The following is a 141,416-nucleotide window of genomic DNA, read 5'->3' as shown; positions in this document are numbered from 1 at the left end:
AATTTTCTTATGTCTGTTTTATGTTTAGATTTTGAGTAATCTTGAAGCCCCGTTTTTGAAAAAGTGATCGCTATCCGCTAAACTGCTGCTTGTTATGGAGCTCACATGCCGCCGTACGAAGGCGCTCTCGTTAGTGTGCAAAAATGTTTCCTGCGTAGATTCACGGCTGAATGCAATGTTGCAGCCGACTTCTCAAAGGTGCGTCGTTGCCGGCAGCCATTCACGCTGAAAATGGGAGCCCTGAAGGCACACACACATGCACACACACGCACACACACACACACACACACACACACACACACACGCGTTCCCCAAAGTCTTTCCTGCGCGATATGAGCCCCTCGGCTCGTCTTCAAATGTGCATCTCACTATTCATTATTCAGCGTTCATTACAAGTTGTGCTCAGGTGCTGCTTTCTTCACGACCTGTTCCATGTGGAGAAGATTGCTGGGGGAGGGGGTGATTTAACCCCCCCCCCCCCCACACACACACACGCAAACCCCCACCTTGTTGTCTGCACCTAAGTACAAACTTGTACCCAACGATAAGAGTGTCAGCTTTCTGTTTTTCACCACCGTCGGCGTCGTTGGCGCTTGGCGGAGTGGCTGCCGGGCGTGAAAGGTCACATAATCAATGGCGTGCAATTTGACAAATCCCCACCGCTGTCCTTATCGCCCTCGTGGGCATTTTGAAGCAGCGCGAGGAGCTGACGCCGATATATGCCTTAATCCCGGAGCCAAGCTGCTGAAGTTTACCGTCAAACTAAACAGACAACAAAGAGAACGGCACATTGTGCATGTACAACAAACTCCTAGCTTAGCTTTTAGTCCACTGTTAGCTTAAGGCATAAAATGGGAAACGGACTTTAAGCACCTGATATTTGAGCACAAACTACAGTAACACTTCAAAAACAATGTACTCCGTCATACCTTCTTTATCATCGGTGGGGAGCTGAGCTCTCAGTTGTCTATTTGTAATTCAAACCAAAATGGCTGACTTCCAGCCAATCTCACGTTGACACTTTCTTTGCTGAAAACTTCCAGGGGGCGCTCTTGCTAGTACAGTCAACAGCTCTGAGCTGGATGGAAACAAAAGGTGTGAGAGCTGTGGAGGCGTCGTGTGGTGTGTTGAGGCCGCCTGCAGCTGAGTGCAACCAACAGGAAAATTAGATATTATTATTTTTTAAATCCCAGTCTTTTGCCACAACAGACTGGACCCACTTTTTTAGCATGCATTACCAAGTAACAACAAAACAGTATGTTTGTGACGACAAGACGGCTCAGCGCTTGGTGTGCTGTAAGAGTAGAATGACAGCATATTTTTGCACTTAGTGAAGCAGCATGTGGCTCTTGGTCATTCTGAGAGGTAACAACAAAACTGTATGTTTGTGACGACAAGACGGCTCAGCGCTTGGTATGCTGTAAGAGTAGAATGACAGCATATTTTTGCACTTAGTGAAGCAGCATGTGGCTCTTGGTCATTCTGAGAGGTTTGTAACTGAACACACTCTGAAAACTACTGGGTCAAAGAAAATATTTGCTTCAAAAATGGGCCAACTACTTATGTCAATTTGATCCAACTTTCTGGGTTGCTTTGTACAAAATAAAATAATAACTGAATTATTTTTTTCTTTTTGGACCCAGCAGTTTCAAAATTGTATCTGTCAGCTCAAAGGTTAATAGAAGCGTGGCAGGATATTTGTACACTTGGTGAAGCAGCATGTACTAGCTCTTAAGCCAGTGTCATTTGAAACATTCTGTTCCGTATAAGTCTCAGCGAGGAGGAGAGCGAGGGCAGCGAGATGAAGTCAACTTGTCCCCGCTCAGTCATTAATCCGATTTAAGAGCAATTAAGGTGAGACCGATTCCTTCCTTGGCTAAGAAAGAAATGGATGACGAGGGCGGGTACAGGGAGAGGAGGAGGACAAAGAGGAGTGGGCAAAAGACTTCACGTTTGATCGAGACAAAATCCCTTCAGTCTAGTTGATGTCCGAAAGGAGTCCGATAAGGTTTGGTGACGTCTCAATATTGTCCTTAGATGTCAGAGTGCGAAAGCTTGTCTATATGTACCTTGTCTACCACTAGATGGCGTCACATGTGCTATTTGCCACTATCTAGTGTTAGACAATCATATTACACCCAAACAAACAAGTTAGACAAAAATAGTCCTGAACTGTATTTAAAAAAATAAATCAATCATATCCTTGGCGCCGTAAACATGCATTTGTTTGATAGTAGGCAAAAAAAAAAGCTTCAAAGGGAGGGCAAAAAAGTGAAGGACAAAATGGTGCTTGAAAGGAAAACAATCCTCCGGCTGCAATCCGTGTTCCCGATGTGTATCGCCCATGCCGTCGACACGGGGGTCCCTCCGTCGCCACCGCCGTGTCCATGGGGAGATGGGGCGCGGTGATAGCCGAGCGCGGCGTGTGACGGGCGCAACGGTACATAAATCAAAGGTGCACGTAAGCGCGCTCCCCGCGTTTATCTGGCAGCCGTGATAGCAACCGACTCTGCATAGACGCGCGTGGCCATGCCTTGTTAAGTGCGAGAGTAATGTGGTGTCGTCAACATTGTTGAGGCCTTGCTTTGTTTCGAGCCACTCTATTGTTGGACCAAAAGTGAGTCGATACTCAGGCAAACGAAAGAACACTGATTGTGAGCTCAGTCGTGATATTTCTCAGATATTGTTTTCCACAGTTTCTAACTCCACTTTGTTTTGGGTGCAATTCCACTGTTGACCATTCAAAGTACTTGGAGCAAGCATATGATGGACAAAACCTTTGCGCACTTTGAACATCTCATTTCCTCTTGGCATGTCTCAGATCCTCACAGAGGATAAAGAATACATGAATGAGGACTGCTGGATGTTTCAATGCGTTGCTGTATTGTTTGTGTTCAAGTTTCATTTGCTTCAAGGTTATTTATGCGTTTCGTCATTTGTTAGCATTGGCACAAAGCTAGTGGACAAAACGCTAAACGTATTTGCCTATGTATTTACTATATGTGTGATCCGGCATTATTGAGAGTTGCACTGCGAGTGAATTCAAATTATTTTTGTTAATGTCACAAAGAATTGAGACAACAGAACCGCAGTGACTTTCTTGCCAAATGTCGTTCATCAGCTGAAACTTTTGAGCAGTGCTCAGCATCTCATCTCAACCGGCTTTATTTTTATGTCCGGTTGAGTGGTTGCGGTGTCCGATTGAGAGGCCATTTAGCTGGTGTTGACAGGAGGCGGCGACTATCGACGGGGCCCTGCCGCGTTCGGCCGGCAACCGCTCTCGGGGCCCCGGCGTCCAAAGTGTTTTTGGCGTTTAATACACTGCAGTGGCGGCTCCTTGCCTCGCATGCCACTGCCACGGGGATCAATATGCACTGGGTTAGTGAGAAATGGACCATCTGATGCACACTCAGAGGAGGGGGGGACGAGGTGGGGGGCATGATGAGCTAGTGACAGAAGCAGTGGGGAGGGATAAGGAAAGATTTCAAGAGAAGACAAAAAGAGAGGTGTAAGAGACCAAGAGCATGATTAAAAGATGGCGTGGTGGAGAGAGACATTGAGCGGAAGAGGAGGAAGCAAAAAGAAGTGCATGGACGAAAGAGAGGAAGGAGGGAGGGAAAGGTGGGGGTCACACAGAGATGAGGAGGAACAGAGGGGAGGGAGGTAAAATTTCCATCAGGTTTTCAATTGGGGCCGATCAATAGTGTATTAGAGCTCACCTTGACCCCGTCCCCCCCCTCCCCTTTATTCCACCCGGCCCAAGCTAGTCTGTCTCACAGCGGGAGGGAGGGGGGGCAATCCAGACTCTCTTTCAAAGTGGCAGAAAATGGCACAATGGGAGCAAGAAAGAGGAGAAGTCAGTCGGAAAACGAGTTGTGAGAGCCCAACGCCGCATCATGTAGTCGTCTCCGGTACGCACGTCAGCTACTTTCTTCTCTCATGACGACCCGTTGGAAAAGTGTGTGTCGGGGGGGCAACAAGGCTAGCGAGTGACTAAAGTTGTCTCGTCTCTGGACATCGTCAGCATGATGGTCGGATCCATTAATTGGCCGATATTAGTTCTTTTTGTGTTTTCAAACACAACATAAGACACTGATAACATTCAAACTAGAGTTTGAGTCGGGACAAGATGAACGGTACGGTCCGCACCGCAATCTAAATGTCTATTGCTCGCGAACAAACACGTATGACTGGAGGCAGCGCAAATTGCTGCAAATGGTTGCATTTTTGTTAGCAAGTCGACCTTGGCACTCCTGTTACGACTCCCTGGATTGACTTGTCTGTCTTACTTCATTTTATTTGATTCGCAACTTTGTTGCGGTCGCCTTTATGGCTCCTTTAAAGCTGCTTTTTGTGGCTCCCATCTTTACGAGGAGTGTCGGTGTCGCTCTCCCGAGGGCACTTGCATCTGTCCGAGCCTTTTCTATTGCGCTTGTCTTCATTGGTGAAGTGGAGCCCATCACTGCACGCGGACTTTAAGGCAAGACACCCCGGACTGGTTGCCAACATATCGCAGTGTAGCGAGAGGCAAACAACCATTCACACAAGGCTGGAAAAAATGTTTTTTCTTTGCGGAGCAGTTTTGTGAATCAATTGACTTCGTTAGAGGAGCATCTTATGTTGCGGACCAACTTTTTGCAGTGTTATTCCTTGAATTCATCGCAGACCATTTCTCAATTTAGAACACGAGATGCAAACGCAGAAACGCAGAATCGCAGAACCGAGGCGGATACACTCATCACGATTCCACCGTGCTGCATGCCGGATTTGTGATGTTGCAAAAGCAAAGGTATTGAGAGGCAGGCGTCACGTTTTAGGAAGAAGGTGCTTTCTTACAGATCCCTTTGTTAAAAAGCGTAATGGCTTCAAAGCGTCTCCAACCCTAAGTACCGCCAAGAGTTCCAAAATTGCGGATCGGGAGAGCTTAAGTGCGCGGTGAGTCGACATTGTCCAAAAAAAAAAAAGCTGCGACGTATCATGCTGTCACTTTCTATTGATTGCTTCTACCAAACGTTCTGCTGCTGCTGCTTATTTTTTTGTTGCGGGACTTCATTTGAACTCACACGCGTGCACACGCACTCACAGACAGAAGGCCGGTAGGACACCCTTCATCATAGGACAGCATGACTTGAAGGCTTGAGGGGACACGAACGAGGAAGGGAGGGGGGGGCTTGAATAAAAAATTGATCCACGAATTTAGCATTTAGACACAGTTTACGAAGCCATATAGGGGCCACGAGGGGGATCGGGGGTGGGGTGGGGGGGGACACTTTACAATAGGTCGAGCAGGAAAAAAAAAAAGAATTCTTGCCTTCTCCATCCATCTTTTTAGGCTGTGATTTAGCTGTTTAGACACTGGCTTGTTTGTAGACCGTCCTCATCTCCTTTTTCACATTTCCTAATGCTGTTCCTATTGTCACCCTGCATCCACACTCCAGTGCACAAATGCATGCACCCCCCCCTCCCACGCACACACACAAAGTAACACACAAACTCCGTCCCACTCTCGCTGAGGGGGAGAAAAGGCAAGAAAAAAAGAAATCGATCGGCGGGGATAGCGGTGCGCGTCGGAGGATCGTATCTTGTCAAAATAATATATTACCCTCATCCCCGGCTGATCGATGCGGTGGATTAGGGACGAAGGGCTCCCTCGCTCCTCTCTACAACCCCCCCCCACCACCACCACCACCCTCGGTCCATCCCCCTCTTTTCCCTGCTTGCTGCAGTTTAATATTTACCTCCGTGAAAGAGCGGCGGCGACGGCTCTCAGGCCTAATTGATTCCGACACATGGGGCTCTGTGCTCAGGCTGCGGATGAGAGGGAGGCAAAGAAGGAGCTAAGGAAAGAAGGCGACGCTGCCAAACATCACGCGAGCGCTACAGGGAATGAGTGCAAAAGTGGAGGAAGAGGCAATGGCTTGGTTTTGGTGGCCAAAGCAAAATTACAAATAAAGCAAAATTGGTCGCTTTGGGCACCCCCGCCCCTTCCTCTTTCTGATGAAAGCCAGAAAATGTCCAATTTTGGGATGTATCTCAAAAATGATATTGGGCAATCATCCACTACTTTAAGGCAACTTTGGGGGATTTGATCAAGGCAGAGGAATACAAATACAGAAACGTGCACTTGATGTTGACACATTGTCTATTTTATAAGCGTACATCATCCAAGTAAATTCTCGTGAGAACGTGTGACGTCACAGCATGAATCAGTACGAAGGAGGAAAGCGGGCGGAAATGGGGCTGTACTCGGTATAGGAGTGAGGAAGTGGAGGGGCATCGGGAGGGGTGGTGGGGCTGCGAGAGCAAATGAGAGGGGATTAAGAGAGCGACAAGAAGATGGATGGAAACGAGCGAGGCGAACATGACAGGTGCAATGTAGAGCGCCAATAAAAGGCGGGAGACGGCTAGGGAAGAAATAAGGGCATGATGGAAAAAGGAGTGCGGCGGCGAGGTGACAGAATGATATCAGGCGCACGGAAAAGACGAGGTGGTGCGGGTGGGTGGGGCGGTGGGGGGCTCCATATTTTCTCTTGAAGGAACTGGCCTGTCAGGGTGTTCCCCCTGCACAGAGCGCCGCTATAAAACACAGAGAGCAGGCAGGTGCGTGCGGCCTGCTGACTTATGTGTATATCTTGCCTTTGTCAATATTTCTTTCTGTCTGCATGCTGCCTTTTCCCCAATGTTTGGCCCTGCTTTCTGTCCTTCCCCACTTGCGTGATGTGACGTAAGCTGCGAATCTCCATCACGAGACCTCGCATGCATCCGCTGACATCCCCAACAGGAATATTCAATACCGCCACCAGGGTTTCTCATCCAGCGCACATTTTGAACCTCTTTGCTGGGCTGATTTAGTCATGCCAACCCGGCGAGGATTGAGCCTCCTCTTCCTTGTTTGGGGGCGCACCGAGCGGAGGCCCGGCCCCGTCAAGACGGAGACGTGATGCGGATCTACAACGCTCACCAACAACCCATCGCTTGTCGTCATGTGAATTCAGAAAGCGAGCAAGCGGGAACTTGAGTGGAGTGCTGTTGGTACTGCAGTGTGGTTGAAAGGCTGACTTTCATGTCGTGTCGTGGACTTAGTACTGCACAGGGCAGCTGGAAAGCGCATCAGTCAAGACTGGAGGCCTTTTGCAATTTAGAGTTTTACCAAAACTCAAGTGTCAAGTTGTCTTGGATCCCAAGGGCAGCAAACACAATGACAACAGCAGGGTCCCCAAAATTGAACCCTGTGGAATACCATATGACAGTGCAGTGGGGTATAGTGTGGCAACAGAAGAGAAACTTGTGTTGACGTAGTGGGAGTACTATCCAGTTACTCAAGCTGGCAGCCGGTCCAGGGTGTGCCCCGACTCTTTACTGACACGATATAAGGATCCCCTGTGAACGACGACATCTTCAGTCGCAACGGAAACGTGCAAAGTGACAGTGGCACGAAACACAACTTATTTACCACAGCGTTCCCAAATCCATCTCCATGACTTCCGTCGTCTCCTTGTTGCACCTGCACTGCTACTCCTACCGTCTCTGCGGCGGCTTGGAAAAGGGCTAACACGAGTGTCACATGTCGTTATTGCTCTAATTCAGACATCCGTCATCACGCACTCAGCTGGAGATTCCATTTTCCAAGCTGCGTGTGCGTGGGATTGTATTTTGGGGTCTTTTGTGTGTCATTCAATATGAGCTTGTTGTTTCAATGGAAAAAATCCACAATGGCAGATCATAGAGGACTAAAAGTGGCAGGTACCAAATACACATTGCGAACAAATCGACAAGTCGACTGTAAGAACCTGTTTTCTGCTTTTGGCCTAACAATGTCGTTCTACAAACGCAATTTTAATCAGAATAGCTCATTTGAACCCGTCACACTTATCCTGCAGTTCCCCTTTAAGGTTTCTTCGCCAATCTGTATGTGAGCTCTCACCTCTCTGCTCCCAGCGCGTCCGCTCGGATTTCATCGAGCTCTTAACCCTGCCGGGCCTCAAATCCGCTTAGCACTGTAAGTGTTTTAAAAAGTGCTCCTGCTACCAGCGGCACGCTTGGCGCTGCGCTGCGTGGCCACCTGTGCGCGACCACACGGGCGCCACTGCCTCCACCGCTTTAACTGAATTTGCTGCTTTTATTACGCTTGCTCTTGTCTTGGCTTCACATAACATCTGTTTGATCACAGCAAAAAGGGGTTCGCACGTGTCGGCTGGAATATGTTGCATCTCTGTCCCATTTTTCTGTCGTTTCCCATTTACACAGGCATTGTTCCGGGGCTTCAGAGCGCACATTTTGTTTAATTGAAGCTCCTCAACTCATTACAACGTGGTTCCTTGGCATTGACATACCAGTCACTTGTGGCATAGTGCTGCTTTTTGTCTCAATGCAGCTCCTCAACTCACTTCAGCATCGTTCCTTGGTAGCAAGATGCCTCTCAATGCCACCAAAGCACGAAAGTTAAAGCTAAAGTCCCAATTAGCGTCACACACACATCTAGGTGTCCTCTGCATTTAACCCATCCCCGTGTGGTTTTGATCCATCCCCTGGGGGAGAGGGGAGCAGCAGCAGTGCCGCTCTCGGGAATCATTTGGTGATCTAACCCTAATGCTGAGTGCCAAACAGGGGGGAAATGGGTCCCATTTTTATAGTCTTTGGTATGACCCGGCCAGGGTTTGAACCCACAACCTTCCAGTCTCAGGGCGGACACTCTACCACTAGGCTACTGAGCTGGTTCACTATACTTTGGTTCAAATAAAGTTCCTCAACTCACTTTAACCTAAATACCACACGCTTGCGCCCAAGTAATGCTGTGCTTGTGTGCTCCTTGCGTGCATGAGGAACATGGCTTTCTTGACCCATTTGCAAGAATATTACAGAAAGTACTGTATCGTACTGTATTGTATACAAGAAAGTCCATTTAAAAGGATTTTTAAAATGTGCGCACTCCACACTGTATTATTACTGTGAAAGAGTTTTTCTTGTTGAGATTGTGAAAGTTTACCAAATGAACTGTCCACAGGGATAGGATGCGTTCACTGACAGTTGAATCTTTACAATTGAAAAAGAAAGAAAAGTAGCAGGTCTCAGTTTGCCTTTTTTTCTCCTGAATTAACAAGTAACAGCTGCACAGCGACGTGCACCGAAGAAGAAAAAAGATGAGAAGTGGTGAGCCCGCAGGAAGAAGTAGGAGAAGATGATGATGATGAATGGATGGAGAGCATGAAAGCGTGCGCATGCACCTTGCCTTTGGGTGCGCGCTCCCGCTCCGAGGATGATGAAACGTTAATTAAAGCAAACGAGCTCGCCTGAACAAACCCCGCTACCATGTCGCACGGACTGCAAGGGGGGGGGGGGGGGGGGGGAAGACTATCGAGGATGGAAAAGCTGCATCGGTCGATCGAAAGCTAATTTTTAAATGAACATTTCAAGCCATGTGTAACTTTTCTTTTACGAAGGGAGCTGTAGGAGTTCACGATGTCCCTGAATCCAACACCGGTCGGAGGTAATTCGCACATATTAGTATCCACAATGGCCTTTTATAATTATTCAGCGAGAAAACAAGGAGCTGGTGGTGGTGGTGGGTGACGAGGGTATTTGTTAAAAAAAAAAAAGGCAATTAAGACGAAGTTAACATTTTTGTCTGTTGAAACAGATTTTCGCTCCTTTTTAGTAACGCATCTCAGTGCTCCAATTATTTTTTTTACCCCTCTTATATACTCGGTTTATTGAATTAAGTTTTACGATGCATTAAATATAAAATTCTGCCGTGTTGGGCCTAAGTATGTGACCATTTTTATTTAAATTGTCCCTCTCTTTTCTTTCCTTTCTCACTCGATCACATTTGTTTGGTGAAAAAAAATCAATTAATCCGCCATCTAATTCGTTTGTATATTTATTTAGCGCCATGCATCTCACACTCTACTTCTCTTCTTTTTTTTTCTCCATCTCTCCGCAACGATTATCCTGCTGTCTAATTAGAAATCGATGGCGCTGGGCCGGCGGGTGTTTGCAGTGTGTTTGTGGACGTTCGCAGCAATTCCCAGGACAGCACTGAGAGAAAGGCAGGCAGAATAAAATGGGAAGGAAAGCGAGGAGAGGAAGCGGAAACACACACACACACACACATGCAATGACTTTCCAGCTCGCAGCTGTTCACACTTAAAAGCAAGCAGTCTAAAGTTAAAAAAAAATAAAGAAAGGAAAAAATGCAAGGAAAAAATATTTCTTTTTTTCTTTTTTTTAAATTTTTTTACGAAGTAGGTTTGGGGAATTGTGTGCACGTTCTTTTAGGAAAACAAATTGTCGCAAGCGTGTTATGCGCAGAACAGGCCCCGCGTCAGCCAAATGCGATGCCAATGATGAGTTTTCATAATGGTGATGTCATATTTTTATTTGTTTCCTAAAACTTAAACTTTAAAACGTTGTTCAATTGTTGTGGACGTGCTTACGATCAGTCTTTATTTATTTTATTTGAACATTTACAGAATGATTTCCATGATTTTTTTGGTGTGCGTGAGTGTATGTGCGTGTGCGCGTGTGCGCGTGCATGCGCGCGTGCGTGTCTGTGTGTGTTGGGATCTGATTGTGACATGTGTTTGTATAGAATATTGTTAACTATAGTCTTAAACATGTCTTCAAGGCACGATATTCTACATATCTGCTATTTTGATTCGATTTTATGCATGTTTCATCATCCATTCTATATTTAAATTTATGTAATTCCACTGTGCTAAATTTTGTATTGGCCTGCTGGTTGTGACGTCATGTTTCTATCCATACTAATGTTAAATAATTTCAGACATGCATTTTCTCTGTTAAATGTATTTTTATAGTGTTGTACATATTGCTAATCGTGACCTCCCCTGGTCATTTTATTGCTGTGCAATATTTGTAAAATAATATTTAGAAACTACACAATTCAATTTGAGCATGACAATCTGTATTCATTTTGTACACATGTCCATTCATGAAATAGGTTTGTTTTCCAAGATATTGAGGTGACTGTATTTTTGAGCATGTTCGTTGGACAAGTCACTTTCGGTCACGACATCCACATTTGGACATGGTACTTGTCGTACCGGCTTGCGCAGTTATGCTCAACATGAGGGCTCTGATTGGTTGATATATATATACTTTTTTCTGCCGTACTATCGGAATTTGCCTATCCCAATAATGACGTAATTGATCAGATCTGCAAAACCAGACACTGCAGTGTTTCCCACTGTGGGCTTCCACCAATAAATTTGAACCCCTGTCAACGTGTGACGGTTGCATTGTAATTGAAAATCATGTTTGGTTTATTTGATAACAAAAATTATATTTTTAAGACATTTTTGCTCCATCTTGTGACCGGATTGGTCATCTTTTTTCCCCCTCGCTGATCGGCCTCCAAAAAAGTCTAATTTGGTTTTAATGTAAATCACCCCTTGGATATAAGTACCGGAACCTCTGGTCACTCTAACTATATCTTACCAGTGAAAAAAATGAGACTTCTTAGGGATTCCGAATTCTCCAATAGGTGCATGCTTTAATAATGATAAGTCCAAAACTGAAAGTCATGTACTTGTCTCTGCCGCTCCCCGTCTGTGGTGGCGTTATTAGGAAATGCAATTTCACCCCGCCCCTTTGCCCCCTACCCCCCAGCTTGCTGCTTTTTCGGTCATGGTTGCTTCACATTTCGTCAACCCCTTGTGATGCGTCGCTTGAGCCAAAACTATCAATCTGAGCTCCGCAGGGTGCGCGCATCTGTGTGCGTGTGCGCAAGTGTTTTCTTGTCGCCCTGTCTGAGTGTGGCACCACCCTTGATGTCCCACCTTCATGGTGAGGACGTGTCACCCAAAAAGATGAGCTCCTTTCACTCCTGCACGTGTGTGTGTGTGTGTGCACATCCTTGCATTTTCTGTCAGTCTGTCTCTCCCCCCTCATTAAAGGTCCCTCTCGCCCTGCTCCCTCCTCTTTTTCTTCTTCTTCTTCCTCCTCCTCCTCCTCCTCGGCGCCCGGCGCTCCCCTTGCCCGTGGCTATATGATCGCGAAAAATGTGTTTACAAAACTCGCTCTCTTGCAGATCAAACTGTAGCGATGAATCAAAGACTTTGCCGAGACAGGCAGAGAAGAAGAAGAAGCGGCCAGAGGAGGCCTTAGCATTTTTTAAAATTCAGGTTTTTTTTATTATCCACCCCAACGTGTGTGCGTGCGCGCGTGCGTGCGTGTGTGTGTGTGTGTGGCGGTAATCCAGTCTCCATAAGGTCCCACACAAACAACGGCTGTCTGCCAGTTAAGGACGAGCTAATGATATATTGACGTCTCGGGCGGGATGGCTGTGTGTGTGCACATTGCACGCAGAAACAGCGAAACAAGCGTGGGAAGTCAGCACGGATAGCGCAACGTTAGCGTAGCATCAGCTGACCTCGCAGACGATTGAGAAAAGGTTGTGTCACGGGAGAGTTGCAGGTCCAGCGTGAACAACTTTATGGTGCACACATAACGATAATGGGACAAATGTGAGGATTTTTGAATTTGAGCCGTATTGGATGTCTCAAAAAGGTTATCCTGCGGCGTTTTCAGAGGGACTTGAAAAGCAGGCTCTGGCCAACAATGGGAAAAGTGGCCTACATGTATTCCGGTAATAGGCCAAAGTTTAGTATTTTGCCTTCCATCCAATGAGTTGCTTAAGGCCCCGTGATCAGACTTCTCTCTCTCAAGGTTGTCCCGAGTGATCATCCCGTCGTGCAGGCTGTGTTAAGACCGAGTTTTGCTCCTCCATCTTGCTAAGATAACAGTGCCAGCAAACAATAGTCGGGCCAAAGTTTAGTATTTTGCCTCCTTTTTAACGCCTGATTATCTAAAAGATAATCTTGAGCAATTATCCCGTGATGGAGGACGTTAAGAGTGATTGAGGCTGACACAGACTCGCATGACCGACCTCTTCTTTTTTCTACTCCATCCATTCGTTCTCTCACGGCTCTGACAGCCATTTTGTGCATGGTGTGCCTTCTTGAGTACGCCGCATACAAAAAGAAAAGAAAGGCGTCAGTTTTGTTGTATGCTGTGCGTGAGGTTTAGCACGTGTTTAAAAATCGTTACAAGCGAAGCGGCTTAAGCAGCTAACGAGCCACTCAGGCGTAGCTGAAATTGTTTGCAGTCCAAACTGTTGGTAGATGTCTCCGACGTGGGATCAATAGTCTTATCATCTCCGATCAATTGACTGAATGTCGCCGCCAAGACAGACACGAGCGAATGGGGAAGTGGCTGTAAAAGCACGGCAAACATGACCAGAAAGCAAAAAGTCATCCGATGTTTTTTTCAAATTCTGAATGCAAAACCAACTTTTTCAAATCTTGTATTCCGACAGAAAACAGCAACAAGGATTCAGTGTTGTGTCCGCTCGTCAATTCATTTCGTCCAAAACCTTCTTGCCATTGGGAAATAATGCAAGTTGAATTCTTCAGTTTGAAAGTCAAAATAACACATACGTAAAAGAAGTTCCATTTGAACATTTTTAACCTTCACCAAAGGCTAAAGGTAGAGGCAGTCTATTTGAGGGAGGAGTTTATTTATTTTATTTGATTTGAGGTGGATGACATCCAGCAAGCAATTTGGTAGCGAGACATCCATCAAGTTATGTATGAGACCGTTTTGTCGAGCTCCAAAGCACTGTTACGCACTGTGCGGGTCTGCTGCGCCGGGCCGTGCAGTGGCCTAGTTACTCCCTCGATCGCTCTCACTTCCGAATTATCCACTCAAGAAGTCACCACTGACTCAATCAATAGCTCATACATAAAAGCTGCTCTAATCGCTGCCTCCGCATGTCCGTCTCACCTTCCTCCTCCTCCCGACAGTCCTCTTCCTTAAAAATGGCTAAGAGCCTTGTTAGGCTCTTTTTGGGTGACACCACCTTCTATTGACCCTAACATAAGCTCACACACAGACACACACGCGCACACAAACACACACGCACACACACGCACGCGCACAGTACAGTAATCCCTCGCTACATCGTTTATCGCAGTTTCACTACATCGCGGATTTTTTTTCCAAATGAAAAAAAATGTAAAAGTCAAAATAAAACTTCAAAATTGAGGAATTATGGCACAAAACTTGCCCACACGCCAGCAGAAGGCAAGGAATGCCCACACAATTGCAGTGCGTACACCTGTACCTTTTTGTAAAACAATTGTTATAATAAGAGTTCTAAAAACAAATTTACAGTGTTGTACCTTGTCATAGAAAAATTGATATAATAATAAAAGAGTTCTAAAAACATATTTACAGATCACCAAATGATTGCCGAGCGCGGCACCGCTGCTGCTCACTGCTCCCCACTCCCCCAGGGCATGGATCAAAATCACACGGGAATGGGTTAAGTGCAGAGGACAAATTTCACCACACCCGGATGTGTGTGTGACGATCATTGGGACTTTAACTTTAACTATACAGTATGTACACTTGTGTTTTGTTATAAAAACATTATAATAATAAAAGTTGTTCTAAAAACATATTTACAGTATGTGTTAAGAATTCTCCATGTTATTTAAGTTATTCAGCCGTGCTTTGATTTGAGGTAGGGTGATTTATTTTGAAGGCGGTTTTCAGGCGATACCACTTCCTGTTTTACGTTCGTGTACATATGTCGGTTACAGTGGTACAGGAGTTATTGACGATGTAAGTGGGTCTCCTAACAAGAGGAACGATCACACGTGTCTAACCTTTAGGGCAAAGTAGTATTGCTCCAAATGTTCGTTTAAATTCCTTAAGATGTCCGTTTTCGTGTGTTGGCACGATCGCAAATTAACATCTTACCGCTAACCTGTTAGCCTGCCCAGTACTTCTTGTTAACATGTTACACGCACACATGTATAATATTTATATTTTCAGTATTTATGCAACATTTCCTGTATGTTATCTATGCTATATGTATTATTTACATGTTTGAAACAATTATTTCATGTTCTAATAATAAAATATGCACTTAAATGGTTTATTGACACACTAAAAATGTACAGATAAAAAAAAAAATGGGGACAGATGAGAGGGTGACCGTATTTCGCGGATTTCACTTATCACGGGTGGTTTTTGGAACCAATTGTCCGTGATAAACGAGGGATTACTGTATTCTCTACAGGCACGAAGTTGAGCCCACAGGACAGTCATCTGTTGTGAACAACCAACAGATGGTTCCCTTGTTGTCGCAGCATCGCCTTGTCAGAACACGAAGGGGGGGAGAAAAAACACACAAGCATTTTAATGCGGGATTTGGTTGGAGTGACATTTTTGCAATGTATTTTTTTCTCCCGTCCAGTGTTTTAGGATATCCGTCACGGCAAGTATTCCATATCCTCAGATGTGAATCAGGCCGGTGCATGTCAGTCAGATAGAAATCAGACAGTTGCCATTGGGATTAGTGTTGAGTGTAATATGACGTTAGTAAAATTGGCATGACAAAACCAAAGTAGATTGAAAGTATAGCGACAGCTCCAGGATTCAAAGAGAAAGGATGCACAAGTGACCTTTCCAACAGTTTGATTGCCTTTTGTACTGTCCTGCAGTTGTTTACCAGCAATTTGGTACTAGAGAAAGAAAATCATGTTGAGAGAGTTGTTTTGGTTCAAAAGATCACCATGCCTGGCCGACTGGAAACTATCATTGGTGTAAAGGAAGCCTGTCAAGTGCATGCAGAAGAGCTTTGTATGTCTGGAAGAGACAAGGTGCTTTATTTATCTTATTACTTACATAGAAGCTTCATGTATGTTGTACCAAAATGTATGCATATGAAGTACACGTAATATTTTAGTCCACTTTTTAGTCACCACCCTCACTTTTCAGATTTCCCATTTCCCTTCATGCACCAGAGAGGCTGCTGAGCATTTTATTTTCCTGCTAACCAAAACCAAACCTCGGGAGTGCGCGCGCGCGCGCACGAAGGTCAGCTCGCCGCCTCGCTCCCGCGCGCGTTTTTTGATCTCTCATCCGTGAGATCAAAGGCGCTCTCGGGCTATTAGTCCGCGCGAGCCATTGATCACTCATCGATCCGAGCGAGACGCCGCTGCCGCCGCCGTGCACGCGCGCGTCAGCCCCTCCAAGCACGAGCGCGCTGCGATAGCGATAGCTTGGCCAAACTCAACTCCAGCGCGTTTTTTCCCCTCTCTTTTCCCTTTTTTTAGCCGCGGGACATGAAACAATGAGGCCCGAGCCGGTTTTAATAAAGCCCGCTTTCCCGCCTTTCAACTCGGGCGCGAGGCGGACGAGCCCCGGCAACGGAGAGCGATCGATAATTAATGACGATGAATAATTTAACCCTATCGATTGATACTTTCTTCTTCATCCTCTTACTACCCCAGTCTTTTTCCTTAGTTATTTATTTTTTCAGCCCCCCTTTCCATTCCATACCATATGTCATACTAATACATCCTGCTATCTCCTGCCATGGGTGAAGAGTGCGCTCTTCACCTGCTCTTCCAAACTTGTGAGAGGTTCTCCTCCCTCCATCCAGTAAATAAACTCTCTTGGGGATGGGGGCGCATGCACCCTGCCCCCTCACCTTGGACTTTTATTACATGTCACTTGTACCAATTAGCATCAAATATATTGTGTTTAACATCCTAAATTGTGCTACACCAAAGAGCCACAGTGTCAACACTATAGCTGTAACCATCCACAGCAAAAAGTATATAGTCTCCCATGAGATTTTAATGGATTTTTTGGGGTTGACAAGTGTCTGGCTTGTATGGCCTGGCAAAGGATATTTTGCGGCTAATTGAAATTTGCTCACTGACATAGGTGGATGTGGATGCCCGTCGGCCCTCGTGGAAAGTTTACGTTAAGGCCTTTTCACTCTGCCATTATTTTTTGGGGTGCATCTTGGAAGTGCAACTGGGAAATAACTGGCTGATTAAACCTTGATTTATTATTGTGTTATTATTTGTGATTCTTAATAGAAAATCACCACATTGTGATGTTTTCGTTTTGGCTTAGAAATATATTGAACTTTTTTCCCCGAATGTTAAAATGTCCAACACCTAGAACAATAACAATTTTATTGACAAATTTTTGCCCTCATTTAGAAAATATTTTCCATATGGCGATGTTGGTGGAAGGACAGGTCCCTAACCACCCCCTCGCCCCACACACACACTTCTATTCTAACTAACGCAGTCCCTGTGTTGTTGCCGCCCGAGGCGGAGCAGTGTGTCAGAGCTAACCAGGGAGAGGAAGACGGCGAGAGGAGAGGAGGAACGATGGAGCGAGAGCCAAGAAAAGAGAAGATGGGGCGGAGGGCTCGCTCGGCCCTTTTTCAGGGGGCACCCCCCAACCCCCAAAAAAGATGAGACACGCACAGAGTTTGTTTCATGTGCTGCAAAGCGAAAGCGCCTCTCCATCTTTTTATATCGTGACCCGTCACTCTTCTTTTGACAGCACTGGGGAAGCGTAATGTTGTCTCACTGCCCCCCCCCCCCCTCTCCTTCCCACGCTGGTTAAATACAGTCACTTGAAACTACTGGCCAACTAACCTGACTTTGACTGGGACCACTTGTTAACGCCATCATCAGTCATACCTGTTTGGTGGGAAGAAGACGTCCCCCATAACCAACACAAGTTTGGTGTGCCCAGCGAAGTGGGCTCACTAGACGATCTGGAGTTTGCTCCAAGTCGGTGAAAGTCCAGGATAAAGGCTGCAGTTTGCTAAAGTCTCATTGTAAAATTACGCAAATGTGGCTGGTTGTGACATTTCACCGTGGGCCGCCTGAAATGTTCTTGTGGGCTGCTGCCTTTGGCCCACGCTGTTTGGTGCATTGTCAACATGCGATCCATCATCAGGGCTGGCAAAGGCCCCTTTTGTTTGGGGTACGGCATCCTCTGCCCCCCCTCCCCAAGAAATCACACTCTTTCTTTTGTGCTCTTTCAACGCCGTCGTTTTTGGCAAAACAAAGTGCTCTCTGGCCGTATCGATTCAGTCACTATCGATGGGCTCTACGTCTTTATTTGTGTCGGCTACCTGAATAACTGCACGTTTGTACCGCGCTCGCGTTTGTACCGCGCTCTCCGCGTGCGTGTGTGCGTGTGTGTGCATCAGCGAGTGCGTGTAGGCGCAAGCGTGCACGAGCGGCACTATTCCCTGGGCTGCTAGTTATAATGTTTCTGGGGGTGATGGGGAGGAACTTGAAAGCCCTGCGCTGGCCAAATCAAAACTAACAAGGAAATGATGGAGGCTCCTTTATCTCCTCTCTGGCCCTGGGCGGGGAGCTGAGGGGTTAGCGGTGGGCGGAGGAGAATGGTGAGGGGTGGGGGAGAAGGGGAGGGTTGCCTCGCTTCCTCTTTGATTTGTAAAAAATGCATTACCTCCGAAATCAAACGGAAAATTACTGCGCCGACGCAAATGCACCGAGGGGGCGGCGCCAGATGGAGAGGCAGGGCTCGGGGAGAGCCTGACGACACGCGGAATCGGTGGCAGAAAAGAAGAATTCACCTGGGTGGCGAGACTCTGGTGGAAGGAGAAACGTGGAAAATGACACAATAGCAACAAAATATTCGCCGGGGGTCCAAACTCTATGGAAAAAAATGGAGCTAGACTGCCAGCTAGCAACGTACATATCTACATATCGCTATCTATTGCTAGCTATTGCTAACCTATCTGCGAGCCTCCAAAAAACGGGCTTTAGACTTGCAAACACCACCCAGGCTGGATTTCGTACACGCATTGTGTGACTCATTGTGTGAGTGCAATGTGAGAGGGATCAAAATAAATAAGGAATGATGTGATGAGTGGCTTAAAAGAACCAATAAGGGCAGCGATGTACATCTAAAGACAGAAAGGAGTGGAGCAAAAAGAAAAAACAAAGTGAGCAAGAGAGTTGCTCCCATCCAAAGGCCAGGAGCAGGTGGAGAGAGGGAGTCTTTCTGAAAACAGAGAGAGACAGAGCGAGACAGAGAGAGAGAGAAAGTGCCTGGAGTTAGCAATAATAATTTATACAAACACACCTTAATAATTCACGTTCTATTTCAATGCTGGAGGGAAAAATCCCAAATTCACAGAGCATAATTAAATAGAGGCAGAAGAAGAAGTGCAAAGGCAGCGATGCAGAGGGCAGCATTAAAGATGGCCAAAAAAAAAAAAAGAGGCAGCACAGCAGTTGAAGCGGCAGTGGTCAGGCCAGGGCATTTCTTCTCCTCTTCCTCTTCCTTCCTCTTCTTCTTCTTCTTCTTCATGTGATCTTTTGTAGAGCAGCACAGATGAAAATTTGCCATGTGTCGACCGCACCGCCAGCCCAAATCCTCGCATCATTAGCACTACGATTAGCATTTCACTGATTTACGTGCCGCTAACACCCCCTACCTCACTTAGACCTGCTGGCATGTTTAAAAAAGAAAAAAATGCAATGTGACTAATTGGAATTCAACAGTTACTTTTCGGCCTGCTCTCACCGGAATTTTCTAGCTACAAACACAAATGCCCTGTTATCAGAAGAAAAACACATTTAAGGGCCGCTTGAAAATTTATTAGCAATTAACCCTATTTGCATTCAAGTATTACATTTGAAAACTTTAAAGACACGCAATATGGAAAAATTCAGATTAAATAGATAGATAGATAGATAGATAGATAGAGAGAGAGAGAGAGAGAGAGAGAGAGAGAGAGAGAGAGAGAGAGAGAGAGAGAGAGAGAGAGAGAGAGAGAGAGAGAGAGAGAGAGAGAGAGAGAGAGGGATGGATGGATGGATGGATGGATGGATGGATGGATGGATGGATGGATGGATGGATGGATAGATAGATAGATAGATAGATAGATAGATAGATAGATAGATAGATAGATAGATAGATAGATAGATAGATAGATAGATAGATAGATAGATAGATAGATAGATAGATAGATAGATAGATAGATAGATAGATAGATAGATAGATAGATAGATAGATAGATAGATAGATAGATAGATAGATAGATAGATAGATAGATAGATAGATAGATAGATAGATAGATAGATAGATAGATAGATAGATAGATAGATAGATAGGTAGGTAGGTAGGTAGGTAGGTAGGTAGGTAGGTAGGTAGGTAGGTAGGTAGGTAGGTAGGTAGGTAGGTAGGTAGGTAGGTAGGTAGGTAGATAGATAGATAGATAGATAGATAGATAGATAGATAGATAGATAGAGAGAGAGAGAGAGAGAGAGAGAGAGAGAGAGAGAGAGAGAGAGAGAGAGAGAGAGAGAGAGAGAGAGAGAGAGAGAGAGAGAGAGAGGGATGGATGGATGGATGGATGGATGGATGGATGGATGGATGGATGGATGGATGATGGATGGATGGATGGATGGATGGATGGATGGATGGATGGATGGATGGATGGATGGATGGATGGATGGATGGATCGATAGATAGATAGATATAACTTTTTCCAAACAACTTTGATTGAAATCCCAATTCAGTCAGTATGTAATCATAGTTGAGTCATTAAAGTATCAGCTTACAATTTTGACATGCATTTGCTTGCAGTGTTTCATCTACTTTGCATTTTGCGAGTTCAACACAAACTTCTCTCGCACTCCAAAAGTTCCTGTCTGCATATTCCAAGTAACGCGTCGAATAAACAAAAATGCTGCAAACTTTTCGTGGGCCGATTATGCAAGAATACTGTAAAATTCGGCCCGATTAAATCAAATGAAAGTTTAACGTGGCGTTCAAGCGCAGCGCTGCTGCTTATGGATGGGTTGGCGCCGATGTCCAACACGTTGCATCACGCTCGGCCTCAGGTGGGTGCGCAGGATCACGTCCATCAACCGCTCCATCGCGAGAGCAAAGATAACCTTGCCGCCTCGCGCATCAATACCAGCCACGTTTCGGAGCGGGCGCCGCTCGCGTCCTTCGGCCAAATCAAATGTGCGCTCGGCTCGGTTCTCAATTTGCGGAGTGATGAATGATTTTCGTGTTTGTTTTGTCAGGTGTTGCAGAGGCATGGACTGCAACTGCGTCAGCGATCTGCTGCTCCCTCCGGTACCCGCGCTTTGGACGCCAGGTTGGGAACACCAAACACTCAAGTGAACGGGAATGACACCAATCAGTTCCAGACTACGCAAAAAAATGCCTTTGTGTTATAACAACAGCAAAACAAACATTGGGTGCATGAGGATTTCATGTTACTGTCTAATTCATTGCAATGCTCCTTCTGGTGGCCACCAGGATTCAGTATAGTACAACGGTCATGAACATAATCATGAGTAAGGATAAAGAATCTATGCCTGTGAGTATTGTTCTAATCATGTTCATGATTGGATGTCAAAATGCAACAGGTTAAATGAAATGTCATGTGTGATTTATTCTGAAATGTCACAACCAAAACGTAATGTTTTTTATGTCAGAATTTCTCAATTTCAATTGGTTGTCATGTCAGAAAATGCATTGCTTGACCACTTGTTGCCCGGCAGCTTCTATTATTGGGGAACAAACTTAGCAAATCAAGTTGAGTTCCCCAAGTCAAGCTGTTTACCAACTCGGGGCTGAATCGCGCTGTCGACGAGCTTCTAACTTGTTTTGCGTTTAAAGAGCGACGGCGTGACATCGATTATTGCAAGAGCACTCTCTATTCGATATACGACACACGATTAAATGTGCTGTATTTGTTTCCCGGGTCTGACCGGGTTTACCCCGACATAGCCTTGGCGGGGGTCCGCCCTCCGGTCCAGCTTTGCGATGACTTTGATTGTTCGCCGAGTACAAACACAACTCGATGTGTGTGATGTGCAAACGGGCAGCTTGAAGGATTGTGTGCGCGCACGCTGCAGCAGCATCAATCACATCCCTCGTCATCACACACCTGAGCAATCCGTGCAGCCCGCAGGGCACTAGCGCTAGCACGCTAATGTAGCTCAGGGCAGGCGCTGTTCTATTAAACACCTCATCCTTCACCTTCATCGCTCATCCAGACGGCGATCTCGTTGTCCCCGCCGGCGATGGACGGAATTAACGATGGGCCTTTTAAGTTCTCCACTCCGCCTCTGTGCAGGGTTCGCCTTTCCGGACTGGGCCTACAAGCCCGAATCAAGCCCGGGCTCGCGGCAGATCCAGCTGTGGCACTTCATCCTGGAGCTGCTGCAGAAGGAGGAGTACCAGGGAGTGATCGCGTGGCAGGGCGACTACGGCGAGTTCGTCATCAAGGACCCCGACGAGGTGGCCCGACTGTGGGGTATTAGGAAGTGTAAACCGCACATGAACTACGACAAACTCAGCCGAGCATTGAGGTATTTGCTCACCCATTGGCGCCGATGTCGCCACGAAAAGTCAGATTCTGTCGACGTACGCTTGTATAACTTCAAAATGTATCAAACTGATCTCTAACAAAAAATTGTCAGCACTTCTGGGACGTTGGCCGTATCTCCAAATGCCAAATATTCCTTATGTGAGCTCAAGTTGACATGGAGATATAAAAGAAGTGTTCAAGTTTGGAACCTCCGCTCAGGGAATGTCAATAATCCTCAATTGCTGCTCTTTATCGGCGGTGGGCATCTTAATGGAAAGTTGACAGGAGCTGGCCGCCAAACAAAGTCAATTTTCCAGATGAAGTTTGTGGGACTTTCCAAACTTGTTTAATTTCAAGCACATCTTGGGGCACTCCCAAATGCGTTGCCCCCTCCCCATTCTTGCGCCTGTTTTTCTTGGCTGCTTCTTAATGTGGGTTGTCGCGGGAGGCTAATTGTTATGAATAGGCCGGGGCCACAATTAGCCTTCTTAATTAGCCTCACTTAATTGCTCAATTAAGCGCCAACGCGTCATTGCCACATCAAGCAAAACGCACAGAGGCGCGTTTGGGCGCCGATCCGTACGCGCTCCTCCGAGCGGGTTGATGTCCTGCCTAATGAGGTGTCTTAACGCTTACTTTCAAACAAAGCGAGGCCACATTCAAGTCAACGAGCACCTGAAAGACTGAATTTGGGTTTTCTGCACACCTGCCTGAGTGTTCCACTCTTTGGACTGAGCCAGGTGGCTGTAGCGCGTGCACACGCACACACACGCACACACACACACCTCAGTGGTGGCACAGCGCTATTTTGAGTTTGTCAGCTACAAACAAAAACAAGGTCTGTTTTTAAGATCCGCACAGGAGGGCCTGAGTCAGGATTCAAACACTGACCCTTGGGACTGTGAGGCAGACGAGTGAACCACTCAGCAACTGTACACCCCACGTTGTAGCCCATCGTGGGCTGCCCCAGCGTTGCTAAGCTGTGCTGTCCTTTTTGCAGGTATTACTACAACAAACGCATTTTGCACAAAACCAAAGGCAAGCGCTTCACGTACAAGTTCAACTTCAGCAAGGTGGTACTGGTCAACTACCCCATCCTGGACATGGCCAACTCGCCCTTCTTCCTGGCCCAGAACCACTTCAACGGAGGCTCCGGCGCACCCGACTGCACTCCCGAGGTACGCCGACATTTCACACTCGACCGGCTTTCGGCGTGGCCGATCAAATGTCATTTGCATGCCGTGTAATTAGCGTGAGAGAAGATTGGCAAAAGCAGACGTGCTGCTTTTTTTTCATTAAGAAATTGATTTCATTCCAACAAAAATCTATTGCTGCCATGTGGTTTTGCCGTTGCAGCTAGCGGGTACCTGCTGCGCCTTTCCCGGATGGATGAAAATCATAAAAAAGCAGCCTTAAACCTAACGCTGCCACGCATTTGTTAATGTTTTTTGTCGTCCAACCTGATGGTCACATTATGACAAATTTGACAAATTTAGAAATTTAGAACAGACATTCAACAACTACTATCACTACAACTAATTTATTCCATTGCACCCCAAAACAATTATATCATCAGTCTTCATGTGTCACCTCATTGTTTGTGTTCAAATATCCCTTGCTTAAAGGCTTAAAGGCAAAATCAATGCTAATTTTGTTAACCCGTCAGTGGTGTTTTGCTTTGAATGTTAGCATCAAGCTAACCGAATTTCCTTAGGCCAAATGATGTGGTTTGGTTACGTGCCTGTGTAATTCTCATTGGAAATGAACAGTTGAAAGCATCTTTTTGGAAGAATGATATCCTGAATCGCTTGTAGGATGAGGAGTCACCCAAGTAGCTTGTTTGGGCCACCGACGGGGGATCACAACACTGGATGTGTGCTCGGTGTACGAGTACCCAAAAGTTTCCGTCTGATCTGAAAGAAAAGTACAGCGAGCGTGTGTTCGTCACTCGTCTGCGCCATGCTTAAGGTCGTGAGGAGAAGGCTTTAGGTCGTCTTTAACCCCCCTAGGGCGCCCCCAAAGACGACATGATCCCCACCTCTCTCTCATCCCGCGTCTTCGGCGCGTCATCGATCTCAAATGAAAGCGGGGCCGCGTCAGATGGGATCAATGGCGTGCCTCCTTAATGCGCTTTGTTAAGCAAACACGGATCTGGTGGCTCGGGGACTACGCTCTTGCCTTTCAAACTCGGGGTGACACAGGATATTGATCCGGGGAATAGGGGGACAAAAATCCCTCCTTTGTCCCGCCGGTTCCCCGGATTCATCTGTTCCATTTGTTTCAGCTCGTCTGCGGCGTCCCAAGCGAATGTCACGCCGTCAGATCTGGCTCGCCGGTCGTCCTAATCTTCCCGCTTTCCTCCTCATTTCTCCTTCGCAGCCTCAAACGCGTCCTCTCCTTCGCAGGCCCAAGCCCGTGACAGCCCTTGCATCTGCCGTCCTTGCCTCCGCTCCAACGCTGTTTGCTTCACGTGTCTGCACTTCTGCGGCGCCACTGCTGTTTTTCTGTATCTTGCTGATTCTTAGAATGTTCCCTCCTGAAATGTTACCTTTTTCTCACACTAGCAATACTTTATTCAGATTCATATAATATAACATTTCCTCAGATGACAATATTAGCTTTAAGTTTTCCTGGAAAAAAGTAACTTTTTTGTCAATAAAAAAGAAAGAAAGGTTTACCTTTTCTTATTTCAGTTTGTATTTTTTTTGTCTTTGCCCATGTAGGCCATCCAGTCCCTGTTTCCTCGCCTGCCCGACTCGGGCCGAGCATCGTCCCTGTTTGATCGGGGCAGCGCAGCGCCGGGGCCCGAGGGAGACAAGCTGCGACTGGACACCTTTCCTTTCCTCGGTTCAGGTGAGAACGTGCGCCGCAAACTTGCAGACAGTAAGATGGTCGACAGGCGATGCAGGCAGGAGCGATTGAGCCGCTGAGAGCATCCGTCCCAGTTGATTGACTGCTTAATTTTGTTCGTCCTCAACGTCTCACGTAAAATTCATCACCTTACTACTGAAACAGGCTAAATGCTAAAAACAGCATTTTTTTTTTCTCACATAATGCCACCAAGTATTGACAACGTTATCAAATAATTTTACCGGTACGTTCAAACAACTATGCATCACGTTTGAACAATATTGTTCGGTCAAAAAATTCCACCTACGTTTGGTAGCAATGCACTTTATATTCTCAGTGGCTCAATTATTATTCAAGGAAATAAGAGAGATGGCAGCCTGAAGTCAAGACTGTTAAGTGAGACCCACTTAGCCGCCGCCTTGGACATACTGTTGCCAAACAAGTGGAAGGAAGGTGAGACTACTCCCGTGTCCATGACAGACGCTGCTTAATGGCCTGCACACACACGCACAAAATACAGAAAGCGAGGGAGGTAGTGTGTAAACAGATGCTCCCCACCCTTCTCCTCCCCTCCTCCTCTTCTTGGTCTTCATCCTCCACAGTTTGTCCTGGGGTCTTATTTCCTTCTCCCTCCCTTGTGTCCCAGCCGTGCTAATCCCTTCCCAGGCAGGAAGGCCCTAATTGAGGGTGCAGGCTTCAGTTTGTGGCCTGTGGGCGCCCATTACTGTGTTTTCATAAGCAAGCGAGAGAGGCCCGGCTGACTGATTCAATATTCATGTGTCTGCCAGCTACACACGCACACACTTGGGCGCTGTCAAATTAGGCCCGCATAGTAAATAAGGTGGCAGGCTGGCGCACGGAGGGGAAGCAAAGGAGGGAACGCGGCAGCGAGTAGCTCGGCAGTTGGAAGGAAGTGGGCTGCATGCGCTCGGAGGTGAAGAAGCTTTTGTTTGTTGGTCCCAGCGCTGCCGCCCAGCCAAGCACCGCCATTTTGCTCTCATTGCACCAATAAAACCTAAGTGTAGGATTTTGGATCGTGTGACTTCATTTGGAATTTGAACATTCGTATGGGGAGAGTGACTTTAAGGTGGTTGTGTTACATTTAAGGTGCCGCTGATCAAAGGAGCCCCTCCTCATTTGAATCTATTTTTGAACTGTTGACCACTTTTTGCCCTCCATTTTTGACACTATTAACCCTCATGTCGTCCTGCATGCTAGGTGGCCCCTGCTACACCAAACCGCCATCCCTGCTGGGAGCGTACCCCCGCAGCCCACCCTTCGACTACCCGTGGGGCTTTAACCCCTACCTGCCGGGGGCCTTCTCCCTCAACAACTGCCCCAAACTGCCCCCTGGCTCCCTCTACCCCTCCCAGTTCTACCCCGGCCCATTGCCCGGTGGCCTCTCTCAGCTGCCCCACCCTTTCTCCAACCTGCTGCCCCCAGGGGAGGCCGGCGGGGGTGGCGCCAACAGTGCAGCGGCGGCGGTGTCAGCAGGGGGACGACCCGGGCCTCTCCCCTACCAGGGTGGTCTGTCGCTGGGCCGCGCTGAGCTGGGCAACCCTCTGCTGGGCGGGGAGCGCGCCCGGGCCACGCCCCCCAGCCTGGGCCCGGGGCGCCAGAGCCCCACAGAAAGGCGGGGCGGCATCAAGCGTGACGCTGAGTCGGACTCGGATCTGGAGATCACCGACCTGAGTGACTGCAGCTCAGATAACGAGCATGATTTTGCTGTTGCCAAAGACGCCGCGTCGGGGGGGAAGAAGCCGAGGACGGTGGCGGTCTTGCCCCTGCCGCCCATTTCCTCCCTGCCGCCGCCCGTGTCCACCCACCCTCTCAAGGGCCTGATGCCCCTCACACCGCCACCGCCGCCCACCATTTTGCATGAGCACCACAGGGAGGCAGAGACCCTCAAAATGATCCATAGCTAATACTTCAGTTTTGATTGCTTTGCTTTTCTGTCCTTTTGTCCACGTCCTCAACATCAGACATTTCCCCAAAATTTACAGCATAAAACTTAACTTCCCAGGGCCATTTCAATCTTCAAATCTACATGAATGGCCTCGACTTGTTTCCTGTGCTTGAATCAACGTTCACAAAGACACGGGCAAATACTGCCCCCTGATGGTGGATTCAGTGGAATGTTGTTCAAATGACTTTCGTAGCTTGAAATGGTTGCTTCTGTTTCTGGTTGCTGTTTTTGTTTTTTTTGTTTTTATTTTGGTACATTTCTGGTAGTGTGACAACGTTTTGCTTTTGAATTCAATTCCAAAATCTTTCATATCATATGTTTTTAGTATTTGATAAGTTATTTGTTTATTTTGGTCTTGGGTTCTATTGTGTCTTCAGGTATTTAAAATGACTTTGTCCCTAGGTGTGAGTGCGAGTGCGTATAACCCCCCAAAATGTTTAACATTATTGTATTATTTAGGGTTAATATCATGTTCACCACGTTAATGGAAAACATTCGTCTTGTATTTTATTTCTTAATATAGTTCAAGTTGATTTCACACAAATTTATAATGATGTCTTTTGGTTTGCCAAATTATTTTATTGGAAGCTGCATTGAAAATGTAAATTTTATATTCTTGCACATTCTGAGGGAGGAACAAAGTAAAGAAAAGCGCAAATATTTGAGATTTGTATGAATATTTGCGAGTGTGTGAGCGTGTGCGTGTGTGTACATTTTAATATGTTGTATATTTAATGATGAGCACTTATGAGGAGAGCTAGCTGTATCGTGGTGATTTTATTCTGTATTTAATTCACTATTTGGTGGGGGGGGGGGGATAAGGTTCTAAGCTTATGTGTATCTAAAGTTTCAATAATTCATAAGCAGATGTTTTCATATGATGAGCTTATTGGGATGCTTTCTGAGTTTTTAATTGTGCCCTTTGGTCTTTCTTTTACACCCGAAATGTCTACCACGTAAATCCTTCGGGGTGCACAAAATATGCCAGGAGACTTATTTTTGTATTAGCATTCATCCAGTGTAAAGCTGTTTTTTAGTTTTACTTTAATTACATTCTCTGGAATTTAAAAAAAACTTGAGCCACATTGTACTCTCTATTGTAAAGTATCTGATGTGTCACACAAGCAACTGTAAATACTGTTTCCTGTGTGTGGGTGCGTGTGTGTGTGTGTATGTGTGTGTGTGTGTGCGCGCGCGCGCGTATGCGTACAATGCTTTGTTTCTGTAAAAAGGTCACAGGGGGGAAAAAATTAATATCATGAAAAGCAATAAACTTAATTCTTTGGGATAATGGACTTATGTTGTCACTGATTTATCTCCTGCTGCCTGCCAAATAAATCTGTTGTTGGCTCCATGAAACTACAAAACTACGCAAAATTCTTCGTGCTTCACTCACCAGTTCAAAGTCAAAGTCTGCTTTATTGTCAATCTCTTCACATGTCAAGACACACAAAGAAACCGAAATTACGTTTCCTCTATCCCACGGTGACGAGACATAGTACACGATAGACATACAAGTAAATTCCAATTCAGCGAGAGTGTGAATGGTTTTCGGGCTCAATATTTGCCTTTGATTGACAGGCAACTCATTAATTGCAAATTTTAAATACGAAAATGCTTTTCACCAAACAGCAAGCCTATCGTGGCCATGCCGTTGTTGATGCGCCAGGGAGCGACAAACTCCGTTGAAACGAAACCTTAGTGCGGTTGCGTTGGCGTCGCTGCCGTGGTAAACGTCTGATAATAAATCTTGAAATCTTGATCGTGCCAAAAGTTGAAATAATGTTTGTTATACATGACTCATTTCTAACTGTTATGGGGGGAAAATGTAATTTAAAGAGGGACAATTATCTAGCAGCCGACGTTCAGTTAGGGTGGAACTTTTTTAATCCGACGAGACACTGATTAAAATAATTATTACAAGCAATAAAACACATAATAGCGACAGTTTTATAAATCATAATTTCCTTTGGTAGTTGAAAAACACCTAGAATGGTTATTTAAAAATGTGTTGGTTTTTTTAACAGTGTTCAGTCAACGAGGGAATATTTAGTGTGTGACACAATGAGGAAGCGACTCATTTTACAGTGTTTTTAAAATAAAACAAACAAACTTTTTCATGAGGCATCATAAACTCTCCGGTCGTAATGTGGTGTTATAAAATACAATATTCATATGACTATAATTTACTAACGGTTTCAGTGAGTGAGTAAGTATTTGTGTACTTCCGCGTACAATGTTTTTTTTTTTTTTTTACCGTCCTCCCCCAGTCTAGCCCCCACCTTTGCTCACTTCACTTCACTTGATGACACACGACAACTTTTTCCCTACACGAAACACGATTTAGGCGCTCGGACGGACGTTTTCTCCCTCTTTGCGGGTGAGTAAAGCTTTTAAACATAACCATCGGCGAGATGTTTGTTGGATCTTTTTTTAAAAAAATGCTGGAAAAAAGGTGAACACGAAGGTGTGTTTTTTTCCCCCCCTCTGACAAATCCCCCAGCACGATAACGCTGCGCCGACCGGGGGCTTTCGTCGGGCTACACCGCCTTATGTGCGACTCTGTTTTGTAAATATAAACGATTTAATAAAACGGTTTGTTTTGATGACACCTTTCAAGCCTCAAAGCACGAAGTATTGGGATTGTCACATGTGGGAATTTGTGCTAGGAGGCGTTTGTGTGTTCTGGTGTCGTTGATGTTTAGATCAAAGGATGAGTTGCATTTATGTCTCCGAAAAATCATCGGAATTCACAGAGTTACTAGAGTTTGGGACTGACAGCTGATTGGGAGAATTGTCTTGTTGATCATTTATTATTTGTAGTGTGACAGCCAGGCCATCAGTATGCCTGCCCCACTGTGGCACATGACAAAGGCTATGAAACCTGCAAACGGTGGGCTAAATGCGGCCAGAGCGTTTTCTTACATTGTTTATATTATTGATTTTATCACTATATTCAGCAAATATAACAAATTTCAATTTAAAAAATGTTTAGAGTATTCTAAATGAATATGAAACTTAAGTTTTCTTAATTTTCTGCCTGTCAAAAAAACCCCCAGTAAAACCTGATTTGAATCTTTATTGAAAAGTCCTAAAAGTTTGAACCCCTGAAATGCTCATTGAGCCCAACAAACGTTTGCTAATTGTTCTTCATCATACTTTAAGTACGACCCAGAAACAAAATGGCTACCTTGCATAGCCTAGTTAAAGATGCAGACGAGATCAATAAGGAGCGTCTGCATAATATTGATTGCTGCTTTTTGTGTGTGTGTGTGTGCGTCTGTGTGTGCGTGCGTGCGTGCGTGCGTGCGTGTGCGTGCGTGCGCATGTGTGTCCTCTGAGGAAGCGTCCGTGAGCGCATAATTGGTCTCAATAAGCACAGTTAGTCAGTCCACGCTTTGCTTCATCATTGAGCATTTTGCTAATTTTGCTCCCCCGCAATGCTGCTTGCAGCTGATGGCGGGCGTAGCAACTTCCCGTCAGAGTTGAGGTGTAGCAAGTTGGTGGCACCGCCTGGCCGCTGGCTCAACAAGTGGCGGCTTGTGTGCAGCGTAAAGGCCTCCTTCTCTTCCTTTTAAAGGAATGTTGGCTGTTTTGTCCCACTTCGGTACCTCTGCCATGTCGTAAAACTTGGGCCGCCGTGAGGATAAACAGCAGCCGCGGAATTGTAGGTGGGGGGCTTCGGGGGTGATGTTCTCACGAGCTGACTCTGAGCATTAGCAGACGAGCTAATAATACAAACACATTTCAACACATGAAGCAGTTTGAGAGAGAGCTGACACAAAAATATTGTAGTCAAACAAAATAATGTGGACATTAAAATTACACCCTAAATAAACAGGAAGCAGATCAACATAGTTACCACCTGCTTGTTTAATTTCACGCTTGATGAGTGAAAATCAGTTTAGTGGTTTCTGTATCAAGAAGACGAGAGGTCAGCACAAACGACTTCCCTGGTTTCATCCGCGTTGCTTGACCAGGATCGTCACCCGTTCGTCCCACTTAGCGCTCTGGAAAAGCCAGAAAATGGAAAGACTTACTCCTCCGGCTGTCATGCGGAGTCTTGCGGCGGCCAGTTAGGGGGAGCTGTAGCGCAAGCGAGCGTGCTAAATGAAGTCATTCATGGGAAGCCTGGAAAAAAACTAAAGTCCAAGGATGGCTGTTGAAAACTTGATTATGCCTTAGCAAAGTAAGCATAGTTGAAAGCAAGTCAACAATGCAAAACGCTTTACAAATGGTTTGCATCGATAGTTGAGGTTTTAAAAGCGATGGACCCTCGTGAGGATAAGCGAAATCAGAAAATGGATGAATGTATGAATGGATTGATGGATGGTAGATGGAGGCATATATGTAGGCAAAGTCACTTACAATGGTAGTGGAAGACAATATATTCTTGACTGAAATGTTACACTGCCTCCTACAGGCTGAGTTGTGTGTGTGTTTTCTATGTCAACAATATCTTTCCACTTAAAATGCTCTGACCTTTATAAAAGATTAGAAAATGCAATTTCTGTAGAAATTACATGTGAAGGTGAAGAAGATGAAGAAATGCTTGGTGAATGCTACAGAATGATGTCAAATGACAGTGAAGTTAAACCGTACAATAAATGTAGAAGTGAGAGCAGAGATTGAATGCCCCATAGAGAATGAATGGTGAAAAAAGTGAAATTTCGGGTAAAAAGAAATTGTTAAAATATGGAATGAAACGAAAACTACAGGTTAGTAAACCTCACTTTGGAATTCTTAAGTTTGAATCGGACAGAAAGTGTAAAAAGTTAGTTAAAAGTAGTGCCAAAACTATTGGAATTATGAACAAAATGAAAACTACATGTTAGTAACCCATACTATGGAATCCTAAAGTTGAAACCGGGTTGATTCAGGCCACTTCTGGTTTGTTTGGGGCACTTCTGGTTCAATGTAAGGCATTATTGGTTTGTTTGAGGCACTTCCTGTATGATTTGAGGCACTTCCAGTTCAATTAAGGGCACTTCCGGTTCAATATAGGTCAGTTTAAAGTTTGAATGGGTTGAATCGATTGAAAACTGTAGAAATTAGGAGGGAAAAACGAAATTATGTGAAATTTTGCAAAATTCTCCGGGGATTTTAAAGTTGAAAATGTGTCATTTGTGAATCGTAGGAAGTTGTGGAATAGGTAGGCATAAGATAAACAGTTTAAAGTTGGAACGGGTTGAATCGGTAGAGAAATGTAGAAATTAAAAGGAGGAAATCAAAATTTTGTGAAATTTTGCAAAATTCTGTGGCAATTTTAACGTTGAAAATGTGAATTTTTTTGTTAAGTGGAAGGTTTTCGAATTGGTAGGCATAAGAGGAACAGTTTAAAGTTGTTTTTGTTGAATCAGTCAAGAAATGTAAAAATTAGAAGGGAAAAACGAAATTTAGCAAAATCCTGCATGAAATTTAAAGTTGAAAAGGTGACATTTTTTAGTAAGTTGGAAGTTTTGGAGTCGGTAGGCAAAAGATGAACATTTTAAAGTTGGAACGAGTTGTATTTGTCAAGAAATCTAGAAATTAGAATAGGGAAAAGCGAAATTTTGTGACATTTTGCGCAAATTTTTAACGTAAAAACATGAAATTATTGAATGTAGCAATTTTTGAAATGTTGAAAATCCTCCCCAATGTGATTTGGATGTGCTGAATGATGTGAATTTCAAGCTGGAAGAAAGTACCGTTTTTTTCCGTGTATAGTGCGCAAAATTTAACTAATTTATTGTCCTAAAATCTGGGGTGCGCATTATACATGGGTACAAAAAAATTTTTTAATTTTTTTTTTAATTTTTTTTTTTTTTTTAAGTCCCAATGATCGTCACACACGTAGGGAGGCAATGGGTCCCATTTTTATAGTCTTTGGTATGGTCTTAACTAGGCTGGATGTAATTTTTTTTGTTGGCGTTGATTTCTCCGACTGCCCGTAAACGCACCACCGCGCTCCGTGCGCGCACGGGACAGCAAACGAGCAGGTGATCGAGCAAGCGTCTGATACGAGAGCATTGCGGTCGCATAGAGCGTGTTTGAAGTGAACAGCAGAGAAGAAAGGAACAAGGCAAAGTGTTGTGAAATAAAATGCACAGAACGGATGCGCAAGACACGTCAGCTATATAAAGAGCGAGAGTTGTTTTCTTCCTATTAGTTTCAATTCACAGTTTAATTAGCAGTTTCAATCAGCAAATAACAAAATGCGTATTACAGGTAATATTTTATTTCACAACACTTTGCCTTGTTCCTTTGGTCTCTGCTGTTCATCCTAAAACACAAAGGCGCTCTTTAAGCAATGCGACAGTGAGCGCCCGGCGCGCTGCGGTTGTGCGACCGCACCAAATTAAGCTCCCTGCGCAGTGCGCACTGAGGTCCACTTAAATTTTAGAAAGTACATCAGGACTTTAAAAATATCTTCTAAATTTCAGCGACGGCTCTGTCACACTAATGCGACCAGCGCGGTGCAGTTGGGCGGTCGGCGGCGCGCTACGGTTGAGCGTTCTCTCTCGCGCTCTCTCTCTCGCACACACGCACACGCGCACACACGCAAACCGGATATCATACGGAGGCCGCCATTACAGATGCGCAGAACGGATGCGCAAGACACGTCAGCTATATAAAGAGCGAGAGTTCAGTTCTCTACCTAAATCCGTATTACAGGTAATATTTTATTTCACAACACTTTGCCTTGTTCCTTTCTTCTCTGCTGTTCACTTCAAACACGCTCCATGCGCACGGAGCGCGGTGGTGCGTTTATGGCAGTCGGAGAAATCAACGCCAACAAAAAAAATTACATCCAGCCTAGTTAAGACCATACCAAAGACTATAAAAATGGGACCCATTGCCTCCCTGCGTGTGTGACGATCATTGGGACTTGAAAAAAAAAAAAAAAAAATTTTAAATTTTTTTTTAAAAATTCATAAAAATTGGGTGCGTATTATACATGGGTACAAGCTTTTTTCCAGCATCAGCATGCCATTTTTAGGGGTGCGTACTATACATGGGGGCGCATTATACACGGAAAAAAACGGTAAATGTGAAATGTTGAATGTGCCATTAAGAATGAATGGGGAAATGTTGTCGTGAATTTTGCGAAAACTGAAAAGTTTTGGAATTAGAAAAAAATGGAAGCACTCATCACGTGAATATTTGGAATATGTTGAAATTGGAATGAGGTGACTCGGATGAAGTATGTGGAAGTAGTAGCGGGACAAAAAAGTGTGACGAATGAAAAAGTAGATGAACATATGTATGTGTGAAGGCCTTCGTCTTCAGACTAAATATGTTTTTTCAAATCTTAAGTTAAGTTGTTTCAAGTCTTAAATTGTTTTCAAACCGTTCAAAGCGCTAAACCGACCGATTAAATTGCTCGGACGTTTAATTTAACATCAGTACCATAAATGAAAGGACTGCCTTGATCTGAATCCGTTCTATTACGTAGACCGCCCTAGCCCAGAAGAGGGAAAGCCATTCATCACAATACCAACATAAAAAAAACATATATAAGTCGCTCCGGAGTATAAGTCGCATTTTGGGGGGAAATTTCATCCATCCATCCATTTTCTGAACCGCTTAGTCCCCACGGGGGTCGCGGGAGTGCCGGAGCCTATCCCAGCGGTCATCGGGCAGTAGGCGGGGGACACCCTGAATCGGTTGCCAGCCGATCGCAGGGCACACGGAGACAAACACTTTTGGGATGTGGGAGGAAACCGGAGTGCCCGGAGAAAATGTATTCGACAAAATCCAACACCAAGAACAGTCATGAACGATAACAGGCTAAAGTCCAGGGCTCACCAACCTTTTTGAAGTTCGGAGCTACTTCAAGGGCACCGAATAATGCAAAGGGCGACCACTTTGATAATACACTTCTGAAATAACAAAGTTACACAGTGTACCTTTAATTTTATATTTTTATGAATGATATTCTATGTGAAGACACTGAACATTAATGTTAGTGGGAAGCCTGGCATTGCATGCTCTTCACCAGTGTACTGTAAACTATTTTTAGAACTGGCCTGTGGTCGCCGCGGGCGACCTGGTGCCCGCGGGCCAAACGATAGGTATGCTAACGTGACATAAACACAAACTAAGAGCTGAGAACGGCCCTGACGTAAGATTCAGAGTTATTCAAAAAACTATTACCGTTTTTTTCCGTGTATAATGCGCAAAATTTAACAAATTTATTGTCCTAAAATCTGGGGTGCGCATTATACATGGGTACAATTTTTTTTTAAGAAAATCATGGTACAACAGGACTGACCGACAAAGTCGTGGAACAAAAAGACAGGGTGACATTACCAAAGACAGGAACAGAAACCAAACAGACATCATGACAGTAACACATGCAATGATCCGACGGTGAGCGAGGGGCAGACAGGACTTAAATACAAAACACGTTACATTGATTGAGGTGACACAGGAAGGGAGGGGCGACGCGAACAGAAACTATGGCAACCTAGACACATAGCAAAACTGGGTACGAGACATGACAAATCTCCCTCGAAATAAAACTTGAAATCACCTTTCTTCTTGTTTGTTGTCAATCGCGCATCGCATTCAGCCATCCTGCCCAACACACTTAGTCAGTAAAATTCATAATTGACGACACATCGTTTGATGCGATGGTGAAATCCTTGATGGTGTGTTATTGTCAAATATTGTTTGTTGTTTAATCTCCATCGCGGACCGGACGTCATACGGAGGCAGTATGACTGCGCATGCGCACTATGGATCCGATGCGCAGAACGGATGCGCAAGACACGTCAGCTATATAAAGCGCGAGAGTTGTTTTCTTCCTATTAGTTTCAATTCACAGTTTAATTAGCAGTTTCAATCAGCAAATAACAAAATGCGTATTACAGGTAATATTTTATTTCATAACACTTTGCCTTGTTCCTTTCGTCTCTGCTGTTCACTTCAAACACGCTCCATACAAACGCAATGCTCTCGTATCAGACGCAGACCTGCTCGTTTGCTGTCACAATGTACCCTACACAAATCCGAAACATTTTTTGCGGCTCCGAGTCACGACGAGGGGCAAGTTTTAGTTTCCAAGGGTGTTTTTATTCCTCTTCTACGTCTCTCCCATACAGAGCCGCCTTTTTCACATGTCCGCAAGCCTTTTTCACATGTCCGCACTGATCGCGGTGGTGCCTTTACGGGCAGTCGGAGAAATCAACGCCAACAAAAAAAAATACATCCAGCCTAGTTAAGACCATACCAAAGACTATAAAAATGGGACCCATTGCCTCCCTGCGTGTGTGACGATCATTGGGACTTAAAAAAAGTAATAATAAAAAATAATTGGGTGCGTATTATACATGGGTACAGGCTTTTTTCCAGCAGCAACATGCCATTTTTAGGGTGCGTATTATACATGGGCGCGCATTATACATGGAAAAAAACGGGACACAAATAACACGTTAATAAAACCATCTGCGTCACTTCAATTCGTTAAATCCATCAATCGTCCTTTGTCAACAATGCGTGCGCGCCGCTGACGGCTCTTGCACTTCAAAATATTCCACAGGCCCATATAGCGATGTATAAATTATATATCAAATAAATATTATATAAGCAATAATGTTATCAAACCATCTGTGCACTCTAAATCATTAAATCCATGGATCAAATTCCTCGTCCTTTGTCAACATCGCCGCGCGTGCGGCCTGACGTCAGCCTCGTCGTTATTCCACAGATCTACTATACAACTATATTGTAGCGTTAACAAAGTTCAAGGAAAGACGTGGGTTTGGTTAACGGCTCTTTATTTAACAAAACAGACTTACAGGCGTGTGGCGGCGTGGACTTCCAGCCACGGAAGTGGGAGAGCTCCATAGAATAGGCTCGGGCGTGCGTAAAAGCCATGACCGAGTCCCATCCACCGTCCTCGGACAACCACCCGGCTGAGCGCCGGCCCTCGACTTCCATCAACAAGGAATTTGATCGATGGATTTAATGATTTAGAGTGCACAGATGGTTTGATAACATTATTGCTTATATAATAGTTATTTATGTAATAGTTTTTTGAATAATTTTACGTCAGGGCCGTTCTCAGCTCTTAGTTTGTGTTTATGTCACGTTAGCATACCTATCGTTTAGCCTGTTGTTGCTCACGTGTTGTTGCGACGCTGCGTCAGCAGCGCGGCAGTTCTTTACATAAAGGACAAAGATTGACTCGAAGAGCTGCTGCTGATGCGACGTTGCGCTGCTGTCGTCACTTGAAATTCAAATTACAGTAATCCCTTGCTACATTGCGGTTCATTTAGCGCGGTTTCACCCTTTTTTTTAATGAAAATATTTGGAAAAAAAAACCATATATAAGTCGCTTCTGAGTATAAGTCGCCCCCCCACCCAAACTATGAAAACAAATCGCGACTTATAGTCCAAAAATTACGGTATTCCCCCCGACACAAAGCTCTGCAAAATCTTTCGGATTGGTGTGAGTTTAGCGTAGCCACATAACGTCCTTGGGTGCAAAAATCGTTTCTACATGGGCACTATGTAAAAGCAAAGGAAATCCAGACACACTAGCCAGACTTATAAATAAACGATTCACTCATAGTGTGTGTGTTTGGCCTCAGCAATTAGGCCTACACACACACACGGAAGCAGTTAGAGCAAGGGAAGTGCCAATCGGTGCCAGTCGATGGCTCCTGGCCTATCAAATGTTTCCATGGAGCCAGTGACCTCCATGTAGCTGCAGTGGGGGTTGTGGAAGAATGAAATGTTCTCTGGATGGAAGAAGCAAAAGAAGAGAAAATGACCGTAAAAAATCATGAATCCGGATAGATGTGAAATAAACAGCATTTAATATCATTGAGATCAAAATACAATCATGACAAAATTAACAGAACCATTTGTAGTTCTCTGCAGAGGATAAAGAACATATGAATTACAATCCGTTGAAGGGTCAAAGCATGGCAACCTAGTACTGTATTAGCAATAGCATTAAGCTATCAAACTGAAAGGCCAAGTTGGTTGTTCTTCTGTTTTCTTGAAACTATAGCTGACAAACTACGTTTTAAATTTTTAATTGCTTTCTCTGCCTATTAACATTGATTGGACTGGCCAGGTGTCCCTAATGTAACGTCCCGCCAGCGCCACAGCGGCCGGCCGGGCGGCGTTTTGTTTTTACCGGCTGTCGAAGCGGCGGTGAGATTTCTGGGATAGCTTTGCCCTTTGTGTGCAGCGGCACGCATGCGCACAGACGAATGGACGTTGGCTGGTGTTTGTCGGGGGTGGGGGGTCATATCCAGAAGCAGGTTATCCCTCCCTCTATGACTTTTTCCCCTCCACAATCTTTTTGAAAAATTTCCAACTTTTTGTTCCTCAGAGCTCCAAATGTTTCCCCGACTTGTGGCAAAAGAACACTGCCGCAGAACGCGCCGCTGGCGCTGCCGTTGCCGCTGGCGCGTTCACTGAGCCGAGGCGCATGAGGCAGGAAGCAGCTGCACTTGTGAAAGATGTTTTGTGTTGCCCCTCACTTTTTCCAACTCAACGTGAGCACGTTACTTTTAAATTGCCCGGCCGCCACTTGGCCGATCGAGCTTTTGTTTCCAGCCAGCCGAAGCCGCCACTTTTCATTTTGTGTGACATAACACTTGTTTGGAGGAACTTTGTGAAATTGCCGTAGCGAGACAGTAAAGATATTTGAAATCACAATCACAACATTAAGGGAAGAAAGAAATCTTGATGCGTCATTTGAAAAAAATAGTTGACGACAAAGGCAAAAAAAAAACATTGGCTCGTATCTCAAGGCGCCACTCACTGTACCTGGTCATGTAATGCGTGCATAAAACGTCCCTGCTGCTCTTATGTAACAGCATGCTGAACAGGAAAACACGTGCACGCACACGCACACACAAAGCTGACTCTGACTCTGACACACACACACACACTCGGAGGTAGCAGTGTGTTTTCACTGAGGTGTTAGCTTACGTCACCTCTGCCAACTGCAGCCAAAAAGCATTTGTTCCCCGGTGGAAGCGTTTAGTGTGTTTGTGAAGAGAGGACATTGTTCATGTTCACGTGCTTCCTTCCTCTACACCCACCCCCATGCAAACATTTTCAGGTGATTCTTTTTCCTGCACTTGACCTCATCTGCCTTGTTGTTGTTTTCCTCCTGATTTCTGTGTCGTCCCTGATCTGCCACGACCTCCACCCCCACCCTCGCTTTCCTCCCTCTCTCTCCCCCTCTCTGTGTTTAGTCTATTAGGGTCGTGCGGGGTAGCGTTCGTCCCAAAAGCTGTAAAAAAAAAAAAGCTGCGCTGAAGGTCCTGGAAGGCAGTATAAAAAGAATATAGTATACATCAATGCTTCTCAATTATTTTCTCTTTTGTGTTCTTCTTAGGAAGAAGAAAATAATTTAGCCCCCACCACCCCCAACTCTCTGCTGCGACTATAAATGTTCTCAGTTGTCTATAAAATTATTAATACTCCTCTGCACAATATTGAATTCTTAGTAACATGAAAGAAAACCAAAAAGAAATACCGTATTGGCCTGAATATAAGATGATGTTTTTTGCATTGAAATAAGACTGAAAAAGTGGGGGTCGTCTTACATTTGGGGTCTAGACCAGTGATTCTTAACCTTGTTGAAGGCACTGAACCCCACCAGTTTCATATGCGCATTCACCGAACCCCTCTTTTGTGAATATATATTCAGTTTTTTCAAATTCAAGACAGAGATGTTTTTACTGGTGCACAAAATGAGCCGTTCATAAACATCACCTTGTTCAAAGAATAAAACCAACACAATGCATTAATTCACAACAAATGACATACCAGCAAATCAGTGTGACTTCTGCTGTTGCCTTTGCAAGACCAGTTCAGATATGCGAATTTATAAATCAGGTGTGTTTGGACCTCCGCAGTGGAGGCTCTGCCGAACCCCTGAAACCGACTCACCGTACCCCTAGGGTTCGACTGAACCCAGGTTAAGAACCACTGGTCTAGACATTATAACCATTCACAACACGAGATGGCGCCAAATATCTTGAAGTTACGTCACCGCACCTTAAGTCTCGCGTGAGTTACCTCATCTTATCGTGATTGTTAGAGCTTGTGCGCAGCGGTAAGTTAAAGATTGCTGGTATCGACTGAGTATGTTGCTGTGATCGTGTCCGTCCTTGACTTAAAGTGAATATATACGTTTCATTGTTACTACTGTCCACTGTTGTGCCGTTTGTCCGATCGTGGTTTGCTTCGTGTGCACGCCGTTTGATTGACAGCTCCGGCACGCTCCTTTAAATTTGCCTTGCATCGTACGAGTAGCCGTTACGCAGCAGCACGGCGACTAACGGTTGCCAGCAAATGTATTTTGTTGTCTCGATGACTTATGTTTGGTGTGTTGCCGAGAGTGTTTCATTTATGGTTATTCAGTAGTTATACAATGTGTGCCGTCTACGAGTGTTATGTGGCGTCAGAAGTTGAGCGTTGATTTACGTGCTGTAATTCTGTCTGTTGCAGAACCACACTCACACACCCCACAAACCACACACACCTTTCACACACTTGGCACAATACCCTTTTGCCAGTTTGCCTGTATGCCCCTATGAGCCACAGTGCCTGCTACTTTTTTGCCAATAATTCAGTAAAGCAATCAAAACTGAACCACGTCTTCCCTCCTGTGTTCTGACCGACACCCGGGAGCGAAAAGAGCATAAGCATCCGAGCCAACCCCCTATGCAATCCTCAGGCTCCCCAACAATAGCGGTAGCAGTTTGCATTATTTTATTGCAATGTTTTTCCTTATTCAGATTTGTTTCAAGACTACAGTTTCAGTTAGACTTCACTTTGATGGTTAATGCAGTTATTGCAATTTTGTTGTTTTATCACAGTAGATTGGTGTATTTACATTTCAAAAACCAGAAGCCATTCATTTACAAATGTGATTACACTTTAGTTTACATATTTAAATGTTCAGATATTATGATGTGATAGACATTTTTTGCATGATTTGAATGAGGCAAAATAACATGCTTTTTCTCTCGAATATATTGTGATAATCATTTGTTTCAGATGTAATCATTTTCTGTATAAAAATTAAATTTGGTGTTCAAAAAGTCTTTTTTCAAATTTGAGTCTTATAATCAGGGTCGTTTTATATTCGGGCCAATACGGTATCTGTTGAATAACACTTTTTCTACTCTGATCTCTATTAAAGCATCATTGCCTTCTACTGTCATGGAGGTGCAATTACAATACCGTAATTTTCCATGTATATTACGCCCCCATGTATAATACGCACCCTAAAAATGGCATGTCAATGCTGAAAAAAAAGCCTGTACCCATGTATGATACGCACCCAAATTTTGACTCCTACCTAAGTCCGTAAACGTAAAATTATTTCAGAAAAAAGATCATCTTTGGGAACAACCGGATGTTATTCTGCCGGTCAGTATCACTGCGCATGCGCTAGCAAACTCGATAGCGAAGAAATATGTGAGACTCAACGGGATCACCAATATTTGAGTGATGTTCCAGTTATTTATTATCTTTCTGTGTGTTCACAATTGTCATAGTGATCTTTCTGGTGATTTCTTAACTAGGCTGAATGCGATGCGCGATTGACAACAAACAAGAAGAAAGGGGATTTCAAGTTCTATTTCGAGGGAGATTTTCTTGGGGCCCGGCCGGGCAAACCCCGAAAAGGAAATGTGGGTCCCCCTTCCCATGGGCTCACCACCTGTGGGAGGGGCCAAAGGGGTCGGGTGCAGTGCGAGTTGGGCGGCGGCCAAAGGCAGGGACCTTGGCGGTCTGATCCCCGGCTGCAGAAGCTGGCTCTTGGGACATGGAATGTCACCTCTCTGGCTGGAAAGGAGCCCGAGCTGGTGTGCGAGGCAGAAAAGTTCCGACTAGATATAGTCGGACTTGCCTCCACGCACAGTTTGGGTTCCGGTTCAAGCCCTCTCGAGAGGGGCTGGACTCTCTTCCACTCTGGAGTTGCCCACGGTGAGAGGCGTCGAGCAGGTGTGGCCCACACAGGGCTGTGGACTCGGTCGGATTTTTGCTCCGAGTCCGGCCTCTTGGCCATGAGTCCGAGTCCGGCTGTCCATTTCTTCTGTTAATTCATGTGACTGCTTAGTCTTTATTCAAGGCTAATTTAGATCAAAATCTAAATAATTACAACAGTTTTGTGATGGCTTTGTCTTTATTAAACATATAAACGAATACAATAAACAGATACTTTCACGTTTTAATCATTAATTACACCATTATAGCTCAGACATTTATCTAAACACAAGTAATTAGTGACGACCCCTTATTTGGAAAGCGAAAAACCCATGTCGTACGGCGTCAGCACTATGTTGTTTTCAATAAAAACATGAACTCACGTTTGCGTCAGTCAATTTTAATTTTTATAAAGGATTATTCTCATTTGATGCCATCCGCGTTCTGCCATTGAAGCGGGGTGCATTCAAAGACCAGTCGTACAGACGGAACACTCATTCACTTCACCAAAACGCAACAATATAATTACGTGAGCTCTTTGCATAAACATCGATGCAAAGAAACTCCTCTTTTTGGGTACAGGCTACAAGGAGTATATATTACAAAGGAGACTTTCTACTTAATTGTGATCATCATTCATCCATCCATCCATTTTATTTTATTACTCAGGTATTTTCAAAGCAAATTAATATTGTTGCATTTATTAATTTGCTTTAACATGACAGCGCAATATAATTAAAAGCTGACACGATAGCAATGTCAAACGTGTTCATTTAAGAAAAAAGCCACACACGTTTTGTGATCAAATCTTTCATAACGAGAATGATTTGAGTGAATTGATTTTACAATTTTTATCCCCCCTCCCCACCATCTGTCACTTTGCTTGGGACAAAAGGAGCCTTCAGAACTGAAATGTTGTCTCAATTATTCATTCAAATCAATTCACTCAAATCATTCTCGTTATGAAAGATTTGATCACAAAACGTTTCCGTCTGTACGACTGGTTTTTGAATGCACCCTGCTTCAATGGCAGAACGCGGATGAATTTAAAGACATCAAATGAGAATAATCCTTCATAAAAATTAAAATTGACTGGCGCAAACGTGAGTTCTTCATGTTTTTATTGAAAACAGCATAGTGCTGACGCCGTACGACGCCGTACGACATCGGTTTTTCGCTATAATTCGGTATAATTTGACGTAGTCCAAACTCACCCAAAGTTAAGGTTTCATGGGATTATTATTGTCATAATTGTCTGGACCATATATGATATTTGTTTAATGGTAGTTATTGATAGATCTTGAAGATGTCAAGTTATAGGTGCATATAGCACGTTCATTGTAAGAGGGGAAGAGATGTTGTGTATTTTGGGCTAACTCAAATTCCGTAGTAGAAAAACCCCGGAAGTGGGATGGGCGCATTCTGTGTTGTTGTGGTACGCCCTGTGAACGCACTGTGAGTAAGGAATAAAGCAGTTATCATTCACGTCCTATTCTTGCTATCTAAGAACCTGGAAAATAGTAAGGATATAACATATATCACGGGTCATTACGGCGAGTTTGGTGGAGTTTTTACTGCTTCTTACAACTCCTACCGCGCTGACTGTAACGTGACACTCTCTGGCTGCGTCCAGCCTCTTTTTTTTTTATTGTCGGACTCGGTGGACTCGGTCAAAATCAGCACTGAGTCCGAGTCCGGCAAAAATGACAGAGTCCGACCGAGTCCCCGAGTCTGAACCGAGTCCACAGCCCTGGGTGTGGGTATACTTATTGCCCCCCGGCTGGGCGCCTGCACATTGGGGTTCACCCCGGTGAACGAGAGGGTGACTTCAATGCTCACGTGGGCAACGACAGTGAGACCTGGAATGGCGTGATTGGGAGGAACGGCCCCCCCGATCTGAACCCGAGCGGTGTTCTATTGTTGGACTTCTGTGCTCGACACGGATTTTCTATAATGAACACCATGTTCAAACATAAGGGTGTCCATGTGTGCACTTGGCACCAGGACACCCTAGGCCGCAGTTCGATGATCGACTTTGTAGTCGTGTCATCGGATTTGCGGCCGCATGTTTTGGACACTCGGGCGAAGAGAGGGGCGGAGGTGTCAACTGATCACCACCTGGTGGTGGGTTGGCTCCGATGGTGGGGGAAGATGCCGGTCCGACCTGGCAGACCCAAACGCTCTGTGAGGGTCTGCTGGGAACGTCTGGTGGAATCCCCTGTCAGGAAGAGCTTCAACTCCCACCTCCGGCAGAGCTATTCACACGTCCCGGGGGAGGCGGGGGACATTGACTCCGAGTGGACCTTGTTCCGCGCCTCCATTGTTGAGGCGGCCGACCGGAGCTGTGGCCGTAAGGTCATTGGTGCCTGTCGTGGCGGCAATCCCCGAACCCGCTGGTGGACACCGGCGGTAAGGGATGCCGTCAAGCTGAAGAAGGAGTCCTATCGGGCCGTTTTGGCGTGCGGGACTCCGGAGGCAGCTGACAGGTACCGGATGGCCAAGCGGAACGCGGCTTCGGCGGTTGCTGAGGCAAAAACCCGGACGTGGGAGGAGTTTGGCGAGGCCATGGAGAATGACTTCCGGACGGCTTCGAGGAAATTCTGGTCCACCATCCGGCGTCTCAGGAGGGGGAGGCAGTGCAACGTCAACACTGTTTACAGTGGAGATGGCGTGCTGCTGACCTCGACTCGGGACGTCGTGTGTCGGTGGGGAGAATACTTCGAAGACTTCCTCAATTCCACCGACACGCCTTCCATTGTGGAAGCGGGGCCTGGGGACTCTGAGGCGGACTCTCCAATCTCTGGGGTCGAAGTCACCGAGGTAGTTAAAAAACTCCTCGGTGGCAGGGCCCCGGGGGTGGATGAGATCCGCCCGGATTTCTTAAGGGCTCTGGATGTTGTGGGGCTGTCATGGCTGACACGTCTCTACAACATCGCGTGGACATCGGGGACAGTGCCTCTGGATTGGCAGACTGGGGTGGTGGTTCCCCTCTTTAAGAAGGGGGAGGGTGTGTTCCAATTACAGGGGAATTACACTCCTCAGCCTCCCTGGTAAGGTCTATTCAGGGGTGCTGGAGAGGAGGGTCCGTCGGGAGGTCGAACCTCGGATTCAGGAGGAACAGTGTGGCTTTCGTCCTGGCCGTGGAACAGTGGACCAGCTCTTCACCCTCAGCAAGATCCTCGAGGGTGCATGGGAGTTCGCCCAACCAGTCCACATGTGTTTTGTGGACTTGGAGAAGGCGTTCGACCGTGTCCCTCGGGAGGTTCTGTGGGGGGTGCTTCAGGAGTACGGGGTACCGAGCCAACTGATAAGGGCGGTTCGGTCCCTGTATCACCGATGCCAGAGTTTGGTCCGCATTTCCGGCAGTAAGTCGGATTCGTTCTCAGTGAGGGTTGGACTCCGCCAAGGCTGCCCTTTGTCACCGATTCTGTTCATAGTTTTTATGGACAGAATTTCTAGGCGCAGCCGAGGCGTCGAGGGTGTCCGGTTTGGGGACCTCAGCATTGCGTCTCTGCTTTTTGCAGACGACGTGGTGCTGTTGGCTTCTTCAGGCCGTGATCTCCAGCTCTCACTGGAGCGGTTCGCAGCAGAGTGTGAAGCGGTCGGGATGAGGGTCAGCACCTCCAAATACGAGTCCATGGTCCTCGATCGGAAAAGGGTGGAATGCCCTCTCCGGATCGGGGATGAGATCCTGCCCCAAGTGGAGGAGTTTAAGTATCTTGGGGTCTTGTTCACGAGTGAGGGGAGGATGGAGCGCGAGATCGACAGGCGGATCGGTGCAGCGTCGGCAGTAATGCAGACTTTGTACCGGTCCGTCGTGGTAAAGAGAGAGCTGAGCCAAAAGGCAAAGGTCTCAATTTACCGGTCGATTTACGCTCCTACCCTCACCTATGGTCACGAGCTATGGGTCGTGACCGAAAGAACGAGATCCCGGATACAAGCGGCCGAAATGAGTTTTCTCCGCAGGATGTCCGGGCTCTCCCTTAGAGATAGGGTGAGAAGTTCGGTCATCCGGGAGAGACTCGGAGTAGAGTCGCTGCTCCTCCACGTTGAGAGGAGCCAGATGAGGTGGCTCGGGCATCTCATCAGGATGCCTCCTGGACGCCTCCCTGGGGAGGTGTTCTGGGCATGTCACACCGGTAGGAGACCCCGGGGACGACCCAGGACGCGCTGGAGAGACTATGTCTCTCAGCTGGCCTGGGAACGCCTTGGGATCCCCCGGGATGAGCTAGATGAAGTGGCTGGGGAGAGGGAAGTGTGGGAGTCCCTCCTGAAGCTGCTGCCCCCGCGACCCGACCCCGGATAAGCGGAAGAAGATGGATGGATGGATGGATGGATGGAGATTTTCTTCAAAAATTGTTGTACCCATGTATAATGCGCACCCCAGATTTAAAGTCAAAGTCAAAGTCAGCTTTATTGTCAATCTCTCCACATGTCACAACACACAAAGAGACCGAAATTACGTTTTTCTCTATCCCACGGTGACGAGACACATAACACGATAGACATACATGTACGCGACACAATATAAAAACAAGAAGGCAAAAATTCTAACAATCAATAGGAAGAGTGATGAATAAATAATAAATAAACAGATAACACAATAAATAACGGAGCCAGCAAGCATAGCGCAAAAGTAAAAAACATCATAAACAAAAAGGCACAAACAATAAATAAGAGTAATAACAAATAATAAATAATAAGAGCCAGTGTGCAGTCAGACAGTCCAGACAGTAAAAGTACAGGACGCTACGCAGAACGGGGGAGCGAGTTCAGGATCCTAACAGCCTGGAGTATGAAGCTGTTTGAGAGTCTGGAGGTGCGGGAGCGCAGGCTTCTGTACAATAAATTAGTTAAATTTTGCGCATTATACATGGAAAAAGACAGTAAATTGAAGCTCTACTCAGCAATTTCTTTTTTTTTTTGCTGCTTGAGGCCAGACACTCTTGTCCTACTGTTGCTCAGCAGGTTTTGTTGCCGTGTCAACTTCCTGTGCCGCTTCCTCATGTCAGCGTAGAGGCCAGCTCTCATACTTATCATCTTACACCCCCCCTCCTTCCATTCCTTCTGTCTGGCTTTCCCTTTCTTCCGTCTGATGGCACTGTGAGGAAATGGCTCTGATCGCTTCCTGAGGAAATTACACCCACTTCCTGTCTGCGTGCCTCACCACCTTGCACTCTGTGAGTGCTCTTCTCTTTCTCTCTCTCTTGTGTCTCATGTGTGTTTGCAGTCGGGAATCCCCTCAGCAGCGGCTAATGAGCCAGTGCGGCCGGATGAGCGCGGCGAGTTCGCGGCAGCCGTTAGCTGCCGCGACCGCCAAAGGTCTATTTTTGATTGAGCACAAGAGGACCGGAATTGGGCTCCATTGTGAGCGTCTGTAAGATGATGACCCGACTTGTCCCGGTGCACCTTGGAGTGCGTCAAAGGGCGCCATTTTGATTTGATGCAAAAAGAACGGTCATTTTTTTCAGCTGTCCCGAGATTGACGCAGCTTGGTTTCACTCAACATTGACTCCGTTTGTTGAATTGTTCTGCATATCAAATTGGATTTGTTTCTTTTATATTAGCATTAGTACCATATTTATATTAGCATGTCAACGGTTTATTACATGTTCTGTTTGAAAAATTGTTCTCTTTCTGTCAAAACTGCCATACATGACGGCTCATATCTTAAAAAACCCGTTATTTGGGTCACGGGGACCTCAGTTTGGTCACGGGACCTCAAGGCACCACTGTACGTGGCAAAGTGCCCCTTCACTAAATTGATATTATAAATCCAGATTTTACACTTGTAGTAGAATTTGTCAAACCTTCAAGGTGGCCAATTAATTTGTATAGCTTATGTTCTATGGCGTCCTAAGTAGTGTTGGAACGCGGCCAGGAGGGCAGAGGAATGCTTCTGTAAAAACCACTTGTCGCACGCACAAACACACACACACACACACACACACACACACACACGGGCTCCTCACAATCACATCGGAATGGCCCCTTCCACATATGTGGCGAGTCTTAACTCTCTCTCACACACACACACACACACACACACGCAAGCACGCACGGTCGATGGCTATCATTAGATTGATGCCACCTGACACTTGGTAAGAGCTGGAATGTGCCGGGTGGGAGAGCACCGAAACTACGCCTTTCCCCGCCGCCACCTCTTAGTAACATTCAAAGAGCTCGAGCATGCTAACTATGCTAAGCTAACGAGACTCACCCAACATTCCCCACTCAATCACCTTTTGACCTCCCTGGCTGACTTGAGGTTCACACTGTCACGACTTGCGTCAGACTCGTTTGGCAGGCAGCGAGCGGTCCAGTTGTCAAACTTTGGTTCAACGACAGCGAAAAGGATGGACTCGCGCGGCGTGTGTTTTTTGTGCTTTTTTGGAAATCCGACCCCCATCATGTACGTGTTCTGAGAAAGTTGTGCACTGTCCGTCCGTGTGGCGTTATTTTTGTGGCCTTGGTAGCGCAGCGCAGGCGGCGTTTGGTTTGGTTAACCCTCCTGCGCGCGACTGCAAAACGACCCGCAGCCCACCGCAAGCGACCGTGAATGAATGGCTACATTCTTCCCCTCGCTCGGTTGCTTGCTCGCTCAATGGCTCGGTTTCGCCTTGGCTCAAAGAGCTTTGTTGCAAAGAACTCACCTTGACCCCCAAACACTCGTCGGCTCTCCCGGTCGCCCAACGACCGTCGCATTCACACGTCAACACCTTTTCTCGTAGAACTCCATTGGGAGATTGTCGCTGAATGAATTTCAGAAACACCGATCATCACAGCTATTTCTTTCATTGGAGGACTTCCATTGTACACATGTACATCTATGCTGTGAAAAAAAATCACTTTTATGAATTTCTGTCCACATCTGATCAGACACAATTTCCAACCATTTGCAGATGTAGGGAGGCATCAACTTACGCCTGTGCTCCAAACCTCTGTTATTGTTGTTTCCTGTTTGGTCTGCCTCACCTTCCCTTGCTTGTTCGTCAGGCTTCCAGCAACACAAAGCTCTCACTTACACAATCATCAGCTGGGAGTCAATGTTGAAAGCAAGCGACGTTTAAGCCTTGCGTGATGATGAGCTGCCCTTTGCAAAGATGTTGGTGAAATTGTGAAACGGGTTGCTTTCACAAGGCCAGTTTTGACATTTTTGGATATGGAAGCACCTTGCTCTGCATTTTGACTGTTTAGTGTTTACCGTTTTTTCCTATGTATAATGCGCAAAATTTAACTAATTTATTGTCCTAAAATCTGGGGCGCATTATACATGAGTACAAAAAATATATATATATATTTTTTTTTTTTTTATCCGGATATGATACGGAGGCCGCCATTACAGATGCGCTTTCTTCTCTCCTGTTCACTTCAAACACACTCCATACGAACACAATGCTCTCGTATCAGACGCTTGGTCGATCACCTGGTCGTTTGCTGTCACAATGTACCCTACACAAATCCGAAACATTTCTTCGCTATCGAGTTTGCTAGCGCATGCGCAGTGATACTGACCGGCAGAATAACATCCGGTTGTTCCCAAAGATGATCTTTTTTCTGAAATAATTTTACGTTTATGGACTTAAGTAGGAGTCAAAATTTAGGTGCATATTATACATGGGTACAGGCTTTTTTCCAGCATCAACATGCCATTTTTAGGGTGCGTATTATACATGGGGGCGCACTATACACGGAAAAAAACGGTAATTTAGCAACTATTTTTACTGTTTTGCAACTTTCACTGCAGTGCCCCCTCCCCTTCCCCTCCACATTGACCCTCCCTTGTTAGTCAGTGTTCCGGCAACACAATTCTCTTACACAACGAGCGCTTCTTAATGAACTGGAACGACTCAGGAAGTCATTCATGAAGGCAAGCGTGTACTCGGCCCACAGTCTCTCGACCTTACCACAAAAGGCGCGTTTCGCCCGCGCCGGCGGCCCACGCGTATCGTCGAACCACACCGAGCGATGACCCCGGCGTGCAATTAAAATGAGATAATTCCACCAAGGAAGTGAGTCGACCGTAATTAGACCACTCGGTTTCCCGTAAGGAGCCGGTTTTCTTTGCTCCTCTGTGAGGTTGTTTCGGCGGCTGCCGAATAAAAGAGGCTGTGTTTGGAGGAGGTCAATGTGTCAGGCTGGCTCGTATTTTAAAGCACGTTGCTGTCTGAAACACGGAGGGCAATTATAAATAAGACCCGCGCTGTGCGGAAAGCCTCCATTATAGCGTCGTTCCAGCCAAAAGTCAGATGGAAAACAAGTCATCATGCAGTCAGCTAAAAGCCAAAATGTGTCCTGAGAAGAACTTAATGAACTCTCCTCTGGGGATATGCATTTATTTTTATGAAACATCCCAAATGGAACGGGGGGGTCACATCACATAAGTAGTTTGGAAGTCCATGCTCAACGTAGCTCAAGTAGCAAACTGGCACCGATGTAGCAAAAATTACAGCCAACTCACCCTCCAAATCCATGCTAAGATTTTGTGTGTGTGTGTGTTTGTGGAATGCAGGGCGCGTTTGGGGCTCGGGCACAGCCATGAACATCATCGGGGCCGAGGACGAGGACTTTGAGAATGACCTGAACGACGTGGTGGACGAGCGCTGCTTATTCAGTAGCATCGAAATGCTGAAGGAGCGCCCCGCCCACCTGCTGGTCTTCATGCAGCACGTCATCCTCCAGTTTGACCCGGCGCCGCTGGTGAGACGCCGGCGGGCTCACTGCTCGCTCACTTTCACTTATGGTCAACTCAATTTTACAACAGATATTTTAAATATTCTTGGCACCAATTCACAAATGTTAGATGCAATTCAAATGAAATTTACCAGCCGCATTCCAGCAATAGCAAACTCCGGCAGTTGCCGTGACAACGCAGTTATCTATTAGAGCGGAAATAGGCCACGCTTGATTGTAGCGGACAGCACGAAGGCAAACTTTTTTGACGGTTTTCTACCGGTTCCCACACCCGGGCCGCTTCCCCTTTCTCACAGCGGCTAACGTGAACACGTGTGTTCATCGAAGGCTTTGTCATTGTGACTCGTGTTCATGCAATTGTCTCTGTGTACTTCCATGAGTCATCATCACCGTGTTTTGTGGGCTAAGATCATCTGTGTGTGTGCTCTCTCAGCTTTGTTACCTCCACGCCGACCTCCTGAAGAACCTCAATGCCAAAGAAACCAAGAAGCAGTTTGTGGAGTTCCACAACACCTTCTTGGACAAGGGCGCAGTAAGTGGGAAAGGACTCCTGAGCTCTCGTCACATACAAGGTCACTGTAGTGAACAAAAATGAAAAAATACAAAATAAAAACATTTTGTTTCCTAGTAACATGAACAAAATGTTGATAAATTGATTTGATAAATGTTGAACCGTTTTTTTCTTTTACTTGTTCAAATCCCCCAATCAAAAAAATATTAGGACTGCTGTTTTAAAAAGAAATTTACAGTTGATAATTTGACATTGCATTTTACTGTTTACAACCAAGCCAGTCTTTTTATTTTGCTGATTCATACAATATGGAGTTCATTTTCTTCATCAAAACAAATAGCAAAAACTGTTGTTGTTTTTTTGGAGGGGAGGAATAAATTGATGGTGCTTTGTGCAATTAATCTCAATGGATAACGGAGAAGCTGATTTAAGCACTTAATCACAAACGTAATTTATAAATCAAGGTACCACTGTATGGATTCTCGCTATTGAAAAGCAAATATTCTCCTGTGACCTGTCAACTTCCTGTTTAGCACGTGAGAAAACCCATTTGTCTCTTTTTCCCCCCCCCTACTTTCCATTCTTCCCCCGATTGGACTTCAACCTTCACCTAGTAACAGCTAGAAGGTCATTTGTAGTGTTGAAACGTCCCCTTGTGGTGATATAGAGTCACTGTCAGCTATGTTGTCATTGCAGATCCTCAGAGTCGCAGTACCTCCCCGCGTAGCCAACGAACTGGGTGAGCAGCACTCCTTTGTGCAAATTTTGTTTTTTGTGGCTCATATCACATGTGACGTGCCCTCGCCCCACCACCAACAGACCGGACGCGCCCGGACATGCTGTCGGAAGACATCCTAAGACGCTATGCCTACGAGGTCCAACTGGAGCAGGCGGGTGAGGTGGCCAAGCAGCTGGAGGACTTCCGCAAAAAGCGCAAGATGGGGATGACGCCCAACGAGACAGAGCTGATCGACGTGGAGAGCCACTACCCCACCGACCGCATCCCCATGGAGATGAAGGAGAAGTCGGTCGCCGAGAACCTGCTGGATAAGATGTCCGAGACGCAGTGAGTGTCCCTCCAATCCGTCCAGACCTTTTCCTCCAAAAAACAAACTCCCAAAAATGTGGTGTGAATTTAATTTTTATTCTATATATTTATGCACCTCATGTTGTGTTATAATAGTAAGTTAATGGCCATTATGCTGCTCTTTCTGTTGTACCCACCTCAGCCACCTGAGGGCAGTATAATACCAATGGACATATCACTGTCAATTCCTCTCATCTCGTCAGTACGGCACTAAAATTAATTAGCAGAGGACAAAGACTATTAGTTTTCGTTACACCACTCGTGTTGTTGCTCTTTTCCTGTTCAGTACGTTACTGAAAGGGTTGTAGCACTACAACATAGATGCCTTTTTCTTTTTTTTTTCTTTTTTTTTATCAAATTGTTCACTTTCTGCTGACATAGTTGAGTTGCGTTCACCACCCCTAAGTCTGTGCTTGCAAGTCAAAGCAAAAAATGGCACTTGCTCGTGGGGTTCTGATTGGTACTAACAAGCCTGCTTTCATTTTTAAAACAAACATCTCAAACAAAGCCACAAGTTAAAGTCCAGACTTTGCCTTAATCTCTCAAACTTTTGTACCACAATAAGCAGGTCACATGATTAGCATTATGAGATGTGTTAACAGCGGATTTAAGACTGTTTGGGGAGTGGAATGGGCCGCGAGCGGTGCCACGCTGGCAGGAAGGCTCTGGAGCTGGCATGCAGCCAGCTGGGAGCCAGCGCTGGCTGCTCACCCTTTGCAAACGGGCATTACGCTCAAAAGAGATAAGTCTGAAAAAGTGAAGGAATGATATCAGGGCATAGATATGTCACTTTTTTCTCAATAACATAAAACTCACTCTTTGCAAACCGGCATTACGCTAAAAACGAATAAAATCTGAAAAAGTGAAGGAATGATATCAGGGCATAGATATGTCACTTTTTTCTCAAAAATATAAAACTAACCCTTTGCAAACCGGCATTACGCTTAAAAGGGATCAAATCTGACAAAGTGAAGGAACGATATCAGGGCATAGATGTCACTTTTTTCTCAAAAACATGAAACAAGTTTGTTTGATTCCTTTGATATGGTCCTAATTTGCCTTTGTAACAAAAAATACAAATACATGGATGGCCCACCTCATCATACTTGGGCACCGGGCCAAAATAATTGTCTCATGTAACAAGTGCATCTGTATTGGCTGGCACGCTTGCACGCGCCCCCCCCCCCCCCCCCCTGACAAAAAACAGCGTTTGCGCAGGGAAGTCCCAAGAAAGCCCCCCCTCCCCTTCCTCTTTGGAGTTGACAACAAGGCGCAAGTGTCGTGTTTCCGCTGTCTTGCCTGCGGGTTGCATCAGACAGACAAAAATGCTTAAATAGCCTTTGCGCTCACGCCGCAGCATTCCGAGCTTGCAGGACGCAGGACACATCGACTTCACTCAACTTTTGCTTGACTGAAAATTTAGCTGACTTTGAAGTTACTTTTTTGCATTCAGATTACAGTGCAGCTTTGCATGCGTTGCTCACTTTTTTTGTGTATTTTTTTGGTTCCTTTTTTTTGTCTTCTTTTTGAAATTAGAATATGTTCAATAGCTTGATTTTTGAACAAAACAACACGACGGTTGGCTTTAATTTAGATCACAACAAACGCGGTCGCTTTAGGTTCCACCGGCCCAAAAGGCACAATTTGTTGCTCGTAAACAGTCGCGCACGTGAGCGCAAACATGCTACTTAAGAGAAAGAGGTCAGTCTGCTTCAAAAAAAAAAAAAAAAAAATTTCCTCAACGACTGACGGTATTTCCTTCTCTTTTCAGACCAACCATCGTCTTGGATGAAGAGAAATGGTGAGTTGAACATGTTTCTCAGGAACTTGATTATTGTCTTTGACGGATGATTTGCATGGTGTTCTTAAACTTGGATGAGGTCAAAGTGAAGCTTAAACAAGTCGTTGCTTGTTAGCCATGTTCATTCGTGCGACATTCTCTGCCAGACAAAAGTGACTTTAGTGTTCATGACCACATCCAATTTCTCCTCCAGTTGCATAATTTTGTCTCCTGCTCGTTTGACTCCCCCAGGCCCGTTTTTGAGGAACGTCATCAGCGCCCAGTGATCCAATGACACAATGAGCAGATGTGTGCACACAAAGGAGACTTTCTCCTCTCGTGACTTGTTTTGCGATTCAAACCAGTTAAACACGTGTGACGTGCTTTAGGCAAAATAATCCAGAATTGTAAAAATCTTCAAATCAGATTAAAATAGATTTTATATTTCGAAGAAGGCCATCACACGGATAAGCACCTAATAGATGGCTGCTACCTTGGCAAATGGCACAAATTTGCCAAATGAGATGAGTCCATCCATCCTTCCGGATCTGATGTTGAGTGCTTTCAATGTCTGTTTTGTAGCCAGTCCATCTTTTCGGCAGTGGCCTACTTTATGAAGCACCTTGGAGTAAAAACCAGGGCAGTGGACAGCAAGAAGTCCCGAGGGGGCTTCTTCCGCAGTAAGCTGGTCAAGGTAAAAGCGAGTGGACGGAACTGTTGTTGTGACCCTGCTCTTCCTTCATATGGTATCCTCCTTTGTCAGAACAAGAAGGACGAGTCCACCAAGACCAAGCCCAGGGGCGGCTTCCCAGGGATCCCAAGCTGGATCGCCGGCAACCGTATGTAATAGCGATTCGGCTTGTGGCACCGCTCGCCGACCGTTCCGATCCGTCAATGACCGTTTCTCTCCTGTTACAGCTGAGGTCAAACCTAAAACAGAAGCCGAAGGTACAAGTCATCCGAGCGCTCGCTTCCACTGCACCGCCTTATTTGTGAACAGTGAACCCCCTTTTAGCGTGTTAGACACAGAACCCTACTAATAACCCCCCCTGCACCCAGGCATGTTTGCATGTCCCAATCACACAACGAGGTTTTGTACTCTTGAGTACTTGCTTGCTTGGTTGTAGGTTGAGTTGTGCACCCCCAGACCGGACTAACCGAACCACGCCCCTCCCCCAATCCGGTGTACCAATTTTTACTAAACAGAGTGCATGTCGGTGGTTTTGTGTTTCCCCGCCACTTCGTTCAAATATCTTAACTTGGCCCTCTTCTGCTGTTTTCTAGCGGACAGGGAGAAAGGGAGTCAGGAGCGTAGAGGTCCAACACCCCCCCGAGGATCCTTTGTCGACTCGACCGCGCCCCCCCTCCCCGGCAGGAAGTCCGGCTCCGGAGGCGGAGGCTCCGGCCCTCTTCCTTTGGTGGAGATCACGGACGGGTCGGGCAACAATGCCAGCCTGAGCAACAGCCACGAGGCCCTGCACTCTGATGGTACGTGCGTGTGGCCGCTTTGGTGAAGCAGCGTGTGGCTCAGGATCCCAAACTTGTTCCAGGCCTCTCCAGCAATCGTCTGGAGCCGCTCAACTTGTCGGAATGGGTCGACGTGTCCCCCGTGGGGCCGGGGTGCTCGCTGAGTGTCGGGGAGCCCTTCTTGGTGGGCGACGTTCCCGCGGAGGACAACCCGGAGAAGGACTGGTGAGGACGCGAGGCAAATTCAACTGGCGTCTGTCGTCAGCCAAAGTCAAGCAATGCGCGGCGGTCCTCGGGCCGACGATGTCTCGTCCCTGCTGTGTGCTCGCTTTGTGCCACGTCGCCCCGCCTCCCTTCCGCTGTCGAAAAAGCCAAGCTCGCATTGGTGTCCCTTGCAACCTTTCCTCTCCTTTCTTCATTCCTCTTGTCCTGTCCTAATGTTTGAGCGAGCACTTTTGTTGCCTTCTTGGCGATTTAGTGCAGAAGTGTCTTTGTTAAGCGTCTTTAGGTCTTTGAAAAGCGCTTTATAAATTGAATTAATTATTATTAAGTGTGTCAACAATTTGGTTCTCAGCTTTGGACTCAAATTAGGGATGACTTGATTTCAGGCGCAGATGTTTGTTTCTTGCTCCTTGTATAGTGCAACTTGTTAAGTCAAACCAAGTCCATCTTTTTACATTCAGGCCCGCATGACGAAATGGGAAAATTTGGCCACCAGTCAAAATAATGCTGCTTTTCAGCCGTACGTTATTTCTATAAGAGGCAAAGTATGAAAAGAATTTTTGTGTGGTCGCCTGCCTCTTTTGTCTGCACGTCTGGGCGCGCGCAGCCCCGTCGATGCTCGTCTCTGTCACGTGTGCATTTGCGTGTGGCGCCAGCAAGCCGTGTTTGCAGCCAAAAGTCTCAGAGTTGCAAGTGTGCATAGCTTAGGTGTTAACCTTGTGCTGTCCCGTGTTTTCACAGGCGCAAGACAAGGTGGGCGCCTTCTCGGACACTGCTACACATGCACGCACACACACACACACACACACACACACACAGAGTAGCACAAGTTAAGTATCGTTTTCTTGGAATTAACTTGACTGTTGGATCCAACTGGAGAATGGTTCGCTCATTTATGTAAAGTTTTATTTTTTGCACTTGCATTTTGCATGCTCTGTGGAACTAAATTGCCACTCAACAAGATTGGGATATTGGCTTCAACGTATCACATCCACTGAAAAGCATTGAGATTAAAAAAAAAAAAATGTATCCCTCAAATATCTGATATTTTTTTAAATAAAATGTTTTCGATTTTCGGTATCAAAAAGTGATAGTTAAACAAGGAGGTCATAATTCTTCAAATATTTCAGAAATATTAGTTTAGGAATTCTGTGTGCCCTGCGATTGGCTGGCAACAGGTTCAGGGTGTCCCCCGCCTACTGGCCGATGACTGCTGGGATAGGCTCCACCACGCCCGCAACCCCCGTGGGGACAAGCTTTATAGAAATTGGATGGACAGATAGATAGTTTAGGAATCATGGGATGAAAACAGAATAATTAAATTGTTCTTGTAATTTTCCTGTTTTATTTTTCTGATGCTTTGTGCAGTCATAGAACGAAAAGCAGAAAAGGGAATTTTTAATGAACATTCTGTGATGGATGGATGAAAGTTTGACAGTCAGTTAGCGAAGCATGAGTTTCATTGGCCAATATGAAACCTGGACTGAACGTGTCATTTTCTAACATGCCTGTTTTTCGTTTCTCTGTCGTTCCTTACGTCTGTCCACTACGTCACTTTTCTGCTGTCTCTGAACTCTTTGCCTGTATTTTCTTTCTCCCGTCCACATTTTACTGTCATCGTTCCCCGTCTTATCCCCTCCCTGTCCACTTGCGTCCCCTGCCTCCCTCCCCCTCTCACCTCGAACCGACAGTAAGAAGGTGGCACGTAGCGAGAGCGCGCGCGTGCACCGCCAGCTGTCACGGCGCCGCGGCTCATCCCGGGCCAAACAGTTGCGCTCTCGTAGCGACGTGGACCTGCAGCCGCCGTCCGCTGGCCCCCATTTGTAAGAGTGCACAGCAGGGATGGACACGAACCTGCGTTCAAATAAGTATCATTTGCTCCGCCGACAATGCTAAACTCTGACTTAGCATTTGTAGCTGAAATGTTCTGTGGACATTTTTAGTATGAATTTATCAATCATAAATTTTCGATTTAGTTTTGTCAATGAAACATGGAGAAGGGGCAGTTGACGAGTGTACTGCAACTATGTGACTTTCAATAAGTTTTTGTGCCAGCAGCGAAGGAGCGGCGACGGCTGTTTCGGATGGCTCAAGCTCGTCGCCTGCCAGCCCCGCCCCTCAGCCGGAGGAGATGGAGCCGCGCCTCCTGGAGTTCGAGCAGGATCCTCCCAACTGGAGGGAGCTGGCCTTGCCAGAAGCACTCTCCGGCCTCAGCAAGAAGGAGACCAAGAGGCAAGAGGTCATCAACGGTGAGAACGGGACGCAAACCTGGTTTGGGGAGCCCCTTAGTTTTTTACCATTTTCCCATTTCTGGATTTATTTCTTCCCTGTAGAATTGTTCGCCACGGAGCACGCCCACGTGCGCATGCTGAGCGTCCTCCAGATGATCTTCTCCAAGCCTCTGGAGCGAGAGGAGCTCCTCAGCGCCACCGAGCTGGCCGCCATCTTCCCGAACCTGGACGAGATTATCGAAATGCACTGTGAGTGTTTGTTGGGAGTGCATTTGGAGAGGAAGTAGAAGAAGTAAAAGGTGGCAATAAAGCGTTCTGTCTCGTCTGTCCAGATCACTTCTATGAGAACCTGAAGAAACTTCGTCAGGAGGACAGCTTTATCGTCAAATCCATCAGCACGACTGTCCTCAACAGAGTAAGAACTTGCTTTTTATTTTGTGCCCTCCCTCCAATCTTTTATTTAATTTTACATGCAGCCGTCGTCGATCAAAAAGTGCTCAAATATTGGAGGACTATGTTTTTCGATAGACAGTAAATAATTGTTTTATATTCCTGGTTGATAATATATACGCGGTTCTCGAGTGTGTATTTTTGTCCAACATTTTTTCGTGCCGAAGCAGAATTTGACTGTACATTTGACTGTTTTGCATATTTTTTTAAATTTCATTGATTTCTATGCCTTTCAGTTTGAGGGCACAGAAGGGGAATGGTTCCAGAAGCTGACAGCCCGCTTCTGCAGTCACCAATCGTGGGCTCTGGACCAGATCAAGAGCAGGCAGAAGAAGGAGGCTCGTTTCAACGCCTTCATTCAGGTGGGCGCACTTGAGTAACGATGGCCATCTTGGCGGTAAGACTAAAGCACGCTGATGTGACGACAGGAGGCGGAGAGCAGGCCGCAATGTCGGAGGCTGCAGCTGAAGGACATCATTCCCATCGAGATGCAGAGGCTCACCAAGTATCCGCTGCTACTGGAAAACATCGCCAAGAACACAGGTGAACACTACTGAATTACTTGTCATATATTTTAACAAATCACATCATTGTATGAAAGTCTGCTAGCTTATTTGAACATAAATGTTGGAGCAAGATACTTAGACTGGAAATGGAACAATACTCGCAGATTGGAAATGGAACAATACTCGCAGGCAGATACTATTTACCCCCTATCAAAGTGTATTATATCTGCTTCTTCACTGCTCTCTAGTGGCCAAAGTGCCATTGATGTCAAATGGAATCAGCATGCATAAACGCTGTGCGGTTATACAGAGTAAAATACTTTTACTTAAGCCTTAAGTCAAGTTCCTCGAACCTTACATATCATGTTTATAAATTCTTCAATTTTTCTCATTCAGTTGTGGTCTATATAAAGTGGTGATGCTCTTGTCTGAATTCCTCATTTTGATAGCATCACAGGTCCCTCGTACTTGTTCTGAGGTGCGGCTCAGAGCAAGGCGTTTTGGCGGTCTCTTTGAATGCAAATGTGATACTTCACACCCCACTTCCTCTAGGCCGGAAGATGTGCGCCTCTCTTTCCAGTCAGACATATTTGTAGTTTTTTAGCCCAGGTAGAGTTTATTGGCGCTGCAAACTTTTTAATTGCTTAAAAGATGTCAACGGCAGAAGACTTGTCCATACCACCATACACTTAACAAAATAAATCCCCTCACAATATTTATGAACATGTCTTGTAAGCAAACACTGTAGTCAAGCTAAGAAGTAAGCTAGTGCTAGCGTTAGCGAGAAGCTAACCAATGCAATTAGCACATTATTGTGTTCCCCAAAAATAAAACAGCACCTCCGATGCAATTCATCTGATACAACTACTCAAAATACACTCACAATAATTAAATACACAGCGCACAACACTAAAATCAAAGACCGATGCTAATGCTATGAAAACGAGGGCATCTTAGACACGCAATAATATGAACGTGAAATACAGTGTATTATTTTTGTGTCATCTCAAGCTTACTGCTTTACTGAATCCGTCGTTTCCATAGATTGAAGGAACTGAAGCATCAACCATCTTTCGGCGAATCCTTCTCTTTACCGACAAAAGATTTCTGAAACACTCGTCCTTGAACAAGCAGGACTTTGGCCACAGATGTGGGAACACTGCTTGAATTTTTCCCACAGATGTGGGAACAATGCTTGAATTTGACCAGGCACTTCTTTGAGGTTCTGATGCTGAGGGACGGTGCGATGAGTTGTGTGGATTGATGCATTCAACAACGGAACATCGCCACTTCGGCATTCTTGAGTTGCCTGGACTACAAAGGTCTCTCTGAATACTAAAAATGGCGGATTTGCGAAACCGTTTTGCCACACCCATTACCCTGTTTGGTGGTCCCGCTCCAAAGGATGTGACGTGATAGACAAAAATATGTAAAAGAAAATGGAGAAAACTGAACGGAGTCAAAAACAGATCATAAAAGTATCTCTGCAACACTTGGAGGGATAGAATACCCTTTTCTATAATCTTGGAGATTCCAAGTGCACAATAAAATGAATATTAAAGCAAAAAAAGTGGATTTTCCATGTTATGTCTCCTTTAAGAGTGCATTTGTGTTAGTTTGAGTCAATTTGAAACGATCATATGCATGGCAGAGGATCCCGGCGAAAAGGAGCGCATCCAGCAGAGCGCCGAGTGCTGCCGAAAGATCCTCAACCATGTCAACGAGGAGGTCAAAGTGATGGAGAACCTTTTGGTGAGAAAGGAAACGCCGCTGTGACTGACTCGCTCATTCCGATTGGCAGGAAGTCTAATTTCTTCTGTTCTCGCAGACCCTCAAGGACTACCAGCGGCGATTGGACACGTCAGGTCTCAAGCCCAGCAACGAGCTCTATACCGAATATAAGGTACGCCGCAATGGGGGAAAACAGCAAATGATGAAAACTGAAAAACTATGGAAACCATTTATTGTGTGTCTACTTGCAGCTTTCTTCTTCATTCTTCTTCTTTTATTTTTTTAATTAGAACATCGACCTGACCCAAAAGAAGATGCTGTATGAAGGCCCCCTCACTTGGAAGGTCACCAAGGAGAAGGCTGTGGGTAAGTAACACACAGGGGAGGGGGGGGGGAATCTCACCTAAGGCCCATGAGCGAAAAGCACATGATGGTGGTGTGTCCCCACCAGAGGTGCAGTGCGTGCTTCTGGGCGACCTGCTGGTGCTGCTGCAGAGACAGGACGACAAAATGGTGCTCAAGTGCCAGAGCAAGAGCACCATTGCAGTGCAGGAGGGCAAGCAGATGCTCAGCCCCATCATCAAACTCGACTCGGTCTTCCTGCGCGAGGTGGCCACAGGTCAGTCGCACACTCGCACGGACGAAGCAGGAAAAGAAAGCAATAACAATCACCACATTTTGGGTAAAATGAAAACAGCAAACAAATTTGACAATGTTTGCAAATAAACAGAATTTTTTTTAAGCCAGGAAAATCTAGCCTGGTGACGGTGCTTGGTTCATTTTTCAGATTTAAAGGCCTTCTACGTGATCTTCACCTGGGACAGCGGCGCGCAGATCTACGAGCTGGTGGCGCAGTCCGTGGGCGAGAGGAAACTGTGAGTGCCGCTTGACGGGCTGACAAATTGTTGCTCGCCGTCGTTTTTCAAGACGTAATTGTCTCTTTTGTTACCTTTTTGAGGCTGCTCAGGCTTCTTGTCTAAGGCAAGTTCTAAAATGTGCATGCGTGCATGCAGGTGGACAAACGTGATCAAGCAAGCAGTAGATGATCTGAAGAAAAGTGGCGCTCCCATGAGGATCCCCCTCTCTCCTGGAAGCGGAGCCACCTTCGGTCCTTCTGGGTGAGTGTGTGTGCGCCTTGTCTGCCTTGCTATGGATTGGGGGGAGCAATTGCAAGCTTTGCTCATATGTTACGTGTTTCTCCTTTTGTGATTATGTCCATTTGTGTGTCACATTGTGTGTGTGTCAGGCTGAGCGCCCCTCAAAGCCCCACGGAGAATGGCGCTTTGAAGAGCAGCGGGGGTGAGGAGCTCGCTCATTAGCATTGTTAGTTTATTGCCTCCTAGCCAAAACGGCGTCCGTGTGCAGATCACGATAAGGACAGCTTGAGCGACGACAAATCGTCCGATCCCCGCCACTCTCTGATCGACTTCCTGTCTGACAAAGGCTTCGACCTCCTGGGACACTCCAACAGTGAACAGGAGAAGATGGCCGCCAGCGCCCTGGATGAAGGTGAAACGCCATCCTCCGGCGCAGGCCGTGGTCATCGCTTAACGAGCCCCCCCCTTTCCGTTCTCGTAGTCATGCTGCTGAAGAGGCTGCTGGTCGGGAGCATCAGCCTGTCTGAGGACGGCGAAAATGGGGAAGAGCCCAGCTATGAAATGGACATCTGTCAATCAACAGGTGCTCGTTGGTGTCCGCAGATACAAGTTTGATGCTTTCCAAAGTGTGCACATTTCGAGCACCGTCACTTGCCTGCCGTTAATTGATCCTCGGCTTGCTTAGAAGAAGGCCCGCTGACTGAAGAGAAGGAAGTTCTTGACGCTAAAGGAGACGGGGAGAGCCTCCCCTCGGAGACGGCCAGACTGGTGTTGCCCCCGCAGAGGATGGAGCAAGTGTGCCGGAGGCTCGTCAGACTGGAGCGGCAAATCAAGATGCTCCAGGTGACTAGAGAAGCAAAATGGAGAAAAACATGCAAGGTGGAGTTTGTTACACAAGATGCTCTTTGTGTCTCGTAGACTGTTGAAGAGGAACATCACAGGCTGCAGGAGGCTTTATCCAAGTTCTCCTTGGAAGGCGGCCACTTTGCCTAAGACGTCAGCTGCTGGCCATAAGGTGAGACATTGCACAATTCCCCGAGAATTGTGCGTTTGAATTGTTCTCGAGAGATATTGTGCTCTGTAACTACTACGATTGCTTGAAGTGAAGCTTTAAATGAATCCTTGTCTCTTTTTCTGTTTAGACTTTTTTTTTAACTGGTGCTGGTTTGGAGTGAGAGAGGCTTTTGGATAAATGTCCGCAAGCCTTCCCTTCGCTCGGACGGGTCCTGGATATTTACTGGAGGATGAACAAGGGGAGGAAAATGACTTTTGCGGCCAGTGCTGTGGGATGCGTGCGGTTGTCTCAGCTCCGAGGTGGCGCTGCGGAGCATTATGTGGCACCGCATACTGTCACGTAGCATCGTGTTAGTTAGCGCGGCCTCATGTTGAATTGCGCGTGACCTCGCTGCAGAATGCGACGTTGCGCATCGCGTCAAGCTACCTGGCGTAATGTTGCGTAGCGCTGCCTTGATTATACAAAGAAAGGATTTGAACGAACCAAAAAAAAGGCTTCTTTTGAGTGCGTATTTGCAGAGAGGTGCCAAAAACAAAAGCAACACAATCAACACTTTTTGCTGCCTACTAAAAAGTGCTCTTCCACATACATACACCGCTGAACGAATCAAGTCCCCCCACCCCCAAAAAAACACAAAGTTGCCTTAGGAAGCCATTGTAAAGCACCGCATGGTGTTATTCATTTGCCAAAGTACAACGGAAATGCACATCTTTTATTCTAATAGTTGAACATGTGTGAGGTTGTAAATTTTCTGGAGGCTTCTTACCGTATCAGACATTTTTGTCTTTAGGAATAGGATCGGCCAACGAGCTGTTAATAATGGAGATTTTGTTTGTGTTGACTGTTATTTATTCCTTTTTGGGACGCAAGGCAGCGCTGGGCCAGACCGGGAGCATAAACGTAGACGTGAAAGCCAAGGTAGAATGTAGAACAAGTGCGACAGTTTGGTTAGCGCGAACAAGATGTAAGTCGACGATTATTGTCCTAATAACAACGGAAAATGTCAAAGTAGGGTAGGAAAGTCTAATAAATAATGTACTTTCTCAAATAGTGCCCACCACTATTTGGAGGAGCAGGCAAAGTACACAAAGGAAAAACTGGGGCCTAGCGCTGCTACCGTTGCAGATTAGGTAAATCCATAACAGCATTTGCGTTGATGACAGTATATTTATAGATTAGGCCGTGCATGACCAAAAATGACTCTCTATTTTACGCTAAATGAATGGGGAGAGTGAGTACGTTTTGCCTGGCAGCCAGTCAAAAGGCTCACTAAAAACACAGCCTTAAACAAAACATTTCAAAAGTCTGCGTGGCGTTATGTCGCCTAGCGATGCCGCACAGCGTTCCCACCAGGCAGCGTACGTGACTTCTTAGCGCTGCGTTACATTATTAGCGTTAGCTCACGAAACATTAACTGCCTTTGCGAATTGACCAGTGTCGCCGAACATTTTATTGCATTGCGCTTGTTAAAGAAATGAGCCGCAAGTCCAAAAAAATACAGCAGCCAGGAGCCCTTTTTTAATGTGTGTAGTTGCAGAAGGGTGCTCAGTCTAAACTCTGTTTTGGCAGGAAACAGCAGCGCTTGGTAGGCCATGGATTGAAATCCAATGCAACAAAATGGACACTCGAGTCGGAAAATGTTCTGAACGTTCTTATTGTATTAGATGGGGGGCCTTCACGTAATAATCTCTGCTCTGAGTACCATGTTGGAATTGGCCAAATGATGACAATTTAGCACTAGCAGCTTGTATCATATTTGCTGAATGTACCATAGGTTTTTCTCTTATACGCAATGACTATGCAAGAAGTATACTGTGTATTTTGGGTTTTGATTTTACTGAGGCTGTTGAAATGATGTACACTTCAAGGAAAACAAATGTGGTACGTTGTTGTTTTATAATAAATTGGGGAAATAAATATCTCTCCTTTTTTATTTGTTTCATACCAATCACTAGAAGTCAGCATGAGTTTGTTCTTCCATGACTCAGCAAATAAAGATTTGTTTTCAACAAAGTTGGAGTTGGCACGGCATGTCCCAAATTAACATTTTAACCCCAAAGGTTGTTAGCATGATAGCTGTGTATTTCCATTCTGATTCCTGTTTGACTCAGTGCAGCTGTGACATTTATGCAAATACGACAGTGGTCATTGAAGCGTAAATCCTCACAGAACAACAAGCTAGTACGTCGTTGTGCGGGGACTTTTAAATCATCCAAGATCTTCCATAAGAATGATGGCTTCAGTAGGCAGCATTTTTCTGATCACCTGCATGACAGGTAAGTCTGATGATCACTTTGTTAAAATGTTTTGAAAGAAAAAAAAAAAGGGTGGCCTTGATTAAATTTGAAGGTCGAACAATCATATATATACATATATATATATATATATATATATATATATATATATATATATATATACATGTATATATATATATATATATATAAAAAAATTTGCAAAATTGTACATTTATTTTCTATTTTCTTTACAATATTGTTTATTCAGCCTTTTGTGACGTGCTGTGGGGAAGTCCCTTGAGCCCCAACAGTATATATGGCAGTGCAGGGCACATTAGTCACTTGATCAATTTCTGAAATATTTGTTGTTTGGGTTGTAAAACATGATTGCATTCCCATCATTTACTTACATTAAATAATTGGATACATCATTGTAAATTCATTATCTGTTTTGAAAGCCAAATGTGGCTCTTGATATTGTCCTACCTTTAATATACTGTGTGGGTGGTTACATTATTTATAGATATTATCTTCAGTGTTATTCTTTAGTATTATTAGTACACTTTTTTTTTCTTTTTTTTTTTTTACACTTCTTTTTTCTTTTTTTTTTTTTTATATATAGCATCTCTGAATTCACGACCTTTTTGCGGATTTATTAATGTTCAGTGTGCCTCCTATGTGTAGTGGTTTGCACGGGGCTGAAGGTAGACCGGCCTTGGCTGAGGGTCCAGCTGTCTCACCGGGCCGTGCTGGAGTGCTGCTACCGGACCGGCGCTGTCAACCACCAAACCACTTGGTTCGTGCACGGCCAGCCCACCAACGGCACCGCCATCCCAGTTCCAGTCTTCATGTCAGACCGAGTGAGCTTGGGCTACAGAACGCATGCTGAGGTCACCTGCGGGACCCTCACCTTTGGTGAGGTGAAGGTGACCGACGTGGGCCTGTACAGATGTTGGTTCAACAACTCTGGCGTCCTCACACCCGGCACCTACCTGCAGGTCTACGGTAAGTAAGCAGAAAACGTGGTCTTCTTTTGGATTTGGGGGTTTTGACAGTATACCTGCTTTCTGTAATGCCCTGGCACCAATGCACCTTTCAGCCTTTTCTGGGAAGCCATTTTGAGACTTTAGTATACCAACTGTTAGCATGTTAGCATTGAAGCCATCTCTGAGTAAGGTGAATTACACACATACACGCACGCACGCACGCACACACACACACACACACACACACACACACACACACACACAAAGCAGTGCTAACCCCTTGTAAGACGCAAATCCTGTTACTCTGCATTGTCGCGTCAGTGTTAGCATCCGTATTTGCTTGTCTTGCTAATCCATATTCTGGTCATTTGCGCAAAGTCTGCACATGTACAAGGCATTCTCACGGTGGAAAATGCAGCTTTTGGTCCTAATCTGATTAGCTGCTGATGTGAAACTACCTGTGGGGGGATTACGCCATAACGTCCCTTACCTAACAGTCCGATTATCCATTCATGCAGTTCATATTGTAGACTTTAGTTTGCCACTCCAAATAGTTCACTTGCGTAATCAACAAATTTGAAGTCCAAGTCTTTTAGCCCGTTTCCCATGACACTGGTGGTGTTTTTGTTCTCATGCCATTTTTCGTGTCGCTGTTCTGACGAAACAGCACCGATACAGAATACGAACATAAGGTTGAGCAGCATTTTCTGGTTTCTTCAAATTCAGCGTTCTCTATGAAATACGCTGACATGAAATAACGGTACAAAGTTGACCCATAGACTAAAAATTTGCCCCATGTGTTTTTGTGTGCATGCAGAGCCGCTGAAGAAAACGATAAACCTCACAGAGAAGACTAAGAACAGCATCCTGATGGCCGAAGGAATCTTACTTCTTCTGTGCCTCCTGGTGCCTTCGGCCTCGCTCTTCTGCAAGGTCGGATTTCTTATGAATTTTCAGCACAACATAACGCAATTCTCAACAGACTAAGCAATTTTGCATTTTTACTAGGGGTGTAACGATTCATCGATACACATTGATTAATCGATATAAGGCTCTACCATTTATTTATTTGCATCGATGCTAAACGTAAACATCGATTTATATCGCCGTGTTTGACCTCGGACATTAGACGCGACTTTATTTTGAAATCCAGTTCATTCTTGCTTGGTTCCTCTTTCCGGGAACAGTGAGCGGCGTGTTGTGTTGTGAGCAGAGCAGGCACGTGAAAGGGGAGTCGACAACTAGTACGCGGCTCCTGGGCTGGTGCTATGATAAAATAAGCACTTTGTATACTACAATACTCTTGTAATTTCCCAAATAAAGAGTTTGCAGTACCTTGTTGATTTTGCGTATGAATTGTTATAAATCAGGAGATTGTTCTATATTTTTTATTTAAAAAAAAAAATATATGTATCGATTGTAGAGCACTATATCGTGATGTATCGTGAATGAATCACAGCAGGGTTTAAGATATCGGCAAATATCGTATCGTGGGTCTTTCTATCGATATGATATCGTATCGTGCCAAAAAACGCGATTTACACCCCTAATTTTTACCCTTTTCCCAGGCCAAGCAACTCCATGAACTGCAGCGGAAGGCAAAGAGGGAAGAGGAGAACATTTATCAGGTGGGGAAAGACAACTAGTGGAAGAGTCATTTGCACTAGTTGTTTTTTGTAGCGTCACTGGTGATGTTAGGTCATTTTCAACAAGCTGAAAAATCCATTTGCAATAAACAATGAATATTTAGCCGCATGTCATATTATACAATAACAGTAAATATTAAGCCACATGTCAACTTAAAGTCTTGGTGCTTTCCAAATATGTAGTATATATATTTGTCAGTATTTGTCAGATTGATGAATACTAGATGTTAACTTTCATCCCCAGGGCCTCAATCTGGATGACTGTGACAAGGCAGCAAACCTCTACCAGGATCTGGTTGCCAACATTCGGGAGGAAATCCAGCTGGAAAACCCATGAATGGAACGGAAGAAACGAAGGGGGGGGGGGGGGCTTATAGGGGCGGGCTATTTTGCAGAGTGGGGTCTTTGTTTCCACTGTGTGTGCAATAAGATTGGTCAATGTATTCATTGCTTTTTGTAGCTAATATGGTGCTTAATCTTCTTTTCTGGTTTGTGTGTATTTTTAACCTTTAAAAGTCAACTTACTTGCCAAGTGCACAGAATTAGCAGGGCACAGGGACTTTAGATCATTCAATGATTCAACAAGTGATTATATCTTGTGAACATTTGAGGGGGTTCTAGGCTTTTTGTTGCTGTTTCCATGAGGTTTTTATTAAATTTGTTTTACAATTTTAAATTTTATTTTAAGATGGTAAATCGGTTTCTCACTTTTTTCTTAATAAATCTCAGTGTTTTCCCCAGTGTTTTTGTATTTCCAATTATTTTGAATAAGGTAATTTTTGTATTAAAGGAATCATGTTTTCCTTGTGTGTATATACGTTTAGTGTTAATATCCATTATGCTCCGTGACACTAGGGACTAGTAGGGGTGTGAATCGCGGGTTTTGTTACGATACGATATCATATCGATACAAAGAAAGACGAGACGATATTTGCCGATATCTTAAACCTTGCTGTGATTCATTCACGATACATCACGATATAGTGCTCTAACATCGATACATATATATATACAATCTCCTGATTTATAACAATTCATACGCAAAATCAACAAGGTACTGCAAACTCTTTATTTAGGAAACTACAAGAGTATTGTAGTATACAAAGTGCTTATTTGCCTGCTCTGCTCACAACACAACACGCCCCTCACTGCTCCCGGAAAGAGGAAGCAAGCAACAATGAACTGGATTTCAATATAAAGTCGCGTCTAATGTCCGAGGTCAAACACGGCGATATAAATCGATGTTTACGTTTAGCATCGATGCCAATAAATCGTAGAGCATTATATCGATTAATCGATGTGTATCGATGAATCGTTACACTCCTACTAGTTACTCTTCCAAATAACGGACTGAGTTTGATTGGCTGCCGCGGTCTCCCATTGGCTAGAGTGAGGACGGCGTGGGCGGAGCCTCGGTGCCCAGCGAGGCTGGTCGGGAGACGATTTGCTCGCTGGAGGCGGCGGTGGAGAGTCCTCAACAAGAACTTGAGAGAATGGCGTCAAGCAAGAAGAGTAGTGGGAGCGGCAGGTTCGACAAAAGTGTCAACGGGCGACGCTCGACCAGACTTAAAGAGGCTCCAGTGGGTGAGTCGATCTTTTTTTGTGTGTGTGTGGTTTTCTAATGACGTCTCCCCCGAGCCCGCCCATACCGCTTACTTCCAGTCCCTCGCGACCTTAGCTTAGCTAACTAGATATTAAGCCGTTAACAGCTTAGCTCCACACATCATAACAAACAGAGTTTGTGATGCTATGAAGGCGTTCCTGTCCTTAGTGAGGGAAACATGCTTCATCGCCTCACTGTCCTCTGCCCCGTCGTGTTTATGACAGCAAGCATTCCCTCAGCCGTCAGAGTTGCGAGGAGTCGGTTTATGTTCACTTTTCAGCGTTTTTCTGTCCCTGCTTTCAGCCGCCGACACTGATGAGACTCGTCTGAGAAGGTACTGTGTATTCAAATAAAAATCCTAGATGTATGTCCCTTTTGTGTTTCTGTATGTTATTAGTCATAGTGACGCTACGTGTGACGTCAGTCCAGACAGGATACGCGTCGTGACACTCAATCAATTTTGCACGCTTGTCTTGATTTGTCTTGAGCACCGTCCGACTACAGAGAAACTCAGCAGGGAGTGGCTCCTTAAGAGGTTTTTCCTCAAACGTGAGTCATTTCTTCCAATGGTTGGAGCACAGCAGGAAGGCCGTAAATGCCCCACGGATGTTCTGCCTGTGCTTGTGTCCCGGATCTTGTGCTTTCCTTACACTCCACCAGTGTGGTGGCAAGGGTCGACTAGACTAGACTAGACTAGAAATAGAACTATAGTATTTATTGAGGGATAAATTTCCAGAACCACTTGCAATATGTGAAAGGCGACGATATAGAGAGATCATAAAGGACTGTGTAAATATCTACATTTTAAATCCACTAATTTGCTTGACCCATCTTTCAAGTTCCAAAACACCCCCACAGTTGACAAATTCATAAACTAGAGTCCTAATATTTACTTTTCTTATTTGATATAGTGTCATGGATATCATCCGAAATATATGCATGTGAGGTGCAGGTATTATTTGAGGTGCAGGTATTATTTCTGTCCACTTGGGGTCGCCAGACAGCAGTATCTGTGCTGTGACTGAACGTGTCTGACTTTGAATGCAGGCTCAGTTTGACAGTGCAGAGGCAGCTGTCTGTTAAGTGGCCAACCCATTAGCCACTCTGCATGTTGAGCGACTCCATGTCGTTTGCGGTAAATGTCACGTTGCGTTGAAAAATACAATATGCCGGATGGGACTGAGTGACAAGTCAAATCTTAACTGGACATGACTCGACTTGACACTTGGCTCTTTGCGCCTTCTTATTATGGGATACTTTAAAAAAAAAAAAAAAAAGCAAATGGCGGGCAAAGAAAAAGTGCACAGCGAGGGGGAGGGGACACAGAGTGCTCGTGACCCCTGTCCCATAAATGCAAACAAGTTCAGCCTGAACAACAGGATGCTTGCAACAATGGTCTGCATGCGCAAATCTCTAACGAGACAATTACATAGCAGAGGTAGCCACATTCTTGATGAGACCCCCCCATGACATGCAAGTCACGACAAAGTCAACAGGCAGCAGAACAACAAAAACAGACTTGCTGCCATTTCTTATATGATTATACTGTGCTAGAAGTTTTATTAGACTCGTTGCCATAGAAACCAGCTTTAATGTGAATGTACCATTTCGGTTTATGCAAGCTCCCAACTGACCAGTTTGCACTTAAACTAAATGCACATTTTTTTAAAAAAAGCAAGACTACATTGTACGTTTTTAAATGTTGGTGAAATCATGATCAGCTCCAGATCAGAAGTGATTTCGCTATTGAGCTGTTGAATGTCACTCAAGTGTTCGGTCTTGACCGTGACTATTGGGGTGTAACGATTCATCGATACACATCGATTAATCGATATAATGCTCTACGATTTATTGGCATCGATGCTAAACGTAAACATCGATTTTATATCGCCATGTTTGACCTCGGACATTAGACGCAACTTTATTTTGAAATCCAGTTCATTGTTGCTTGCTTCCTCTTTTCGGGAGCAGTGCGCGGCGTTGTTGTGTTGTGAGCAGAGCAGGCACGTGAAAGGGGAGTCGACAACTAGTACGCGGCTCCTGGGCTGGTGCTATGGCTAGTGTCCAAAAAGACGAGGGAATTGGCTCCCCTTTAGGCTTCAAGTGATTCTTTGGAAGCACTTTGGATTCCAAAGAAAAGATGGCTCAACGGACAAGACACGTGCAGTTTGTAAATCCTGCCATGCGGTGATCAAATATTCAGGGAGCACAAATCTCGCCGCACATTTAAAGAAAAAACACGACATCAAAGTTCAGTGTTAAAATAAGCACTTTGTACGTATACTACAATACTCTTGTAATTTCCTAAATAAAGAGTTTGCAGTACCTTGTTGATTTTGCGTACGAATTGTTATAAATCAGGATATTGTTCTATATTTTTTATTTAAAAAAAATATATATATATATCGATCGTTCAGCACTATATCGTGATATATCGTGAATGAATCGCAGCAGGCTTTAAGATATCGGCAAATATTGTATCGTAGTTCTTTGTATCGATATGATATCGTGACAAAACGCGCGATTTACACCCCTAGTGACTATATGTGTTGAAATGTTGGGCGAAATCATGATCAGCTCCAGATCAGAAGTGATGTCGCTATTGAGCTGTTGAGCGGAACTCAAGTGTCAACATTTGTACAGACTTGGCACAATTTGCTTTTGCTCTTTTGCCTGATAACTTATGTGAAACAAAACAGCTTGTGAAATCAATTTCGAGAGCGGTGATTCCATTTTTAAGGTCCGGCACATTCAGTTTTACTTGGCTCTGTTGTCAGGAGACCTTTGAAAGGGCTTGCGTTTAACCAACGAAGGTTGGCAACCTATTATCAAACCAAATGTCACCTTTGTTTTGGCTGGCTTCTGCTCTGTACTACACAACCCCCCCCCAACACACACACACACACACCATCGGGGTGCAACAAATGACAAAGAAACTGTGCTAGCTTCACCTCAGTTGTAAGAAACATAAGCGGACATACGTGTCAGATTTCCTTTGTCAAGTTTACAAATCGAATGGATTATCCGTCCGCTTTTATAGACTTTTTAAATCTAAAAGTAATGTTTACATACAGCTGCCATTCACATATGTGTATTATTAATATTGTATTTTCATGAACTAATTTTATTTCATTGAATTATCAAATAACATTTTGATAAATTATGATTGATATTGTGGCAGGAGCTACATGTTGGTGGCCAACAATTCCAGAAGTGAGAACAGAGGGCACGATGCACGCAATAACAGACTGGGAATGTTTTATTGCCTGGACTTGTCATGGTGCCCGGGGGGGCTGTAGTCACACAGTCAAAGAGCCAATGGGCAAAAGAGTCGTCACACGCAGGCACTGAAGCACCGCCCCACTTGTCTGCAGCAGCGCCTTTTAAAGCCGAGCGGCGAGTCAAGTATGCTCAATCTGGGAAGCTTCCGGCAACATTTCCAACTCGAGGAAACTAACGAGACGGCAAGAGTCAAATCGGAAAACTGTCTCTTTGCTCTGGGCCACCTTCCTTCCCTTCCTCCATTTTCCCGTCTTTCCATGTCACTCACTCACTCAGTCTTTCTTTTCCACCATGCTCACAAGAGAGGATACAGACAAGGACAGAAGCTTGAACACAGATGCCGGTAAATTATGTCATTTTGTTTTGTGTGCTTCACTAACAGTCATGAAACTGCTTGAGTGTCGAGTTGCTCCATGTGGTTAGCCAAAGACACCAGTATCTGTAAATACCAAACGTTTGGTAACTGGCAGGGCTGTGGACTCGGTCGGATTTTTGCACCGAGTCCGAGTCCGGCCTCTTGACCATGAGTCCGGCTGTCCATTTTTTCTGTTAATTCATGTGACTGCTTAGTCTTTATTCAAGGCTAATTTAGACCAAAATCTAAATAATTACAACAGTTTTGTGATGGCTTTGTCTTTATTAAACATATAATCTTCATGTTTTTATTGAAAACAACATAGTTGACACCGTACGACGCCGTACGACATCGGTTTTTCGCTATAATTCGGTATAATTCGAGGTAGTCCACCCTCACCCAAAGTTAAGGTTTCATGGGAATATTATTGTCATAATTGCCTGGACCATATATGATAATTGTTTAATGGTAGTTATTGATAGATCTTGAAGATGTCAAGTTATAGGTGCATATAGCACATTCATTGTAAGAGGGGAAGAGATGTTGTGTATTTTGGGCTAACTCAAATTCCGTAGTAGAAAAACCCCAAAGGTGGGATGGGATCTGTGGTTTACATATGGAGATCGGCATGTTTATTGCCAATACTTTGCTGGGCTGAGGTGCGTCCGGCGCACTTTTCGAGCACTTGACAGTTTGAATCAAGCCCCAAAGGCAGAGGGCTCGATGGAACTCTTGCAATTGACATCATCGGATTGTGCGGCAGAGCCGTTGATGCGCCTGACCTACTCTGGTCAGCGGGGGAGTTGGATGCATTCGGGCTCTGAGTGGGTTGATTTGGAAATGTGCTTTGTGGGCTAATGGCTTTGACTTCTTCACTGTGGCACTGACATCCTGTATTGAAGATTCTCCACTCCGGTCCCCCCTGAAACCAACGGACTATTTTTGTTCCTCTACGCATAATGTGTGCATTTACACTCGTTCTTTAGTGCAGCCGCAGTCTCAAATTCCTTCCCTGGATTCTGCTGAGTCGTGATATTTGCACAAAGAGGTGCTTGGAAGGGAATCGTTGAGACACTGAGCAAAAAGTTTGAACAGAAGACTGAAAGGACTTAGAGGAGCAGGTTTAATGTTTGCCATCGTCCTGACTGTTTTCCATGTGAAAATGACCAATAAAAGGGTTGAAGCACTATCCAGAAATATATTCTCCCCCCCCCCCCCCTTTGCCAAAATAGCCTGAAGTTGAATATAAATGCTGCAAAATGTGTCTCTGTCAAAATGTCATCATTTGCGTCTTTCCACAGCAACTCCATTTTATTACACTTAGCAAAGCAGGAGCTGACCCAACCGCGTCCAATCCTGCGACTAATCGACAAGGCCGAAGAACCGCTTAACATTTAAGCGCCCGTAGGGCCCTGACTGCCCTCGATCCCTATTGGAACATTTGGGGCGTCATCGCCGCCTACGCTTGCACAAGAAGGCCTTTCTGCTGACGGCTAAGGATAACCGTTTTCCTCGTGGCGGGTGCCTCGGAGGAGATCGTATGTGCAATATCAAATTATCAAAATATATTTTGATATCTTCATCAAATCGTTTGGGTTGAAATAATTAAATTAAATGCTGTGCTGTTTCTTCCGCTAATTGCGAGGTCGTCTGATGGCCAAGCTTGTGGCATCAAATTAGACCCTGTGCAAGCATTATACAAGTACTAGTTTACCATTAGGCTGCAAATATTTTTCACGGGGGCGATATTTGCTACCAGTAGTCACAAGCCGCGGATCACCCCATTTACAGAGTTGTGAAAAGCGAACAGCGGCAGCCGCGTCCGTTGCCGCGTTGTCAGCAGAAACGTGGCAAACACTCTGGGACTCTTATTAATTTGTGCTTGTTTTCACGTTTCGCGTATCAATGATCGGCATTTGTCTTTGATGGCCAGGTCATCAATAACGAGTGTGGTTTTACCTGGTGAGTGAATGACAGCTTTAGCTTTTGGCTACATAGGCTGACTAATCCAAATTGGAGGAGGAAGTTCATGTTGGGCCTGTGACAAGATCTCGTGTAGGACTTGAAACAAAATGTCATCCCAGGAGCGGATTCTTGAATGAGCATCTCGAATGGTTTTGTTTGCCACCAGCACACATTTTTGCATCGAACATCTGCCGGTGCTCATGTGGCGGGCATTGTGTCTTTGCCTCTCACAGTGATGGACACCACAGCAGTTTTTGCGGCCCTATACAACGTGTGCGAGGAGAACGCCGCCTTCTTCTCGGGCGGGGTCAAAGGCCCGCAAAGCGACGCGGCCCGCCGGCTGGTGGACACCATGAAGCTGATCCAGGAGCACGCCCGCACCCTGGAGCCTGTCATCTCCGGCTTTGCCGCCATCTACCACCATTTTGACTTTGACCCCCACATACCAGCCAACGGCTATCGATCTCTCGTCAAGGTAGGCCCCCCTCAAATCATCATTCCACTCGATAAAATGGCAGCTCACTTTCATCATCCTTCACGCCAAAATAACTATCTGGAAATGGGAGATCTATTCCCGAATAATGAGCCAAAAGTTTGCGTGCCAACATCCTGACAGAGTTGATACACGCCTCCTCGCCCCTGCATACATCCCTGAAAAAACAATTTCAAAGTGAGATGAATCTAAAAGCCGTTAGCCAATTAATTTGAGGGAGCCTCCAGTTTACTAACCCGTTGAAGAATTGCTCAGCAGACCCCGCTTGGCAGGACACGAGTTTGTTTCAAGGTCAGCTCGTTTGTTCCCTAAATTGATTTTGTCTTGCAAATGGAGTGAGAACAACTCCTGGGTGGACGCACACTATTTTATCTCCCACAGTTATTGATTGAGCACAGTGACCTTCAGAAGAGACCTACAGGCGAGCGGCGGGCACATGAATGCCTCCCTCTGTGTACTGCCGTCGAGCCCTCGTGTTCCGACAACGGCCCTGACTAATATGTTCATCGTAACCCCCCCCTGCGCAAGTGTCGCAAATTCAAACGTATCGTGCTAAGTCTCTCAATGATCAGTCTTTGATGTGTGTGTCTGTGTCTTTTTTTTTGTAGTTGGACTCAAATTTGTGCCACACCGATGACCGCAGACCTTAGGGCTTGCAAATTTTGCAACTGAAGCGACCATCTGTTCCAAAAATACTTACAAAACTAAAAGAGTTTGTGCTGTTCCCCACTGGCAACATTATGAGAACTTAATTCACACTTGAGGCAATTTCATTTTAATATTCCGAATGCTCCTCCAAGTGGATGAGAAGTGAACCATTCTGAAATGGACTGTAAAGTGTTTGCGTCCTGCTTTGCTGCTGTTCTTTTCACAGCAGCGCTCGTAAGCTGAAATCTTCCTCCTGGCGTTGGCAGGTGGTCCGTTGCTGCCTCCTCCACATCATCCACAAGGGGCGCTACATCAGCAGCAACCGGCGCAGCATCTTCTTCCGTGTGGCCCACAACACGGGAGAGATGGAGGCCTACTGCAACGCGCTGTGCCAGCTGCGGGCGTTGCTTTACCTGGCCCGCCGCATGCTGCACGACAATGGCCACGGCGACCTCTTCTTCCATGACGAGAGCGGCCTCAGCGAGAGCTTCGTGCACGAATACAGCTCCATGCACAAGGGGTGCTTCTATGGCCGCTGCCTGGGCTTTCAGGTGCCGTCCTCATTGAAGGCGTGGGGAGGAACAGATTAATTTTGATAAACATAAAAAACATTTACATTATGAGATGAACCGTTAGCCATTGCTTACCGTAGGCATAAAAAGAAGGATTACAGAGGAAGTCATTCAAAGAAAATTCAACATTTGTTTTGCTTTCAAATTGACTCCCATCTTTGTTAGATAGTGTGCTGCTAGTGGTCGGCAGTGGAATTACACCCCTACTGGCACATGTTTGGGAAAATTCAAATAGTTTAACCAAGTGTTGCGTAAGATGTCATCTGTTGTTTTGTTTTTTTTTTGCTTGAGGAACGCGACGTGACTATGGCATTCAAGGTCCCGATTTTCTGCTTTTGCCCCACCAGTTCACCCCGGCTATCCGTCCGTCCCTACAGACCATCGCCATCGGCCTCGTGGCCTTTGGAGAGAACTACAAGCGCAATCAGTCTGGAATAGGTCAGCACCGTTCTCATTGTCATTCAAGGGTTGTTCTCGCCTCGCCGCTTCCACCCTCTACCCTTCTCCCTCACCTCCCCCCTCTCTCGCATCTTTTCGTGCCACGTATGTGTTGCATGCTCTTTCATCCTTCCGGAATCTCCGACGGTCGCCTGCAGTTCTCTCCGCATTTTAGAACCTTGTAAAAGTCTTGTAAACACCAGAAGAGCCTTGGGTAGATATTGATATGTACAACGTGAACGCTGAGAGCACTTTGCACTGGCTAGCTGAGAATTCACTCCCCCTTGAAATGCTGCATTTGCTGAAATGCCTTCAAATGCCATTGGCAAAAGTGGCATGGTTGGGGGCTCTGGTTCGTGTTGGTGCCTCATGGAGCAGCTGCCTAAGATAGGACAGCGCACAGCAAATGTGCTTTTTCATTTCATTTCTTTGATAGTGTGTTTGGACACACGGAACGAGAAATATAACGAGAAGCCACTGTATAACCAAACGACAGTTAAACTATTAATTTTGTACGCCTTTTTTCACGGAGTTTATATGTCTGGCTGCAATTCAACTCGCTCTTTTTTTGTGCTCTCTGTTGTGCCCCAGTGGAGGCAGGGGGTATTGTTAGGGTGGTGCTCACTCTAACTTATTTTGCAAGAACCACACTGGAGACAAGTTTCAGACACCTGCAGGTGGAGAGTTCATTCGTCGCTGTGCTTACAGCGATGGTCGAATGAGATCTGACTCAGGCCTCATCAGGTGCATATTTATTGAGAGAAACAGAGTGGGGTTGAAAGTGGGGGTGTGGGAAGACAGGATGGGGTGAAGCCCCTGGCCTGCCGATTAAAGCATAGCAGGGGGTCTTTTACGACGACGTGTAAACAAAGCAACTTTGATTGCTTCCTTTGCAGCTAGTTAAATCAGTTGAAAAGATCTTAGCACTTTGTTCTACTACTTTTGTTAAGACAGGACAAGCTAGGTAAATTATTACAGGTTACATTCCAACATAATCATACCATGAAGATATTCTGTAAACCCTAACAGGTATTGCACCATATAGTGAGTAAATGTGAACGGAGTCCTCTCAGAAAAAAAAAAACCTTGAACGCGCCAGTAGTGCTCGTCCATCAAGTATAGTTGCAGGAGTCGAGTCGACGTAAAACATGGACGGATCTGAGAGGCTTCTGCAACTATTCTTTGACTTTTAATAATTTTCACTCCCTGCAACACAAGTGTACTTGTTGCTCCCATCCTTTCTTTCCCCCCTTTGATTACTTTCACTGCCCGGCCGCCGCGCAAATTGCACCGGTGTCGTTTTACATGGGCCGTCCTGGTCTTTTGCCCCAGGTGTGGTGGCCAGCTCCATTTTCACGTCGGGCAAGTACGTCATCGACCCCGAGTTGAGGGGGGCCGAGTTTGAGCGCATCACCCAGAATCTCGACATCCATTTCTGGAAGACCTACTGGAACGTCACAGAGACTGAACTGCTATCGGTAAGTGGAGGCGGAAGCCCCCCACGCCCAAATTTCAAAATATGGTAAAATTCACAAATCCGGCCCTACTTCAATACTTGGCAAATTCAAGACTGGCTGCATGTTGAGACTATCAAAGAGGAGTTCACTTCATTTATACCTGTAGCTGGCTAAGTGACGACATGTTTGTCTTCAATACTTGTGTGCCTGTTGGGAGACGTCCCGCTATCATTATGCCTTGGTGCCCACGATGATAATAGAGGCGAATTCAATTTATTCTGCGCCATTTATGATTTATTCATGAGGTTTCTCTTTCCCTCCAGTGAACTCACTGTGTAACGCACAATCGCCTTTTCTCAATATGCACTCCTCCTCCCGCCGCCTTGCAGAGTCTGGTCAGTATGACGTCCGTGACGGTCAAGGTGAACCGAGCGCTTTCCGTGCCTTCCATGCCCTTCGACCTTCCGCTGGCAGCCAATCCGCGAGCCTCAGTGACCATACCGCAGCCCTCGGCACACATTGGCACCAACCCTGTCCAGATGAGGCTCATCTCCTACGAGCTGCGGGAAGGACAGGTACCTGTCGTGGCGATGGGCGGACTTCACACTGTCATTTGACTTTAACAAGGCTGCTTTTGCACCGCATGCATAAAAAATTGCATTGGTATTTTTTGTGTGGCGGCTCAGTGGCGCACTGGTTAGCACGACCACCTCACAGTTAGGAGAGTGCTGGTTCGATTCCACCTCCGACCCTCCCTGTGTGGAGTTTGCATGTTCTCCCCATGCCCGCGTGGGTTTTCTCCGGGCACTCCGGTTTCCTCCCACATTCCAAAAACATGCTTGGTAGGCTGATTGAGCACTCCAAATTGCCCTTAGGTGCGAGTGCAGTTGTTGTTCGTCTCTGTGTGCCCTGTGATTGGCTGACAACCAATTCAGGGTGTCCACCGCCTACTGCCCGATGACTGCTGGGATAGGCTCCAGCACGCCCGCGAATCCCGTGGAGATAAAGCGGGACAGAAAATGGATGGATGGATGGATATTTTTGGTGTAATTCCACCACCGACCACTAAATACCAGCACACTCTATTGCGCTGCCCTCAACTGAAGTCCCGAAACATTGTTTTACACTTGTGTTCTCTCGCTCCAGGACAGCGAGAGCCTGCTCTCGCTCACCCGCTCTGATGCGGGCGCCATCTCACTCTCACTGGGGATGAAGGCCAAGCGGCTGCCGCCGTCCTCCTGCCTCCTCATCCACTTCCATGGCGGAGGCTTTGTGGCTCAGACCTCCAAATCCCATGAGGTACAATTACCAAATACAAATATAATTTTTCTTACCGAGCCAGCAAAGGCAAACATGAGCAATGTCGCTGCTTGTTCCTCCTCTGAGGTGTGAAAGGAACCAAATTGACGAGGTCGACAGGCGCAGGGACAAAGTGATGGGTTGTGGCATCATAAAAATGTGCACACCCTCTTCGAACCGGGGTGAGGGTCTGTTTCAGAGCAGTTGCCGGTCATATCACATGTCCTCCCCGTAATGTTGCTCGGACGGCAGTCGCAGCACCTGCACTAGTCCAGATAGGCCAGATGCTCTGCTCATGTTTGCTCCCTCATGCTGACTGCCATTGAAAATGCATGAATTGCGCTCACTCGCTGCGCCCTTTGTGCAGCGCTAAAGAGCAGATGTGTGTTTGAGAATTTTGTTCTTGGCTGCCAGAACGTGTGTGCACCACAAGGCTTTCTGGAGTCATGTAAAATTAACTAACCTCGCACGCGCACACACACATACACACGCACACACAATTCCTTATCGCCTGTCGAGTCGACCATTTGTTTTGTTCCCTTGCAGTTCGTGAATGATGAGCTGGCCTGACTGGCAGAGCTGCACATAATCTCTGACACTCGCTTCAGCAGTGACAGTTCGGACACACGCACTAGACACTATTGTACCCGAGCAGCCTCTCAAGAGATCCAGTGCAAGAGCTGTGTTTTTTACAAGATAGGATCGCGCAAATATGGTTAACTCTGTCCAAGAAAAGTAAGTTCACGAAACAGACCAAGTCGTTGTTTGGGAAGAAAAGAGGATTGTTATTACCAGGTGGTAAAGTCGCATACAACGGAAGGAGCAGCACAACGTCCATTGAATTTGAAACAAAAAAATACAAGAAAAACGGTTTTACTTCCTCATCACGGTACGCTTGTGTAAAATATAACACGAGAGACATTTTTAATTCTTTAGGTGGGGGAGCTAGAATGGTTTTATGGAATTTCCATTGAGAAGTACCATTTCAGATAAGTATTGAAATATTTCTTATTAGACAAAAGGAAAAAAAACTCCACATACAAGGTAAACGTAAATTGCATAGGTACGCATCAAAAGAGAGGATGATCGTAACGGCAAATTTGTGACGATTGTCCCGTTCACGCTTTCCTTTGCTGGCTGCACGGGCTCACTTGAGCGCACTACGATTAATTATTTTGACAGCAGAACTCTCAAGGTGTCACCGCTGAGTTTCTGGAAGTGCTGAGTCATCACAGTCCGCTTCCATGACATGCAAAACTTGGAGAGAGAACTTTTGAGCTCGTCGTTAATCTTGCGGCAGCTCTTCACGCCGTTCCCTTTTGCGTTCTCATCAAATGAGGACGTCTTTTGTTGGTGACCGCACTGTGTAGCTCCTCTGTCTAGACAATAAAGCCGGAAAGCAGACACTCCACATCGCAGACACCGATAAAGTTTTATGCCCCCCTCCTCTTGTCTTAGCCCTCTTATCTTCCTCTATGCTTTTTTGTGCCAGCTGTTGTTTCTCGTGGCTTCATCCGCACATCTAACGTTCCCTTTGGCTCTTTTTGTGCAGCCCTACCTGAAGAGCTGGTCTCAGGACTTGGGCGTCCCCATTCTGTCAGTGGACTACTCCCTGGCCCCTGAAGCCCCTTTTCCGCGGGCCTTGGAGGAGTGCTTCTTTGCGTACTGCTGGGCTTTGCGGAACCACCAGCTGCTCGGTATGTGCAGTACTCTCCCCGCATTCCTGTTTTTCCCAACCTCCCTCAGACTAAAGGATCTCATAACGGATTTAAAATAAAGTGTTCATGATCTGCCCCTTTCCCTGCCAGGCTGGACCGGCGAGAAAGTCTGCCTCGCGGGCGACAGCGCTGGGGGCAACCTGTGCGTGACCACGTCGATGCGGGCAGCCACCTACGGTGTGCGCATGCCAGACGGCCTGGTGGCCACCTACCCAGCCTTGCTACTCACTGCCTACGCCTCGCCGTCCCGGCTCCTCAGCCTCATGGACCCCATGGTGCCACTCAGCGTGCTCTCCAGGTGTGTCAGCGCCTACACAGGTGCGTGGCCGCCGTCCTCCCGCACGCTTTGCTTTTCACATGACTCAACGCGCAGTCAGGTACACCGAGTCCCAGCTTCCACGTAGAATGTTCAACATAAACGTCAGCATTCATTTTAAAGCACAGATTATTTTTAGATTTAATGCTCACAAAGGAAATTCACTTGCCCTCACAGATGTGAATGAAACTCTTTAGAAAGTGATTATTTTCTTAAGTAATTTCTTCCCTTGCAGGAGTCATTCCTGTAAAGCCCGCCACTTCTCGCTATTTGCATACATATATATTACTTTGCGACTCTTCTCATTGTGGCGTGTAAATAATCGGCACTCGCAATAACATTTTGTCTGACAGGTGGAGGGGGCTGTGGTAATTAATCCTATATATATTGTCTAGCGTTTGGTTGCCATCAATAACTATTATTTGTTTTTATTCCCTCTTGGCTGAAATTGTCTCGAATCATCACATTTGTTTCTTTTTTCTTTTATGACCTTCCCTCGATCCGTAATTGAAGCTTCTGCCCCACTCCAGGTAATGAGCCGCAGACAGAAAAGCAGGTGGAGAAGCTGAGCACACTCACCACGGTGAGGAGGGACACGGCGCTGCTGCTCCGAGACTTCCGGCAGGGCGCGTCCAACTGGATCCACTCTCTCCTGGACTCCAACACAGGCGCCGACTCGCAACCGCTAGCCGCTGGTAAGCAGGGATTTGGTCACCGGGGGGAGATTTACTGTTGAGAAAATGGGCGAACGGAAAGGGTAGCATACATAAAGTTGATTTTAGTCACCAGTAAACGACAATAGGCAGATTTTGGGCTGCCAATATGCGCAAGTCAAAAAATAAAAATAATTATCGCCATCTATGTACACGCGCACATATATTGTGCTGGCCTTTTTGTGTTGCAGCTGATTACATTTGGCTATTTAAGAGGTAACGGTAGCCCGTATTTTTAATTCATATGATTATCTGGACCACTTATGGCCTCCCTGTTGTTTTCCACGCTTGTAAATCCATTCATATCAATTCAGCTCACTGCAACACAAGGCCTTCTACAGTAATTGTTCATTACCGCCGCCATAAATTACCCCCACGATGGCCTAACTAGCCGACGCAGTGGATTCCAAACTCAAAGCGCCGGCAGTTGAATTTGTCTTTTTGCGCCTCCAGACACGGTGAGGACGAGCGTGTCGGAGACGTCCATCTCCTCGCCTCACGTGGACCCGCCGGTGCCGTCGAAGCCGGACGACTCCCCGGCCAGGAAGTTATCCGCAAAGAGCCAGACATGCCAAGACCTCAGAGCTCATAATTCTGCCTCCCTCTGCGCCCCGCCGCTTGTGTCTGAGCGCACTGTAGGTCACAACAAGATTTGTTTTGTTTTTACCTTCTGCTTTTCTCTGAAATGAGGCCGTTGCTCAACCTTGAAAAGTGCTGCAAGTTTTATTTTATTTTTTTCAACAGGCATCCTTGTCTGTGTTGATCTGCTTAACAAACAAGAACTACTTTTGAACAGTCAAACGTCATAACATTCTGCCTTTTGTTATAAAATATTTTGACTTTTTTCCGGCTTTATTTTTTTTTAATCCTTATAGCGTGTATTGCAATGTTTTGTTTTTTTTGCATTTCTTAATATCAACTCTAAAGCCATGTCACATTTTCCTGCCCTGTCTTCCACAGCCTGAAGAAGTCCACTTCTCCATCTCATCGGACACTCACTCATCTGTGCACAATGACCTGTCTTTGGTGGCCATACCGCCCCCCGATGGCAAGAAGGGCTCTGAGTTTCCAGTGGGCTTTGAGCCACTGCGCTCGGAGCAGCTGTCTGAAATGAAGCTGCTCAGTTCGCCGATAGCCAAGGACCCCTTCTGTTCTCCCCTTCTGGCCCCAGACAGCATGCTGAAGGCTCTGCCGCCCGTGCACATCGTGGTAAGCACCGGAGAGTGTTGCATGATTTGTGGTCACTGTCTGTGCTGCCATGGTGCTTCATGAAGATTTATAAATCTAAACTCAAAACACATATAGAGCAGCAAATCTTTTTGAAAGGGGTTTGACTGGTAGCCGACGACATAAGCTCCTCTGCAGATTGTGTTTGTGATTTTCAAAATGACACCAGTGAGTCAGCGCAATGGTAAATATGGCCGGCACAAAGAAGAGCTTGTCACTTGGCTTCCTTCCTTCTGCTCATCATTTCATTAAGATGCCCCACACGTGTATCTGCTTGGCTTTCCTCAGGCGTGCGCCCTGGACCCCATGCTGGACGACTCGGTGATGTTCGCCAAGCGCCTGCGGGCCGTCGGGCAGCCTGTCACCATGTGCGTGGTGGACGACCTCCCCCACGGGTTCTTGAGTCTGTCGCAGCTCTCCCAGGAGACCAAGGAGGCGGCCGGCATCTGCGCTGAGCGCATCCGCGCCGTCTTCGCGCAGAAAGAGATGCCGCCGCCCGAGCCGCGCAAGCATCGCAAGCTGGAACGAACCGATAGGGGTGGCGCCGCCCTGTTTGTCCAAGGTGAGCCAGGCTCGGGGCTCGGGGCTAAAATGGCCGAAGGAGACAGCTTTGTCACAATCACACAAAGTGATGTGGAGGGCGTCGGAGCTTAGCAAAGACGCATTTGGGCAAGCACAATGAGGAAGTAAGCTTCCCTCTCCTTTTCATTACTTGACGGGATGGCCGTTTCGCATCCGTTATACGGCAGGTGCCACACACTTTCAAGGAAAGAAATTTAAGATCACAACCCCGATCAGTTGGACATGGATCAATCCTGTCTGGGCGCATCAGATAAGACGCTCCTTCGCCGTATCATTGCGATCCAAACGGCCCCTGCTGTCCCTCGGCAGAATGTCTCAGCGCACGCTTAAGAGCACCACATTATGCTCTCCATTACGCCGTCAATACGGCTCGCTTTGTTGACGCTAGCGCTGTTGACTTGTAGCCCAAATCCAAAGAAGAGACCCTAAACAAATGGCGCACTGCACATTTCTTTCCTGGTGGACTTATTTTTTTATTTTATTTTTTATTTTCTAAACAATCATTTGCTGTCATGTCCTCGGCCGTTCTTGTTCTGTTTCCACCCATATCCGCTGATGTAGCGTTGTGTAGCATTGAACTGTAATTCTGTGCCCTTGAGTCCGCCATGTCAGCGTGCTCGATGCTTGTTGAGGAATAGTTGCTGTGGACAGTTTTTTTTTCTGCAAATAATGGGCAGAATCTCCAAATGGCTTCACCGACAGCCATTTTACACAAATAATTTGCTCCTTATGAGACTGTTTGGGTTCGATTTATCGCTGTGAACATATGCTGGAATATCTCTGTCCTTTCAACATGACGCTGTTGCTCCACAGAGCGTCGCAACCTGTTGTTTAATTCTTATTCTACAAACACAGTATTCATTAGAGTCCCGTGTTGTGACAAGTGCCAGCACTTGCGATGCATCCTTGCTTTCAAAATTTTTGGGTTTAGTTCGCCGTTAAAGCCTTGAGGACCACTTTGTATTTTCCAAAATCCTCCCCCGAGCGGGATTATGCAGCAGCAGAGTCGGGCGGGTGGATTAGCCCCGTCTTTCTCGCCACATTTTTGCTGTCAGACGGATGAAGAAAAGCCATAAGACGGCCGAGCACCACTTTGCGCTCTCTGCACTTTTGCTCTCGTTTGTATGGTTGTGTTCTTGTTTTCCTGTTTTCGCCGATGCGTAAAAGACGGCATCAAGTGCAAGCAACCACAAAGCCCAACTGACACTTTGAGCATCTGCTGATTGTCTTTTTGTCCAAATCTTTTTTACTGTCCAAATATTCTGGACTGTTGCTGTCAATGTGATGCTGCTGCTCCACAGACCGCTGCAGCCTGTCGTCACGGTGACATGCTGCCTCACTCAGTGTTCTGTTGTTGAAATTTTTTCAACATTGGTCTGTCAAACTAGTTAAAAAAAAAAAAACTAAACGTAGTCACCAATAACTTTGATTAAGGATCAGTAAACACGTGTCAGAGTTTTTATTCCAAAAATACTTACAGCAAGATTACCTTTACCTTGGTGGCACACTCTTTCTCGAAAAACAGAGCATGCCGTTATTGCCATTCATATCCGGTCACAGGATTTAAATTTCGGTCATTTGCGTGTTGATTGAGCTTAAAATTCAGAACCAAAGACTGTATACTACAATGCTGAGACCATATATATTGTTCATCAGTTCTCTTGTCAAAACAGCTGCTAGTTGACTTGATTTACTTTGAATAGGATCATGCTGTAAAGATGTTAATGAGCTGTAGTTAAAACAAGCCACAGACTGGAAACAACGCCGCATCTCCTCAAGGAAAACACCACAAGTGCAAACCTGTGAATTGAAATGAGAAGTCGAATGTATTTTTATCCTTGTTACGACTCGTGTATATATTTTTATGTAAAGAGCTGTTTCTCAAATGGGATTGCTTGAAATTGTAGAATTGCAGGTTCTAAATCTTAGACTATAATGTGTTTTTATAGGTGATTAAATACATAAATGTGCTATATATTTTGCATATTTTTATGTAAAAACAAATCAAAAGTTTGGAATTATATTTAGACTTGAACAATGAAGGCACTACAACGCTCTGAAATGATTACAACACAAGATCTTGCCAATAAAGAACCAACTGTTACTCCACTTTGTTTTCCTTGCTCAACGACGGACATCTTCAACAAAATCTAACATGATGTAACCATTTTTCTTTTTCAACCGAATCCCCCCCAAAAATGAGTAGCAATTTCCTACCCCATTTTCATCTGTGAATAATAAAATTGTGGGAACGTATGCTGCATCGAAAAGAAGCGCATGCGCACGCGTACGCTTCCATCCATCTTGAGCAGCCAGAGGGGAAGGTGTCGCGTGAACGCGCCCCCCGCCCCTTTCTTGCCTCCATGCGCGCCCCGGTTCCCGACTCCAACTCGGCGTGAGCCCCGGGCACAGACTAGCCTCGGCGGGGGAGCGAGAACGATGGAGGAGCGGCTCGGAGGGAGACTCCTGTGGCTGGCCGCGTTGTCCGGCGTCTTCTGCATGGACATGGTACTCGGGAAATATGTCAAAGGCGTCGTGGACACCAAGGAGGTGAGTGACGCGTCTGCTTTTCATTTTTCTGCGTGCACGACGTGCCCCCACATTCCGCTATTCTCCGTCAAGTTGTTTGCCTGTGCCGCCATTTACTAGCAACACCTTCGCCTGTCGTCTGTCTGTTCGTTTTGTCCCAGCCCAGGTGGCCTTTGAATCGTTTTTTTACAATCACCACCACCACCACCCCTGTCCGCCGTGGGGCGACGACACCGGTTACAGGTGTCCGTCACGTGACTGTTGCGGTGCGAGTTTTGATGTTCTTGGGTCGGTTCGGTGGCTCAGGCATTGCGGGGCGCCAGGTTCGACACCTCTCGCTGGGGTGGACTTAATGAGCGATGGATGGGATTGTGCACAGGTGTCTGCCACTTCGTCCCCGTTTTCGCCGTCGAATGCAATGCAATGCAGTGCAGTGAGAGACGCAGACCTCCGCCAAGGCCACCGTTAGCAACCGACTGCACATGACATAATTTGGACTTTATGCAGCGAAGAAGGAGACTGTCTATTTGTGCACTAACCCTTGCCCCATTATTGCCCAAAGTGGCATCCGCATGACCGAAAAGTAGCTATCCTACAAGTAAACATACCCTAAGCAAAAATAACTTACTCCAAGTTTTAAAAATGAGAACCATACATTCTATTGTCTAAAATGACAGCTCTACTTGTACAAGTAAAATTGTTCCCCATTTAAATCCTAATGAATTAAACGCGCCTCTTATGTAAATGTGAACAGGTGGCTACGACCGGTCGCCCAATTGCACAGCCCCTCCATGCAATGCGATTCAGTCAATTAGAGCGCCAGGCCTCTGCCAAGGCTTTCAACTGTAGCCGCTTTCTGCGTAATTGCACAATTGTATGCAAAATGTCCAATGCCCTCCACTCCAATAGACGCTCTACCCCCATAAATTGCCAGAGGGGGCATCCGCTACGAGAAAATAAAATAACTCTTATGCAGTAAGACATGTTTCTGACCTTTTCCCAGTAATTAATTAATAGATGACACATGTCATATAGAGGCCTAATTTTTACCCTGAGCAAGAAAAAAAATCAATTATTGCATTTAGTTGATTATTATAAATGTCTTACTGATAACTGTGTGCGGTTCACTTCAACAACCAAACAAAAAGCTTCTCGGTGTAATGATGAAATGATGATTTTCTGTTATTTCATTTGTCATTGGATGCTTGGATGCCACAAATAGATATTTTGGTGCTGACTCTTTTTTAAATGTACACATGACAATGATATTTGATCTATCACCTTATCATAAATGAATCACTTGTGCAGTTCGCTTGAATAAATAGACATTTGGACATTTAGAATGCACAGTGTATTTTACAATGAGCTATTCATGAACACTTCTCGTGTCTTGCCAGCGTTTGACGTCAACGCAGAGAAATAAAAAAACGCGTATGTGTGAGTAGCTGCCCCAAGGTCACGGGCGGTCGCAACATCGCCATCCCTCGATGACGACTGTCGCGGTCACGTGACTTTGTCCACACCGGGAATAGAGACGGACTCAAAGTCAATCCAAAGGCATCGCAACGGCCGATTGGGCTTTAGCCGGCCGGGCCTGGTCGATGCTGACAATCAGCCTAAGTGGCTGGTGTCATGCGCTGAAACGTCCCTCTGGAGCAACGGGAGCGAAGGTGAAGGTCGGGGGAAGACGCGACAGGGAACATCTTGGCAGCCAGACGGGATCGAAATTTTGCAGAGCACTGACAACACACCAGTCTGCCGTCAACAGATTTGAAGGAGACATTCAGCCATTTGCTACCTAGGGCTTGGACTCTGTGCGTGAATGAGTGTGTGGATAAAAACAAACTATTCTGCTCCTAAAGCTAAATCCATGCTAACTCTAATGAAGACTCCAAAAGTGTTCAAGTCGTGATTACCGGCGTCTCCTCGCCCAAAGTCAGCCGGGATGGACTCCGGCTCCAGCGCAACACTTAACGAGAACAAGCACGATGGAAAACACATGGAAAAAGGCCAAGCAGACTTCATTAGCGTCATTTCCTACCTGCAAAATACTGCCCGTCTGACTCTGATATCCAAAATCCCACCAAAGCGCTTTGAAGAGTGCTGGAAATCCTTCATGCAGTCATCAAAGTGGACACAATCCCAGCCGGTGCATCGCTTTTTAATGACGAGTGTGTGTGTGTCTGTGCGTGCATGTGTGTGTTTGTGTGTTTGCAGAAGACTGCTTTCATGTGTCCGTCTGTTGCCGTCAGTCTGTGTCCGCCATTTCCCATGTGTTTATGCGTTGCAGCCAGTGTGTGTCCCTGACTAATGAATCATTGAGAGGTCCGGCGGTCCGGGGGTGACTCCACGAGCTGATTGGTAATTAATTGTTAATGAGGCGTAGCAGGCAAACGGGCGTTCGGAGAGCGAGCCGCACAAGCGTGCAGATGAAAGGACAGATTGCTAGGGAGGAAAGTGGCAAAATGGAATCATGTTAAAACGGACAGATGCGGCGGCAAGGGTTGGCGCCTAATTGCTGGCGTTTCGTTGGGAAGGGAACAAATATGGCGGTGTGACCACCATTTGTGGGAGCCGAGCAAATGTGCGTCAGTCTTTTGTTTAATTTGTTTTGTGTTATTATGGCTTGGTTCTCTTTATTCAACGTCATATTAACTTAGTTGTCATAATGAGTTCATAACGAGACAAGGGCCCAATCGAATCTTTTTCAATGTCAGCAAAATGTTTTTTAATTAGAGATGCAAGTAAGCTTCACTATCAATGAATTTTTTGCTCTGATTCCGAATCTCCTCTTGACATTTTGTCGGCTTTTTTGTTTTTTACCAATGTTGGTTGAATTGTTTTTTCTACATATTGCAACAAAATGCCAAACACAACAAAATCAGCAAATGTCCGACGAATTTCCTCTCTGTTGTAAAGTGCAACAAATAGGTCTTGACAATTATTGCAAACATTAAGTGACCAAAAATTTTTACCGTTTTTTTCCGTGTATAGTGCGCCCCCATGTATAGTACGCACCCCTAAAAATGGCATGCTGATGCTGGAAAAAAGCTTGTACCCATGTATAATACGCACCCAATTTTTATGAATTTTTTTTAAAAAAAAATTTAATTTTTTTTTTTTTTTTTTTTTTTTTTTAAGTCCCAATGATCGTCACACACGCAGGGAGGCAATGGGTCCCATTTTTATAGTCTTTGGTATAGTCTTAACTAGGCTGTATGTAATTTTTTTTGTTGGCGTTGATTTCTCCGACTGCCCATAAACGCACCACCGCGCTCCGTGCGCATGGAGCGTGTTTGAAGTGAACAGCAGAGAAGAAAGGAACAAGGCAAAGTGTTGTGAAATAAAATATTACCTGTAATACGGATTTAGGTAGAGAACTGAACTCTCGCTCTTTATATAGCTGACGTGTCTTGCTCATCCGTTCTGCGCATCTGTAATGGCGGCCTCCGTATGATATCCGGTTTGCGTGTGTGCGAGAGCGAGAGAGAGCGAGAGAGAGAGCGCGCGAGAGAACGCTCAACCGTAGCGCGCCGCCGACCGCCCAACTGCACCGGGCTGGCCGATTATTGTGACAGAGCCGTCGCTGAAATTTAGAAGATATTTTTAAAGTCCTGATGTACTTTCTAAAATTTAAGTGGACCTCAGTGCGCACTGCGCAGGGAGCTTAATTTGGTGCGGTCGCGCAACCGCAGCGCGCCGGGCGCTCACTGTCGCATTGCTTAAAGAGCGCCTTTGTGTTTTAGGATGAACAGCAGAGACCAAAGGAACAAGGCAAAGTGTTGTGAAATAAAATATTACCTGTAATACGCATTTTGTTATTTGCTGATTGAAACTGCTAATTAAACTGTGAATTGAAACTAATAGGAAGAAAACAACTCTCGCTCTTTATATAGCTGACGTGTCTTGCGCATCCGTTCTGTGCATTTTATTTCACAACACTTTGCCTTTCTTCTCTGCTGTTCACTTCAAACACGCTCCATGCGACCGCAATGCTCTCGTATCAGACGCTTGCTCGATCACCTGCTCGTTTGCTGTCCCGTGCGCGCACGAAGCGCGGTGGTGCGTTTATGGGCAGTCGGAGAAATCAACGCCAACAAAAAAAATTACATCCAGCCTAGTTAAGACCATACCAAAGACTATAAAAATGGGACCCATTGCCTCCCTGCGTGTGTGACGATCATTGGGACTTAAAAAAAAAAAATTAAAAAAAAAAATTAAAAAAAAAATTTTTTTTTTTTTTTTTTTTTTTTTGTACCCATGTATAATGCGCACCCCGGATTTTAGGACAATAAATTAGTAAAATTTTGCGCACTATACACGGAAAAAAACGGTAATTCAATTCTTTTGATCAATTGATTATCTTTCTTTGTCAAATGTCGGAATTAACATCGGTCTTGATGAATCCATAATGTTCATGGTATTGTTACGACTCTATTTGGTAAGAATTACTTTGATATCCTGTGATTGCGCGCGTGTGTGTCGAGGGCAAAGGCAAACGGAAGTGGAGCCATTAAAGCGCTCTAAAGCTTATTGTTCAACGTCAGCCACAATGTGATGGAGTCGCAAAGGTGAAAGACGAACGTGCGAATAAGCGCTTGTCCAAACAAAAAAAAACGCTTGTCCTTAATAGCCGCTTCTGCCTTTTTCTGTTTGCCGTGTCTATGACAGCGACGCTGAAGGCATGCCGTCGTCGCCATGGCGACAAGCAGCCAATAGCCACAGATGCTCGCCTGCCGCCGCGACTTCAAAGAGATCCGCCTCCAAACGGGAGATTCTGGCTCAGTTCCGCCTCGGTTGTTACAGGCGCACGGGACCGGGCCGGTCCTCGAGGTCGGATGAGTTATAAGCTGAAGGTTCCCGCGGGCCACTGGCGGCTAGCTGACAGACGGCGGCTGAGTTACGACTGCGCTTTTGTCCAAGTTGATGTATGGCAGCCAAAGCTGGCGACGCCGGCCCGGTTTTAGTTCTCAGCGGCGGAATTACGAGCCTTGTTTATGTAGCGGGGCACAGGTAATTACTGGATAATAGTGCGCCGCCTCATCTTAGGCTGCAGAGTTCATAGCAACCGGCCTTTAGGACACTTTTTAATAAGTGCACAGGGGAAGCATGCTGGAGCCCGCAGGAGGCTCAACTCAAACGTGCGTGCGTGATGCTGTGCACTCGGAGGAGGCTTCGACGTGAAATCTCCACATGCCGAGGCTCGTCCCAAATTGTTTGTTTGTTTTGCCTTCCTCGCCCAATATGAGGATTATGAAGTACGTGCCAGTGTCATTTGCAAGTCGAGGTTGGCTGCAACAAGTTTTGCTCCGATCAAACGCATCAGACGACAAAGTCGTAAATTAGTGCCGCTGTCACATCACAATTCCAATTTTGAGAACGAGTTGAATAACCGCAAGATTGACGTAATTTCACTCTTGATGGGAGGGCAAATGTTGCAAGGACTATTTGTGTTCAAGACATTGAAAAGTCAATTTTCAGAATAAAATGTCACTGTTTTTTGTTTTTTTGACATGGCAGGACTGGGTTTTCCTCACGCGCTTCTGCTTCCTCACCGACTTTGGACGCCTGGATTTCCGGTTCCGTTACCCCAAGGTATGATCGACCACGCTGCAGGTGCGAGTTCACGTTGAGTGAGACGTGTGTGTATGCTCGGTTGCTTCCATGTCACGGTCACACTTGCCTCAAAAGCTAGCATCCACAATTCTTCCTCTCACCACACCACACCACACCACACATCAATGATATTTCATTGGAATCTATATAATTAGCCAGTTTGCTAGCTACAATTTAACGATCAACCTAGCTACCCTCGCTGCAGTACTTTTAGTCTTATGTTTCCACTTTTAATGTTAGCGTGTCAAGCTTTCTATCGAATAGCTTTGTTTGTTACTTGTGTCACCCTGCCAAAAGGGTTCAGTTCATCAGTAGCTATCGAGATAAATGGCTAGTTGGCAAATTAGTTGTCTAACCAGCTGCCATTTGGTTTATCGAATGCTAGTTGGGTGGCAGGTCGTTGTGACGTCTTCCTTCCTCCTTTCATTTTCTTTTCTTTCCTCCTTCCCGCCCTCCTCATCCTCCACTTTGCTTAGCCGTCATTTCTCGGCGGCGGCGGCAGCAGCGGCGGCAGCGCTGTTGGGGGACACATTTTGTCATTGCAATCTCCAGCTGCCTCGTGATGCGTGGGCACAGCTCGTTGGCCCCGAGTCTTAATGGCCTCTTTTCCCTTTACATTTCTCTGTGCAGTCTCGCTGCTGTCAGAACATCTTACTCTACTTTGACGATGCTTCTCAGTGGCCGGCTGTGTACAAGAGGCCCGAAAAGGTGAGCCCCTCTGATGCTGCTGTCCAATAAAGATTTCTCAACGTGGAACGTTTAATCACACCGTGAGTGCAAACATCAGCCGAAAGTCTCCAAAGTCAAATTGTCCCTATGCGTGTGCACTCTCTCACGTATCTACCGTCTTTTGGTTTAATTTGACAGACATTAACTTATTTTTACACTTGCACTTGTATGGCACTTTCAACGTAATTATTAAAAGAAGTTCATTAATTAACAAGATTCGATTTCAATAAGATTTAAGATTAGTAAAATAAAGCATACTTCGTATATATTCTTTCCAAATCTCGAGTCTCTGACTTTTTTGCGCACTTGTCATATTTTTTCCGCCGGCCGAACACAATAACACACAGCGAAGATTTCAAACAAAGCCGTTCTGTTGCGTTCTGCCCACGTTGACATTTTTCAATTATAACCGCTTAGATTGTATTGATCACCGCCCGCTGAATGCGAAGGATTCTTTTTTTTTTTTTTTTTCCCCCGACCAAATCAATAATGGCATTAATAGCGAGTGCAACGGTCTCATAAAACATTCTCATATTGCTGCCGTGCAACATGAGTGGGCACCCTCATCAAGTGTGAAGACATGATTGGGTACGATGGAAATGGTCTTCCGGTGTAACGTAACCATCGACTTTCACTCATAAGACGACGCAAACATGTTTCATGACGTTAACACCTGTGTGCCAGGACTGCTACCAGAAGGAGGCGGTGCTGCGGCCCGAAAACAACCAGGTCATCAACCTCACCACCCGCTACACCTGGTCGGGATGCGCGGTAAGACATAGTTCTTTTCACTTTCAGGTACGTCTCTTCCTCTATGTGACCCACCCCCCAAAAAATGCATACGTGCTCTCACTTTAATAAATAGCAGCTCTGTTATTTTTTTTTTTTAAATCACATTGTGAAATGTGATATCCAGTGTGAAAGAGCTTTGTGGCGCATCTGCCACATTTCAGGCTATTTTTGAGTGTGAAATATGTTTCAAAGTCAAAGTCTGTTTTATTGTCAACGTCTTCGCATGCCGAGACACACAAAGAGATCGAAATTACGTTTTCTCTATCCCACGGTGACTAGACATATTACACGATAGACGATAGTTTGCAATGAAAGCAGTGTGCTGGGCTGTAAAATGTGACATACAATCTCATCTGGGTGACTGCAGCGTTGGCTCTGTGTGTGTGCGTGTGTGTCGGCCCTCACCGGCAGGTTGAGGGTGACGACGGCGGCGAGGAGGTGCTGAGCTGTGTGGGTGGCCGCAGCTTCCGCTCGGTGAGGGAGAGGTGGTGGTACATCGCGCTCAGCAAATGCGGGGTAAGTGGTGGCCTATATGTTGAAAAAAAGCCTGTCCTGGCCCTTTTTTTTTCACACATCAATCCGTAAACAATTCTTTTGGGGCCGGTAAACTAAAAGGGGGGCACACCCGATGACCACGCCGGGGAATGAAAGGCTCCCTTTCCCGAACAGGCGCTGGGTTCGCTTCCGCCGTTGGCCCGCTTGTCATTCGGTTGGCGTGTGCGAGTAGCCTCGTTTGTTTTGCTGCAGACGCGATTAGAAGGGATGCTTCCAGCAGAGTGGCGTTTAGTGTCGCGCCAGGCCCACCTAATAGACACGCCGCTTAACGCTCCCGGACGTCCAGATGAAAGATCCGCTCTCAGCCTGGGCGCCAATTGCGCACTTTTAAAAAAAAATAGTACTCCTATCTCCCCGTCACTCGCAATCTTTTGGCTGTTCGCTTTCAAGCGGCTTCACGCTGTCCCTCGTGAACCCGATCGGCTATGGCGTTTCCTCTGGTCTTTTGTCTTTTGCGTTTCGTCCAAGTGGCAGCGCCGAGATGGATCACTGCAGCAAAACGCTTCGAAGGGCTGTCGATCATCAGTTAACTTCAACGGCCGATTCCGTTCAATCAACGACCCCGGCCCCCCATCTCTATGTCCATCGAGTGGTCGATGATGACATCGTTACAAGGCCAATTCAAACGGTGCTTACGACACATATGGGTCCTCAGTCGGCGCCAGTAAGCAAAGGTGGCCTTGATGAGATCTGACACCTTTGCGTTCATGCAGGCCTGTCTGTTGCCATGGTTATGATGAACTTGCCACTTCCTGTCGTTCCCCTGGCAGCGATCTTTTGTTTGGTTCTCCACAGTATGGGTGCCGTGTGGCGTGGCGCATCTTCTCGAAGAGGCTTCAAACGGTTGCCTCGTCTTGTCATTTTGTACATTAAGACTTTAGGTTTCCTACTCATGTCTACTGTCTGCTTGCGGGTCCAAATCCTGCATTAAATGTGACGAGCCTCATTCCAAAAGTTTTAATTTGCAGTTTTTCCTCAAAGAGCCTCATAAGACGATGTCTTCTCTCATATTGGAGCGCTGTTCTTATCAGTCTTTTACATTTCCCCTGGCATTCAAAAAGGGGGTGAAAATTACATTTTAGTGACTACGTCGTAAAGAAATTAAGTATCACATGTGCAGTTGAGTAAAGAAACCCCCCTGTTACCAAGCAGCTTATGAAATCTGATGACGCGTCTCTCTCTGGGCACCCCGCAGGGCGACGGCCTTCAGTTAGAGTACGAGATGAAGCTGACCAACGGCCAGTCTTTCTGGACGCAGCATTTCTCCGCCGATGAGTTCGGTAAGCGCCATGGAAACCACTTTGGGGGGAGGGGGGGTGTTCAATACAGATAGCAGCGTTGTTTCAACATATCGATGTCTTGTGGAGGCTGCTGATAACCAGTCGCCGATACTTACAGAACCCTCTCGAGGCCGATGTACTGAACCTTTTTTGTGTACTTGTATCTGCCAATATTTCGTTGCAGTTTCACAGTTGTGGTTCAACAAAAATCCCCAAAACAAGTTTTAGCTTCAACTGGATTGCTCAAAATTGAATCCTGGTTCAGGTGTTGGTCTAAATCAGTGCTTCTCAATTATTTTCTGTTACGCCCCCCCCTAGCAAGAAGAAAACTATTTGCGCCCCCCCTCCCCACCGTGACTATCCTAACTTGTCTTGTAAGTCGTAAAATGTTGCACTGTCGCAAACGTGACAGAAGTAACAATGAGAGCGCCACTGCCCCCTGCTGTAGTAAACGCGCATTTACACTTTATTCTAGTACTGCCAAAAAAAAAGCCTGTTCCCCAGGGTCACACGCGCCCCCCCAGGAATAGCACCGCGCCCCCCAAGGGGGGCGCGCCCCACTATTTGAGAAGCACTGGTCTAAATAAAAAAAGTGTTATCCAACGTGGCTAGAAAGCAGAAAGAAGCAATTACGGGAGAAACGGTCAAGTTGGCACGGCCAATAAAGCAGAGTGAAGTGGACAAATGTCCTTAATGGATGGATTAACCATGACTGATGAAGTGCGAGAAGGAAGCGGAAACATTTTTGCCATTCTCCGCTCGTGCTCTCGACTGAGTTCGCTTCGCCTGTTTCTCCCTCGTTAGCGATTCTATTTCTGGTCCTCAGGAATCCTGGAGACAGACATCACCTTCCTGGTCATCTTCTCCGTGGTCTTCCTGCTGTCCTGCTACTTTGCCTGTAAGTACCTTTTCAAGTCTGCCTTTCCCAGACTTTAAACCGGACATGTTTTCTTGATGGGATGAGAGTAGCTTCTCGTGTTCCTCGCCCTTCTTGGAAGCCTTGAAAGAGATTTGTAGTCATGAAATTTCCACCAAAGTGGCGCTTTTGCTATTTTGTACCAGATAATGGGGGGGAGGGCGGAACAACTTCCATTTACACTTTGCAATTGTTAACTAGAGTGGAGTGGAGTGGAGTGGAGTGGAGTGGAGTGGAGTGGAGTGGAGTGGAGTGGAGTGGAGTGGAGTGGAGTGGAGTGGAGTGGAGTGGAGTGGAGTGGAGTGGAGTGGAGTGGAGTGGAGTGGAGTGGAGTGGAGTGGAGTGGAGTGGAGACCTCCATCAAATATAATTTCTGTCCCATTTTTCATTCTGCAGTGACTCTTAAGGCAAAGAAACTGTAGGAACAAGATAAAATTATATTTATACTAAAGGCCAAATACTTCTGGGTTGAACTGTTCATCACCGGTTTCTACGCCAATCCTGTAGGTGGCATTCATTCACATTACAAAGCATTTGCGCTTTAAAATGCATTTTAAGAAGATGTGATGGCATAAAAGTGTCCGTTCATTGTCATAGCATCTTTCATTCAGGTCACATTTGGCACGCGGCGTCTCCGTGCTTTTATCAAATGTCATTTTTCAAGACTCATGCTTCATGTTTCCTTGCAAGCGGCAAGCGAAAGAAGATGCCAAGGTCAAGCCCGGAGCTTCTGTCTCATTTGAGTAAGGCGAGACAACCAAATGGAACATTTCACCATTGCGATCGGCTCCTCAAGGACTTTTTGGTTTTTCACCTCCAGCAGCGACTCCCCGTTATGTGGCTCATGTGACTTCCCCTGCAGCGTTTTTATTCGAATTCCTCACGCTATTGCAGCTTAGAATAGATGCTAGCAGGAAGAATCCTTGCGGAGCAATTACGGCACACGACGAACTCCATCTGCGCTGGAAAGAACATTTTGGATGATCCAACACATCTCATGTTGGCTACATCGTTGTGCTAAATTTGACCAAACTTCAAACGCATGATGACCCGCCAAAAGATTAGCTTGACGTGGCAGCACACTGAGGCAGAAATATGATTGGACAAAAAAAATCTGCATGTACTGAAAGCAGCACAGCCAAAAGAAACATTATGGAACGAAGACTTCTTACAATTTCGTGCACTCAATGTTCAAACGTAGACTGTGACGGTATTGAGGCCAGCAGAGACAGAGTGCCCACTGATGCTTGTGTGTGTGTGTGAAAAATAGCCAATTTCCTGGACCGTTTGTTGCGTAAGCGTCCTCACGGAGAACCCGGAGAGCGCTATTGTTTACGACCTGCCCCTCACCTGTAAATTTCCCCCTGCGGGAGGGCTTCGGCTCGTCAAATATTAATGCCCGCGTAATTCCGGCTCCACTTGCTTCCATTGTGGTTGGGAAGCCACCTGCGTCGCCTCATGCCTTTTTGTGTGTGTCTTTCTGCAGACAATCTGAAGGGCAGACAGCTTCTCCACACCACCTACAAAATGTTCATGACAGCCGCAGGTGTGGAGGGTGAGTGTTTGCGTCCCACATGCACACAATAGCACGGCAGGAGGCGGTTCAGGTTGCGGCAAGATGACGACGAGCCGGCCGCACACCCGCACTGGCTTGAATCCTGACTGTAGCGCCACCAATCGTATCGGCCCGTATATACGTCTGAATGGGCGCCATTGAACGCAGCCTGCAGCGCAGTAGCCGACGACACCCCAGCCCTCTCGTCTCTGTCTCACTCCTTATCTCCTTTGCTTCCCACACACTTTTGAAATCACTACTAATGCCTTCTCAGTTTCCTTTTACAGAATTGTTGTCTTTTTTCCCTCCAAAATTCATCTCGTTTTTAACAGTTTTTTTCCCAGATGGCAAAAGTACTCACAATCTGTACTTAAGTGTACAGATTGTACACTGCTCACAAAAACTTTAGAGGATTGTGCATTCAGTGACATTTCAGGATGTTGTTGTTCTCTATCAAAGAGCCAATTGGAAAAATTTGCAACAGCTGTTTAATTAATGTATCAATCGATCAATCTTGCGCTTCAATTTAAAATGAACAACATGTAAATAGTCGACTTCATAAAGTTTTGACGGCTTGCATTTTCCACTTCTGTGGCGATGGAGATCTAATTGTATGCAAATGGAAATCAAATTTTGTTACGAGACACGAGACATTAAAACAATGACCAGCAGAGAGAGACAGAATGGGAGGGCTGAAGTCCGATTTTTTTTAGCTGAAAGAAAAATACAAAAGGAGGAGGCTGAGGCAAAAAACAAGTCCCAAAGGGGGTACAGTGTGGGCTCTGGAAATAAACTTGGCTAACAGTTGCACAAAGAGAAGGCAAAACAAAAACTGGAATCCTGGGCAATGCGACGCTTTCTTGCCAAATCGTTGCCATAGCTGACAACATAAACCGATTCTTCTGAATGAGGGCATGGGTGCTTATGTCTTGCCTTTTTTGTACTTTTTCACTTGCCACCGCACATTTCATCATCTTTGCTCTCTGCTTATTGCGCATAACCCCGCTAGTGCTCAGCCTGCTGTTCCACTGCGTCTACTGGGGCCTCTACGCTCGGGATGGCGTCGGCAACGGCAGCCTGAAAATACTCGGTGAGTTCCATCAAAAAGCCTTGCAGTAAAAAAAATGCGCTCATAATTGTGTGCAAGTGCAGTGGATTGTTTCTTTCTTTCCCCATTTTTATACTCCGGTGTGCCGGTGTGTCGTCTTTGTGTCTCGCTAGGGAAATTACTCTTCTCACTCAGTTTCCTGGTGTTCCTGCTCATGCTCATTCTACTGGGCAAAGGTTTCACTGTCACCAGGTGCGGCTGCCATCTTATGTTGTGCTTGCATCTCACCAGTAAAAGCCGACGGGTACTGTTGTGTGACTAAACTGTTGTTTTGCACATTTTGATGCCACTTTGTCACCTCAGGGCAAGGATCAGCCATAGCGGCTCCATCAAGCTGAGCATCTACATGACCGTCTACACAATCACCTACGTCATCCTCTTCATCTATGAGGCCGAGGTACTCACTCGCACACACGCGCGCACACACACACATAAAAGTCAGATAATGACTGAGGGCTCCTGTTGTGTCATTAAATTGCGGTGATGCCATGTTGCGGCCTTTGGTGCTGCTAAAAGTGTTGTTGTCGGCGCATTTGAAACGGGGTTCCTGGAGAACAAATGAGAAATGTCTGCTTTGGGGCCCAGCTGCTGCTGACGCCGCTCCTTCTATTATTTCTCGCTAATTTAACAGCGTTGAACATTTGGACTCGATGGAGCAAAACCGGTTCTGCCAAATGCAACCACGCGTCTGTTCTTGGGTGTTGGCATTAAGCTAATGGACTTGTGTAGGTGGGGTTATTTGATAAAAGACAGGTGTGAATCTTTTTGTTTTCAACTGTGACTGGAAATGACAAACAGTTTGAAGCAAGCGTCTTTTTTTTCCCCCATTACCTGCTGCAGTTTGCTGGAACAAAACAATTCTAGCTGCGATGGATTAATGGCATTTCAATGGACAAAACGGATTTGCTATGAAGTAAATTGAGTTTCGACCTTGGTCACGGACCAAAGTCTGACGTGAAGTGAGCAGTGTATTTGTGAAAATAGGCTCATTTTCCTTCAAGTTTCCCAAACGGTCACCTCATTACCTTGCGGGTGCCCGATCTGCCTTCTGTGACATTCGCACCCTCATTAGTTATGCAGCTCCACATCTCCTGTGTGAAGATTCCTCTCACTGCTATGTTCGGAATCTGATGAATTAATAACACCCCAATGCCGTGCGTGCGGCTATATATAAAAGCGTGCGCTGCACTCCAGGGAACCCCCGCCAAAAACTGGGTTACGCTCCAAATTCCGGCAGCTCGGGACTCTGCTCGGGTTCCGATCCTCGGAGACGAGCCACGGGGGCCTGTGCATTATGTAGCGGCGGGTAACCTGGTCACGCCGGGCTCGTGCCAGACCGTGAAATGCGATATGTGACAGAGACAAATGTGGGGGGCCATGCAGGAGGAACACTTCAATGTCACCGCCGAAAATGGCCATCGTTGAAAAGGTTTAACAAAGTCAAAAAGTCAAAGTCTGCTTTATTGTCAACGTCTTCACATGCCGAGACACACAAAGAGATCGAAATTACGTTTTCTCTATCCCACGGTGACAAGACATATTACACGATAGACATACAAGTAAACGACGCAATATAAAAAACAAGAAGGCACAAACAATAAATAATAAGAGTAATAATAAATAATAATTACTCTTATTAATTATTATTAACGTGAGGTTGACAACGCTGTGGCGTGAGGGGAGTATGAATTGAGCACCAATTTTAAAGATCACACAAAGCAACGTGAAGCTTTTGTTTGTTTTCAGTTCTTTGATCCCGGCGAAGTTCTGTACGCCTACGACAGCCCGGCGGGCTATGGGCTGATGGGCCTGCAGCTTTTGGCCTATGTGTGGTTCTGCTACGCCGTGCTGGTGTCGCTTAAGCACTACCCCGAAAAGCAGCCCTTCTATGTGCCTTTCTTCACAACCTACACTCTATGGTAAGTCCTCCACCCAGCAGGGAAGATCCTCCATCAGCAGCGAGAATCTTTCCTTTGAATTATTCATGCGCTCCGCTAGAAATGTATATGAATATGTAAATGAATTGTCAAAGGGAATTGATTTCAAGTCGCTTCAACCGTTCTGTATGTGGCTCTTTGGCAAAGAATCAAATTGGAAATGATATCTGCAATGCTGTGAAACAAAAACAAACACAAGCAGCAAGACCATCTTTGAAAGTTTGCCCGACTTAACAGTTTTAATTTTCTCTTTTATTTTATGCTTTGGCTTGTGACTCTTGGTAGCCTACTCTTTAGAAAACAAACTTCATTTCAAAGTTTGATTTAGCCCACCTATGAGTCAAATTGCATTTTGATTTTTTTGGGTTTTGTTTTAGGTTCTTTGCTGTTCCGGTGATGGCTCTCATCGCCAACTTCGGCATCCCCCGTTGGGCTCGGGAGAAGATCGTCAACGGCATCCAGCTGGGCATCCACCTCTACGCCCACATCGTCTTCCTGGTTTCAACTTGTTTCATCTTATTCCCAAAATGCCCTTGGACAGACGAAGGCGTTTTCGCAGCAATTTAATGACAAATTTAATGAGACATAACCAACCCGCTGCTTTTTTTCTTGCCGTGCCAGGTGATAACGCGCCCGTCGGCCGCCAACAAGAACTTCCCGTACCACGTGCGCACCTCTCAGATCGGGATCCTGCTGTCCAGTCCTAAAGGAGGGGAGGGCGGCGAGAGCTTCCCGCACCACGCCTACGGCAACGGCTCCTTCCTGGGAGACTCGCAGCCCAACTTCACCGAGCTCTTCTCCATCCACTCGGTGAGTCTTGTCAAATTCTGATGTTGTTGATGACATTGTGAAAAATCTGCTTCTCTCGAACCCATAACCATTGTTGACCCTCAGGATCCTGTCAAGACAGTGGAGGAAACGGTGCCGCGGAAGGTCCCAGACGTGCCGAAGAACAGCGAGCACAAGATAATAACCACCTCGGCCGCCGTCGACAACCTGGCATCCATTTTACCGCCACTCCCACCCCCCATCCGGCCGCGGACGGCCGCCGTTGCCGCACGCTCTCCCCCACCCCCCATGCGGCTCCCGTCCTTCACAGAGTACTTCAGTATGCAAGGTGGCGTCGTGGGAGGAGGTGGCGTCGCGGGAGGAGGCGGAGGTGCCGTCGCGGGAGGAGGCGGCGGCGGCGGCTTCGGATCAAAGGCGTGAAAACGGGAACACAGAGTGAGTACAAAATCGAGACATTACGGAAGGAGCACACAAAAGCGCTCGTTACAAGAGAAGCAATAAATATTTGACCAATAGAAGGAACTCTGAGCAACACGCGGGAAAGAAAACTGAGAAAAGACCCAAATCGTTTTTTTTTGTTTGCTTTTTTTTTGTTTTTCATAATTGTAAATAGCTTGACATTTTGATTTTCTACCTTAGTTGTATTTAAGTTCAAAAGTTCACGCCATCACATTTCACTTCTTTTCGAAAAGAAGCGCTACTATTTTTAATTGTTTTTATGTTTCTACAGCACACATTTGGATTATAGAAAATGATATTTATTTTTAATATGAGTCTTGTTCATTTCTGTATTGGTAGCATGACTTTTGAGAGGATTTGGGGAGGCGGAGGGGAGATCTCAAAAGTTTCAAGGCACCACTTTTTATTGTTCTTCGGCTTCATCACAGCTGGTTATTCCGGTTGAGTGAAATGCTGTAAATGTTCAAAGTCTCTTCTGGTATTTTGGGGGGACAAAAACACGCATGTTTGTGTCGTAGTCCCCTCGATAAATCCGCTCTCTATATTCAGTATTAGCTTATGGTATGTATTAAACATTTAGCTTCTGTATTAATACACACAATAGGCTTCGGTGTTCTAATAATCTGTCATGTTTTTCATCGTAAAATTACAATTTGGGGATTTTACAGGTCTTTATCCAAATGGTCAAAAGATCAAGGCTCACAGCCAGCCGAATAACCGTCTTGCTAACTCGCTAAAACAACTTGACGTTTTTACACCCAAGTGTCCCCTAATTGCTTACGGAAAGATAGGCAAGATAATTCCCGCCTGAAATCAACATGAATGTTTTATTGTGCTTACATTGTCTCAATTCCGTGGATAGCTGCGGTGGCTAATGCTAGCAAGTATCCCGTAGCGTTGCGTCCAAGTCGGTGAGGTCCAATTAAATTCTGGACTCAAATTTAGTTAAAAGCCTTGACTGTATTGTTTTCAGTGTTTTTCGTAATGTATTTATAGCATGATATGGCTAAGTCTGCGGAAGGGCTAGCTTCACAAACACAACCCTTTTGCACCAAAGTGTTCAAACTGTGTCAGCGTTTGAATTTCTGGTTTAACGTCAAACTACTACTACTACTACTACTACTCCGACGATGTGTAGAAAAGCAACAAGTGTACATTTTGTGTGTCCTGCATGGAGCACTTTAATGTTGCTGGTCTTGTTTGTTTGTAATGTTGTCACCTTGCTACTTTGTTGTTGCCACAGCGAGACACATGCTTAAGTGTGCACATGTAAATATCACCTGTGTGGTGGCGATTGTACCACCAGCTTCTGTTAAAACAAATTAGGACAAAAGAAAGAAGTGGGCAGTATGAGAAAATGGCATCGGCGTAGATACATTAACAACAGTTTTCGTTATTGTCGAGCTCCAAGTACAAGTTTTTAATACAATGTGTGTCATTTAAAACCTTTTGTGATAAATACAAAAATTCAATAGTGAACCCCCATTTAGCCCGCCAGATACATTCATGATAAGTTAAGACAGGCCCTCCAATATAATAACACACTTGAAAATATTCCTTTGCGCCTCTTCTCATGTAGCGATAAACGGTATCGTATGACATCGCTTTGTGGAAATCTAACGACTCCTTACCTCAGTGGAGCCAGTATGCTTGCTTCAAACGTTTTGAAATGTTTACTGTGAAACGGACCCACAAAACAAAAGAGAATTATCCATCCATCCATTTTCTGTACCGCTTAGTCCCCACTGGGGTCGCGGGCGTGCTGGAGCCTATCCCAGCCGTCATCGGGCAGTAGGCGGGGGACACCCTGAACCGGTTGCCAGCCAATCGCAGGGCACACAGAGACAAACAACCATTTGCACTCGGACTCACACCTAGGGACAATTTGGAGTGTTCAATCGGCCTCAAAAGAGAATTAAACATTGTATGTTTAAATACGAAAATGTTCAACCAAACCATGTTGTTTTGTTTTAACAACACAAAGAGACAGTGTGCTTTTAAACCGATGGCACACAATTATAAATGTGTTCTCGTTTAGATTTCAAGTAGGACACAAACTATGAACAGCGATTGCTGTGTTGTCTCCCGCACCCCTGGCCTGAGATTCCAGTACAAAGTAATACTGGAATGACTTGTTGTATCGTGCGTATATGTGATGACTCGTCTTATGTATGTTATGTCTATTTTTGTTCCGTCACCATAATTGCACACCCGATCGCTGCTTTGCGCACACAAACAAACACACACAGGTGGAGTGTTGAACTGGACCAGATGATGATTTATGTACGCATGACAGAGAAGAGCACAGCGTTTTTTTTTTTTTTAAAGCTCCTCCGGGTGAGAGCACATAGTACTGAAGGAAGCACTGTTTAAATGCATTTTAATGGTGTCAAATATGCTGTAGATTATGATACAGTTTTGGCCAAAATAATAATTAAAACATGTTTTACTACAGGTCTCGTGTGCTTTATTTACTGCTGCCTTCAAGGGACAGAAAAAAAAGCCAATGCAATATTGCAATTGCCTTTTTCTGACGTTTGTATCCCCCCAAATACAAATAGGCTACAAAATCCTTTTTTATATTAGAATAAAGCAAACAATACAAAGAACAACCTTTTTAAATGTGTTCATGGGAACATTTGTCTTTGACATTGTTTTTAAACCAACTTTTACAAAAAAATATGTCAAGGGGAGAGAATACTCAATATTCAATTTAGTTCAATTCTGGCGCCACCCTATGTCCGAATGAAGTACCTGCTCAATTTTGCTTGTTCACGACAGGTTTTGGTTTCTTGTTGGCCACCATACTCATTCTGATTATGAACAAGTGAGGTTTTATTTGATTTAACAATGGAGTTTGTTTCACAGAGCAAATCTTCTGGTCAACAAGACTCATCCAAGAAATGAGCTAAATTAAATTAGAAGAAAAAAAAACTAGGTACGAGTAGCAAGTGTCCATTGTTTCACAGCTTCGGTGCAGAGTTGGCCTTGTCCTCGCGGTAGCCCGCCAGCAGCTGGTTGATTAGAGTGAGCGGGTTTTGTTTTCTGACCGGGTAGAGCGGCGGAAAAGGGTTGCCCTTGTACTCCAGCACGGCCATCTTGGCCCGGTCCAGGTTCTGCCGGTTGGGAATGCGGGCCATACGCGTGTAGCTGTCTGAATGCCGTTCGAAGCGCGGGGCCAGCACCTTGAACAGTTTTGGTACCAGGTCCTTTTCCTGCCATGGTCAGTGTCAAAAAACGATACAGTAGAACTTTGAGTTTCATTTGTTCTTTGACCAAGCTTGGAAATCAATTTAACACAAATTAAAATAACAGAACGCCATAAAATGTGATTTAAAAAAAATACATTGTCCTGGCAAATAAACCGGAATCAATTAAATCAATGAAGTCCAACTTCAGAAGATAAAGTTCCAGCTGTGTACTCATACCGTCAACCAAAATGTTGCCATCTTCATCGCCTTCTCGTCTGTGTCACCTTTCTTTGCGTAATCGATTAGCTACGACAAAAAAACACACACTTACAAACATCTACTGGCAATCATTATCATGTTTAGTTGATATTTTATACATCTTAACACTGGACATTCTATTCAATAGTGCATAATTTTATTTCTAGATTTTGTTTACACTTGCATTGATGTTTAAAATATTGATCTTTTTCCCTAGATGTAAATTCAATTGCAAAATTGTTTTTCATCTTTAAATTATCTCATCTAAAATCCTTATGGACGTGGTAATACAACCAATAATAATACAATTAATCATCAATTTATAACGTGCAGATCTCAAGTTCACGGTTTTGCCTCCTGATCCAGTTATTTACAAGTTACGATTTTGGACAGTCGAAGAAAAGTAAAAAGTAATGCAGCTGTCCCATTAGCTGCAGGAGCCAGATACCTTCTCGGCGTAGAAGCGGACTTCATCCGCCCGGGCAGCGACGGTTTCGATGCGCTCATGTCTCACCAGTCCGGTCAGAATGTTCCGCAGCATGTCCAAGCGGGACTTGGGTCCCAGCCCCATTTTGCGGGCCACTCGGCCGTGGGAAATCAACGACTGCAGCGTCAGACGCATCTTGGTCTTTCGCTTTTGCCCACCACAGACTAAACTGGAATGTGTACGCAGAAAATACGTTTTTTCTAAGGAAAGCTTTAGATCATCCTTAAGCTCAAATCGTACGACAGCGTAGTGAACTTGCTCGCTGGGGTCAGGAAAAAGGGAAAGGGGTGCGGAAGTTTATGACATTGAGAGGTGCGTTGGTCTAAGCAATCCGTATTGAGAAATGAGGTATGCATCAACGGTTCCGCTTACGAAACAGAACAAAGCCTGCTGTAACAACCAACCAGCAAAACGCTTAAAGTACTGCGCACATGACATTTCATCATCAACACGTCTGCTGGTTTGATTTATTTTATGTTTTTGGAATGCTGTTTGACAGTTGCGTTTTTGTACAATATCGAAGGTTTGTATGATTGTGACGTGATAGTGCTTTTATTGAGAGGTGGATTTAGTTGGTTAAGTCCCTAGGGGAGGTCCACAAACCAAATGTACTGCCGCCACTGTTTTTTTTTTAGATTCATTAATAATGGCTTGATTAAAACGGAACACTCCTCAGTCATCGCTTTTGTTAAGTATTATTGTTTATTAGGGGTGTAAATCGCGGGTTTTTTCCACGATACGATATCATATCGATACAAAGAAAGACGATACGATATTTGCCGATATCTTAAACCCTGCTGTGATTCATTCACGATACATCACGATATAGTGCTCTAAGATCGATACATATATATACAATCTCCTGATTTATAACAATTCATACGCAAAATCAACAAGGTACTGCAAACTCTTTATTTAGGAAATTACAAGAGTATTGTAGTATACAAAGTGCTTATTTGCCTGCTCTGCTCACAACACGCCGCTCACTGCTCCCGGAAAGAGGAAGCAAGCAACAATGAACTGGATTTCAATATAAAGTCGTGTCTAATGTCCGAGGTCAAACACGGCGATATAAATCGATGTTTACGTTTAGCATCGATGCCAATAAATCGTAGAGCATTATATCGATTAATCGAAGTGTGTCGATGAATCGTTACACCCCTATTGTTTATGTCCGCCCTTAGACTCACTGTGTGTATTAAGGTACCAATTCTGTTTACCTTTATGTTTGTTATATACGGTAATGACGTCACTACATTGATGCTACCGGGAAAGAAAGTCCTGTGACAACGGACATGCGGATTGTTGTATGGAATTGACTGACGGAGAAGTTGTTGAGTTTAGCGCCAGTGTGTTTGTAAAATAAATAAGCTGTGTTTTCAACTGAAAAAGGAACCACGCATCGTCCTACTTTTCTCCACCACGCAGACAGCGGAAAAAGTCACCGCTGCACACCATTTATTTGGTGAAGAAAAAGGAACACCCCCCTTTTTCACTTTACAGGGACAAAATTCCCCACATGAAATGTCTCGAGTGGCATGGCTGCGCGCTCAATAAATGTCCATACAAAAAGAAATAACAGTTGAATAAATAATGCAAATTTCGAAAACAAACGTGACATTTTCTTTCATTTTCACTGCAGGTCACAATGGGGACCCAGTGTCATTTTTGCGGACGATCGTTATTCAACAACAACAACAACAACAGCAGCAGCAGAGAAGCAAAATCCAGGGATGGACCGATAAGCCTTTCAACAAGAGGGCGCAGACACACAAACGGACACGGCGCTTGCTATTACTTGAATTTATTTTCGATCGTGACGTCGACCCTCCCCCCAATGACTGGCAAATGGTCCCAAAATGCTACCGTTCGTTTGTGCTGGTTTGTGCCGTAAAAACGTTCGTTTGAGCTGCGACGGTTTTGTAGCTATGAGACATTTAATTTCTAGCGATGACGTCACCGCATGGCGTCGCGTATTGCAAGCTCCTGGAACGCCACCGACGCAGGACGAACTGTAGCTCAATATGTTGCTTGAAATCTTCTACCTTGAAACTAGATCAAGCCCAAAATAAGCACCAAGAAGGGCATGGATCGACGTGTTCTTTGTGTTTCTTACAAGTGTTCCCGTTTTGCTGCAAGTTAAAAAGTCGAGAGCAGGTGAGCATCGGAAATGTCAGTATGTTTAAAGAAGCAAAATATCGCCATCTGTCTGTGGCTCAAGTCCACTGCATGAAGGATCCGTCGTCATCTGACACTCAAGGACTGTTTATTGGCAACCACAGAGGCTGTCAAAAAGAACGTTCTTTGATACTATATTGTGTGCTGATGATATTTATAGTATTGTTTGCCTGCAATTAAATCTTTATCATGTGACCATTTGTTATTTCTGCTTGCGTATGCGAAATGTAGGTTTTGAGTTAGTTTGCTTCCCTTGTATTATGATGTGTGAAGGTTTGTCCAATCCTAGCCTTACCACTAGTGGTCTGTGCAATCAAAAGCTTTCAAAAGCAAAAAAAAAGAGGTACCTCAGTGAGCATGATGTATTTTATGTAGCCTATTTGCAATTTGGGTCAGTTCGGTTCAGTGCTTCAAAAGTGCAGTGCACACCTTTGCATGAAACAGTCAGGGGTCATGATGCCATCAATTTGTTTCCATGGTTGTCATCTTGTGACTTTTTTTTTTTTACATGACACTAGTGTGGTGGGATTTTGACATCTAATGCTTGATTTGTGCAGTACATTAAGCGCAGGCTATAGTGCCATCTCGTGTGGGGTTTGCATGTTTGCATGCGCAGGTTTCCTCCCACATTTCAAAAACATTCATGATAGGCCGATTGACCGCTCCTACTTGTTTTTATTTTTTTTATTTTTTTGGAAGGGGGGATAGGAATGATGTGAGTCCTGCCACTGCCTGGCACCCAGTTCAGGATGTGCCCCCAGCTGGAATAGGCTAGCTGCGTGAGGATAAGCACTTCAGGACAATGGATAGATTTCATGACGTGGAAAGCAATAGAGAGCATCTCTTTTTCCAGATTGTTACAAAGAGCCATGCAAAAATGCACCGAAATGGCGTCATGAGGAGGTCTGACTAATAATCGTACATCAGGAGTAATAAAGTATGATCTAATTGACCAGATTATAAAATTGCCCTGTCCAAATCAGTAAACTATTCAATGAGTTAACAGGTGACACCAATTGTCTTTCTTATTTTATTGTTTTTTTGGGGTCAATTAAACATGGTCAAACAACAGATGGAATAATAATGCATGGTAAATTTAACAATAAGTAAATGAAATATCAATTATGAAAATGCATGGTAAATCTAAGAGAATAACATGGTAAATTGAACAAAATAATAATATTGCATGGAAAATCATAATATCACATGTTAAGTCAAGAAGAAGAAGATGGATGGTAACTTAAACAGAATAATAACACGTGGTCAATCTAACAAGACGACTAATGCATGGTTAATCAATCATAATAATGCATGGTAAATTGAACAAAATAATAATAATGCATGGTAAATCACAATCACATGTTAAGTCAAGAAGAAGAATGCATGGTAACTTAAACAGAATAATAACACGTGGTCAATCTAACAAGACGACTAATGCATGGTTAATCAATCATAATAATGCATGGTAAATTGAACAAAATAATAATAATGCATGGTAAATCACAATCACATGTTAAGTCAAGAAGAAGAAAGCATGGTAACTTAAACAGAATAATAACACGTGGTCAATCTAACAAGACGACTAATGCATGGTTAATCAATCATAATAATGCATGGTAAATTGAACAAAATAATAATATTGCATGGTAAATCATAATATCACATGTTAAGTCAAGAAGAAGAAGATGGATGGTAACTTAAACAGAATAATAACACGTGGTCAATCTAACAAGACGACTAATGCATGGTTAATCAATCATAATAATGCATGGTAAATTGAACAAAATAATAATAATGCATGGTAAATCACAATCACATGTTAAGTCAAGAAGAAGAATGCATGGTAACTTAAACAGAATAATAACACGTGGTCAATCTAACAAGACGACTAATGCATGGTTAATCAATCATAATAATGCATGGTAAATTGAACAAAATAATAATAATGCATGGTAAATCACAATATCACATGTTAAGTCAAGAAGAAGAATGCATGATAACTAACAAGACGACTAATGCATGGTTAATCAATCACAATAATGCATGGTAAATCAATCAGTCAATCAAGATGCATGGTAAACCAAGCAGAATGATCATGCAAGGTCAATTGCATTCATAGGATTACCCGCAACTTCCATTGGCACTTTCCAAATCCAGCGGATAACGCGCTGTGGGCATCTTGCACACGTAGCCGTTTAATTCCATGCAGGACATCCCCTTCCATTTGCCAGACTGAAAGTCAAAACGAGATTGATTTTAAATCTAAACTTGTCTTCGGCGAGCGGGTCAATCTTTTCTGCACCTACCTGGCTCACGGTGGCCACGCAATTCTCCATCAGGCCGGCAGGTTTTCCCGGAGCCCAGTTGGTGAAGGTCACCTTCCGGCGGTCCGACCACACGAATCTGCCGCGATTGACCAGGTCGTTCAGTCCGGTCCACGCGTCTCCGGGGGCTGCAGAGGACAAACAGCAACAGAGCTCTCATTCGCTTTCCAGATATGGCAGATATCGAGCAGATGTGAGCGACGCCTAGCGCGCACGCACCAAGCTTCACGAGGTCGTGCAGCCAATCCCGCTCAGCCTCGGAGCGAATGGACACCAGATTGGCATCGAGACCCCAGCAGGAGTGTCGAGCGCCGTACCACGTCTTTGTATCATTAAAACGTTTGTAGCAGAAGTCCGCAAACTCCTCCCAGTCAGGTCCCAAGCATCTCGGCTCTGCGTGCAAGATGGCGTCAGGTGAAGAAATGCTTTTTATTCTGGACATTCTACTCACCCATGTCAGCAAAAGTGTAAGACCGAGACGGAGCCAATTTCTCAACATATCTGCAGAGAGTAAAGTGAGAATGAGCCGGGCATCTTTGAGTGGATTCGCCAGTGAAAGCGGAGCACGCACACTTTCGAGACGATTCCGTTACAGGTGGCGCTGTTGTAGGCTTTCTGTGGCAGTCTCTTCAGCAAAGTCACATCTCCTCCAATCTCGTTCTCAATGACGCCGAAGTGAATAGCGGCCGCGCAGATGTTTGAGTCCTGCACTCAAGAGAACGTCTCAGACATAGAACAAGAACTCCGCTTGCAGGTCGCGCGGTAATTAACATACCTGTTTGTAGAGCCGTGTTCCGTAGACCTTGTAGCCGGCTTGGGCACAGCCCAGTGGGCACCGCACCCTGCGGAAGTAGTTTGTTTCATAAGGAGGCTTTTCGGCAAGAAAACGTCATACCAAGTCTGACTCACGTCATTGAACCGTCGAGGCTGAGGTCGGTGGCTGTGCTGCTGCATAAGATGTCTGTGGGTCAGAAGGGAAAAATCAAAGCCCGTTTCTTGCTAGTTTCTCACTGCACTCCAAACGTCGTACTCACTGCTAGGGGTGTCGTCAGACGTGCACCCTAAGACGTCAAAGCGTAGGCCCAAAAACATTGGCAGGAGGCGGATGTACTGGGCGAACACGGGCCTGGTTAGAATATACGTCCCCAAAGAAGGCTGGAAACAAAACACGCGCGTTTGCAAGGAACGACAGCAGCCTGGACGACAAAGTCGAGAGTCAGCAGCCACTCACCTGCTTTGGGTGGTCATCCCAAGTCCTTCCGTCAATACTGAACTGCATCGCAAATACGCTGGAACTTTGCAATTGGTATGTACACCTCTCGGTCTTAATGCCTGTCACCTTGAAGTTCTCGCCGAGGTTCACCTGGATCCAGCTGCCGACTGAGGGCGGAAGGCATTCCATTGCTCAGGATACCAAACCACAACTTTTGTTTTTACGTACACATTTCGGAGGATCTCCAGCAACCGCTGCCCCCCAGACGTGCTTTGTGAGGTTCGGCATTGATCGCAGAGGAAGAGGCTGAAAAAGAGGAGTCTGGGATTCTCCCGTCAGCGATGCCCAGACTATCAAGACACACTGAGGAAAGACACAAAAAAGACAATGTGGAAGGAACGCTCGCTCATTCATTCTCATGTCTGGTCACCCGTTCCTAGCCGACGCTCTATCTGGTGATCCGTTGGATTCTTTCCTTGGCACATCATGGGCAAGTGTCAGGATGTGAAGCCCACCTTTCTTCTCACAGCTGTAGACGACGCGGAGGTATTTGGAGACACCAGGGCAGGAGTCCGTATCCGTAAAGTAAATGGGGTAAATGGGGCAAATCTGATAGTTGTCACACAATTCTCTGAAGCGACGGAGAGCCCCTTCCACCCTGCATTCATCTGCAAGTGACAACACACCACCATTTCACGCGCATTTTATTCGCACACTTACATACTGACTTCAACTTGTCACAGGACGTAGGGGATTTGAATGGTTAATGACTATTAGAAAAAGAGCAATCCAAAAAGCGCCCGGCTTAGCTCTTTTTCATCGTTTTCTATTTTTATTCAAAGGTCAGATAAACATTTTCTATTGCCATCGCTCACACGTCCATGCATGTTGATATTGAGTTCTATGTTACAAGCGAGTTACCGCCAACGCTGACGGCGTGTGAAAAGCTCGTGACAGCGAGCCAAAAACAACGATGCCACTGGAGGATTCTTACCGCGTGATCCGCCGCCACTCGGACAGACGTCGCCACGCCTCCGTCCATGGAAAGCCGACCGTATGCGGATGACTCTTTCATCGGGACATTCGAGGGAGTTCCAATTGTCTTGGCAGACAAGCTCCTCCTTGTAGCCTGTGAGAGCACAACCGTTGACTTCTCTCCGTCTTTTTTTACAGAGACGTTGAAGGCGACTTACCGTCATGTGGCGGCAGCTGATGTGTCTTTCCTAGAAGCGGGAACCAGAACGTGGATGTCGACACGTGATGACGGTCCACCGCGGGGCGTCACATCTCACTTACCTCTTTTCTTGCAGACGTAGCCTCTCTTCTTGCCGCACTTGTCGCGCTTCCAGTCGCCGCTGCCAGTGAGCAAGAAAAGACATTTCCCCCCTTCAGTGACACCTGGAGGGAGGGAAACAAGATCAGAGCGCTCATCCGTTCCTCCAAAGTGCAGCTGACAAAAGCCTCAGCCCGACCTGCACTTGGCTGGAGGTAAGAGAAGGAGGATCCGTCAGTCCACTTGTCGCCGTCACGCTTGATGGAGGCGTCGGCGCCCAACCACAGGGAGGCGTCATCATTCATCGCCAGAAGCTTGGCGATACCTTTGGATCCCGAGGAGAACATGCAAGATTCCAAAACGACTCACACTTGACCCTGCATTACAACTTGATGGGTGCGGCACAGCCGTGACAAAGCGCTAACAATACTGCAACAGAGTGAAACAACAACAAAAAAAACAACAACCGAGCAACGCTGGCCATATCTCGCTCGGGTTTATCAGGTTTTGAGACTTAGCAAACTCATGGCCAGCCTACCGCGTATGAAGACCGCGTACTAAGACATGACGCCTTTTTCGATTTACTTTAGCTTCTATTTCTCGTTTGCTTCATGTCGGAGAATAAGAATTGAGCCACTTGTTCAAGGCCACTATATTTGAATTCATGGCCCCCTACCGCGTACGAAGCCCTGCTCCTCCGAGTTGGCGATGCTGAGCAGGTTCCCTTGGCGGCCTTTGCAGTCGGCTTGCGCCTCCTGCCAAGTCTTGGCGGGCTGAAAGTTGAACCGGTAGCAGAAGTCGTCCGAGGGGTTGTCCAGCCACCAGCCGCATTTCTCAGTCCAGCCTGCAATCCAGACATAAGACAGCATACGACGGCGTGCCGATGGGGTAAGACGGCTGCAGTGCGCAACGACACCTACGTAGTTGGCCGATTGATGGTGGCAGCTGTTGAGGCCCTCCGTGCTTGGCTGCGGGGTAAGGGGGTGTGTTATTTGCAAATATGAGCAAATGCTTGATGTGTGCAGAAGGGGCACTCGGGAGGGGCGTTTGCACCTCTTTTGCAGACAAATGGCCGCTGCGTGTTGCAGGGGCTGGCACTCAACTTCCCAACAGAATTTGGGAACGCGCAGTCCCCCGTGGTGTCATCTTGCCAATCGTCGTAGTTCTGTGGACGACATGAGCGTGTTGGACTCTGTCTGCTCGGCTTCCCAACGCCCTTCCTCGGCAATCGCTCACTCGCGCCCAAGTTTTACCCATTTCCCCTCCAAAACAATCCAATCGATGAAGCCTCGAGCGGCATTTCTCCCCTCTTTTTTACCCTGCTCAAATTTGGACTTTCCCAACTCATCTTTTGAAAAAGGCAATTCACTTACAAAACTTGTTCCGTCACTCCACTCGTAGTCGTCGCCCGTTGTCTTCTTGAGTCCCACGAAAGGAGATTGTGAGGTCCGCGAGTGCTCTGGAGGAAAGGAAGGAGAACACGAGCTTCAGGGCAAAAAGAGCTTCAGTCAAATGACGACAGCGGCGGTTGCTCTTGGTGCTCACCATACACAAATTGGGCCTCTTTCTTGGAGTGGACGCTAGCCAGGTGGCCTCCCCGGGAAAGACAGAACTTCTCAGCATCGTCAAAGGTTTTAAGCGTCTTCTCGAAACGATAACAATAATCGCCATAGCGGAAGGTGTTGTCGTGGCAGTCGGAGGCTGGGGCCACAAAGAAAAACATGACCATGACAAGATGTTCAAGTGCAAATAAGTGTGCTGCAACTCACTCGTCACTACAGCAGGACCACTTTTGAGCGAACACTTCGGGCAGTCTGCATAAAAAAGGACCTGTTTGAGCTTTTCTCTTCTCAAAGTCAACCTGATTACAAACGTGCAGGCTTACTCAGCGGCCGTTTGCACATGTAGGCCAACGAGGAAAGACAGGAGCCAGACCGCCACTTGCCGGGCTCACCCCCTCCCCCTTGGTTGACGTAGGCGCAGGACGCAACGTCGGCGCTGTCGGGAGAAAAGAAACAAGCAATTACCGTTTTTTTTTTTTTTCCCTTTCCCCAAGTGGCCCTTTTCAAAATTGGCTCCTCCGCCTGACAACAGCATGCAAAGTTGTTACGGCTTACCTTTCGAGTTGATTTGAGGCCCAGTTGGTGTGTGTCGTGTTCTCGCCATCGGACCAGGTCAGCTTCTGGCTCCCGCTTTCAAAGCGACACCAGAACTTGTCGCATTTCTGGGGGGAAAAAGAACAACAGTCCCACTTGTCGCAACAGTCGACGGCCGCTTGCGCTTCCGTCTCACCTGGTTGGAGAGTCCCAGCCAGAAGGGGGTGTCCTTGCCCATGGTGTCCTTCACAAAGTCCTCCTCGGCCGAGGAGGTGATGGAGAGCAGGTTGCCGCCCATCCGGACGCAGTGGTGCCAGGCCCCCAGCCAACCGTTGGGCGTCACCACCTCCTTCTTGTAGCAGTTGGTGCCGTGGTCGACCCACCCGGGAGCACACTTGCTGGCTGAGGGCACAATTTGGGGAACAGTTCAGAGCACACTCCTGTTTTTGCCCTTCAGTCCACCATTTTGAGCAAAGGTGCAATTTGCGGGTCACGGTTGGCCAAATCTACATTTTCTCGGGCAAATTGGAAGATCCGGGACTCGACTTGGTTAGCTTAGCCCAATGGCACCAGAGACGTTTACATTTTGAAAAGGATTCCGGAACATTCATCTTCGCACTTGAGAAACAACCAAAGTGCCGCTGTACAAGGTACAACGATGCAAAAAACATTCAACAGGTGGCTGAGTACTTCATAAAAACGAAAAAGCACAGAATTTGTTGGTTGGCATGGTGGGACTCCAGGGTCATGGTTTTCGACGCAGTCGAAGGTGACTTACAGTCAGGAGCCGGTGTAGGCTTGACTGCAAGAGGAAAGGAAAAATAGAAATCAAGGCACAGACAGACATCAAGGGGCGATGACGGTCGGTGGGGCGTTGCCTCTCACTTACCATTTCCTCTTTTCTTGCAGACGTAACCTCTCTCCTTGTTGCACGATTCGTACTCCCAGTTGCCGTTGCCAGTGAGGAAGTTAAGACAATTTCCATCGGGGGTACCTGGGGGGCGGGAGAGAAGATCTCAGTGCTCCTCCGTTCCTCCAAATGGCAGCAGACAACCGTCTCCGGCAGACCTGAAGTCGAGCGGACGTAAGTGAACGAGGCTCCGTCAGCCCACGTGCTGCCTTTGCCACTGATGGGGACATTGGCGCCCAACCACAGAGAGGATGCTTTCATCAGAGCTTTGAAGTAACCTGTACCAGAATGAACGACATCATCAAGAGGAGCCGAGTGAGGAGGACGCGTCATCCGTTGAGCTCCGGGTGATCGACTCTCAGCTCAAAATGAATCGAGTTAGACGGGGGGACCATCGAGAAATATTAAAACCAAAGAAGCAATAACAGTGCGGTTTGCAAACACAAGTTGGAGCTACTGAAACAGGGTAGACGGCTGAGGGGATCAGACCTCAACCAGCATCTGACAAAAAAAAAATGCGGATATTGCATGTGTGTGTGAGAGATAAAACACACACACACACACACACACACACACACACACACACACACACACACACACACACACAGAGAGACAGAGAGAGAGAGACAGAGAGAGAGCGAGAGAGAGAGAGCGAGAGCGATAAAAAAAAAACTGTTCACAGAAAAACGAGACGAGAATGAAAAAAAAAAAAAGAAGCTTTTAGCTGACAGTCAATATGGATTCCAGAAGAACACTAATGGGTCTTAATAGAGAACATCAGATGATCAAAAAACAAGTTATTGGGATTTTCATCAACCAAAAGCCTTTGACCCAGTAAATCACGGCATCAGAGTAGTTGGTCTGGACTGGCTGAGGAGCTACTTAAGCAACAGGCAGCGATTTGTAAAAAGTCTGGAGATCATGTATCCCATAACAGGTGAACAACCTCTGCCCTTGGGCCTCTTCAACGACTTGTGTATCCAACATCATGAAATGACGATGATGATGATACAAACATCTATTGCGCTGGGGACAATTTACAGCAGCTTATGGAAACCAACAATCACCACAGAAATGAATACGTGGTTTACTGTAAAACCAAACTGCCAACAACAAAATTATTTGTCAGGTATAAATCGAAGTAAAAATTGACAATGATATGAAAGAAAGAGTTTCTGTAAGAAAATTCCTGGGCGTGACTGTTGACAATAAAAAGCTGCTGGAAATCACACATTAATCAATCATGTAAAAACAAAAATGTCAAAGGTTATGGCAATTCTGAGGAAAGCAAGAAGCAATCCGGACTCCAGATACCTACATATTGCCATATCTGAACGACTGTGTGGAAATACGGGGTAACACCAAATAAGTCAAGCAATAGGAAAAATAACAAGGAGCATACAAACGCACTTTTTATAATACCAGACAAACGTTTCGCACTCAGGGATGTGATCAAACACAAGACAGCTCAAATTACATGTACACAGCAAGGTATAAAGGTATAAATTTCTTTCTGGAAAGGCAGGCATGGTGGCTATCATCTGAGAAGGGAAGAGAATTTTCAGAGTGGAAAAGTCTGAACAACGATAAAAAGTAAGGGTATAACCGTCGTTTGTAGGGTGAAATTATGGAATGGACTGGAAAATGAGCATGAAAATAGGGCAAACACAAGTGTTCCAAAAAAGTGTCGAAAAACTGTTTTTTTAACATGAATGAGGGGGGGAAAAAAAGACAAAACTGACTACACACATACTGACTACACTCGAGCATTGTTTGTTGTTGGGGATTTTGGGTTGTTTGTTTCAGTGACTTAGATATGGCACTTTAAAGTGGTGTTTTATTTTCCTATTTTCATGTTTTAAATAGGTTCAAAATGAACATATAACAACAACAACTTGTTCATGGCCAATATTTCAATTCATGGCCGCCTACCGCTTACGAAGCTCTGCTCATGGTCGTTGGTGATGCTGAGCAGGTTCCCTTGGAGGCGTTGGCAGTCGTCTTGCGCCTTCTGCCAGGTCTTAGTGGGCTGGCGGATCATCAGGTAGCAGAAGTCGCTCTCGGAGTCGTCCAGCCACCAGCCGCATTTCTGAGTCCAGTCTGCGAGCCAGACGGCGTAAGACGGCGCAAGGCCGCGTAAGACGGCGGCAGTGCGAGACACCTACCCGGCTGGCCGACTAATGGTGGCAGCTGTGGAGGCCCTCCGCGCTTGGCTGCAGAAAAAGGGGAGCGAATATGAGCAAAAGCTTCACGCATCCAAAAGGGACGCTCGGGAGGGACGTTTGCACCTGTTTTGCAGACCGCTCGGCGTGTCTGGTGGCATCCACTGTGTCTGTACAGGTATTTGTCGGCTTCCAACAATGAACAGTCACCACTGGAGTAGTACTTCGTTTTTCCGTAGTCCTGCGGATGAGATTTTGGACAGAACTTTAGCGTGTTGCATTCAATGTGGTCATCTTCCCGCCGCATTTCCTCACTTGCAGCGTTTTCGTACCTTCTCTCATTAAAGTTTCACTTTGGTTGTTGGGTTCACTTTGTCAGTCATAGTAGTATGAACATTGCAATAAAACATTGTGCCCACCCTGACACAAAGCAACTAACCCTGTCAGTCAAAGTAGTATGAACATCGCAATAAAACATTGTGCCCGCCCGCCCTGGCAACCCAAAAGGTGCACAAAGCAACTAACCCTGAAGACCTAAAGACAAACCCGAGCCACCGTCCAGGATATATCATCTTAACCGCCTCCTCTCTAAAATCAGAGCGCCAATACTTTGTAAGCGGCTGCCCGATGCCTCTAGACAAGACGGATGGATGCCTGCAACATGACTTTTCCAAAGGCCTTCAGCAATCCACTTACAAAAGAAGCTGTTCCGTCAGTCCACTCGTAGTTGTTGCCCTTCTTCTTTTCTCCCACCCATGTTTGCCAGTAAGTTATGTGATCTTGATGAAAGGAAGGAGAACAAGAGCTTCAGGGCAAGAAGAGCTTCAGCCAAATGACGACTGTGGCGGTTCTTCTTGGTGCTCACCAATAATGAATCGGGCATCTTCCTCAGAGTGTATGCTCGCCAGGTGGCCTCGCCGGGCGAGACAAAACTTCTCGCCATCCTCCCAAGTTCTAATCGTCGCGTCAAAAAGATAGCAATCATCGCCATAAAGGAAGTTGCCATCGTCGCAGTCGGAAGCTGAGGCCACAAAGAAAAACATTGAGGAGGAAACCATGACGAGATGGTTAAAGGGCAATTAAGCGTGCTGGAACTCACTCTTCATTACAGCAGAACCAGTATTGGAGGCACACGTCCGTCCCTCCGGGCAGCCTGCAAAAAAAAGACCCGTTTGCGCATCTCACCTTTCATCAGCAACGTGACCACGGACGCGCAGACTTACTCTGCGGCCGTTTGCACATGTAGGCCAACGAGGAAGCGCAGGAGCCAGACCTCCACTTCCCAGGCAAAAGATAAGCTCCTTGGTTGACGTAGGCGCAGGACGCGACGTCGGCGCTGTCGGTAGATTATAAAAAGGAACATTATCCTATTTTTCCTTGAGTGCTCGTTCTCAAAATTGGTTCCAGAACCTTTACGCGTGTCCGCCTGACAACAGCATGCGAAGACGTGACTTCTTACCTTTTAAATTGGTCTGAGGCCCAGTTGGTGTATGTCGTTGTCTCGCCATCAGACCAGATCAGCTCCTGGCTTCCGGCTACAAAGCGACACCAGACGTCGTCGCATTTCTGGGGGGGGGGAAGAAGAAAAGAGTTCCATTTGTCGCTGCAGAGTCCACGACTGCTTCCGTCTCACCTGGTTGGAGAGTCCCAGCCAGAAGCGAGTGTCCTTGCCCATGGTGCCCTTCACAAAGTCCTCCTCGGCCGAGGAGGTGATGGAGAGCAGGTCGCCGCCCTGCCAGACGCAGTGGTGCCGGGCCCCCAGCCAACCGTTGGGCGTCTCCACCTCCTTCTTGTAGCAGCTGGTGCCGTGCTCGAGCCACCCGGAAAGACACTTGTTGGCTGAAGGCACAATTTGGGGATCAGGCGGACACTGATGGAACACTTGCATGTTTTTATTCTGTGCTCTTCATTGGGGGCATCTCAACCAAATGCACGAGGATTCTGTCAGGGGTGGGGTGGGGGATGGGGGGTACAATGCCCATTGTCGCTTTGGCCCCTTCCAAAAACTTGCCTGTCCTCCATTTTTGGGTCCAGCCAGCGCCATGCAGCAAAGTGGAGCTGCTGATTGTTTGCATAAAAGCATCACTTACGCCTGCCAAGGATTGCACACAATTGCCCCAAAGTGATGATACTAAGCTTCAGATGTACATACAGTGGGGCAAAAAGTATGTCGTCAACCACCAATGGTGCAAGTTGTTCCACTTAAAAGATGCCATCATCATCTTCAGCGTCAGCAATTACCCCACCCACCAGTTACGCACGTGTGGCATATCGATGACCAATGACTTAAGCTCAAATCAGGTCATCACACATTTCACCACTGGAGGGTGCTAAAGCACAACGCAACTCAATCGAATGGAACACGTTGCAACAGTTGGACCGCTCCCCCCTTCTTAGCTCAAGAAGCCCGTCCGCCCGCCCTTCCTAATATCCAAATACAAAGCCAAGCAAGCCAGGCCTGACTCAGTGTTTCATGGAGAAGAAGGGCTTTTAAACTGCGGGCTTAATGAATGAATCAATCAATCAATCAATCAATCAATCAATCAAACCTAATAAGCATGGACTCTGGGGGGCAAATGCAATTTCAGATGCGCTCTGCGATTCACACGGAGAAATGAACACGCATTGAAATCAGAGTCTCATAAAATCGATTTTGCAATCTTTGAAAACATATGCCGACACATTTTGATGATGCACAGCGATATTATGAACTGCACAACTGTGTTGCAACTTTTTTTGATGACAACAGACCAGACACGAAGGTGTATTATTAATAATATAATTACAATATAATTATTAATATAACACAATGCTAAGAAATATCTATTGTATAAAGGGGCTGTAAGAAATGATTGCTAATACTCTATCAAGGACTGTAAGAAACTTAATAATAATGACTAATAATGATTGATTATTATTCATTATAATTAGCTCATATAAATCATGAAATTATTCTTATAATAGGGGCGCCAAGAATTATCTTGTCTATAATAATCATTTCTTACAATATATTATGCACATGTGTATATATATATACACATGTGCATAATATATTGTAAGAAATGATTATTCTTATTTATTATTATTATTATATGTATTACTATTATTAAACTAGTATTATCACTATTATTATATATCATTTATTATTATTATTCTTGTGTCTTGTTGACATTCTCTGTCTTTAACCCTAACGGTGCAACTCATCTACGTGTCACAAAGTCCAATCAGCCGCTCCTGAATTCCAAGCGTGCCCATGTTTTAGGAATACATTTTTTTTAAAAAACAAAAACAGAGCGAAGGAAAAACGAAGGAAAAACGAAAGTAAAAAAAAAAAAGAGATGGAAGGAAAAGCCCAGTAACGCGACAGCACATATAAACATACATAAAATGTAAAAATACATTCGGTTTTCAAAATAAAAGAGCAATTTTAGATTGAATATTTTCAAGTTATATGCTCAACTTCAATACATCATCCTGACAGCCAGTGCGCACTTATAAAATTCACAAGCGGGGCTCGTAAGAAAACGCAAAGACACTTGACTCAACGGTTTCAGCCCACATGAATGATGAAAATGATGATAAAGGCAAGCCTCGATAACTAGAAAGGTCCGGTCCGGGAGAATTGACGTACACAGCAACTACATCAAAGTGTCCGAATAATGAGGATTCTTTCAAGTTTTTGTCGTCCAAATGTGTGACATTGCAATGATTTTTTTAAATTTTTATCTCAGGCACCGTAATGTTAGAATATAAGCAGATGCCGTCGTGCTAACTCACAGTACAGTACATTCCAGCTCTTTACTGTTGTTTCAATGGACTAAAGATACAAATTGCTTACCTGAAGCACATGTCCAAAATATGGCAATCTGGAGAAGAACACGGTTTAGTTCTCTCCACATGTTGGAGGAAAATCTGAACCTCTCACTGAGGGTCGCAACGATTGCAGTCGGGAGAAAAGAAACGATAAGTCAGTCGCCTCACTGCGAGTAGGCAAGTGGATTCTAGTCAAGAAAAAAATGAACGTTCCGTGCACCCTGCTCGGACCCAGAGGCAGGCCACGCCCACACGCCGCGTACGTCAAACACGTCACATACGAAGCTAGTCATCTCAAAGCACTCAAGCGACGTGGGGAGTGGCGCGCGCGTGTGTGTATGACCAAAAAAAACAAAAAAAACAGCCTTTGATTCCTTTAGTGTTTGTGACTTTGTAAATGTTCTGGACGTGAACAACAGCGCAAAGCAGCCAACTCGTTTAACAGTAAATATAAATAATTAAATCCAAGTATGAAAGTTGGAATTCAATGAGGTGTCACTCAATTTATGTTCAAGTATACACAAGACTACAGAAGCTTTTCCATCCACGCCTCTCAGAATTTGTGTTGAATTTCAGAGAACATGAGAAAACACATTTAGCGGACGTGCTTTTGAATGAAAATGAACCAGGAGACGATGAGCAAATGAATCTGGGAGAAATGAGGGGAAAGCGTCTCCAATTGAGCCTCGCAGGCCTCGAGTGCAAAAGCACAAAACATGTAGAATACTTTTTATTCATAATATCTATAATACAAATAGGATCATGAATAGTATATTTTTTATTGAATCTTTGATTCAACTCCTCCGTGAACGTGCCTTTTCCTTTCGGCATTGCTTGTAAACACTCCCTGGCCAGCTCATCCTACTTTGTAGCAAAGTGACTCGATTTGAGAAGAAGCGCGTGACTTATTTGCCACCCAAGCAGGGAAACCTGCAATTGAGTGAAATGGAACCGAGTGGCAATCCTATTGACAATGTACTTAATAAATAATGCAAATTTTGAAAACCAACGTGATATTTTCTTTCATTTTTACCGCACGTCACAATGGGAAGCAATTGATCAGTATTAAGCAACAAAAGGAGAAAACAAGAATCCACTGATCGACCTGACTATTTTCATTATGATCTTGAGGTCGACTAAACCGGTCTAGAACGGGGTCTCGGTTTTCAACAAGAGCGAGCAGACACACAAAGGGCACCACTGCTTTGTTACTTATGTTGCGAGTCCAAGGTTGCCTGAAACCAGGGGTGGGGGGTGGGGGGGGCGAGTCTTTCCATCCGACCGGTGTTGTGAACAAATTGAAAAATGACTTCGGACTCATCACGCTACTTTGGCTTTGCTGCGGGGGAGTCGTCAGAACGTTCAAGGCTTCTTCCACAACGATACGTCTGTTTAACAAGAGCACAGACACATAGTTGTCCACTTTGGGTCAAATGGATGACAATAACAACTAAAAAGTATCCACTTAGGGACTGTTAAGTATTAATGTTTATGTACGCCCTTAGACTCACTGTGTGTATTAAGGTACCAATTCTGTTTACCTTTATGTTTGTTATATACGGTAATGACGTCACTACATTGATGCTACCGGGAAAGAAAGTCCTGTGACAACGGACATGCGGATTGTTGTATGGAATTGACTGACGGAGAAGTTGTTGCCTTTAGCGCCAGTGTGTTTGTAAAATAAATAAGCTGTGTTTTCAACTGAAAAAGGAACCACGCATCGTCCTACTTTTCTCCACCACGCAGACAGCGGAAAAAGTCACCGCCGCACACCATTTATTTGGTGAAGAAAAAGGAACACCCCCCTTTTTCACTTTACAGGTTATGGGCCCAGGGAAGGTTTGGACATGAGCTAACGTTAGCATCGGTAAGAAGACCGGAAAAAGTTACCGCGAAGTATATACGTGAAACTTGTGTCAAGCTAACAAGAAAGCTATCCGTGTACCAACCACCTGGAAATAAGTGGACGTGTTTAGATTCCCGGAAGAAGTGAAACGTGAGTGGCGATATTTGCATGTTGTAAATGCTAAAGAAGCAAACAACCTAGCTTAGCAAGTGAAAAGTATTTTAGCAAGCTAGAGTGAACGTGGCGCGTCAACAACAACAAGAAGAAAAATGGCAAGCACAACAGCAGGAATCATTGCAGCACAGATTGATTGATTGATTGATTGAATATTTATTGATCCCCAGGGGTGGGGAAATTCAGGCCCCAGCAGTATTCATACCACAGAGTGGGTATACAAAAGACGCACAAATGGCATGAGCGCAACTCAACAGGCTCTCATAAGGCTGCCACACAACGGCGCCACAAAGAAAGCCAGAAAGTGCTCAAGATAAAAGCCATCAAAGCAAAACAAAGATAAAAGACAAAGGAAAAAAAGTAACTGTGGCCAACCTGCACCCCTCAATACAGGAGAACACCCCAAAACACACTAAATAGCCTCCACGGGGTCCATAGACAGGTGTAGGGGCAGTCCAGTTCAACGGCGCCCAATGGACCATGGTCGTGAATCGGTGAAAAACATCACAAAGCAGGCAAACGTGTGAGCAGCGTCCTGGGCACCCAGTCGGGTGCACGTGCAGATGGTCACCACGGGGCTAGCATGGCGAAAGTCGTTGGTTCCGACGAGCACGAGGGAGCGGAGTCCCCACAGGGGTTGCGGTTGCAAGGCCAAGGCGAGGGACCCGGTCATCACTGGCCGGATAAGCAGGAAGCCGCCGTAGAGTTACGCCGGTCTCGACCGATGATCCCGGTCCCAGGAAGAAAAAAAAATAATACAAAATATCCGATCCGAAGAGATACCGAGGTGCGGTAGAAGGCACCAGCATCGCCGAATGGACAAAAAGACAGAAAGAAAAAGGAGAAAAGAAAGAAATAAAGAGGAAAAGAGAGAACACTGCTGGGAGGCAGCCACTTACGGCGCCATACCGAAAAAAAAAAAAAAAAAAAAAAAAAAAAAAGATGTTATTCGACGGTTCAGAAGATAAATATGAACTATGGGAAACAAGATTCCTGGGACACTTGCACATCCGTAAGTTAAAAAGGACAATTTTGAATGAGCCCGCAACCGACACCAGTGAAGAGGAATTAGCCCAAGACGTAGCTAAAAATGCTGACTGTTATGCAGAGCTGATAAGGCTGTTAGACGACAAAAGCTGATCACTTATCAGACATGATGCAGCTGATGATGGCAGGAAAGCCTTGAAAATGCTCAGAGAACATTATTCAGGAAAAAGCAAGCCAAGAATCATAAACTTGTATACCTCGTTGACCAGACTGAACATGACAGGTAACGAGAGTGTAACAGACTATATGATAAGGGCAGAAAACCTGATTACTACTCTGAGAGATGCAGGTGAGACTATGAGTGATGGATTGACCATAGCAATGGTGTTAAATGGCCTACCTGATTCCTTCAAGCCACTAGCCGTACATGTAACACAAAATATAGATACAGTTACATTTACCGATTTCAAGAGAAGGCTACGGATTTATGAAGAAACTGAGAGGATGAAACTAATAGAGTCTGCAGATAATGTGATGAAAACTTGTGTGAAGCCAAGCCGAGGCTCCACTAAAAAGCACATCAGCAACAGAAACGGTGAAGATTCTGCTGACCTGACATGCTACAGATGTGGAACAAAAGGGCACAAGTCAAGAGGATGTACCAGAAAAGTTTGGTGCAGTTACTGCAACAGCAACACGCATCAAGAGTCCATATGCAGGAAAAAGAGGACTCAAGATGGAGCGAGAGAAATCGCAGAGGGAGAGACTGGTAACCAAGATCACCTTTTCAAAGCCGAGCACATGAAAAAGAAGAGACTGTCAGATAACGTGAAGATGAAAGGCATCATGGTGGACGGGGGAGCTACATCTCACATTGTGAATGACATCCAGACGTTCACCAGCTTCGATGAGTCATTCAAGCCTGAGTCTCATTCAGTGGAACTAGCCGACGGGACCAAGTGCAGTGGAATAGCACAACGCAGAGGAACAGCGGTGATCTACCTACGTGACGATGCCGGGCGCCAGCAGACAGCGCAGCTGAGAGAGGCGTTGTACATGCCCTCATATCCTCACAACATCTTTTCGGTGGCAAGAGCAACAAATGGAGGAGCGACTATCACCTTCAAGAAAGGAGACAGTCACATAGTTACCAAAGACGGCAGCAGGTTTGACATCCATGAGAGTGGTAACTTGTTTTATCTGCCAACCATTGAAAAGAATGTTATTGATAAATGTAAACAATGTGTGAGTCATGATGTGCAAACTTGGCACGAGATTTTTGGACATTGTAACTACGATGATGTACAAAGATTACAAGGTGTAGTGAAAGGTATGGAGATAAAAGGCAGTGCAGTAAAACCTGCATTCTGTGAGGTATGCACACAGGGAAAATTCACCCAGACAAGGAACAGAGAGCCAGATAGTAAAGCTAAAAAGCCTTTAGAACTAGTGCACACTGACCTAGCGGGTCCCATGCGGACACCAAGCATAGAAGGGCACAGATATGCACAGTCTTTCACCGATGACTACTCAGGGACCATATTGGTGTATTTTCTTATGTCTAAAGCAGATACAGTACAGGCTACAGAGCGGTTCTTAGCAGACATAGCACCTTATGGGGAAGTAAAATGTATCCGTTCAGATAACGGGACTGAGTTCACAAGTCGAGACTTCCAGACATTGTTGAGGATAAATAGGATTAAACACGAGACGTCTGCACCATATTCTCCCCACCAAAACGGTACAGCAGAAAGAGGGTGGAGAACACTGTATGATATGGGCAGGTGTTTTCTCATAGAGAGTAAGCTACCAGATACGCTGTGGAACTACGCTATCCAAACAGCAGCTTACGTGAGAAACAGATGTTACAATAGACGTACAAAGAAAACGCCATACGAACTGTTAAACGGCAGGGAACCAAATGTATCCAAACTACAAAAATTTGGATCCGTATGTTTTGCTTACAAACAAGAGAAAGGCAAACTAGAGTCAAGGTGCGAGCAGGGTGTGTTCGTAGGTTATGACAAAAACAGCCCAGCTTACCTGGTGTATTATCCAGATACAGAGAAGGTTCAGAAGCATAGATTGGTGAAATTCACCCAAGCAGCCAAAGAGAAGGAAACACAAACACCTGAGTCACATACAGGATGTAATGACATAGAGGTACATCCCAGGGTCAACAAGGATGAAAATGTTGATGATGAATGTGTGTATGTGCCAGATGATTGTACCCAAAGTGATGTTTCCAGAGCTCTACCTGACATGACTGAACGTACACCACGGGGTAGAGCTGCTGAGACTGAGATTAGAAGGAACCCACCGAGAAACGGGAGACTTCCAAGCCACCTACAGGAGTTTGAGACCGAGGACACTGTTGACAAACTGATAACATGCGTGGACTTTTGTTACAAAGCCGTATGCGACATTCCTCAAACCTACCAGGACGCCATAGTGTCATCCAAGTCAAAGCAGTGGAAAAATGCAATGGACGAGGAGATGAGATCGCTGGAGGAAAACAAGACCTTCACCCTCACCCAGTTGCCACCGGGTAAACAGGCAGTGGGTGGTAGGTGGGTCTATGCACTCAAGAGTGACATTGATGGATCAGACAAGTACAAGGCAAGATTTGTGGCAAAAGGCTACAGTCAGAGACAAGGGACTGACTATGAGGAAACATTCTCACCTACAGCCGACATGACAAGTGTGCGAATAATGATGCAAAAAGCGGCGCAAGAAGATCTTATTCTACACCAGATGGACGTTAAGACAGCTTATTTGCATGCACCAATCGACTGTGAGATATATCTGGAGCAGCCACAAGGTTATGAAAAAGAGTCTGAAAATGGTGAAAAAATGGTATGTAAATTGCACAAGTCTCTTTATGGTTTAAAACAATCAGGCAGGAACTGGAATGTGATGTTACATACATATCTGAGTGAAAATGGTTTTGAACAGAACCCAGCAGACCACTGTGTGTACACGAGAGAAAAAGATAATGAGAAGGTTATTTTGCTAGTATGGGTGGATGATCTCATAATAGCAGCTAGGAGCGAGAATGTACTGAACAGTGTAAAAGGGATGCTTGCAGACAGGTTTAAAATGAAAGACCTTGGTAAGTTAAACCATTTTTTAGGGATAGACTTTAACCAGACAGAGGGCCAGGTAAAAATGTCACAGAAGAGATATGTAAACAAGATACTGGACAGATTCGAAATGCATAATTGCAGGCCCAGAGAGACTCCTTGTGAGCCAAAGCTTGAGTATTCAGAGCATGCTCAGAAAATGAAAGACTCAAGGAAATATAGGGAAGCTGTGGGAAGTTTAATTTACCTGTCCACATGCACTCGACCAGATCTAAGTTATGTGGTCAGTAAACTATCCCAGCACTTTGCTGATCCAACAGAGGAACACTGGAGCACAGTTAAACATGTGTTCAGATATCTCAAAAACACCACAGAACAGGAGTTACGTTTTAAAAGAAGTGAGACACTAGGTCTAAGAGTGTACTGTGATGCGGATTGGGCATCAGATGTAACAGACAGGCATAGTACAACAGGATTTTGTGTCAACATGAGTGAGAGGAGCGCTCTCATCTCTTGGAAAACAAGAAAACAATCAACTGTGGCTTTGTCTACATGCGAAGCAGAGTACATGTCCTTAGCATCAGCTATACAGGAATGTATCTACTTAGAACAGCTGCTGAGAGGCATAGACAAATACGAGTATGCACAAACTAAAGTGTACGAAGACAATCAAGGTACTATTGCACTAGCCAGAAACCCAGTAAGCAGGCAAAGATGCAAACATATAGATATAAAGTACCACTTCATCAGAGAACATGTAAAAAGTGGGAAGATAATCTTAGAGTACTGTCCTACTGAGCAAATGGTTGCTGACGTGTTAACTAAACCAGCTACTAAACTTAAACTAAGAAGGTTTGCTCAGGACATGTTTGGTACTTAAATGTGCATAGTGTATTTGTGTTATTGTTTTATTTGGCCCAAAGAGGCAAACTGTGTTATTGTTTTGTTTTTCTAGATAACACAGTGAGTTAAGTGCGAGTGGGTGTGTTAAGTATTAATGTTTATGTCCGCCCTTAGACTCACTGTGTGTATTAAGGTACCAATTCTGTTTACCTTTATGTTTGTTATATACGGTAATGACGTCACTACATTGATGCTACCGGGAAAGAAAGTCCTGTGACAACGGACATGCGGATTGTTGTATGGAATTGACTGACGGAGAAGCTGTTGCGTTTAGCGCCAGTGTGTTTGTAAAATAAATAAGCTGTGTTTTCAACTGAAAAAGGAACCACGCATCGTCCTACTTTTCTCCACCACGCAGACAGCGGAAAAAGTCACCGCTGCACACCATTTATTTGGTGAAGAAAAAGGAACACCCCCCTTTTTCACTTTACAGGGACAAAATTCCCCACATGAAATGTCTCGAGTGGCATGGCTGCGCGCTCAATAAATGTCCATACAAAAAGAAATAACAGTTGAATAAATAATGCAAATTTCGAAAACAAACGTGACATTTTCTTTCATTTTCACTGCAGGTCACAATGGGGACCCAGTGTCATTTTTGCGGACGATCGTTATTCAACAACAACAACAACAACAGCAGCAGCAGAGAAGCAAAATCCAGGGATGGACCGATAAGCCTTTCAACAAGAGGGCGCAGACACACAAACGGACACGGCGCTTGCTATTACTTGAATTTATTTTCGATCGTGACGTCGACCCTCCCCCCAATGACTGGCAAATGGTCCCAAAATGCTACCGTTCGTTTGTGCTGGTTTGTGCCGTAAAAACGTTCGTTTGAGCTGCGACGGTTTTGTAGCTATGAGACATTTAATGTCTAGCGATGACGTCACCGCATGGCGTCGCGTATTGCAAGCTCCTGGAACGCCACCGACGCAGGACGAACTGTAGCTCAATATGTTGCTTGAAATCTTCTACCTTGAAACTAGATCAAGCCCAAAATAAGCACCAAGAAGGGCATGGATCGACGTGTTCTTTGTGTTTCTTACAAGTGTTCCCGTTTTGCTGCAAGTTAAAAAGTCGAGAGCAGGTGAGCATCGGAAATGTCAGTATGTTTAAAGAAGCAAAATATCGCCATCTGTCTGTGGCTCAAGTCCACTGCATGAAGGATCCGTCGTCATCTGACACTCAAGGACTGTTTATTGGCAACCACAGAGGCTGTCAAAAAGAACGTTCTTTGATACTATATTGTGTGCTGATGATATTTATAGTATTGTTTGCCTGCAATTAAATCTTTATCATGTGACCATTTGTTATTTCTGCTTGCGTATGCGAAATGTAGGTTTTGAGTTAGTTTGCTTCCCTTGTATTATGATGTGTGAAGGTTTGTCCAATCCTAGCCTTACCACTAGTGGTCTGTACAATCAAAAGCTTTCAAAAGCAAAAAAAAAGAGGTACCTCAGTGAGCATGATGTATTTTATGTAGCCTATTTGCAATTTGGGTCAGTTCGGTTCAGTGCTTCAAAAGTGCAGTGCACACCTTTGCATGAAACAGTCAGGGGTCATGATGCCATCAATTTGTTTCCATGGTTGTCATCTTGTGACTTTTTTTTTTTTTACATGACACTAGTGTGGTGGGATTTTGACATCTAATGCTTGATTTGTGCAGTACATTAAGCGCGTGTGTGTGTTCCATCAGCGCACAGGGCGTGTGATGCGTCAGTGCAGTAGTGTTGGAGTAGTAGTGCCTGTAGTTTGTGCATGCTGCATGCTGCCTCTGCTTGCCACTTTTCTGCTTTCAGCTACCGCCACCGGCTAGCCCTCTGTTTCCGGGGGTGAAAAGAGGAGCCGAGTGTGTAAGTCTCCTCAGCCGGTACACAGCCTCTCCATTGCCAAGACTTGCACACGCCTCCTCGTGGCCACACACGGTAACTGGCACCTTGCGGTCCCAGGCTAAGTTGTGCAGGATCTCGGAGCAGCAGTGGGCCCCAGAGATGTGGCATGTAGGCCCACCGGTGTGTGGACACGCCCTACTGCCCATCAACCACTGTCCCGGCTGTGGGTAAACAGCTCCAGCTATGGGTAAATAGTGAAGACCTCAAAGGTGGACCAGGCGGAGGATGATGGCTGACCTGAGGGGTGGCGTCACAACGGCTGGGAAGGCGGATGAAGGCTGCAGCAGAAAAGGGTCACCAGTCGTCTTGGTCTCCTTGCCACTGGACTCTGACCCCGATCTGTCAAGGACAGTGTGGTGACTGTCTGTGCACCAGTCTCCCCACTTTAAACAAAGTCACGCACAGGCGTCTTTTTCAGGGAATCCACCTTACATCCCGGATTAAAGTCCTGTGGCGACCAGTAAGTGGCAACGGGGGCAGGATTGTGAAGTCTGGAAGCCCCTAGTCACAAGCTGGCACATCAGGCGGTGGATGTTAGATGATCGTTGGGCTCTTGGACCGAGGCAGATAGAGCTCTTCGGTAGCTGCATCCACGACTGAGCAGCCCTTTTTAGGATCCACTCTGCTCACCCCTGATGGGGAAGGGGCTAGAAAAGGTGCCCTAAACATAGCCTGCCTCAAACCTCCCGACTGGATTACCGCGTTCAGAGGGATCACCAATATGCGGTCGAAAACACAGAAACATGAATTTTGGAGCATGGAATGTGCGCACACTAATGGACAGTGTAACCAGTGATAGGCCGGAGAGGAGAACCGCCATCATTGCCAGGGAACTGAGAAGATGCCGGATTGACATAGCTGCTCTTTCAGAAACCCGGCGGGCAGAGGAAGGTCATCTGAAGGAGGAAAAGGGTGGATACACTTTCTTTTGGAAAGGAAAGGCCACAGATGAGCCTAGGATCCATGGGGTTGGTTTTGCCATCAAGAACCAACTGATCAGCCAGCTCTCTGAACTCCCTGTGGGAATCAGTGAGCGCCTGATGACCCTCCGTCTGGTGCTGGTCAACAACCAGACGGCAACAGTTCTTAGTGCTTATGCACCTACCCTTAATTCCGATGAGGACAAAAAAGAGGCCTTCTATGCCTGTCTGGATGATGTATTGTCAAAAATCCCCAAAGAGGACAAGATTATTATACTGGGAGATTTCAATGCCAGAGTGGGCCGGGACCACCACCTCTGGAAGGGCACCATTGGAAAGGAAGGCATTGGAAACATCAACTCCAACGGGGTTTTGCTTCTTAGCAAATGTGCTCAATATGACCTTACCATCACGAATACCATCTTTCGCCAGAAGAACAAACTCAAGGGTTCATGGAGACACCCTCGCTCTAAACAATGGCATCTTATTGACTATGTCATTGTCAGAGCCAGGGATCAGCGCGACGTGACCATCACAAAAGCCATGATGGATTCAGAGGCCTGCTGGACAGATCACCGCCTGATACGATCCACGATGTCCATCAGACTCAAGAGGAAGAGGAGACTGCAAAAGAAGCTGAGCCGGCAGAGACTAAACCTCGAGGCCCTGAACAACACTGCCGCCCTGCAGCTGTTTCAGGCCTCTCTTGGAGAAAGCCTCATTCAGGAATACCCTGAGGACATCGAAGAACACTGGAGCCTGCTCAAGTCTTCCATCCTCGACACCTGCCGTGCCACTCTCGGGTACAAGGCCAGAAAGCATCAGGACTGGTTTGATGAGAACGACACAGAGATAGAACAGCTCATCTCCAAGAAAAGGGAAACCTTTCGTGTCTGGCAAAATGACATCACCTGCACAGCAAAGAGACAGGCCCACTCCAAAGCCAAGGCTGACGTCCAGAGCCGGGTGAGACAGATTAAAAACTCCTGGTGGACAGAAAGGGCACTGGAAATCCAGAGTTTGGCAGACTCTGGTGACACCAGAGGCTTTTTCAGCGCTACTAAGGCTGTCTACGGCCCAAGCCATCGCGGCCAAAAACCCCTACGCTCTAAAGACGGGCAGGAGCTGTTGAAGGACAATGAGTCCATAAACAACCGGTGGAGAGAGCACTTTCAGGAACTCCTCAACCGTGTCAGCACAACTCAGTCGGATTTCCTCAGTCACATCCCTCAGAGTCCCATCAGGGAAGACATGGGTGAACCTCCCACTTTAGTAGAGGTCCAAGATGCCATCAGGAGCCTGAAGAACAACAAGGCTTCTGGGCCAGATGGGATCCCAGCTGAGGTCCTAAAGGAAGGTGGACTAGAGCTCCAGCGCCACCTCCATTCCCTCTTTCTGAAGGTCTGGGAAAAAGAAGTACTCCCCTCGGAGCACAGGGATGCTCTGATAGTGACCATTTTCAAGAAAGGGGACAAAGCGGATTGCGGAAACTATAGGGGCATCTCGCTCCTTTCAACAGTTGGCAAAGTACTTGCTCGTGTTCTTGCCAATCGCCTACTGCCACTGTCTGAGGAAATTCTCCCAGAATCGCAGTGCGGTTTTCGCCCATCTAGAGGCACTGCAGACATGGTTTTTACAGCACGCCAACTCCAGGAGAAATGCCGTGAGCATAAACAGCCTTTATTAATGGCTTTCATAGACCTTACAAAAGCCTTTGACACGGTGGATCGCCAGGCCCTATGGAGCATTCTTCTGAGGTATGGTTGCCCGGACAAATACGTCAGAATACTGCGTTTATTACATGACGGAATGACAGCCACAGTGCTCAATAACAGCTCCTTGACTGAGCCTTTCACTGTAGAGACAGGGGTCAAACAGGGATGCATTATTGCACCCACCCTGTTCTCTGTCTTCATTGCCGCCATACTCCACCTCATCAACAAAGAACTACCACACGGAATCCCAATATGGTACAGGACTGATGGCAGGCTCTTCAACCTTAACAGGTTCAAAGCCAAAACCAAGATCAGAACCACCACGGTCGTGGAGCTCCAGTATGCAGACGATAATGCCATAGCAGCACACTCTGCAGAAGACCTCCAGGGCATCCTGAACTCCTTCGCAAAGGCATACAGAGCCCTGGGTCTGACCGTGAACATCAAGAAGACCCAGGTGCTACATCAACCCCCACCCAACCAGCCATCTACTCCGCCCATCATAAATGTGGACAACACTGCACTTGAATATGTTCACCATTTCCCCTACCTCGGCTGTTTTCTCTCCTCCAAAGCGGACATTGACTCCGAGGTCAACCATCGCCTGAGCTGTGCCAGTGGAGCGTATGCCAGACTCCGGAAAAGAGTCTTCGAAGACCGAGACCTCCGGGTTGACACCAAGCTCCTGGTTTACAAAGCTGTGGTTCTCCCCACCTTACTTTACGGGGCAGAGTCATGGACAACCTACAGCAGGCACCTAAGAGCTCTTGAACAACACCACCAGAGAACCTTGAGGAAAATACTCCGGATCAAATGGGAGGACAGACGCACAAACATCAGCGTTCTGGAGGAAGCCAGGATACCGAGCATCACCACCTTAATAATGCAGCACCAACTCCGATGGACAGGACATCTCATCCGCATGGCTGACACCCGCCTCCCCAAACAGATGTTATACTCCCAGCTGGAGAGAGGTCCGCGAGCCCCGGGCGGGCAAAAGAAACGTTTTAAGGACAACCTCAAGACCAATCTCAAGAAATTCCAAATAACATCTCGGGACTGGGAGCGCATCGCCTTGAACAGGAACTGCTGGAGGGCAGCGGTGCAAGAAGGTGCAGCACATCACGAAAAGGAACTCCGCCGTGTCGCAGAAACCAAACGACAACTCGGAAAGGAAAGACAAAAACAGGCTCCAGCACGACCACAACCCACCACCACATTCCCCTGCCCACACTGCACAAAAATATGTGGATCCCGGATCGGCCTCTACGCCCACCTGCGGACCCACAAGTAGATGACCCTGAGAAGAAGACCGTCATACTCGTCCCGAGTGACCGCCGATGATGACATTAAGCGCAGGCTATAGTGCCATCTCGTGTGGGGTTTGCATGTTTGCATGCGCAGGTTTCCTCCCACATTTCAAAAACATTCATGACAGGCCGATTGACCGCTCCTACTTGTTTTTATTTTTATTTTTTTTTTGGAAGGGGGGATAGGAATGATGTGAGTCCTGCCACTGCCTGGCACCCAGTTCAGGATGTGCCCCCAGCTGGAATAGGCTAGCTGCGTGAGGATAAGCACTTCAGGACAATGGATGGATTTCATGACGTGGAAAGCAATAGAGAGCATCTCTTTTTCCAGATTGTTACAAAGAGCCATGCAAAAATGCACCGAAATGGCGTCATGAGGAGGTCTGACTAATAATCGTACATCAGGAGTAATAAAGTATGATCTAATTGACCAGATTATAAAATTGCCCTGTCCAAATCAGTAAACTATTCAATGAGTTAACAGGTGACACCAATTGTCTTTCTTATTTTATTGTTTTTTTGGGGTCAATTAAACATGGTCAAACAACAGATGGAATAATAATGCATGGTAAATTTAACAATAAGTAAATGAAATATCAATTATGAAAATGCATGGTAAATCTAAGAGAATAACATGGTAAATTGAACAAAATAATAATATTGCATGGTAAATCATAATATCACATGTTAAGTCAAGAAGAAGAAGATGGATGGTAACTTAAACAGAATAATAACACGTGGTCAATCTAACAAGACGACTAATGCATGGTTAATCAATCATAATAATGCATGGTAAATTGAACAAAGTAATAATAATGCATGGTAAATCACAATCACATGTTAAGTCAAGAAGAAGAATGCATGGTAACTTAAACAGAATAATAACACATGGTAACTAACAAGACGACTAATGCATGGTTAATCAATCATAATAATGCATGGTAAATTGAACAAAATAATAATAATGCATGCCGATTTAGAGTTTAAGATGAACAAGTTTGAGCTTCAACACCCTTTTGGTTTGGTTCCAATTGGAGCGTTTCTATGAGGCTTTTTATTGACTGCCAACTATTAAGTCTTTGCCCTGGTCCTGCAGACCAATAAAACTCCTGGCATGGTGCTGATGGGAAAACTTCGCAATACTCGTTTGAAAGTGATACTTTATTGCGATAGAGCAGTTCAGTTTGGCCACAAAATAAGTTCTATTTAGTTGTAAGCAGCTTTGTGACCTTGACGTGGTCTTCTGAATTGAGGATCAATATTAGTTTTTTTGAGCATTTAAGGCTGTTTTCAGTGATGGAGTGCAGCTGAGATATGATGCAACCAATTGTATGGAACTGGATTTCCACAATGGAAAGTTTCCTGCACATCTGGGGGGAAATCGTGTGACATTGTGGGTGGCAAAAAGATATTGCAGTTGAGGTAGTTGGCAGAGGAAGAGGCGATCGTCACAGGAAGGGGCTTAATAACTCGACATGGTGCTCTCCAGCTACTCGTTGAAAAGGCAGACCTGTGTGGATGGACACGTTTGTTACTTTGCTCACAAAGGGGCCGTTTGACTTGTAAGTCCCGTCAGTGGGTCATCGGATATACAAGAAATGAAAACTCAGGAAGGCCTGAGTTGAGTTTTGAATCCAGAAACTGTCAGGCTTCCCACTTAGGAACATCTTGATAACACTTGCTACTAGGGGTGTAACGATTCATCGATACACATCGATTAATCGATATAATGCTCTACGATTTATTGGCATCGATGCTAAACGTAAACATCGATTTATATCGCCGTGTTTGACCTCGGACATTAGACGCGACTTTATTTTGAAATCCAGTTCATTGTTGCTTGCTTCCTTTTTCCGGGAGCAGTGCGCGGCGTTGTTGTGTTGTGAGCAGAGCAGGCACGTGAAAGGGGAGTCGACAACTAGTACGCGGCTCCTGGGCTGGTGCTATGGCTAGTGTCCAAAAAGACGAGGAAATTTGCTCCCCTTTAGGCTTCAAGTCATTCGTTTGGAAGCACTTTGGATTCCAAAGAAAAGATGGCTCAACGGACAAGACACGTGCAGTTTGTAAATCCTGCCATGCGGTGATCAAATATTCAGGGACCACAAATCTCTATATTTATATTTAAAGAAAAAACACGACATAAAAGTTCAGTGTTAAAATAAGCACTTTGTATACTACAATACTCTTGTAATTTCCTAAATAAAGAGTTTGCAGAACCTGTTGATTTTGCGTATTAATTGTTATAAATCAGGATATTGTTCTATATTTTATATTTATTTATATATATATATATATATATATATATATATATATATATATATATATATATCGATCGTAGAGCACTATATCGTGATATATTGTGAATGTATCGCACCAGGCTTTAAGATATCGGCAAATATCGTATCGTAGTTCTTTGTATCGATATGATATCGTATCGTGACAAAACCCACGATTTACACCCCTACTTGCTACCCAATGTTGGTATTTGTCTGGAAGGTTTTATTTGTCTTGGCCTACCAAAAGCTGTTCCCACAAATTTGGACACATAACTATGCAAATTGGCGGAATCCATGTTTCTACCACTCCAAACCTTAATGGATCAATTCGATTCAATTACTTTATCCCGTGTACCTTGGCATAGACTCCCGGGGGGTCCTTCTCGGCACAGCCGAAACCCCAAGACACAACACCCTGAAGCTCGCTGTTGCACACCCCGGGGCCCCCGGAGTCACCCTGGCGGCGGCACAAAATTCGTGTTTGAGGGTTCAAATGCTTAACGCTCAACCTTTGACATCAATTCCTGAAGGGTTGAAGACAAATTTTGAGAAGTTATTTTTGGCGCTCGGTACCTGGCATGAGTCCTTGCCTCCCTCCAGGTATCCGGCGCGGAACATGGCATCGGTGATCATGCCAGAAGAGGATAGGAGTTGTTACAGTCTTTGTCTGACAGGATGGGGATGTCCAGGCACTGCAGCTAGTTCCTGTCGGCGGCTGGAACATAGGCCACAATGTAGAATGGTGAACCTAAGCTTGGATTCAAGATGTTCTGACGGATCACACAAAACTTGGCTAGGCATGAACCAAAGAAGGCCATGAGTATGGATCAGCGCTCATCCACTGCCCATCTAGTGTAACATTCAGTCATTAAAGATGCATCTAGTTCTGAAGTTCTAAAGATCAAAGATGCCCACTCAAGAGGAGAGGAATTTGATCTTAAAATCTTTGACTGTGGGACTCACAGGAGCTTATGGTGTTGCCCCATCCGGAGACTTTGCACATGGTGCCGGCGGGGGCGCAGCTGCTGGGCAGGGCCACGGGCTTCACATACTGGTTGAGCGTGGCGGGTCTGCTTAGCTTAATCAGCATGATGTCATTGTCAATGTCGTAGGAGCTGTAGCAGGGGTAGCGGATGACCCGAGAGGAACAAATGAACTGCTCGGTTCCCTCGTTGACCTTGATGTGATGCTCGCCCAGACGCACCTACACGCGGCTGGAGAGCATTCAAGGTTTGAAAAGGGGGTTCATGGGATTGAGGTAAATTGATCGGTTGGGGGCGGGGGGATGTACGTACGACTTGTATCAGTGAGCGGCAGACACAACCCAGTTCTCGTTGACCAGGGAGCCTCCATAGAAGTAGCCAGAGTTCAGAGACACCTGATGGGGCTGCGAGTGGGGCGTGCACTCGTAGCCTCTGACGATCTTGTCGTCTTCGGTGGCAACTGCAAATGGAGCCGCGAACTCATTAACCGAGCGAATGTCAAGTAAGGCGATGAGGGAAGGTTTACTCACAGGCGGCTCCGACGAGCAGAACAAAGACCAGGCACCTCATGGTTGCCAAGGGATCCTGTGGATGAGGACTTCAGCCTGGTGCCTCCGTTATATTGAAAGGTGCTCTCCTGCCTCTCTTTTAGGCACACCCCCAAGGTTGTGTTGGAACTGTGAAAAGGGTCAAGTCAGAAAATGCTGAGTGAGTGATGGTGAAATGTCCGTCATCAAGGCAAGCCCAGCAGAACTGAAGAGTATTTTTATTGCGTAACTAAACACTCACCAATAATAACTGTATTTTGTTGGGACAACTTTATATTTGTGGGGTTCGGTAAGGATTTGTGATGTATGTGTGTGTCTAAATTTAGCTGTTTGTAATATTTGTTTTTTGAGTCGCTGACCTTGACATTGTGCTGTGGAAGGCTTCTGCAGATGGACTGTTCACAAGCTCAAATGTTGATTGAAGTCTTTAGATACGGCAGCTCAAAAACATACGGCCACATATCAGAGCTGTGCAAAATCAACTTTGTTTGACTTTTTTTTTATATGATAGCCATTTTCTGTTCCAATAGCGCTTAGCTGTTAGGTTATGTTAGCCCCTCTCGGGTAAGCAGAATTTCTATCAGGTAAAGAATTTCCATCAGATAAAGTCCTAAAATCAGGCACTTCATTTAATCAGCGATGAGAACGGCAAATGAAAAAAAACACTAAAAGGTAGCCGGGATCTGGGGGTCGCATGCCCGATTTTGGCAGTGTAGCAACCCAGAACCCATTAATTTCATCACTCAATTTCAACACTTTTGTTAAAAATATATTCCTGCTTGGTGGGATACCAAGGTGAATATAATACAGTCAACCCTCGGTTTTCGACCTAAGTGTGCAGGGAGCTTAATTTTGTCCGATAGCGCAACTGCAGCGCACCGTCGAACGCGCAAACGTAGCGCGTCGCCGAACGCGCAAACGTAGCGCGTCGCCGAACGCGCAACTGCACCGCGCTGGTCGCATTATTGTGACAGAGTGGTCGCTGAAATTTAGAAATTATTTTTCAAGTCCTGATGTACTTTCCAAAATTGAAGTGGACCTCAGTGCACAGGGATCTTAATTTAGTGCGATCACGCAACCGCAGCGCGCCGGGCGCTCACTGTCGCATTGGTTTAAGAGCGTCTTTGTGTTCCGAGTTGTAAGATGACGCTGCTCTCGAGCCATGCCCAGCTGAAGCAGTTCCTGATCCCGTTCGACTTGTCTATTTCCCTCGCACGATCCTCGTCTTTTTTCTCATATAAAAACAATTTTCTCAACGGATCTACACGAGTCACGAAAATGAGACCGTTTTTTTCCGTGTATAGTGCGCAAAATTTAACTAATTTATTGTCCTAAAATCGGGGGTGCGCATTATACATGGGTACAAATTTTTTTAAATTTTTTATATATTTTTTTTAAGTCCCAATGATCGTCACACACGCAGGGAGGCAATGGGTCCCATTTTTATAGTCTTTGGTATGGTCTTAACTAGGCTGGATGTAATTTTTTTTGTTGGCGTTGATTTCTCCGACTGCCCATAAACGCACCACCGCGCTCCGTGCGCGCACGGGAAAGAGGCGTGCGGACGTGAAAAAGGCGGCTCTGTATGGGAGAGACGTTGAAGAGGAATAAAAACACCCTTGGAAACCAAAACTTGCCCCTCGTCGAGACTCGGAGCCGCAACAAATGTTTCGGATTTGTGTAGGGTACATTGTGACAGACAGCAAACGAGCAGGTGATCGAGCAAGCCTTGTCTGATACGAGAGCATTGCGGTCACATGGAGCGTGTTTGAAGTGAACAGCAGAGAAGAAAGGACGGGCGGTTATGGGCGGTCAGAGAAATCAACGCCAACAAACAAAATTACATCCAGCCTAGTTAAGACCATACCAAAGACTATAAAAATGGGACCCATTGCCTCCCTGCGTGTGTGACGATCATTGGGACTTAAAAAAAAAAAAAAAAAAAAAATTTTAAAAAATTCATAAAAATTGGGTGCGTATTATACATGGGTACAGGCTTTTTTCCAGCGTCAGCATGCCATTTTTAGGGTGCGTATTATACATGGGGGCGCACTATACACGGAAAAAAACGGTACTCCCGACGGAAAAAAAACACGGAAATCCGCTGAAGATTCTCATCCCTGTTTAATGGGATTATTTATTGTGCGTTTTTTGGATGCTCTGGGTTCATCTTTTGAAACTGCGCAGTGATACCCGACATACCAGCAGATTTCATAATTAGATTTTATTCAAACAAATGGTATGCCTCTCCCCAACCAACATCTCCAACAATGTGCTTGATTAGATGAAAGATAAAGAATTCTGCA

The 141,416-nt window shown here is 45.6% G+C and overlaps 7 protein-coding genes, 1 long non-coding RNA gene and 1 pseudogene across 16 annotated transcripts; 5 read left to right on the top strand and 4 right to left on the bottom strand.

Annotated features, from left to right (window-relative positions):
• The first annotated feature begins 20,928 nt into the window (after positions 1-20,928).
• On the top strand, positions 20,929-27,901 carry erfl1 (Ets2 repressor factor like 1). The gene is made up of 5 exons (XM_061289748.1): positions 20,929-20,989; positions 21,977-22,211; positions 23,211-23,388; positions 24,934-25,063; positions 26,279-27,901. Exons 1-5 carry the CDS (start codon positions 20,929-20,931, stop codon positions 26,983-26,985), a joined length of 1,311 nt encoding a protein of 436 aa, XP_061145732.1. The 3' UTR covers positions 26,986-27,901.
• A 1,344-nt stretch (positions 27,902-29,245) lies between these two features.
• arhgef1b (Rho guanine nucleotide exchange factor (GEF) 1b) lies at positions 29,246-64,683 on the top strand. 6 transcript variants are annotated; one of them, XM_061288403.1, is made up of 30 exons: positions 29,246-29,406; positions 50,488-50,675; positions 51,103-51,201; positions 51,877-51,919; positions 52,000-52,246; positions 54,039-54,068; positions 54,630-54,741; positions 54,811-54,886; positions 54,966-54,995; positions 55,332-55,535; positions 55,598-55,739; positions 56,478-56,489; positions 57,428-57,559; positions 57,795-57,985; positions 58,070-58,216; positions 58,300-58,382; positions 58,654-58,779; positions 58,846-58,960; positions 60,575-60,675; positions 60,752-60,826; positions 60,945-61,020; positions 61,106-61,273; positions 61,442-61,529; positions 61,668-61,772; positions 61,901-61,953; positions 62,020-62,163; positions 62,233-62,334; positions 62,440-62,594; positions 62,670-62,766; positions 62,894-64,683. In XM_061288403.1, exons 2-29 carry the CDS (start codon positions 50,514-50,516, stop codon positions 62,742-62,744), a joined length of 3,093 nt encoding a protein of 1,030 aa, XP_061144387.1. In that variant the 5' UTR covers positions 29,246-29,406; positions 50,488-50,513; the 3' UTR covers positions 62,745-62,766; positions 62,894-64,683. The 6 variants fall into 6 exon arrangements, with proteins under 6 accessions (XP_061144387.1, XP_061144386.1, XP_061144388.1 ...); XM_061288402.1 differs by having other exon boundaries at positions 62,437-62,594; XM_061288404.1 differs by lacking the exon at positions 54,966-54,995 and having other exon boundaries at positions 62,437-62,594.
• A 144-nt stretch (positions 64,684-64,827) lies between these two features.
• Positions 64,828-68,372, top strand: cd79a (CD79a molecule, immunoglobulin-associated alpha). Its single transcript, XM_061288408.1, has 5 exons — positions 64,828-65,042; positions 65,685-66,005; positions 66,804-66,919; positions 67,555-67,614; positions 67,877-68,372. Exons 1-5 carry the CDS (start codon positions 64,997-64,999, stop codon positions 67,967-67,969), a joined length of 636 nt encoding a protein of 211 aa, XP_061144392.1. The 5' UTR covers positions 64,828-64,996; the 3' UTR covers positions 67,970-68,372.
• Positions 68,373-69,027: 655 nt separating this feature from the next.
• On the top strand, positions 69,028-86,404 carry lipeb (lipase, hormone-sensitive b). 4 transcript variants are annotated; one of them, XM_061288306.1, is made up of 14 exons: positions 69,083-69,216; positions 69,539-69,569; positions 75,071-75,312; positions 76,245-76,529; positions 76,898-76,988; positions 78,321-78,466; positions 78,835-79,020; positions 79,592-79,744; positions 81,297-81,441; positions 81,553-81,780; positions 82,309-82,473; positions 82,945-83,126; positions 83,452-83,700; positions 84,007-86,404. In XM_061288306.1, the coding sequence occupies exons 3-14, from the start codon at positions 75,073-75,075 to the stop codon at positions 84,370-84,372; spliced, it is 2,436 nt and encodes an 811-aa protein (XP_061144290.1). In that variant the 5' UTR covers positions 69,083-69,216; positions 69,539-69,569; positions 75,071-75,072; the 3' UTR covers positions 84,373-86,404. The 4 variants fall into 4 exon arrangements, with proteins under 4 accessions (XP_061144288.1, XP_061144290.1, XP_061144289.1 ...); XM_061288304.1 differs by lacking the exon at positions 69,539-69,569 and having other exon boundaries at positions 69,028-69,216; XM_061288305.1 differs by lacking the exons at positions 69,083-69,216; positions 69,539-69,569 and adding an exon at positions 72,290-72,860.
• Positions 76,581-82,972, bottom strand: LOC133160559 (uncharacterized). The gene is made up of 2 exons (XR_009715923.1): positions 82,863-82,972; positions 76,581-82,507 (listed from the first exon to the last, which is right to left on the bottom strand). It is a non-coding gene; the product is annotated as an uncharacterized LOC133160559 (long non-coding RNA).
• A 184-nt stretch (positions 86,405-86,588) lies between the features above and the next one.
• On the top strand, positions 86,589-105,787 carry tmem145 (transmembrane protein 145). The gene is made up of 15 exons (XM_061288308.1): positions 86,589-86,850; positions 92,350-92,424; positions 93,076-93,153; positions 93,859-93,945; positions 94,378-94,482; positions 95,717-95,801; positions 96,628-96,699; positions 98,204-98,272; positions 99,282-99,362; positions 99,494-99,572; positions 99,684-99,777; positions 101,127-101,299; positions 101,695-101,815; positions 101,939-102,127; positions 102,212-105,787. The coding sequence occupies exons 1-15, from the start codon at positions 86,740-86,742 to the stop codon at positions 102,524-102,526; spliced, it is 1,734 nt and encodes a 577-aa protein (XP_061144292.1). The 5' UTR covers positions 86,589-86,739; the 3' UTR covers positions 102,527-105,787.
• On the bottom strand, positions 104,929-106,831 carry mrpl17 (mitochondrial ribosomal protein L17). Its single transcript, XM_061288309.1, has 3 exons — positions 106,463-106,831; positions 105,994-106,062; positions 104,929-105,780 (listed from the first exon to the last, which is right to left on the bottom strand). Exons 1-3 carry the CDS (start codon positions 106,634-106,636, stop codon positions 105,529-105,531), a joined length of 495 nt encoding a protein of 164 aa, XP_061144293.1. The 5' UTR covers positions 106,637-106,831; the 3' UTR covers positions 104,929-105,528.
• A 2,872-nt stretch (positions 106,832-109,703) lies between these two features.
• On the bottom strand, positions 109,704-122,651 carry LOC133161564 (macrophage mannose receptor 1-like). Its single transcript, XM_061290139.1, has 37 exons — positions 122,496-122,651; positions 120,291-120,496; positions 120,117-120,223; positions 119,881-119,993; positions 119,757-119,810; positions 119,523-119,678; positions 119,354-119,436; positions 118,784-118,898; positions 118,661-118,708; positions 118,428-118,595; positions 116,654-116,773; positions 116,475-116,579; positions 116,364-116,387; positions 115,782-115,987; positions 115,607-115,713; positions 115,375-115,487; positions 115,259-115,303; positions 115,035-115,190; positions 114,863-114,948; positions 114,543-114,654; positions 114,410-114,457; positions 114,166-114,333; positions 113,689-113,814; positions 113,513-113,614; positions 113,410-113,439; positions 113,211-113,345; positions 112,732-112,884; positions 112,445-112,579; positions 112,235-112,383; positions 112,038-112,158; positions 111,913-111,964; positions 111,779-111,845; positions 111,575-111,708; positions 111,455-111,504; positions 111,223-111,396; positions 110,986-111,131; positions 109,704-110,911 (listed from the first exon to the last, which is right to left on the bottom strand). Exons 1-37 carry the CDS (start codon positions 122,554-122,556, stop codon positions 110,801-110,803), a joined length of 4,086 nt encoding a protein of 1,361 aa, XP_061146123.1. The 5' UTR covers positions 122,557-122,651; the 3' UTR covers positions 109,704-110,800.
• Positions 122,652-135,810: 13,159 nt separating this feature from the next.
• LOC133161352 (trypsin-1-like) lies at positions 135,811-139,192 on the bottom strand (annotated as a pseudogene).
• Between the last annotated feature and the right edge of the window lie 2,224 nt (positions 139,193-141,416).

Source organism: Syngnathus typhle, linkage group LG10 (genome assembly GCF_033458585.1).
Source record: "Syngnathus typhle isolate RoL2023-S1 ecotype Sweden linkage group LG10, RoL_Styp_1.0, whole genome shotgun sequence".
In the NCBI taxonomy this organism is placed as follows: domain Eukaryota; kingdom Metazoa; phylum Chordata; class Actinopteri; order Syngnathiformes; family Syngnathidae; genus Syngnathus; species Syngnathus typhle.
The sequence above is the reverse complement of the archived record's forward strand: the minus strand, read 5'-3'. Positions and strand labels throughout refer to the sequence as shown.

Excerpts from the sequence above, each read along its gene's own strand:
- erfl1 (XM_061289748.1), top strand. The coding sequence starts at position 20,929 with ATGGACTGCAACTGCGTCAGCGATCTGCTGCTCCCTCCGGTACCCGCG. Across the intron at positions 22,212-23,210 it reads AAACTCAGCCGAGCATTGAG|GTATTACTACAACAAACGCA; the intron begins GTATTTGCTCAC and ends TCCTTTTTGCAG. Across the intron at positions 25,064-26,278 it reads CTTTCCTTTCCTCGGTTCAG|GTGGCCCCTGCTACACCAAA; the intron begins GTGAGAACGTGC and ends CCTGCATGCTAG.
- arhgef1b (XM_061288402.1), top strand. The coding sequence starts at position 50,514 with ATGAACATCATCGGGGCCGAGGACGAGGACTTTGAGAATGACCTGAAC. Across the intron at positions 58,961-60,574 it reads AAACATCGCCAAGAACACAG|AGGATCCCGGCGAAAAGGAG; the intron begins GTGAACACTACT and ends TATGCATGGCAG. Across the intron at positions 61,021-61,105 it reads CACCAAGGAGAAGGCTGTGG|AGGTGCAGTGCGTGCTTCTG; the intron begins GTAAGTAACACA and ends TGTCCCCACCAG.
- cd79a (XM_061288408.1), top strand. The coding sequence starts at position 64,997 with ATGATGGCTTCAGTAGGCAGCATTTTTCTGATCACCTGCATGACAG. Across the intron at positions 66,006-66,803 it reads CACCTACCTGCAGGTCTACG|AGCCGCTGAAGAAAACGATA; the intron begins GTAAGTAAGCAG and ends GTGTGCATGCAG. Across the intron at positions 66,920-67,554 it reads CGGCCTCGCTCTTCTGCAAG|GCCAAGCAACTCCATGAACT; the intron begins GTCGGATTTCTT and ends CCCTTTTCCCAG.
- lipeb (XM_061288304.1), top strand. The coding sequence starts at position 69,126 with ATGGCGTCAAGCAAGAAGAGTAGTGGGAGCGGCAGGTTCGACAAAAGT. Across the intron at positions 78,467-78,834 it reads CAGAGACTGAACTGCTATCG|AGTCTGGTCAGTATGACGTC; the intron begins GTAAGTGGAGGC and ends GCCGCCTTGCAG. Across the intron at positions 81,442-81,552 it reads GCGGAACCACCAGCTGCTCG|GCTGGACCGGCGAGAAAGTC; the intron begins GTATGTGCAGTA and ends TTTCCCTGCCAG.
- tmem145 (XM_061288308.1), top strand. The coding sequence starts at position 86,740 with ATGGAGGAGCGGCTCGGAGGGAGACTCCTGTGGCTGGCCGCGTTGTCC. Across the intron at positions 92,425-93,075 it reads TCCGGTTCCGTTACCCCAAG|TCTCGCTGCTGTCAGAACAT; the intron begins GTATGATCGACC and ends TTCTCTGTGCAG. Across the intron at positions 99,363-99,493 it reads CGGCAGCCTGAAAATACTCG|GGAAATTACTCTTCTCACTC; the intron begins GTGAGTTCCATC and ends GTGTCTCGCTAG.
- mrpl17 (XM_061288309.1), bottom strand. The coding sequence starts at position 106,636 with ATGCGTCTGACGCTGCAGTCGTTGATTTCCCACGGCCGAGTGGCCCGC. Across the intron at positions 106,063-106,462 it reads TCCGCTTCTACGCCGAGAAG|CTAATCGATTACGCAAAGAA; the intron begins GTATCTGGCTCC and ends TTTTTGTCGTAG. Across the intron at positions 105,781-105,993 it reads TGGCAACATTTTGGTTGACG|GAAAAGGACCTGGTACCAAA; the intron begins GTATGAGTACAC and ends TGACCATGGCAG.
- LOC133161564 (XM_061290139.1), bottom strand. The coding sequence starts at position 122,556 with ATGTGGAGAGAACTAAACCGTGTTCTTCTCCAGATTGCCATATTTTGG. Across the intron at positions 118,899-119,353 it reads CTGACGGAACAGCTTCTTTT|GACTACGGAAAAACGAAGTA; the intron begins GTAAGTGGATTG and ends TCTCATCCGCAG. Across the intron at positions 115,988-116,363 it reads GCCTACACCGGCTCCTGACT|CCAGCAAGTGTGCTCCCGGG; the intron begins GTAAGTCACCTT and ends TTGTGCCCTCAG.